This window comes from Acipenser ruthenus, chromosome 27, assembly GCF_902713425.1.
Source record: "Acipenser ruthenus chromosome 27, fAciRut3.2 maternal haplotype, whole genome shotgun sequence".
Classification (NCBI taxonomy): domain Eukaryota; kingdom Metazoa; phylum Chordata; class Actinopteri; order Acipenseriformes; family Acipenseridae; genus Acipenser; species Acipenser ruthenus.
In genome coordinates this window covers 22,543,379-22,687,557 of record NC_081215.1, presented here as the reverse complement: position 1 = coordinate 22,687,557, position 144,179 = coordinate 22,543,379, and the positions used below count along the sequence as shown (strand labels likewise).

At 35.5% G+C, this 144,179-nt stretch overlaps 2 protein-coding genes, 1 long non-coding RNA gene and 2 pseudogenes across 14 annotated transcripts in view; 2 read left to right on the top strand and 3 right to left on the bottom strand.

The window, feature by feature from the left end:
* The window catches only part of LOC117432009 (uncharacterized), a 57,647-nt gene extending 46,442 nt beyond the window's left edge, over positions 1-11,205 (bottom strand). For 3 of the 4 annotated variants that reach the window (XR_009309041.1, XR_009309042.1, XR_009309043.1), the window contains exons 1-4: positions 10,934-11,205; positions 4,422-4,577; positions 3,166-3,257; positions 1,975-2,171 (exon numbers count right to left, since the gene is read on the bottom strand). This is a non-coding gene — a long non-coding RNA (uncharacterized LOC117432009). The remainder of the gene's footprint in view (positions 1-1,974; positions 2,172-3,165; positions 3,258-4,421; positions 4,578-10,933) is intronic. The other variant, XR_009309044.1, reaches the window with a different exon arrangement.
* A 242-nt stretch (positions 11,206-11,447) lies between these two features.
* On the top strand, positions 11,448-32,056 carry LOC117431970 (dnaJ homolog subfamily C member 24-like; annotated as a pseudogene).
* A 147-nt stretch (positions 32,057-32,203) lies between these two features.
* On the bottom strand, positions 32,204-45,665 carry LOC117431969 (mitochondrial inner membrane protease subunit 1). 3 transcript variants are annotated; one of them, XM_059001990.1, is made up of 7 exons: positions 45,582-45,645; positions 40,003-40,107; positions 37,976-38,088; positions 37,516-37,604; positions 37,035-37,161; positions 32,887-32,997; positions 32,204-32,674 (listed from the first exon to the last, which is right to left on the bottom strand). In XM_059001990.1, the coding sequence occupies exons 3-7, from the start codon at positions 38,078-38,080 to the stop codon at positions 32,606-32,608; spliced, it is 501 nt and encodes a 166-aa protein (XP_058857973.1). In that variant the 5' UTR covers positions 38,081-38,088; positions 40,003-40,107; positions 45,582-45,645; the 3' UTR covers positions 32,204-32,605. The 3 variants fall into 3 exon arrangements, with proteins under 3 accessions (XP_058857973.1, XP_033909189.1, XP_058857974.1); XM_034053298.3 differs by lacking the exon at positions 40,003-40,107 and having other exon boundaries at positions 45,582-45,665; XM_059001991.1 differs by lacking the exons at positions 40,003-40,107; positions 45,582-45,645 and adding an exon at positions 45,469-45,487.
* Positions 45,666-54,704: 9,039 nt separating this feature from the next.
* LOC117432007 (elongator complex protein 4-like) lies at positions 54,705-114,179 on the top strand (annotated as a pseudogene).
* A 4,192-nt stretch (positions 114,180-118,371) lies between these two features.
* Positions 118,372-143,780, bottom strand: LOC117431923 (paired box protein Pax-6). 7 transcript variants are annotated; one of them, XM_059002287.1, is made up of 14 exons: positions 143,623-143,779; positions 136,157-136,294; positions 132,754-132,832; positions 132,434-132,487; positions 129,027-129,157; positions 128,434-128,475; positions 128,128-128,343; positions 127,645-127,810; positions 122,553-122,711; positions 122,036-122,118; positions 121,619-121,769; positions 121,276-121,388; positions 120,733-120,883; positions 118,372-120,018 (listed from the first exon to the last, which is right to left on the bottom strand). In XM_059002287.1, the coding sequence occupies exons 4-14, from the start codon at positions 132,441-132,443 to the stop codon at positions 119,933-119,935; spliced, it is 1,308 nt and encodes a 435-aa protein (XP_058858270.1). In that variant the 5' UTR covers positions 132,444-132,487; positions 132,754-132,832; positions 136,157-136,294; positions 143,623-143,779; the 3' UTR covers positions 118,372-119,932. The 7 variants fall into 7 exon arrangements, with proteins under 7 accessions (XP_058858270.1, XP_033909082.1, XP_033909083.1 ...); XM_034053191.3 differs by lacking the exon at positions 132,754-132,832 and having other exon boundaries at positions 143,623-143,780; XM_034053192.3 differs by lacking the exons at positions 132,754-132,832; positions 143,623-143,779 and adding an exon at positions 139,328-139,429.
* Positions 143,781-144,179: the final 399 nt, after the last annotated feature.

Genomic DNA, 144,179 nt, shown 5'->3' with positions numbered 1-144,179 from the left:
ATACTTCATACTTTTTTATTTTTTTTTATTTACCTGCTTATCTAGCAAATGATAAATACAACAGATGTGGAACTAATGGTAACGCTTCAGTTTAGAGTTCTGTTATAAGAGGCTATGTACATTAATATTGTAATTAAATAAATAATAATAATCATATGAAGTGTTTTAGCAAAAATAAATATGGCAAACGTGTATTGGAAAATATTATGCTATTAGATCTATTAATAATAAAATAGATTGTTATGTGAACTGTATCTACTGTAAACTGTAGTGTTATCTGTCATGATATTACTGCATCTACAGTACAGGGAAATCCTGGACAACATTACCAACAAGGCAGATTTGAGATCTGCAAAGCGCTTGATGCGTTTGTGCTGTCAGCAGGCTAGTATTACACAAAAACAGGAGATACAGTCCAGCGCATTTACACACTTTCATTGTTAGCTCACAGATAACAAACCAAACAGACGGGACTTTACAAAAGGAGACACAGTTTCCTTGGATACAGATGCAGAACCAAGTAGCACTCATGACAAAGCTCACTATCATAGCAGCTCCCACAGCCAACCGCCCAGCATGAGTGTCCTAGTCCTGCTTATATGCTGGACTTGTCCTTTAATTGGTCAACTGCCAGTCAAACAGACGCCCTCAATGGACGAATGCACAAGGATCCACATACCTTCGCAGCTCGCGAGACTAGGAATTCAAAGTTTAAACAACAATTAAAAGTTGAAACAATTAAACAATATATAAACAATAATTATACACACTACTTACAATCATTTACATTTGGAGTGCCAACTTTTATTTTTCAAAAGGTAGGCAGCTTAGCCCAAGCAAAATACTGTCTGCAGCACAGCCTTGGCACAACATATACTACCGTCATGAGACTTATGGGAAGGGTACAAAAATGTATAGCTATCAGTCCCTAAAATAAGATATTCTCTGCATCCATAATAGTCTTGTAAAACTGTAATTCTGTAATTCTTTTAGCACAATACAATTAATTAAAAAGTTTTTAATTTCCCAAAAGATATACTATTGTGAGTTATTCAACTCCTCACAATGCGTACCGGCATGCTTTCTTGCTGTGGTGTCAGAACAATTGCGCATCACAGAACCTCTACAAATCGAGTCATTTTCCATATTCTTAGACACCAAGCCCCATGAGGCCAGCAATCCTATTCAAAAGTGAAAAAATGCTGCAACGCCGACAGACCAGGCTTCAATGAGCAGTATGCAGCTCTAGCCTATCACACAATATATTAGCAGCAAATTCCCCCCTCAGATAATAACAGCTGGCAGGGGTTTAGCCTTGTTGTGGCTCACTGCCAGACTACTGTCGGTCAAACAGTTCCTTTTAGTACTTCAACTCTACAAAAAACCATTGTGGAGAATTTGCATTGGCTGGTAATACTTTCATATAATACAATGCATCAAGCTGTGACAAAGCTCTTTAATCTGTTATTTTTCAGTAGTAGTCTTTATCTCAGGCATTGCTTATCAACACAAGAGGTTTTAGTAAAAAAAACCCTTTCATTCTCTTTTACACTACTGTTCCCTTCTGTCTTCTTTTTTTTTTGTCACTTCGGTGTAGATTTAACGGTAAGAAACACGCACACGCAAAACACTAAATCTGGCAGGGATCCACAGTATTTCATTCTTTGAACTAAGTGTGTAGAATTACGGACTGCGTTTTTTTCTTCTCACCTACCAGTGGGGGAACTCTAATCAGGCTACGTTGAAGGGCATAAATAGAAGAAACAAGCACTAGATGATCGCTGACAAAGCCGTGCGCTATACTTGAACTTGCAAGTGGTTAGCACTCATCTATAATAAAGGCTGCTTAAATGCTTCATTCTTTAGCACTCTTGAACCTCACCAACTCTGTAACAATATTAATCCACAGATTGATTCAAGCTTCAGTTTAGTTTATTATTCAGGAGTGCTCAATACTGTTCTGGAAGTGCTTACCTGGGAAGCTGATACTGTGGTGACTGGGAGGTTTTGCTCAACTTGTCATGGTACTGTTGCACTAACAGGTCTTCTAAACAGCTTTGTCGAGAGTGCATAGAGCCATTGTATGATGTGCTGCTCGACCTGCTGCCAATAGAGCTGGCACCTGCTGATCTTCTCTTACTTGCCATGCCTTTTGAAGGATACTGTAAAACCTGTTGTTAAAACAAAGAAGTGTGTTTAAAGTTCACTCAGCCACATAATAAAGGACTGTATTAAGTTACTTACTGAAAAATATCATATTTACAGGGTAAAATAAGAAAATACTGTAAAAAAAAAACACATTTAATAACATTACTAGCCATGGGAAACCATGTAACTATCACTATTATCTGCTGTATTATTGAATTGTGGTTTGTCACACTTGTACTTTGCTTGAACAAAAGTTATTGTATTTCTTGCTCTTATTGTATTACTTGTATTGTAACACTTGAAATGTATTTGCTTACGATTGTAAGTCGCCCTGGATAAGGGTGTCTGCTAAGAAATAAATAATAATAATAATAATGGGAAACAACACAAACCAAGAATTCTTACAACAGAATTGCCTGTTCTTATAATAAAAGTCATGTTTTTAGGAACCCACAAAATCATTATCTAGACTACTTAAGGATCTGTGAAGTCATATCCTTTTCTCTGAATGTACATTCATATTTTTACTTAGGATTTGCATGTACCTTTATACATTTTTTTAGTTCTGGTTAACAACCTACAATAAAACTGACAGCTGGGATTATGCACTTAAATGATAGTAGAAACAGCTGGACAGGCTGATCATTTAGATGCATTAAGTCTTAAAAACCAATGGATGTACTGAAGTAATAAGCCAAAAATACATGTTCTGTTTAATTAATACCTGGCAACAACAGGTTTGCTTGCTGACTCTAGCATCCTACGCATCTGCTCCTGTCTCTGAAAAAGTTTGTAAAAGCTGTCATCTGACTCTTGGAGGAAAGGTCACAATCTTTTAAATCACCTGACAATTAAGTAGATAAACACCTTTCTAAAATCTACATTTCATTCACTGATTTAACAATTTCACAAATTAAAATTGCTGAAATGCGCGATGTACTGTAAAATAACACCTTTTACATTTCTTTAATTTTAACCAGCTAAGCAGAAACAAGACATCTGTAAGATATATCTTACCAGCCCCTCTGCTATCATTTCTTGCCCTCCACTTTTTCTTATATCACTCCATTATACAACACTTGGAAATGGTAATCACATTGTTTCTCCCACTGTAAAAAAAAAACAAAATCTAAAGCTTTTCGAACCCCCATCAAACTTTAACATAGTCAAAACATAGCAAAGTGTAATGAATGGTGAAAGCATGGAAAAAGCAAACTTAGGCATTGTAAAGCCCAGAGGAATGGTAAAGCCTATATAAAATATGGAAAACTATGGTAAATGCATATTATAACTATAGGAAAAGAGGCAAAATTATCACGCAAATGTTCAGTGGTAAACTTTTATTCGGAAAAATAAACAGTGTACTTCTTAATGGTCTTTAGTGTCCCACATTTATTTTTAAATTGTTTTACATTTTGTATAAAAAGCTTATATTAAAGCCAATTTGGAAAATATAAGCTCTATACTGCAAGTGTTTGTTTTAAAAAAAAAAAAAAAAGAGCAGCATCACAAAATTACTATTTATAAATCAGCCCTTTTGTTATTTCTGTTTTGCTCCCTTGCACTGTGAAGATGTTATTTATAACATCAAACTGCTGCACATACAATAGAAGAACATCTCCCAGAGTAATATAGCAAGCCTGTGTCCTAACAGCTAAACCTACTTTATAAAAATATTTTAATGTTATGCTGAACACGATTGTTGCACACTACATACAGTACATACAGCTACTTGCAAAACTGAAACATCATATCTCATCAATCTCTTGAGTAACACAATTCATAGCAAAGGTGAGACAATGTGAGTATTTTGTAATTTCATGTGTTTTTTTTTTTTTTTTTTAATGGTGACGACACCATCACCATGGTTCAAACATGGTGAAATTCTAAAATACACATTCAGTAGATTTACAGTATTCATCAACAGCAGCCTATCTACATTAAATAAAATGTAAACACTAAGATGAGGTAACCTACTGTAGGACCCTCTTAAACTGAAATTATTATATTATACACTTGCAGTCTAAAAACTGATTTTTGGGGGCTCCCGAGTGGCACATCTGGTAAAGGCACTCAGAGTGGAGTGCAGGATGTGCCCTACAGCCTGGAGGTCGTCGGTTCGAGTCCAGGCTATTCTATTGCCGACCGTAGACGGGAGATCCCAGGGGGTGGCGCACAATTGACCAGAGGGGGAGGGCTTAGGTCGGCAAGGGAGTCCTCGGCTCACCGAATGTAACTTTTCTTGTAGTCTGGCGGGGCGCTTGTGGGCTTACCTGTAAGCTGCGTTGTCCTCCGACGCTGTAGCTCTGAGGTGGCTGCACGGTGAGTCTGCAGTGTGAAAAAACGCGGTCGGCTGACGGCACACGCTTCGGAGAACAGCGTGTGCTCGTCTTCGCCCTCCCTGCGGGGGTGGCAGCGGTGAGCTGAGCCTAAAAATAATTGGATATGCCAAATTGGGAGAAAATAAAATAATTTGTGATTACTAAATAAAAAAATTAAAAATAAAACATTTTTATTTCAACCATTATCAGTGTGTGAGACAGCTGACCCATCATTTATGAAGAACATGTAAGGGATTTTTCTAGGAATTCATACTGTAGCTCTTCTTAACCTTTTCAAAGTGAGAGTAGAAGAGTACCACAGTCTGGCAAACTTCAAATATGCAATTTGTCTGAGATTATAATGATAAGAGAATGCTGGCTTGTGTGTGGGACAAGTGGAGATTGGTGATGGTATTGAGAACAGTATAGAAACTCACTGCCTGTCCATGGATTAGTTAACAATCTGATCTGGTGTAAATTGTGTTGAAAGACAATGAGGTTTTACCCTGTGCTTTCTCTTGACATCTAGGTTTTACACTTCTCAGCACATTCTGCCATTTACCTGATGTAATTGAAGGCTAAATAGACTCCTGTGCAACAATGAGACGCTTTATGCAGGGAGATGAAAATTAACATTCACCATTTTTTTCCCCTCAGTTTCAATACATTTACAGCAGAGATTCAAATAACGATGGCTAATATTTATTCAACTTAGCATTATTTTCATTCACATTAACTTACAAATTGATTTTTAAAATGGAAGTCAAAGCTAAGTCTTAGTTGACCCCCCCTCTTTAACAGGTTCAATTAATCTAAGAAAAAAAGCAAATCTTTTATTTCAAATATTATATTTGTACTAACAGTAATTACAATGACCAGAATGCACTGGCAAAACAGCTGTTCTGATTGTATTGCCCTGTCCATTCTAACCTAACATAGGCAGTGCTTGACTTCCTTTAAAACTCATGAATATACATCATCTCTTGACTTTCTTTTTCTTGGTTTAAAGGACTGCTTTGAAATGAACATGACCCTTTATATGAGGTTTAAGTTACTGTATGTTTAACAACCAATAACTGTAGCACTTAAAAACAGGTGTGCTGTCCCATACTTCCTGATAAATATTTCAAAATGTTTAATTGCATGACTCGTAGTTTGGAAAACTGGTCAGAGCATATATTTTATCTTATATAATTAAGATCACTCATAATGGACTTAGGTCTAAGTGCTATTAATGGATCCATGTTATAACTGCTTTATGCACTCAATTAATCCATTACACTTTAAGTACATTGACATTTCCCTAAATTCACAGCCTTTTAAAGTTATCGGTAAAGTCAATTTTGGCTGCTACGCACATGTACATTTACAAGGTTCTGAGGTGGCTTCTGACAGAACTGCTATACTGTACCCAAAGTTTTCCTTAAGCATGATATGATTTTATCTTTACTTAACTTTTAAACCTAATTAGAAGAAAGATTCATTAATATGAAATGGTTTACTGTCTTCGGTATTTATTAATATATCTAATGCACATTTCCCAGAAGTCCACCGCTATATTAAAATAGATTATAGCAAATGTACAATTACTTATGGATGACAGCACACTATGTACAGTAGACCTGTGTTGCATTTAAGAAAATCATCCATTTGAATGATTTTCATACTCAACTAAGAGAAAATGCTAGACTCAATCTTTTTAAAAAATATGAGCATTACAAAAAACCTTTCTGATGAAACTTAAACAAGGACTGCACGATACATGGTACAGATTATGGTCTGTACTCCGGTAGAGGAAACCAGGTAGGGCCAGAGCAGGATAAACTGTAACAAGTACAACACAGTCAAAACAATAAAGCGCTGATAGTCGTTACGTTTGGAGAAAGTCTGGTGAGGCGTACACAGAAAAAAACACCATACCTACTGTCAAGAATGGAGGTGGTAATATCCTTCTATGGGGCTGTTTTTCCTCTAATGGCACAGGAAATTTAGTTCCAATACATGGTAAAATGGGTTCCATAGCATACCAAAAGATATTGGCTGATCATCTGAAACCCTCCGCTACAAAACTTCTAAATCTGATTGAGAAGTTCTCAGAATTTGAATGAACTGAACTGGAACAATTTTGCGTTGAAGAATGGTCAAAAATCACTAAAGAATCATGCCAAAAGCTCACTGACAAATTTCCTAATCGTTTAAAAGAGGCTATTATTGCTAAACGTGCCTCACTAGCTATTAATTTCATTTTCCTTGTCAGGGAATGAATACTTTTGAAGTAGCATTTTTGGAGTTTTGCAAAAAAATTGCTGAAACAAATAATTGCAGACATCTGTTTTACTTTTTTTCCTCACCCACAAAAGCAAAACTTTCGCTACAAAACATTTTTCCTAGAATTATTTGTTTTAGAGAAATTTCTAGGAATTATAAAGTAATCAAAGTGACATAACACTAAGCACTAATTGCTAAGCACTAAGAAAATACCAGCATGTGGTGTTTTTTTTTCTCTCTCTCTCTCAATCTAAATCAAACATACTGACAACGGCATAACCTACACACCTCTAGTTTAGTAAGAAAATCAATACTTTCATAAATGTGTACAGAAAAGTAGATGCAGAATTTTAAGAAAACAAACAGAAAGTGCCCTAATCAATAAACACATAAATAAATGAATAATGCAATTTACATTTTTTTATATATTACATGGAAACTACAGCAACACAGACACTGTCAAAAAAGCAAAGACTTACTGTACAAAAAAAAACGTTTTTTGTTTTTAATATACATTTTATAAACAGTTGAAACTGAGTAAACAGCATATGTCAGACGCCAACTCAAGACTACAGTAAATAGTCTTTTGTGGAAAAATCTAAATTAATAATGTGGACAATAAAAAGCCTTGAAACAGATGAAGACTTCTTCGAATGCACTCAACTACTACTGAGAACATCGGCAATAGAGCACACAGGGGTTCAAATGTCTTTACAATACCACAACCTCTCATATCTTACTCTACAGTTAACATCTAAGGGAGAAAGCCTCTTCATTTATTGTATCAAGAGTAAAACTGTACTATTTAACAATCTAAGCTTAAGGACATGATCACCAATACAATAAACAACGTTGGAAATATATCTTTCGTTCAATGTATCTCAAGAGGCAAGGTAATAATTTATGATAATGTATGAAAAAAAATATTATTCATCACCTCTCGCTCCTCATCACTTAAATGATTGGTAATGCAGAGTGAATGTGCTGTGAAATTTCTAATTGCTTTGTAATACGTTCGAAACAAGGAAATAATTAAAAGCAAACAATCTGTCACTTGTCTGTTACATGAACTATCCATCACTGGAAAAATATGCTCATTAAAGGATGTGCTAATGAGCTACAATAGGCTGCTCTAGAGGTGCTTTTGCAGTAATTTTCTGCATGATACCAAAGATCAATTAAATAATTCCCTCCACAATTAACAAAAAAGATTCTATATTTTATTCGTATTTTTCCTTTCATATTTTCTGATAAAATGTTACATTTCTGATAAAATGTTAAAATTGTTCTACGAAGTGAAAAAAGTACTTCGGAAAAGACTTATACTGTGCATATTTAACATATACAAATTAAAATAAAAAAGACTTTATTGCCATGACAAAATTACAATATTTTTTTGCCAAAGCACTTACACAATGAACATCAACAAAGACAAAATACAGACAGATACCCCCAAGGCAAATTAAATAAATAAATAAACCAGAATAATAAACAGAACCCCCTCCCCCTTAAATAACAAACAGAACTGGAAACCCCCCTCCCCTATATATATATATATATATATATATATATATATATATATATATGCTATAACGTGGGTCTCTAACACACAATATGAGCGTTATAACCAAAGGACGTTATAAACGGGGGAGGGGGAGGAGGAGGGGGAGAGGGAGGGGTAGGGGTAGGGGAGGGGGAGGGGGTGGGGGGCGCCGCGGGACACATAAAAACACATCTCACTAAAATACAAAATAAAATAACTCCCTCTCTATAATGCACATATAGTGAAGCAAAAATGTAACTTTCCATGAATTAACCATGCATAAAGCACCGTGTAATCAACACTATATTTTTACAAAAAAAAAGGGTAACATTCCCACTCGTGGATCATTTTAATTAGCAGTTTTTAAACTATTAATAGTCTGGCTAAACGGCGGTCGGGAGTTCAATTCGAAGCAAAAGACAGGCAAACAAAGTGCGAGAAGGAGAGCGGGTCGGGAGAGGGGAAGAGGGAATGGGCTCGCCCCAGGTTCTGCTGCTGGAGCAGGGCTGAAGCGAAGCTGAACGTCTTGTCTCCCGGAGAAAGCTGCAGCTCCTCTTGCAGCAAAAATGTAAATACATTAGGAACGTTAACCACATAATAGACCTAATATTTATTTAGTTATAAAACGAATGCTGAATAAGATGTCTGTGTTATAAAGTGCCAGCGCAGCTTTTCTTCAGTTCAGATACTGTATCAAAAGGGAGAGACAGAAACGGAAGTTAGACTGAGAAGTTGTTTACAGTTTGAACAACACCGGTACTGTATTTACTGTAGAAATAGTGCCTGAATCACTAGTATAGGGAATTGGGGGACATGCTGTAGGAGCATTATATCCGAAGCGCGTTATAAATGAGGCTTATAGCGTGGAAGCACTGTATATACTAAAACCAAAATAATTCCTACATAAAACCTTTAAAATTTTAAATATGTAGATATTTCACATAGTGTCTGGTTTTCTTCAGCTGGCAAACATTAAAATGGTTAACATATCATTACATTTGTAGTTGATTTCCATTGTGTGAGTAGGGGGGTTGGGGGTGGAATTTAGATATATCAATCTTATCATTAGTACTCACTGAATAAAACAAATGAAAAAATGAATGCTATAAACAACAATGACTTTAAGCCTGAAAGGTCACAGTGTGAAACCTGAACATTTCTCCATTAGACTATTTAAGTGACCTAAATAGACTTCATCTTTACTACTTAACCCATTTTAACCTAGAAATTAACACCTCATGCTGATAGAAATTGGAAGCCTGAATGAAAATGAAGATAATGTAAGCTGAGACCACTGCTAATGAAGGACTGGGTAATGTTGCATGTATGTGTGGAGCCAATTGTATTTAATTTGAATACTCTAGCATTTACCATATTTTTAACTGCCTCCACCACCCGTATAGTATAATTACATGGAATCTCATATTTTGAATACATTTAAAAATGAAAAAGGGAAAATATGAGGAGTGAGCTGTAATGAATGTCTGCCATGGGTTGGTGAGTAATGTTTACATTATGCTAGTAGACTGATTGCTTAAACATGTAGCTGGGATCAAATATAAAGATGCACACACACACCCATAAAGTACATAATTGACACTAAACTGAAATATTGTTTTCTCTCCCCTTTCTATATAAAATGTCAGGGCATACACAAGGATATTTTTTAATAAATACTTTTAAATTACTTTAATATTGTAGTAGGCTATGTTATTGCCTACTAAAATATTAAAGTCATTTCACAGCATTTCTTCAGAATATCCTTGCGTAAGTCTACAGGCTTTCCATAGAAACACATACCCTGTTATTTTCTGTGTAACTTTTTCGTCTAGCCCACTGATGCTCTAGAGTCTAACCTACAAAGCTAATTCAAAATATACCATTTATTTCCCCATTCTCAAAATATTACAAAAAGGTTATTGCAGGATTATTTAGCCTTTAAACTACATACATTGTTTGGCTTTTAAGAGGCCCCTTCAAACCACTAGCATGCAATTATTCACTGGGCAGGGCCATACAATATTTCATATTCAAAATAGAAAGAGGGACAGTTAACACCTTCTATAACAAAGATTACAACAGCTCCTTGCACATGAATGACGACGCCTGGAATAAAAGTCTGTATGACTTCATCATCGCACACTGGGTTTATGCTATGGACCCAACTGTATCCAATAGATAGGACAAACAGTGTGCAGACTAGACTGGCTAAGGATCCTACAGTACTGTAGAACCCGATGATATATGTTTTTCTTAATTTTGTTTATGTATTTATTGTTTAAAAACAAAACACAAAACGCACTATTAACTTATAATAGTGGGTTACAGATACACCACATTAAAGTCGACTGCAAAATCTGCATAGTTATCATTGCAGTATAATTATCATCATCATTAATATTACTATAATCATGGAAAATTACTTTAGTGTCTGTATCTCTTTAAATAGAGGGGCTGTGTTTAGCCTAAGCAGTTTTTTAACAGTTAAAGGTAAAAATGTGTCTTTTTTGGAACTCATAGTTTTGCAGTTTTGACTCAAATCACATCACAAACTTACACACCTGTTGATACCACTGTGTTCCTAATGACATTACAATGACGTTCTAAATTATAACGTCTCTACTAAAAATTAAAAATCACCGACCTAGCTTACCTTTTCTTATGCAACGCTCTCGTCGTACGAAGTTGAGTTGTCTACTGGTTTCCATGGAGATGGCGTCAGGCATGCTGCAACAACGACTTCCGATGTGTGTGTCTCACGTCTTTTTGCTCCGGCAGGAAAACATCCACCTAAGAACAACCGCCTTCTTTTCTTATTATCGTGCTTTTTACAGTGCTTATTATTTTGCCGACAGACTAATTCGTTTTAAATGTGTATGCACGTTTTATTTAATCAACTTTTGCAACGCAATGTTTTAAATATTGTCATCCAAATTATATATTTTTTGTTATTCTTGTTTCACAGGGACGTTAAAAGGTGATGAAAACAACTTTAGTGCTACTCTTTTTTCCCTGAATCCTTTGTTTTAACAGTAATCATAATAATATATCAAACAACTTGAATGTAGGACTCCAGAATCTCCTTATTTTAAGCAGAATCCTAACGTTTGGTCTTTGTTGTTTAATTATTAATCACTCCAGTAAAGGCCACATGGTATGTGGAACATAATAAGTCTTTACTATATTACGGATGATTGTAGTGTTCTTTGTCAATTGGTGTTCTGTTTGGTTTTGTAAGGTTTTCATCCTGTCGCTTGTGCAACGAAGAACTGAAGCGTTTTGTATTGCAATATAATTGTAAATGGTACATTTGATTCTTTTAAACAAGGATCTCTAGAGATGCAGTTAAGTGTCGCAGTATGATGACATATGAAGATATTCTACAGAAGGACTGGTACAACATTCTCGGCGTCAACCCTTCCGCAATCCTACAATAACTGAAGCAAAAGTACCAGAAACTGGCACTGCTGGTAGGTACTTAGATTAGTTTTATAAATGAAGAGCTGGGCTTATTAAATGGGATTGTAGAGGCGTGTGCCTTCAGAATAGGTCTATGGTGCACTTTATAGAATAGCTACTTTAGTACTCAATAGATATGGAGCAATTACAGGACAGAAGTGCATTTTTTATTTTATTTTGATGAACGTTAAGAATTGAGATGTGAAAATCTGGGTGTTGATTCAGGTATTCAGAATCCTCCTACTTATGTCACAATCTGTCTGTAGGAATCGGTATGAACTTACATTTTTACATGCACAGTTGGTCGTTGTGATCTGCTTTTTTAAAATAATAATAATGTCATATCTTTATATAGCACCTTTCATAGTGGACCACCATCACAAAGCGCTTTTCAGAGGTAGGCTGTGAACTGTGCATTGTATGCAGAGTCACTTACAGTAGAACATTGATTTAACATCTCCTCTGCAGAATGGAGCACATGGAGGTTAATTGCTCAGGGTCACGCAGTGAGTCAGTCAGTGGCAGAGGTGGGATTTGAACCGGTGCCCTGGACTTTAACCACTGGACCACACTGCCTCCAGAGGAAGCTCAACAAACCATTTCATGTTTTATATTTTAGTGTCCTAACAAAATAAAAATGTCCGTTGAGCACAGAAGCCGTTCAAGTTCAGTGTGAACAGAGTTAGTTAGAAACGTTCTCTTGGTTGAAGGCACCCCTGTTCTCTTCATACCTCAGTTTCTTGATTCTTGATGGGATTTGAACCAGTGACCTTCTGGTTACAAGCCCTGGACTTTAACCACTGGACCACACTGCCTCCTCCTGATACTGATATAGCTTTAATGTTGTACTGTATTTAGATCCAAGGTGGGCAATGTATGATACTAACAGTTTGTTTTAAATTCAAATGTTTGTGAACACAGAATAGCTTATTATTATTATTATTTGTTTATTTAGCAGACGCCTTTACCCAAGGCGAATTACAGAGACTAGGGTGTGTGAACTATGCATCAGCTGCAGAGTCACTTACAATTACATCTCACCTGAAAGACGGAGCACAAGGAGGTTAAGTGACTTGCTCAGGGTCACACAATGAGTCAGTGGCTGAGGTGGGATTTGAACCGGGGAACTTCTGGTTACAAGCCTATTTTTTTAACCACTGGACCACACAGCCTCCTGCTTATATTTATCTGGAATTGAATTTGAAGTGAAAACACAACTTGCCCCCTGCTACACTGTGCATTTAAAACATTCATGAGTTTCTTTGCGTGAGAAGTGCCTCATTGTCTTTATCTGCTGATCATTTACTGCAGCCAAGACAAGAAAAACTAGAATACAAATAGAAGATGCAGTTGTCTTTCGTGGATTTGTTTCCTAAGAGCTTAATGATATACTTGAGTATATAAGCAGCACAACAAGAGCCTGTTTTAGAAGTGCAACAATCTACTACAGTAGCTGATATACATGGTACTACATAAACATAATAGGCCGATTCATTACACTAGCTAATGCATAATCACATCTGTCATCAGGTCTTTCTATCGCATATCAGAGCTATGTATAATATTTATTGCTCTGATTCTAAAGTTAATTACCTGATTTTGATAGTGCTTGATAACATAGCTAGTCTAAGTGATCCATCTTTACACAATTTGGTTAGGCCATTTGTATTCTGACATCAGTGAATGTTAATAAGTACATGCAATGTTATAATGATTAAACTGCTAGTTATTTCTAGAAATAATTGCTATTTAAAATAAGATTTAGTATTAGCATTAAGAAATTACAATGTAATAAATCCTACTTCATTACCTGTAACTTTTCCGCACACACATACTCAGGGATATTAATATGTAGATTTTTTTAATCTTTGAAGGGAAGGTGCAAGGTAAGCTGATTTGGGTAATCCTCCAATTGCTGGTCCATTTTAATTACACTAAGTGACTGACTGACTGACAACAATAACAGATCAACCAGATTCCCCACTTGGCATACTGTTAGAAACAGTACAAGTAGTTGCTAACTGCATTTTGGTTTTATAGAATTACTTTTCAAGCGTACGGGGGGTAATGCATGCAATACATAAAAATGTAGCTTCCTTCCCATGTAATGTTTTCTGATGATCTTTGTTGCAGGAAAATGCTGCAGAAATCGATGATGGTTCATTATAGTGCATGCTTTGTGCTTCAGAACATGTGTGTGTTTTTATTAACTGTTTTCTAAACAGGTCTGCAGATCTGGTTCCTGACCCAACAGCGAATTGGCTGCAAGAAATGTGTATGTCTGCTCAGAATACATTTTGCCAGGAAATACCCTTTGTAAATGTGTGTGCATTTTTTCAATGCATCTGGTTCTTGACCACCAGCAAATCAGCTATAAGGGCTGGATTGTTCTTACTATGGCAGAAGTTTGGAGGAAATTAAAACGGCAGGGTTTACAATGTCTTTTCAAGCATATGAAAATGAAAAACAAGGAAAATATTTAAAACATAATTTAAAAAAAAAACATTGTGTGCTGTATGTGACAAACTGCAGTGTTGAGAAAACGTTGTTTTGTGGTCTTCAAAATGCATGAACGAAATGATTACAATTGACAGAATTACTAATCTTATTTTTCTTAGCAAACGACTGATGTCTGTAATCCGTTGCCTCCAGCGATTCACCTTGTTATACAACAGTCTAATTTTAAAAGGCGCCATCCATGACAGTTATTTTAAAGCACAAATAATAGAAAAATATATGATGAAATGCTTTTCACTCTATGGTGAACTACAAAAATGTTTTAATTAATTCAGTTAGCTCTAACTGTGAAATGAATGTTCTTGTCAACCAAATACTCTAATGAGTCTCTCGAAAGAATTTGAAATCCATACAACTGTAGACACTGTTAGATTCTGTAGTGGTTGTGTGAAAGAATGCTGCATATTCATAAAATTAAATAATCTGCACTTTAACCCTGGGGCAGTGTTTGTTTTAATATTTCTTTGTCCCCATCTAGTTTAATTAAATTGTAGTTGTTACCTACTACTTATGTAGTAATAACATGTTTTTTTTCTGTGCTTGTTTTGTGCTATTTTGACTTAGAGTACAGCTCTAATGTAGACACTACTGGATTTTATGATGTTAAGGAAATTAATAGATATTCTTCGAAGTCCACTGTTGCACTCATCTTGGGCCTATCTTCACCAAAGCCCTTTATTTTCAAGATGTGTTTTTTACGCAGAAAGTGGGAAGTGTATCGAATAGGTTACAAAGCCACGTTGTTGCTGCTAAATCTTTGTGATACTTGAAGAAGCGAGTAGAACATTTTTTGGATCAGTCAGCTACAAGGAATTGGTCAAGTATTAATGGGCCAAAGGGCTGCCTTTCATTCGTAACTTTTTGGTTTTGCAAGTAATAATATAAACCGGTCAACCATATTTCGATGGCAAAAAAAAGGAATAACTAGAATGTTGGATGAAGCAGCATTCATACTCACCGCTCATTTTTTTCACACGATCAGAAAGTGTTTGGCCAACATGGCTTCTCAAGTATATTGATACTTGCATTATTCACGGAACCCAAGCACAGTCATACAGAAAGGCTACACTGCAGAAGATCTCAGGCTTTAATAATCTCATTAATCGATGTAGCTGTGTGAGAGGCCTGCCATACTTCCAAGGTTTGAAATTGTGCTGCTCTAGATTTGTGTGCTCAAATCCGCCTTAATAAGAATTGGAAATCGGTGGGTCTTTTCTTTCTAAAACCTTTATTTTAACAAGATGTAATGTGTGTTAGCAATAGTCAAACTAAAAGTCCCTCAGGCTCGTGTTCAAACTGTTGACTTTGTTTTTCAGTAAAAATCGGTTGAATAATTGAATCAAAGGCTGTTGTGTTCTTAAAGGCTCTTAAGCAAGGCTTTGAATACAACCTCTCATTGGAATTGCAACATAGCTGTTCCAGAACTGAATGTTAGGGTTTCAGGTCAGGATTGTGACGTTCTTGCATGATTTCTATTTGTTTTCAGTAATCAGTAATCCAATGTAGATTTCTGAAACCGAAATCATTAGCAAGACAATGTGTGGGATTGTGGCAATGTGCTCCGCCCGTGTGCATTTCTGTGTATGTTACGTGTTGTGTGTAAATGTTGGTGTATAGTCATTGGTACACGGGATATAAACGGGTCTGTGTTTCACGTGTATTTAAAAATGTATAATTGTATTTCGGCACAGGATTGCACATCACTTCACGTGCATTTGAAGTATATAATATGTGAGCACGAGGTTGCACATAATTAATTCACGTGCTGGGATTCAAGTGAATAATTAATTAGTAATTGAATCCCAGCACAACAGTATATATAGGTGCACGTTTCATTCACTCGGGGTTGTGTGTTCGGTGAGTGGAGAACGGGTGTGGAGAGGAGAAAGGAAAAGAAACCAAGATAATAATAATAATAATAAGTATTATTTCACTCACCGTGTTTGTTTGTCTGTTCGTTTACTGCTTTATCGTTTTGTTCGTCTATTTATTTTGGCTCAAGTGCCGTGTCCTGTGTTGTGTTACAACCTTTTTATTTTCTGTTCTGTTTATTAAATGCTGAGCGAAACCATTCGCTCAGCTCCACCAAACCACACCTCTCTGTCGTTTTATTTCCTGGCTCTGGTCTGACGCCACCCACTCCGGCCGTCTTTGTGACACGTGGTGTCAGAAGTGGGATAACAGTGCCTCCAAGTGTCAGACCAGAGCAGGAACCGCATTTTTTGGGGAAAAAAAAAAGAATTGATTACAAAAAAATATATATAAATAAATAAAATGGGATGGAAGGAGGATAAAGAGGTGAAGGACTGGGAGGAGGAGTGCTGTCTAAGGGCCAGACATCCACGGCGATTTAACAAGCCATCGCCGGGGTGCCTCCTCTGCGACCAGGATCATCTGTTCGCCAACTGTCCCTTCCGCAGTTATGAGGAGGAGCCTGAGTGTCCACAGCCCAAGCGGGAGGAGCCTGAGCGTCCACAGCCCAAGCGGGAGGAGCCTGAGCATCCACAGCCCAAGCGGGAGGAGCCCGAACGTCCTACGCCTGAGTGGGAGGAGCCCGAACGTCCTACGCCTGAGTGGGAGGAGCCCGAATGTCCTACGCCTGAGTGGGGGGAGCCCGAACGTCCACAGCCCAAGAGGGGGGAGTCGGTGCGTCCACAGCCCAAAAGGGAGGAGTCGGTGCGTCCACAGCCCAAAAGGGAGGAGTCGGTGTGTCCACAGCCCGAAGAGAGGGAAGTCGGGGCTTCCACAGCCCTAGGACCCAAGCTGCCAGCAGAGGGAGAATGCCTGCTGGTTCCACCTCCACCAGCAGAGGAAGAATGCCTGCTGTTCCCACTTCCACCAGCAGAGGGAGAATGCCTGCTGGTTTCCCCATCACAACCAGCAGAGGAAGAATGCCTGCTGGTTTCCCCTTCAGAGGCAGAGCCGCACCAGTCCCCTGCAAGAGAGGCAGAGCCGCACCAGTCCCCTGCAAGAAAGGCAGAGCCGCACCAGTCCCCTGCAAGAGAGGCAGAGCCGCACCAGTCCCCTGCAAGAGAGGCAGAGCAGCACCAGTCCCCTGCAAAAGGGGGAGACTACACGCTGCTCCCACCTCCGTCGCCAGGAGACTACACGCTGCTCCCACCTCCATCGCCAGGAGACTACACGCTGCTCCAACCTTCGTCGCCAGGAGACAACACGCTGCTCCCACCTTCACCGGCAGGAGCAGAGCAGCCGGAGATGCCTCTGCCTCCGCCACCTTCACCGGCAGGAGCAGAGCAGCAGGAGCTGCCTCTGCCTCCACCACCACCAGGAGCAGAGGAGCAGGAGCTGCCTCCTCCACTGCCAGGAGCAGAACAGCAGGAGCTGTCTCTGCTTCCCGTACCTCCACCACAGGGAGTACGATGGCCAGAGCCCCAGAAAGGGGAGCTACTGGCCATGAAGAAGGGGGAGGAGGTCTGGAGACCACCAACCCCAGCAGCAGTTTCGCTGCCGGAGATCGTGGGGGAGGTCAGGAGACCTGCTCCCACTGCAGCACTTGTGGCACGGGATTGCACATCACTTCACGTGCATTTAAAGTATATAATATGTGAGCACGAGGTTGCACATAATTAATTCACGTGCTGGGAATCAAGTGAATAATTAATTAGTAATTGAATCCCAGCACAACAGTATATATAGGTGCACGTTTCATTCACTCGGGGTTGTGTGTTCGGTGAGTGGAGAACGGGTGTGGAGAGGAGAAAGGAAAAGAAACTAAGATAATAATAATAATAATAAGAAGAAGAAGTATTATTTCACTCACCGTGTTTGTTTGTCTGTTCGTTTACTGCTTTATCGTTTTGTTCGTCTATTTATTTTGGCTCAAGTGCCGTGTCCTGTGTTGTGTTACAACCTTTTTATTTTCTGTTAATTACCAAAACCCCAAGTCTCTGTTGTTTATTTCCTGGATCTGGTCTGACGCCACCCACTCCGGCCGTCTTTGTGACAGGGATAAACATTTTTGGATGCACGGTTCAATGATTTAATACGGGCTTGATGAAGTTAACTAAGCGTAAGAAAATCCATAATCAAATCTTATTTTGGACTGCGATCCAACGTTATTTTCTTCATTGAGCTTACAAATGCCCTGCCATGGGATTTTTAAAACCGTGTCTCTTTAACCTTTCTGCTGAGAAGGGTATTGCTGGTTTGGACAGCGATTGTAGTGTGTACTAAACATTAGGAATCAGGTTGCACCAGAACTGACTGGCAAATGACCTTCTGATAAAAATAATAATCCAGTCATTAAAAAAACAGAATGTGCTTCAGGCAAATAAATACAATACAGTTCATGCAGTGTTTCTTTTATCTTTCAAATGAGTCATTCCTGAAACATTAGGTGGCAGTAGTGTGATGTTATTGGCCTTTGCTCTGCCCCTAGATGCTTTGGTGCTTTAGCAGGCGCTAAACATGATTGCAGTTTACATTGTAAAAAAAAAGTGATGGATAGTCATCACTCCATGTGTTTCACATTGCCAGACCCCTTCATTGTATTCTCTTCATTCTAAGCTCCATTAGTTCAAATAAATGAATATTTAACAGTGTGTGTAAGAAACAACCATTTAAAAATCATTACTCAAAACTACAGAATACATACTATATAAGGGTGTTAATTAAACATTAAAATACAATTGCATGTCACCCCATTTACATTTTAGGAAACTATTTCAGTTCATAACTGTTGTATTAAATTGTATACAGTGCTGCATTGTGCTTAAAGGACCCCCACACTAATTAATATTTTGTGTTTTCTATGTGCAAGTCAGAAAGTGAGCACTCAGGTACTGTGTTATTTATTCTTTTTTTTAATAGAACAATGTTATCCTTTATATTGTTACTCTTTATAAATGTCACTCCAGTTAAGATGCATTTTAGTTCCCTGTGGCAACTAAGGATTACTGTTGTTTTTATATACCTTTGACACCTTTCATGGAAGTGTCTGTTTTTTTTTTAAGTAGCATTACATATAGAACTGGGTGTTGTAAGTGTGTTTGCAGGAACAGTAGGTGATGATCAGCAAGAAAAGACAACACTGGAGATCCAGTTAGCTGCAAAGTGATACAGGGTTCTCAAGTTAGATTAGAATGATGTAAAATCATGGTTTTGGTGGAATACATTGTACATAAATTGTAAGAAATAAAAACACATAACAGGCCTACTGTAATTGCTGGCTCAAACATACAATGGGGCATCACATTTAAAAATGGCTAGGGATCTGCATTGATGAAACCTTTATCTTCTGGATATTGAATGAAATGCTTTTGAACCTATTGGCAAGAACCAAACTTGTAGCACAGTTATTGCTGCTGATGATAGACGACAGATCTTATTTAAGGAATTATATAATTGAGATTCTTGCATATAGTATTGACAAACCTGAACGGCAAATACCTTGCTGTAGACCAAAAGGGTATTGTCAGTACCTAGCTAAGCACTTCATATGTGTGGACAGACAGCAGAGATCAACGGACGTAGTATAGTACAGTATAGGGCCGTTTCCTCAAGTAACTTGCCAAAGAAAACTTTTTTTTTGTTTTAATTATTATTTAATTATTTTTGTTTATTATTATTTTTTACATACTGGACCATTACTTTTACAATATACAGTACAACATTTCATTTCATTGGCACACATTCATCTAAATGGTGGTTGTATTTGCTGATCCATTCATAGGACAGGCATGAGTGCATCTTTAAACATTGTATTTGTGCCTCTTTATAATAGATTCTTTCATGTGTGCTGCTTATGGAATTGTTTTACCAACATTTTTTGTGAATTCAGACCTGTCGATTCCTCCACAGGACAACCTTGTAAATGTGTTTAAATTAAACGCAGTTAAACACATTTAAAAATGCATAATTTGCTTTACTTTGTTTTTCATATGTACTGGTAACTGTAAAAGACACACAAATTATTATTATTATTTTTTTAATAGGTAAACTATATTTTCTTGTTAGTGGTCTGGGGTTTTGTGTACAGTATGAGAAGGCATGTGAGGTTAACCTCTGAAACTAAGTGCAATGTGCTCTCTAAGGGAATGATCCTGAATGTTGAAGCCTGGTAAGATATAATTAACCTTTAGACAAGGTGTTTTTAATGTTGTTTCAGATCCTGTAAAGGTCACAAGGTAACTGTACCTTTTGATTTTTTTCCCCCCTCCTAGCTTGCAGGTGAGGCAGCTCGGGGATCTCTGGGCCAGCACTGCAGTGTCATTAATTTGGCAGAATGATCAATTAATGGAGAGAAGTGCATGAAAGCGTTGACAGAACATACTACCTAATTAGAACGTGATGAACCGTGCAGAACTCAGAGCAAGGTGTGCACTTCTCTTAGTACATAACAAGCAGCCTAAGAAGGAAATACCCAATGCAGTACTAGGGAGTAATTAAGAGCACAATAGTTAGGCCAGTCAAATCAAATGAAGACTGCAACATTTTTTTTAAACAGTCTTAAAAGAGAATATATACTGTACTGAAAAAATAGTTATGAAAATAGCTGTAGTAGTAATAATTTTTATTAATATTAAACTTTAACTGTAAAGATTAAGCAAAGGAGTTTCTGCACTGTAAGTCAAATGTAGTCTTTAAGACAAATAAGCTTTTTCTAAGTTACTTACTGTATTAATGAACAATCACACATACAGTCTTGGTTGTTTATGATTTGCGTGTTTATTTAACTAGTGAAACAGCTAGAACTATGACTTCCTCTTAAGAATGCAAATACCTTCATCAGAAATTAATGTTAATTTTGATTGTTTGCTTTTTGTTTTCTAAATGGCTTGTAGCAATTATAAGCAATCGCCAAATAAACATGCAATTTACATCCAGAAGTTGACATATTTACCAGAGGTAGTACCAAACATTACATACTTTAAAAAAAAATAATATAAAAGGTAGATTTTTATGGCCTAATAATAAATATATAGTTTCCACAAACACATTAATTGGTTTAGCTTTTAATTGGATTCCGGAGACATGTAAAATAAACTGTTAGAACAAAAAAAAATCCCTTTTTCTACTGTATTTTCTCAACACAAATTACATTCTTCTAACTAACTTGGCTGCCAATACATAGGGAACCTTGTATTCCTGTAGGTGAAATAATTGAGATTCTCGGAGGATACATTGGTGTTGTTAGCAACACATAGTAGATATGGATTTTATTGAGTTTTTCTTGTCTAATAAGTGAAATTGGAACATCGTTTTTGCCTTTATGACATTTACTGTATGCTTTGGGACTAACAAATTGAAAAATATGTTACTAGATTAAAGGTGATCCTCAGTTCATAAATCTATTTAATGTTCAAAAGCTAGTCCTTAAAGGGTTAAAGTGGAACATAAGTATTTTTTTTATCATCAATAGCATAGCCAAGGTTAGAAGGCAGGAGAGTTCTTTTTTTTCCCCCACAGCTTTTCGCTGTTGTTTATAAAGAAGTCTCCTGTGTGTGTACTGTGTAAGCTTACTGAAAACTGACAAATAGATTCCTCTATTGTTCAAGTTAGCGCTATTGAGGTTCATTCTAGTTGAAAGTCATCAGTGGTTGGTTATATTTTATTATTATTATAGGTAATAATAAAAACACCTCAAAGACACAAGGTTATTGCCTTTCAATCATATAATAATCATATTTTGGATGTATTTAAGAAACCTCTTTGTATTTTCAGATGGTTGGAAGCTGTGAATTCAGCTTCTATGATAACGCTAGAAAAAAAAAAACATTAGAAAAAGTACCCAGTTAATACCAGAGCATTAATTCATCAAGTAAGAAAAAATGGCTTGTTTTCAGTTTGTAAGAGTAGAATTATGTGAACTATAACAGACAATTTAAATACACTAAGTGTAATTATTAGGCATGCAGTACAAATAAAACATAACTGTTTAAAAAAAAAAAAAAAAAAAGTGCCTAATGTAAGTTAAATTCTAAGTACTATTGTTTATTTCTTTCAAGATTTTTAATGTCATTCATGAAAGAGTTTTTTATGCAGTGTTTTAAGCCTAATCTCTACTTTTAGAATCAATATAATCCCTTTTGCCTTTGTATTATATACTTTGAGAACCTTTTAAACAAATTGAATCAATGCCTATATATCGAAGCATTGTTAAATGTACTACAACTACAGTAGCTGCTATCACGTTGTTTTAATTAAAATTAAGATGGAAACAAAAAAAAAGAGTAGCGGAAGAGTCATACTGTACTCTGTAATGATATGTGCATTAGCTAGAGTCTATTGCTTGTTTGGGTTTTTTTGGGTAATTTATGCTCAGACTCTCATGTTTCCAAACTCTCTGAAGGCGCTCAGTGTTCAGAACAGGGTAACCACGCCATGTACTTCATCATCAAAAAACTCCTTTCTTCACAGCCAAGCCAAGTGCTTGTCAAATACTCCAGTGCCACCAGTAAAATATGAAAAATAAAGCTTTCTTTAAAGTTCAGTGTATAACATCGATTAACAAGAAAAAAGGAAAATGTTTTACTGTTTGGTTGTATGTTTTTTTTTTTTTTTTGGGGGGGGGGGGTTAAATGCTAATTGCTTGAAATGATTAGATGAATTCAGCTAGTGTTCCTACTTCTTAAAATGTAAAATATAAGTATGCTGGACAGTAATTGGCCAGTACGTTATTGTAGTTCAGTATCACCCTGTGCATCATTAACCCAGCCTTGGATGCTATTCAGCTTCTAAACTACAGTGACCATACAAACACACACACACACACACACGCAATCCACTGCCTGCCAGTGCCAGATTATAATCGGCATCCAGCCGAATGCTTGTGAGAAAGGATACAAGTTGTTTCTCTTTTTATTTTCTCCCCCCGCGTGGCCAAATACGAAGCCCATCACTGATAAAATATACAACCCTTACTAATCTGCACAACTCTAAATCATAAAACCTACAAATACAGGCGAACAGCAAAGCAAAAAAGCAACTTCATTGAGCTATTTTGAAATTCAGGGGATACAGTACGTCCAAATTAATATTTGGGAAGTGCCTCTTTGTTTTGTGTTGTTAGTAGAGCAGTACAGAACACAGGACTTTAAGGATTCACATGGTTTTAGATAATGTGGGCCAGATTCTAAGCAATAGATTTAATTGTCCGGACCCTTTTACTTTCACTGTAATTTCAGCGTGTGTGTCGTTGGTTTATACTACATTTGGTTCTGAAAATCAGACTTCTTTCTTGCATATTGTACTCCACTGCCTGAATCTGTTTTTGTTTGCTTTACTCAGCCTCTCTTGGTAAATTGTCCAGAAGACTGGTTGGTCCATCAGCAAATTAACCAGAAAATGCTGTCAGTGCAGGTTGTGACATCAGGGTTTCACCAGCAGATTCACCATGACTCCTGTGGTCTAATTAACCTGGCTGTAATCTCTTGTGTCTTAATGCTGTCAGATTGTTTTTTCTACGGTATTGTACCTTGCTTTCACCCCCCCCCCCCCCCCCCCCCCAAGAAATAAATATAAAAAGAAATTAATATTATGAAAAGGTGTTTTTTTTTTTTTTTCCTCAACTGTTCTTCCAACTTTGATTGGCAGTATCACCCAGACAAACAGAGCCCAGATGTGCCAGCAGGAGAGCTGGAGAAGCGTGTGTAGAGGTTCATAGAAGTCGACCAGGCATGGAAAATTCTTGGGAATGGAGAGACAAAGAAGCAGTATGACCTGCAGCGGCATGGTAGGTCCCTGCTAAAGAATACCTCGTTTTCAGAATACAGTATCACTAATGCCATCGGTAACAAAAAATGTGTTACATATTTATAAGACCCCCCCAAAATTTATAGCCGTTATCTATAAATGTTATATGTGCCTTTTGTTTGTGTTTTTGTTTGGTTACCCAGATTTACAGTAGAGCTTGTGGGTGCATTTCATAACCTCCAGGTGCTGTAGGTAGAAGCAGGAAGCTGAGGGGGATGGGAGGAAGGGTTCTAGAAGCTGAGAGTGATATAAACAAACTGGAAAGGCAAGAGGATCGGTTTATAAAGTAGTAGAGTGCACATTTTAGTATAAAATATATTGTATACATTGTGAACTTTCAAACATAGATCCTAAAATACCGGTAATTCCTTATAAAGAGTTTCCTTTATAGATACAGCATTGAATGATGAGACAGAAAACATTGCCCTAGATTTGCATGTACATTTACATGGAGAAAGAGAGAACAGGAACTAAAACAAATAAAATAAAAAAATGTAATTATTTTCTGTCGCAGTGTCTGCATTCTGACTTGTAATCACCAGCATTTCCCCTATAAGTGAGTTCTTGTTCTTTTTATTTACATTGTTTTTAATTGTGAATGGTATGATATTAGTTATTTAAACTGTACAGAAATAGGACAGAGTAATCCTGAATAGATTCTGAAAAGGTCACTGCAGTTGAAACGTGAACAAACACATTTAAAATAACTTACATTATGCAAATTCTCAAGAGTTCCTAGATATCTGGCATCCACCTTTTTGAGCAAAGGCTATTAAAAAAGAAAATGCCAAAAGAGATTTGCAGTTTCACTTTCTCACACTTATATGCTTACTTGCACCTGTTGTAAAAACAGAAGATGTATAACACTAATGCATGTAATAAACATGTATACTTTCATTGATGTACTGACTTAAAATGTGTTGTTTTTTATTTCTCAGCAGTATCATTAATACCTATCTATCTATCTATCTATCTATCTATCTATCTATCTATCTATCTATCTATCTATCTATCTATCGGTGAACATAAGACCGATGTATATGAACAGGCATATTACAGGCAGGAATGGTGTTTATTCCCTTCATATTCTTCACAAAATGCCTTCTTAGAGCGGAGCGAGGCAGTTGGGAGCAAGAAATGGGGGAAATGTAGGTCAGGTCTGTCACACATGGGCTACCATTACATGAAGTGATAGGTTGTCTTTCTCCCCTTGCCTGAGGATAGAGGTCCCTCCGCCTTCCATTAGAACCTTCAATAAATGTACATCCTCCCCACACACCGTTAATGGGGAGAGGCACTAATAGTGTATTGCCTGTGGGGAAAACACTCAGCTGCACTCGGTAACACACTCTTGTCCGGCATTGACTTGTAGGCAACATCACTTTTCAATGTGTCTGATGAAAGCACACTGTCTGCATTGCCTGATATTGACTTCTCTTCCATTATGCGTTGGCACACAATCAAGCCTTTTTCTCTTGAAACGATTTAGGTCCCTGCTGCTGTGGTTAAATAACTTTTCTGAGAAACAAAGGCTTGGGTAAAATGAACAGGAAAAAAAATGTATATTATATATGTCTTTTTAACTAGACATTTCTCACAAAAAAAAATGTTGAATTCTAATTTAAAAAAAGAGAAAATCAAATAAACGCTCATTGTTGTGTGTTTTCTGGGTCACTTGAAATCTGTCTATCTGGGCCTGCTGTATGTGTTTATGCTATTCATATTGAACAAGTTATTGAGTCTCAACTGACTGTGTTGAGCTGTCCTGGAATAGGTTAAAGTGAGTTGATAAGACAGTTGGATGGCTTGCACTGCTAAGAAATAAATAATCACAGTATCTTTGTCTGGCACATACACTGGGCTTTTGATGTACCAGGCATTGTGCTCGCTTACAAAAGAAACCAGTGACATATTTTGATCTATTGTTTTGACGACTTATTTTGATGGATTCGTGAGCTCATATCTACCATTTATAAATGGATTACTAAATAAAATCAATAAATTAGGAGGTTAAAATAAAGGCAACATATTTTTTTTAACTCTGCCCTATTGTTTTTGTTTTTATATTATTAGGCAAGGTTTTTAAACCCAATCATGGTAGGAGTGTGGTGGACACACCTTAAACCTTTCATATTAATTTTTCATGATGAAATACAGAAAGGTAAAATCTAGGAATAAAAAAGGGGGTGGTTTTATGTGACTAATGCCATGCCCTGATTTATACGAGTATCTGTTCAAGCATCTACTTTCTGTAACGGCTCACTGTCGTAGACAGGGTTTGTAATCCATCCATCCCTGTAGCTGTATCTCTGTTATTGCAGAGGTAAAAATCACAGTTTAGTCATGCTTGGATAATTACAAATCATTTTATCATTTAATGTGAACCATTTAATTGCCAAGATATATGACAAGCTGATGTCATATATCTTTCAGCTCTTAATACGTCGTCGTAATGGGGTTGAGAAAGCAGACATTTCTTTTTTCTGTAACTGTGAGTGACCCTGCGAGACCTCTAGTAAAGCTTTATTGAGCCATGCTGCTAATAGTTGTTTAATGTTATTCGTTGGCATAAGGATTCTCAGTAGTTCTTGCTTTTAAGCCCCTTCAGTTGCGCACCCATAAACCTCACTGATGAGCCTTCCAGTGTGTCTTCTGATCTGACAGTGGAGACAATAGAGCCACACATTCCTTCCACCTCATATTGTCCGACTGAACCATTGTAGAATGTGAGGTCAGGGAGGCCTGTCCTTCAAGATATCTTTGTAAGATTCCTAACACCTTTTAAGCAGATGTTCGAGGAGAATCATGAATGTAGCGTCCAACAGCTTGTCTTTGTCAGGAAGATATCCCCTCTTTCAGGAGGCAACAGAACTGTAAACTTCAATCTTTTAAGTCAACCAGTAGGAACCTTTTTTGTTTGTTTGTTGCTTAGTGTTTTGTCATTTTTTGTGAATGTAGCAGATGTGGAAAAGGAACTAAATTGCAAATCTTGTATTAGTGCCTAACTAATTGCATTTTAATTATTGTCACTTGTTATAAAGTATTAATAGTTTTTAAAAGTAACATCCACTATGGTTTCCTATTTAACTCAGTAATATGTATATTTGTTCAGCAAATTATATATATATATATATATATATATGTGTGTGTGTGTGTGTGTGTGTGTGTGTGTGTGTGTGTGTGTTACAGAACTGAAAAATACAGGGGTACTTTTTGACCTGTGTTATGTTCTTATTCTGTGGTGACTTGCAGTTATTTTCCAGAGTGGAGGTATACATGTGTTTTCAATTAAGTACTTTGAATGCGAACATAGAGATGTGGGTGTCCTCTTATATTTTAATGTTTAATTGTAGAGTGTCCTAAGCCGGGAACTACAGCACAAGTCGTAAATCTGTCAGTGTAAAGTTAATTCTCCAGCAATCCCTATAAAGATTGTATTTTAAGTAATTTGGTTTCTTCAAAGACAAGGATAACAATTGTGTAGTGTAAACAAATATTTTCTAATGCAAATGTAAATGAATGCTCACCATTTGCATGCATTACACCATTTAACAATTTGATCCCATCATATTTGTTGAAATTATTGACAGCTCATTTCAGTACCGATTTGTACTGCAGCTTTGTTGTGAAATCCTAGATTATGTCCCTCCTGGGAACAGGTTATTTTGAGTGACTGGCTGAGGATTGAAAGAGGCAGGTGAAAGGGGTAATGGTTTGTTTTCAGCTGTATATCGGTAATTTAGATGTCTATAAAATGCCAAGAAAAGTCTCCTGATTTCTCTCATTATTTTCAAGATTGGCTTGTCTAATTTGCAGACACACACATTCATCACCAATTCTCTGTGTTTTCAGAGACTCTGGGGAATAGGCAGTGCAAATTTCATTTAAAACTATCTATGCAAGCAAGCATTTGTAATCGAAACCAAACACAGACCAGCCAGAAAACTAATTAAAAAATTGCATGTAAAAGAACATAATCTGTTAAGTGCTAATTACACTCTCTTCACAAATGCTTTATATTTTAGGCTAGTTGGGATGGAAAGGTGTTACATTTCACCTTTTTTAAACATGAACACCTTACAACTTACATATGCCCAATGACCAATTAATACATACAGAAAATATTTAAGGAATATATTGCGATTTTTTCCACCTTTTCAATTGATTAGCTATCTAACCTGTACATCGGCTACATCTCTAGATAACAACTCATTTTAACTCCACAGTAGTTATCTAATCATTTTATAGAAGTCAATGAGTTAAAGCAAGATTTTTTTATGTTTGAGAACTAGTGCATCAATATTTGTCATTCAATGCAAAAAGTTAATCACAAGTACTGTGACACTCTGAATTAAGCAATTCTTAATGGAACATATGCTTTACTTTGTTATTGCAGGCATTCAGATCAAGGCATCTGGAGCTGCATTTTGTTTCACTAAACAGACATGTGTATCATTTGTTGATGCGTATCTCAGTACTCAACCATACTGTTTCCTGCACACGCAGCAGAATGTCAGACTTAAGAGAGTGCACAGTAGCTAATTTAGACATTAACTGAAGTGACTTTTACAGCTTGTTTCTGTACTGAAAATTTACATCCAAGTAAATGTGTCTCAATGTAAATAAAATAGTCTTCAATGCTAGTTTACATGTTGCGATTTCCCGCTAACTCTATACAGGAAGAATGCCAAGAATGGAATTGAGTATACAAATGCCATATGCTGTGCTTCCTAAATTTGATTTAAAAAAAAAAAAAATAATAATAATAAAATAACCAAGTAGTGTGTCTTTGTTAAAAAATAAATTAAAAAAGAGGTAGTATACAGTTGATAAAGGGTTAAAGGCCAGATAATATGCATCCACAGATTGTCATGACTACACTTCTCTTTTCTCCCACTCTCCCCTGGGACTTTACACGTAGGGCCTGTTAGAAGTCTGTGCTGTCAGCCTCTCCCCTAGCGACCCTTTGCTTAGCATTATTCTGGAGAGAAATAATTTGCTCCCATCAGCAGCCTTAGTTCTCGTGACAGATCAAACACACCTCCCTCAGCAAGCTGAGGCATCTTTGATCGGAGTTTGTTCCGTAATCCACTAACATCTGGGTGCAATTTGTCTGGTAGCCACCGAGGACTCCCAGTCAAAGGAGTTAATTATTAGTCTCCTAAATAAACATTGGATGCACAAATTAGTTACTTTTAAACCTCTTTTGAGGTAGGAACATTCAATGTCATTCAATAAAATTAGGCACAAAACAAAATGTTGTTTTAAAAATTATTTCACAATCCGATGGCTGTAAATGTTCAGTTACTTAATTTAGGATCTGTATGCATAATACACCAATTAGTTACTAACATGTTAGGACTTTTATATACAAAGTGTAGAGACAATTGGCTAATTCGTGGTATTATGGAAAACAGTTTAAGGAAGACAACAGAACAGTGCAAATTAGAACAATATTCTAGGACTTTTTTGTACTCAGGATTCAGAAGCCCTGTTGAGGCTAGTGAGCAGTTAATTAATTAAGACTTACAGGTGCTGGCAGAAGCACCCTCAACGATGCACAGTGGTAGTCCTGGAATCATGTTCCCCATCATATGGTGCCTTTGCCTGCATGGTTTCAATGCTCTGGTATTCTTCACATCCGCAGTTCAAAGTAACTGTACAGAAGCCTTGCAGTATATATTCATTGATTATACCTTAAACCACACCGAACTGTGCTCTAATCTTCACTTTGGTAAACCACTTCTCAGATTTTTCTTCTCCATCTAAACAATAGGACTCCAGAGACTTAAGGCTGTGGTGAACACAGTATGGTTTAAAAAGGGGTACAGGATCTCTCTTAAATATCAGTTATACTCACAGTGCCCCCTGAAACTGAAAGCAAGCTATAACCCCTTTCCCTGAACGTCATGTTTTTATCATCTGTTAACAGATTCATTTGAGAAACAATCCAGACATTGTGTGTATCCATTTTCTAATAACTTCATAACAGATATTCAGTCTGACAATACTCAAACTATGAGAGCATCATTTTACATAAGTAACACTGCTGTCCAGCAGTCACTACCCTTCCAAAACCATATTCAACAGGCACAAGTTGCTGTACCATGTTTAAAATCCACCCACTTATGGAATTAGATCAGGAACCAACTGCTGCTGTCATGCGGCTTTGTCTTTGGATTTAAATATGGTTTATTCTGTCGAGCTTAACAATGAAGACACAGACACACTTATTAAGATAGAGCAAAGGAGATTCATTGGTAATGGTTGCATGTGAAGGGCAAACACTGCACTCTTGTTAGGAAGGGTTCAGTACCTCTGTATGTTTGACCTTGGCTACAGGTCAGGGTCGTCGCAGAAACGAAATGGCAGTGGACTGAAAAAAACTCTTGTATACATTGAGCTGAACATTGTTATTTCGGTACATGGTTTACAAAGTGCTTATTCATACTGCACGGCCATATGGAAATGTTAACATTATCAATAACTGGGGCACCTTCAAATGTTAAAATGTAAAGACTAATCAAAGATTTTTATTTTTTTTATCCAGAGGAAAAATGCAATCTATTCAAAAGAAAAACTTTATATATGTTAAATTGTGATATCATTTATCCTTGTATTTTTTAGCCCTTTTGCTGCTGGTGAAGCGTATGCGCAGCTTGTAAAATACACTGAACTTACAGACCTTGTGGCAGTGCATAATTTCTGCTATTGGCAGGAAATTGATCTTTCAGCACCCTTACCCAGGGGAGGTCACAACATCAGTAGTAACCAGTTCACACTTCTGTAATAATTAGCATAAACGTGTTCGCTTTCACTGAGATTAAAATCACTTACAAATGAGCAGCATGGAAAATGGAGCGTACTGCAATAAATTCACTGCACTACTACTCTGGAAAAGCTGTAGTTTGTCAACTATTGCCAGCTGGGGGACTATTGTATGCTTATATTTTGGATCACCAGTATTAAGTGCTTCAACCAAATATATAATGAAATATAAATCAGGATTTAATAGGTATTTTATATGACTAAGGAATGCATATATGCATAAGTACAAGAAAAAAACAGGCAGTAAACAAGTTGTATGTAATTAACATACAAATCGTCCATAACGGATAAAAACACATTGGTATCAGGCACTGGTACTATGGCCTACATCCACAGCATGTAGAAAATAATATTGCAACAGATTCAAACAAAGTCTTACTAGCTCAGATTATCCATGAAAAAAAACAACATTCATTCAGGACTGCACCAAATCTGGGTTGGTACCCTGAAGAAGTTGTCTTCTTTTTACCCCAACTTCAGAGGCCTGAACTCATGCATGCATTCATGCACAAATAAATAGGTGAGAATTGACTTAACTGTTTTTTTTTCTACATTACAGCAGCTGAACTGAAGCAGAAGTGGCCAGTTGATGGTCATGTTTGTCTTGAAGATATGGACTGGGATGATGGCAAGTTTAAATAAATAAATAAATAAATAATGTATACATGATACTGGTAAATTGTTGGTGCCCTGTTTACTCAGACTTCCCAATAACAGATTTCTGTTGAGTAAAGATCTATAACAGGGAAAACGTCACTTACTGTTACTTGTTTTTATCCACAAGTGTATTGCTTTAGAACACTGCTTTGTCCCCTGTTCTCCCATCAATTTCAATTGACAGCTGTTTTATTTCCTTTTAGGTGAGCAGTCCTATGTACATGGATGTCGCTGTGGAGGAGAATATTGTCTTTCAAAAGAAGATGCAGAAGAAAATGTTGGAGTAATCTGTTGATACTTGCTCTCTTAGTATAGAGGTCATAAAGAGGAGCTGACATTAAATGAACAACTGTTTTAAAATGCAAAATAGACGTAATTTATAATAAACACCTGATGGAAAGTGTTTTAAAGTTTTGTTTGTAACCATAACAACTTTCATGAAGTTTGCACTATGCATTCACCTTTTGTTGTATTTTTAGAAATAGTTTTGACTTCAGTCTGACAGTTGCATGCTGTACAAGTATTGAGCATTATTTATTAAATCAGTTTAGATTAACTATTTCTTCAATGAAATCTAACAGCACTACTCAGCATGGCTAATTTCAATGAAACAGGCAAGCAAATATCTTCATTATGATAGTTTGTTAAAAAAACAAACTGAAATTAATCAAAATATACAGTTTTTAAAGAACATATTTTGAAATATTAAGTCATTCAGTATTATCCACGCTTTAATAAATAACAAATCTTTAACACATAATCGTTTAATATTTTATGTGCACCATTTCTATCCAGGATGTCTATATCTTATGGGTGTACACCAGAATTAAAACAGACATTTAAATTGGGATCTGGCAAAAACAGTACATTCCAGGATTTCTATTAATATGTATTTGTTCAGTTTTAATCATTTTAGTTCTGCCTCCAGATAAAAAAAAATAAAAAATAAAAAAAACATTTTTAGAATGTACTGTTTGTAATACATACTGGTATAAAACATTGACAATTATATATATATATATATATATATATATATATATATATATATATATATATATATATATAGTTTTATTTGTTAAAAAGCAACACAGTTAAAACATAATTTTATAAAATCCTAAACTTAGCATGCTGATACGTAATGGAAAATCTGTTAGTCGTCTCGAAGAATGCGCCCATTTGGACTCTCTTGTAGACTACCACATTTTTCCAGAGGCCATAACTAGGAGGGGAAAAAGAAAAACAATGTTGCATCAAGTACAGAACTAAACAGTGACATCTGTGCATTATACATATTGTGTTATGATTAAATTCTTAACAAAAATTATACATTTAATTAGTATAATTTAAGTCAATAAACTAGCTTCACAATTATTTATTTAATTCATTTTATGACCAAGATGTTGAGCAGAAATGTTCACACGTAATCTGTACCTTAAAGCAAACTCGACCCCTTATGAGGGCGTAGGGAACTGGACCATAACTTCTTGAATCTGTAGAGTTCTTGAGGTTATCACCCTCTAACCATACATGTCCTTTTGGAACCTACAAAATGTAATTAACACAAAGTTATAATTAACACTTTTTTTTTTTGAAAACTTATTTTGGGATATATATATGTATATATATATATATTTATATTGTGTATGAAAATAGGATAACGTCCACACTTGGGTGATCTTACAAAAAAAAAAAAAAAAATAATGCACAGTTTAACAGTTTCACACAATGAAGTCACATGTGGCTTCTCCACCGTTTGGTTAAAAAAACTCCAGTTAATGACACCTTTTTTTTTTCTTTTCATATGAAGATATAAGAGGTTAGAGCAATGGGACAGGGTCATGAATGTATTAGACTTCAAACAGGGTCATTAGGCTGTTCACTAATATCTGTCCTCTTGCAGCAGTAACAGCATGAGCAGGGCAGCCACGCACTCATCAACGTGCTGGGGTCTGCACCAAGGCTAGACCTGCCAGTAGGCCCGCAACAGACCAAACCGTAATTAACTGTGACATCAATTACGAGTAATCTCATCACTTTATGAGAGTGGGCTTGTCAAAGCTCTAATTAAGCCCACAATTTGCTATATGTGCAAGCAGGATCAACAACACAATATATTGCAATAAGGGCCATCATGAACCACAAGTAGTCTATTTTCATGTTGTGTAACTTTTAACTTCAACAGCCCTTAAATGACATGTACCTCTTAACTGACGTTAGTAAAGCACATTATTTTCAAGTGCCATAGGTGAAAGGCTAGCATTATAAACAACATTAAATGGGGAATGTGTATTTAAATCAATGTTGCTTGCTTGCTTTCAAACAAATGGTATGCAGAATATTCCTGATTTTTCTTGCAATCAAATTCTGGGCAAAATGACTCCCCAGCAACCATTACCTTACCCAACATATCTTTTAAATGACTAAAGAAGCATCTTCTAATTTAATAATTCTTGCCTTTACCCTGAATACACTTTAAAACAGGAATATGTTGGCTGCCGCCATTGAAACTGCACTAAAATGAATTCTAGCTGCCTGTCATCTGCTGGAACACAGGCACCAGCTGTAGGCTCCGTACACAGATCTAAACTATAGGTAAACAGGGATGCAGTGTCCAAACAAATACCTGACAAGTGCTTGCGAAATGTTTGTTCTGCTGTTGCTACCATGTAGTTTCTTTCTAAATTTGAATCACTGAATGGATTGTAAGTCATTTTTGCAGCAACATAGAAGCTAATTACAAGACCAGGGGTAAACAACATTGGCTTTTCCAGTCCATTCCATTGTTGCAAGGTCTTGTGCTAACCAGTCCCTTAATTATTTAATTGATCCTTTGCTAGATAAAAAAAAAAAAAAAAAAAATTTAAAATTGTAAGGTAATGGAATGGAATAGCCACGGTTGCCAATTTCCTGTAGAAGAACAACAATACAAGATAACCATCAAACATGGCAGCCATAATTGTTATGTGTGAAGGTCACTAGTTCCTGGATTAAGAACAGCTACTCTACCCAATGCCAACAATTATTTTCCTGTATTAGACTAGGAAACTGAAGTACAGTATTAAAAATATCATTGTCCGAAAAGTTATACATTGTTGATTCATGCCAAATGTGTAGGTGTGTGTTTTTTAAGCATTATTTTTCAAATATATTTTCCCTTTTGGAATTGGCAAGCACAATCACTTCAGTCAAGCTAAAACAGATTATCGTGTGGTTTACATTTCAATAGGACCTGAAACCTGATAGCCAGACAAACTGGCACAGGAACAGTACAAGTTAAATATGCTGACCTCCTTGCAAGTTCACAGGTATCTCAAGTCTCCGAAAGTGAAACCGACATTACATGGAAAAAAAAAAAAAAAAAAAACAGTCTTAAAGCAGCCTTTTCTCCCATTTAATTCAAATACTTTTTTTTTTCTCCTTGTACTCTGACAAAACTTAATCTCAATGCTGGACAAAAGAATAAAGCCCCCCTTCCCTTTTTCATATCCCCAACCCAGGTCTTTGAAATGGCTTCCTACTTTGGTACATGGCCACAAATGTAATTGCCTCATAGTCTGCGGGTGTTCAGTTAACAAAAGAAGGTTTTTAGAATAAACCACAGGTGTTACTTTACTTGATTAAAACGAAAGATGATGAAAGACTCTAAACATTGAATGAATAAGAGACTAAATTATAATGAATTTTATGTCTCATTAGTTTAATGACAGCTAATTAGAGAGGACCATGTGACCTCGGTTTTACTACTGCATGTTTCACTATTACTTGTTTGTGAGTTAAATATATTGTCTGAAACATAAGCAACAGTATCCAGAAGGGGTGTCAAGTTTAAAAGCAAAGTGTAAAAAGCCTTTGGTGTAGCTGTGGCAACCTGCAGCTGCCTCATTACTCCTGGAAACAATGAAAGTTTCAATGATCAAAGTTGCTTGCTTTTTTTTTTTTTTTTTTTCCAGAATCGTGTCATTGTTTTGTCCTAATTAACCCCACAATCAAGGGGCCATGCCCAATTGAAAATGATGGTATGGATAAGCTAGTGCTAAGGGCCTGCTAACATTACAGTGTCAATAGTCTTAACCATCAGTTTTAAGGGTGTAGAACATGCTGAAGAACACCATACCCAAACAGTTATACAACTCAAAAGAGTGTTTGAGTAAAACCAAGTTCATGTTTAATGGTGCACTTGATTTGTTTTGTAAAGCACTGTTGGCAGATGTTGTCCCTGCCTCCTATCAAGCAGGCAAAGACGGCAGACTGACATCACAATTATATCCAAACTCCCTGGCTAGGAGGAACTGGACATACCATGCTATTGTATGGATTGTAGGCAGGTGTGTCACTTAAATGGTAAATTCATGTAGGAATAACAAAAAAGAATAAAAGAAAAAAAAAGAAACTTAACATTCTCTCCTAGCAGTTGGCTGGCAGGTTTAGGACAGGCAAATAAAGGGCATGATACGTGTCGTTCTAAAACTGTAAGTGTACATGTGAGTCTACTGAAAACTGTTTGTAAAAAGATACAGTATTTGGACACAAAAAAATAATCGAAAGTTGCCTGTGCAGCTTCAAAACAAATGTGAAATTAACCCAATAAAGGAGGTTAAGGGTCACCAACCCTCATTGGTGAGGCTAGATACTGTGGAGAGCTGTGCAGCACTCTCCTCTGTAAACACCACCTTGCAGATAACTGCTGGAAAGGTTAACAGCTCAAAAGTGTGGCCGGCCCGTGTTATCTGTAAACATGATGCTCGTGTGTGTGTTGTGACACTTATCTTTACATTTACGTTTGCCATAGAAATCCAGGATAAATGAGTATAGTCACCCCTGCAATGAACTCCATTTCAGCACAAGAGTAAACACATTTCTCCTCCGCTGGCTGTGGCCAGGGCATTAGCAGTGTGCTGCGATTGATTGTGGGGACAGCGTTGCTGAGAAATGGATGCGTAGCTCAGGCTTTAATCACTGTGACTGACAGGAAGCCAATTCCTTATTTACAGACCTAAGAGGTATTAAGTGACATTATCAGGTGCTGTTTCTGTTTAAGTAACGAAAGGGCTTAGTGTATCAGCGCTGTTTGATACAGAATTTGTTTTAATCTGATGACTTCTGAACAGAGGAGATTAAAATTAGCAGAAGCTTGGGCAGCTGAGAACATACTGTACAGCCAGATCTCCATGCTGAAGTAAATGGTTTTAACACAAAGGCAAATAAATGCATCTTGTTTGGAAAAAGGTTTGCCAAATTTATTCAACAATTAAATATGGATAGCTAGACAGATTGTATTGATAATCTTACGCATCAGATCTTTTTTTCAATAAACACTATTAAGTACTACCGGAAGTCACTTACTCAAGGACTACTCCAATTAATATACTGATGTTTAAACTTGCTTTTAGTAAAGAGCTACAGCTATAAAAGCAGCTCAATTACAATACTGTCTAAAATTGAAATAGGTACCAAAACAAATTCCAGTTTCCATTTATTAACTCCTACTCCTCTTCTAAACAATTAAAAAAAGAACAAAAGTTAAAAACCGAAACATCAACAGTAATAAAGAAGCCACATGATATAATTGCATTACTCACGTAGGTGTGTGTCTTAAAAATATCAGATGGACTGCTTGTGCAGACTTTGTCTCCTTCTAATCCAATTACTCTTTTACAGATATTCATCTTTGGATCACTTGGACTTTTTGCAATTACAATGTCTCCCCTGAGGAAAATTCAAACATTGTTAATTTGATGCAAAAGACAAAAGACCACTCAATCTTGCATACAACTGTATTTTCTCTATGCACCTGAAGGATAGTTAAACGTTAACATTACTGATGTGCTAAAAAAACAAAAACAATAACATTATAATTGTTAATTTTAAAACGTACCACCATATATAGATAGATAGATAGATAGATAGATAGATAGATAGATAGATAGATAGATAGATAGATATTCTACTAATTTCAAGAAAAATGTAAAACAAAAGATTTTATCAAAACTCTTTGGTATCGAGAGGCCATTGATAGCTAAAAAAAAAAAAAAAAAAAAACGTTATCCCGTTAAAACTTACTTTTCAATTCGATAAAAATGACGACTTAACCTTTCTGAAAAAACGACATCATAGTTTGTGATTGTGGGCTGCATGGAAGGTCCAGAACACTGTAATAAATAGTACATTATCACCCAAACACAAAATACAAACACTAACTGCAGAATAGTAATGGAAATTAGAGTACTTTGAGGTTATCAAAGGTAGAGAACTTTACAATAATGGTATAATATCCCCCATAACATCTAGTAGACAGGAACCTTACTTCACAGTAAACTTTGCTGGGGGAGGTTATGCTAGATTCATTGCAGGCATCTCAAAGACCTTTATCTGCAGTGCCAACTTGATCAACTGATCAATATTTCAGAAACCAACTTATAAAACCTGCAAATGGGTTCATATTTTAAGAATACAGTACGTTTTGTTTAGTACGTTTTGTCTATCTTGTAGTGAAAAATAATTAAAAAAAAAATAAAAATACCGTTACAAGTTCACCAATGTATTCAAAAGCACAGTGGGCGATGCAACCATATTGAATAGTATATCCAACGAAGCCCAAAGTCTTTCCAACAGCCCTTCGTATCATGGCAAAACCTAAAGAAAATACAAATAAATAAAAACTGTAACTGTAATGTATCACGCTCTACATAAAAATATATATTAACATTCTGGTGATCTATTCTGTCGTTATTTTTGACACCATATGTCGACATTTTCATGTAAATTATTTAAAGGATCAACATCAGAACAAAAAAGCTTCTAAACACACTGCCAGTTTACATTAGGTGTCTGTGCTGAACAAGTAACATGGTTATTTACTGGGATACTGTAAGAGCCTCATTAAATCCAATTTATCTTAACCTCTGTGCATAATTCAGTTTTTAGCTGGGTCAGATGTACAGCATTATTGGAAATGGAAAAATGGCACCAATCTAAAGAAGAAATGACTAGCTGAAACTAAAAACAAAATACTAAATGGATTCTGTAGATAGCAATATTAAAAGTGTTCACAAAACGCTATCAACTGCTCAAACTGAAAAGTTGCACCACAATAGTCTTGCTACCCAGGAAAAACACTTCCTTGCATTATAATCCAAAATCAGCTTTAACACAAAGCAGAGATTTCCAATGCAAGTCAATGTGAACCTCTTATTAAACCAACCCTAGATAACCCTTTCTACACTTGCCAGATGTTGACATAAACAATATATGTCATTTGTAGCCCTGCAAAACAGTGCCCTCTTGTATAATCAATCAATCAATCAATCAATCAATCAATCAATCAATCAATCAATTTGTATATGTACAGCATTGATATTGTAGGTGACAAGTCATCACTGCTAAATACCAGACTCAGTTTACAAACATCTGTGATCAGTTATGGTTTCATTCACGCAAACAAACTTAATAATCAATGTTTGTTAAATTTAAAGGAATAGGGGGGAAAAGATTATTAAGTAACTTTAAACACACATCCTTCTTAATGAGTTGACCTCTGTATTCAGATATAATCAATAGTCACCACACCAAATGTCACTATTACAGCATATGCTTAGGTAGAAATTTAAAAAGTATCTATGTAGGGAAACTGAGTTATAGGCAACACACCTCATTAAATAAGGCTACACTTGCAAGAATTCAACGACTTTAATATCCCATAATAAATGTAGTATTCTATAGCCCTTGTAGATTCAAATGTTAAAACCTGCTGCTCCAGCTAAGAGCTGTGTGTCACCATATTAACTTCTGGCTGTCACTGTAGAGATGTTCTTACTCTATGATGGTTAGTGATGAGTTTGTGAATAGTATAAAAGATACTCAACAAATTCAGCTAGAATTCTTACAAATACATGAGAAAATATGATCATAATATAAGATGGGTATCACATGAAGCTTGTCCTTCAAAATCTTGTTTCAATTGTCTTTAAGCATATGATACCGATTTAAAAAATAAATAAATAAACAATAGTCTTAACTGCTTCAGCAGATGGCTACTTCTCCAAGAACCTTGATGACAGAATTTAGGGGTTTTCTATTTACAGATGGTGCAATACTAAAACCCTTTTCTATTTGCACAACTTATTTTGGATTTAAGCTCCAGCTGCCACTTCACAAAACTATTAATTTATTCAAGTACACTAAAGTAAAATTGCTGTTCCTCAGAAGCAATGTTGCTCTGATAATAAAATGAATAGGAAACAATGCTTTAGAACAATTTGTATGTCAGTCATTTCATAATGAATTCTGAGCTTTCTTCACATCATTTCTGTTGATAGCATTAATCATGGCAAGCAGTGCGGAAATCACTTTGAGCTTTATGAATGACATCCCAGAAATGGGAAAGGATTAGTTCTCAGTCGCTGCCAGTTATAGCACCAGGTGGCTTTTTTTGCAGTGAAGGTGTTACCAATAATCCCATTACGCTGGCACAAATCTCACAGACATCAAAATTATCACCAAGGTTCCTTTTCATCCCATCTCTTTCCAAATGATTGGAAGTCGCTTCACCTGAAAGAAGTCAAATCTGCAGGCAGCTGCTGTTTTAGCAGCCAGTCGACACACCGAGAATGCCAATCTTGATCCAATTTCGCCGTGCTGGTGGCCCCTTATTCCCTGTCCAATAATACATCTGTTAGAAAATCCTACAGCTACAAATCAAGTTTAATCCTAGCAAGGACCTCATGTTGGTCTTGTCTTCCAAACATGCACAGGGTTTGCTGTCTATCTCTGGCAGCGTCTGGGGAATGCCCTCAAATCCCAGATCTGCTTAGAAGAATGGGGCAGGGATCATGAAACATGACCCCAGAACCTTGATATGACTATATTCTGACCCTTGGGCATTCATTCTAGGTGAAGATTAGAACTTTGCATAATAAGATTACACAGCAAGTGAATGATATCAAGGGACAATCCATATGCAGCCGCCTGGTTTTCAATAGAGTCTGAGCTCCATAATATGCAACACAGAAGCAAGAGAGCTTACTCTTTCTGCTAGAATTAAATTTGATTCACTTAAATTAATTGGCCATTCCCAGCCTCAGAATATCCTATCAGATCTCTTTTACCGACAGCTCTTATGTAGTTAGAACAAATGTTATGTTCTCTTTATTCTCCAGCTCCATTGCAGGATCAGTCTATAATTGAAATGCACATACGATTATATTATAGTAAGAAATTAACACCTTGTCCCCACTAATCCTGGATTATAAATGATTGTGTAGATAGTAAAACAAAGAAATTAATGTAGAAATCTTGCTTAGCTTAACCGTCTGTGACCTGTGCAGCCACAGACATATCCATTCCAAAATCCACAGTTCCACACAATGAACAGCAACCAAGACAAAATACAATGGAGTGAAAGATATCTAGGTTAAATAAATACAAATAATAAAACCAAGTAATCTTATTGATAACAGAGTTATACTTTTAGTACTAAACTACTAACAGTAAACAAAATTAGCTAATTGATTAAATATATATTTTTAAGAACACTCCAAAAGGGATCATTTATAAATAGTTTCAAGATTGAAAATGTACGTGCGTTCAGAACCGAATAATTTTATTAAAATACATTTCAACCTTATTTCAACCCAGTATATCTTATGGTATATTGTAGTCAACATGATTTTAAATGAATAAATTACGTAATACAATATTTGATTAAATAGCCTACACATACTCCAAAGATACAATCTGGAAGTAGAGAGATGCTATAACCAATAGTTAATATTGAATATTAATTGGCTTTATTAAAAATATTACTGGTCCCCCTTTTATTGTGCAGATAATCTTTTAGTTCTTGACTTTTTTTAAATATAAACTGCTCCACCCTGGCACCTTTGCTGTAGGTCGCGTGGTCTGATTACAGCTAGACTATTGGAGTTAGTTTGAACTACAACGCAAGAATTAATTAAATACCAAATATCATCTGCAGTGGTGTTTTTAATTACTGCGTGCATATCCCAATAAAATACAAGAAAAGTGAAGCAAAACCTTGTCAAATATAGCCCAAGAACAGTATAAAAACAGCACTCAGATGCAAAAGACAGCATTACTTTCTTTAAACATTTTATCACAATGCTTTAAACTAATATATATATATATATATATATATATATATATATATATATATATATATATATATATATATATATATATATACACACATAATGTGTTGCTTTAAACTATATATATATACATAATATGTATACGTACATATATATATATATACATACATAATTTGATGTATATCAGACTATATGTAAAAGCGCAATGTAGTTAATATATTGGTTGCATTTAACTTTAAGCTAACATTCTTGATCACACATTTCCTTCCATTTCATTTCTCCTATATTTACTGCCTGACACCAAGAACCAATCCGTTCTTATCAACGAATTAGTGGGGAGATAAACATCTTCAGTCAATCCCTAGACATTTGAATCTATTATATCCCTAGACCTCTGAATCCATGATCAAATCAGTTTTAAATATGGCAAGTCTATTTGAAAACAAAAGCAGATTAAAAAAAACAAAAACCTTTCAAAAGCTTGCTAGAAACTTGTTCTCATTAATATTATAAATTAGAAAAACATGGAATGAAGACGCCAGGCTGCTGTGTAGCTAAGAAGATTACAAAAAACCCCTATGTTATATATGATAATACACCACAATCCCACATGGGAGCTTGAAATAAACTTGACTATCACTGTAGTGTGGGAAATGTCCTTATGATCTCTGATTTCTACAGAGCAGAAGGCAACCAAGTAAGATTCTGATTATTCCTTTTATGCTGCTCATTTTTTTTTTTTTTAATATGGGATAAAAGTGTTTACATCCTCTACGGAATCAATGAGGTTTTGCTGAATTATCAGCACCATAATTAAACCCTTCAATTGGTTTAAAACACTCCAATTCTGTGGTATAAAACAGGCAACTCCAGAATTTAATTTACGCATTAATAATTGTGGAAATGCATGAGGGTTGAGAGATACTGTATGAGATCGGTACAGCCCATTCACTGTACATTAGTGCTCCATGCATTGTAGACTATTGCTTTCCTTTCGCGATTGCATAAATAAACTGCATAAATAAACTGCATAACTATTCCTAAGACAATCTCGTTTCCTTTCTGCTTGCTATTATACTTGTTGCTTATAACTCCCTTGTGCAAAAAAAAAAAAAATACTTATGTAGGAAAACCCAAACAGTTTGCAATGTTATGTCTATCAGCTTATGAGGTACATTCAGGTATCAATAAATAGCAAGGACCTGCAACTTCACTCTAAAACAATGTACAGTATACTTTGTAAAATAGCATACACTCACCTACAACTCATTTCACATACTGACAATTTGCAGTTTTCTCAATGGAAAAAAACAAGCTGACCCAGTCATATTCTTTCAACACAGTGCAGTGTTGTAAATATATTCTATGGCAGAATAAATTACAGTACCGGTAAATACATGACCTATCTCATTTGTTCTTGCCAATAAAATACACCTGAATAGGGATCAATATTATTTACCACAATGTCCTTGCTACAAGAAGCTGCAAGCTGATGGGAGACAGACAGGGGTGTTCTTTAATTGGTTCACTGAACACATGTGAGCAAAGTTATGAGCATGCAAGTACTCAGATGGGTATTAGCCATTAGACTTGCACATTCTTGTTATGTTCTATTGAATTTATGTACTTCTGCAGAATGTTACAATTTTAAAAAATCCACATCTACAAACAGAATTATATATAGGTCTATATTACACTACATATTTCATGACATCAATCTGTTAAAATCAAGTTCCTTACAAAGGGCACTTGGAGAGGAAAAAACCCTGTTCTACTGCGATGGCCTTTGCAACCCCATGCTGGGATATACTCTGCTAAAGCTCCCCAATGCTTTTTCAGGAAAATCTAGTTTCTATCCTTGCTTGTGTTAATGCAGAATACAAAGATCAAGACCTATGGCCCTGATAAAATGTATCTTTTCATTTGAAAGATGCCTGAGCTGAAGGTATGGTCTACCTCCCACAGCCTGAATTCTCTAGATTAAACATTCTATAAGGTTGTTGGTTATTAGCCTCAATACGCTAGAGATTCAAGCCCATCCTATTGTTGCCAGAGAAGAGAAAATAAAGTAATCTTCTTTGCAATCATAATCCAGACCCATGCGGTGTGGTGCTTATGAGCATTTCAAGAAGCAAACTACCTTGTTTCAGCTCTCAGCATGGCTTCAGCAGGGAGCCTGGTCACATGACTACAGACCCTACCTAGTCAGGTGACTCAGCAGCTAATCTGATTTAGTGACTATAAAACTAAATTGGCAAATTCAAATGCCATTGCATTCCAGCCCTGATCGGCAAAGAAGCTTTGCAGTATAATGGCAGATGCCAGTTTGAAGAGTATAGACATGAATGTCATTGATGACAATGCTTTTATTTATTTATTTATTTTATTATCCAACACAAAAAAATCTAAAGATCTGGATTACTAATGTATCTGATAAGGAAGCTGTCATACATTTAAAAAAAAACAATCATATTTAATACTTCTTCTATGATGAGCACAATATGTTTGCTCAGTTAAAGCCTATTATTAAATACTCAGAGAGACCATGTGAGAGATTATGACACTGGAACAGTGTACTAGGAAGAGCAACCAAGCTTCACAAATTCTTTATTATCACTCCTTTAACTTGCATTGTGGCACAGTGTTGGACCGCCCTGCTAGTTTGGGGTACTTGGGGGTGGTATGTTTGTTGCCTGTTATACTGCACCTCTAGCTTACCAAATACTGTACCTTGTTAACCCTGAATTGAGAACTGTCTGAAACAAATGATTATAATGAGCAAGCTGTCTTACAAGAGCCTTGGTACCTCAAAATGTTATACATTTTTTACGAATGATGAGCGACTGGGGGTGGGACATGTACTGCTTGGTCACCCCCCTGAATATATACATAATAAAGCATTTCCCAATGCATGACTGGAGGACATATTTTGATTTGTTCTTTATTTTACCCCCAAAATTGTGTTTTTGAAAAGACAGGTACAGCAGTCACAAGTCATACCTGTATCAGTTAACAGTACAGAAACCCATTTTGAGGTCACTGTGCACCCAGCAATTCAGCATTGGTAGTAAATGGTAACACTTGTGCATTGTCTTCTATATTAAATCTTTTTATCTGGATGCTGTGCATGTCAGACACGTTGAGGTGTTATCAAAATGATAAGCTAATTTGTGTAAATCCTATAAACAAGTTGTAATCAAAGTCTCACTGTAAAAAAAAAATGGCAAGTTACTAGTGTCCATCATTAGGCGACTTGAAAAGAATATGTACAGCCTACTTATGATCAGCAACCACTTGTTACATGCCACTGCACATGGCACAGTAGCTCCTGTTGAGAGGTTTTATGATAGCATTAGAACGACCCTGACAAGGGTGCTCATTCAACTATGACTAGCTCTCACCCTACAAATTACTGAACTGGCCCCAAATTATATTAAAAACTTTCACTTTAATCATTAAAATCCCAATAATTATGTTCTGTACTACAGTACTGAGAAAAAAAAATGCTGTTCTGGTATTGCTTGCTACTTTTCAAGATTTAATTCTGGGACCAAGGCTTTTGAAAAGTACTGTACTAGTAGGCTCTAATGAGTTGTAATGCCAACTGCTACTTCTAATTGTGTCCATGCCAACTTTACTTACTCAATCATTTAACCGTTTCTGGGACATGAAGGGAGCGATTTAAAAACAAAACGTAAACTACGGGACAAAACAATTTGATTAAAACAACAATTTAAAATGTAGTTATTGTTCCCGATGCACAATAAAATAACATTTTAAATACTAACTTTATTACCGTGACATACTTGCAGTCTGAAAACGCATACAGTAACTGTGACCCCTTGATAAATAACAACAGCGAGCAGCGGTACATATAAAAAAGAAAAACATATTATAACAAACTCACTTTGTTTTCGTTAATAAACTTAACCAGCTACGATATTTAACTACATGTATAAGTTATTTGTATGTCTATGCTGAATAATACCATTAAGTAATTTCACCGACTGCAGTACTTACTGTACATGTCAAATTTCACCTCCTCACAGCAACAACATAGCCGAACTGCTCAAACCAATAACAATGTATCTGATTGGCTAGCCACTCTTTAACCTCTCTTTCTGATTGGCCCTTTGTATTTCTCAGGTTTCTCTTCCTGTCAACACAGAAATAAACATGGCGATCCCCATACGGACCACGACGAGAGCCGGTGTGAATGTAAATACTAGCACAAGAGCTAATGCAACTAGCTTCCAGAAGAAATCCCGCAGTAAACTCGTCTCCATCCCAGGGACAAGACCGTCTGTTCAAAACGGGCAGCTTCTAGTGTCTACCGGGGTCACTTAATTGTGATAGGTTGGTTTGGAAATATACTGTGATGTGTGATTCACTGGCATAGTCTGTGTGTTGTCATTTGTTTTGTTCATTTTAAATTATGACGTATTGCATTAGTGTCAGTACACTGGTATATGATCGCAGTTACTCCTGAAAACCCACCTTGTTGTTGCGATAAAATGCTGGACATAGTTTTCTGTTTCTGTTATAAAGTACGATATGGCTTTTCAGTTCATACATCGCCCCCGACTTTATTGTTACCCATACCAACAATGCCCCCCAAAATAAAAACATCAGTGCTGTAGGTGTTACAGGTCTTTGTTGATTGCAGAATATTGAAATAAAGTACAAAGTATACATTTCCTCCAATAGGATTCTGCTTTAAAAGTAAAGACATGCAAACATCAGTGGTTTACTGTGTTGACATTTTTTCTTTTTCCTTTATGTATATATATATATATATATATATATATATATATATATATATATATATATATATATATATAGGAGGTGGATTAGCTGTTGAAACTCTACTGCTTATTGGTAAGTAGTGTTATTACTGCACACAGTTCGCTAGGATGTTTCCCACTTTAGTTCAAAGGCTTATATTTAAGGTGACCAGATTTTTAAGTCCATAAACTGGGACAGTCTGGAAATATTGTGAATAACTTCCAACTTCCAAGCGACGGGGGAAGCTCTAGGGTTTTTATTTTCACTTTGGCAATGTTTGATCTAATATCATATTGAAAGTGAATGCTGAGACTCGTGGTGATATTCAGAGTGGAGTCTTTTACTTTCAAAAAAGTATAGTTATTACATAACACAGTAGCAATTCAATAATATAAAATTCAGAGATTCTATTTTATTGCTGATTACTGCTGCACATCTAGTCCCTTTTCTGCTTAAGAAACTGCATCCCTTTGATTTCCACTTTCCATCTTGCTCTATCTATATCTCTATCTCTATGCTGTCCTCCAGTGTCCAGTCTGCAAACCAGGCCTTTCCTGTATGAAAGCATTACATATCTCAATTTATTAAATAGTTACTCCATAGACTCTAACATTGAATTTATTACTAATTAATATGACATGGTGTTAAATATCCTATCTTGACTGTGAGCAATAAATGAAACCCATTAATCATTTTTTTCTGAGTTTTGTTTAGAAGCTGCCCTGATTGCAGAAACAGGAATTTCCTTCTGAAGTAGTTACGTATGATAAATAATAATCTATGTAGGCAAACTCTTTAAGTTTCTTTGGTTCTTACCTCGTTGAGTTAAAAAGGTCTGATCAGTAACCATATATCTGCATTTTCTGTTGAACTAGTTAGTCTTTTAGTTTTTGTTAATTATATTGTATTTAAAAAATGCAGGCTGTGGAAAGATGCACATTCTTGTGCACTGTAATTTTCAAGGCAGACAATCTTGCTTATGAATTGATGTATACATTGTCAAATCAGTATGGTTACTATTTTACATCTGTACTGTTATGTCTGTCTTAATAAAGTTACTTTAAAATGACAACCTCTGTTGATTTCTTGTATCACTTAACTGATATTGATCGCAGAGTTACACATACCTGTAATATGTTTAAAAAAACATTAGCTGTCTTTAGTATTCCCTTACACTACCATTACTTCCACCAGTCTACAAATGAGTTCCTTTGGATAATTAGGTGCTCGTTTTATCTGCTCACATTATACTGGTTAATTTAATCATGTAATGGCAGATTCAGGTGTTATTTACATTGTCTCCTGTGGTGTGGAATGTTGGTGCAGGGAGGATAGCTGACACTGGTTGGTCTGCTCTTTCCTGCATTTTCAAATTATGTGCCAATGGGAACCATTCAAAGTATCAGAGTATTCTTTCATATTGAAAATATATTAGTGAATAAGTAAGTAATGTATTATCCAAAACTTCCAGCACTCTATTGTAAAATCTGATTAAACTTAAAATGTTTTAGAGAAGTAGAGAAACTTTTTTTAACAGTCAACGTAAGAATGAAATGCACATTGTTGTGGAAGGTAAAGAAACAGTTTGTATCAAAATGTTAAAGTGCTTGCTGGCTATCGGGAAGATACAGGGTTAAACACTAACATTAGCATTGCAAAGTTTTAAACTGATACCAATATAACATATGCTATATTAAAAATAATGACAAATGCTGTAGTGAACTAATCTTGGCTGCACACATGTTCTACATACAGTATAAAGAGGTAAATTACCTAGCTGCATGGATTTATTGTAATTACCTAGAAATTATTGTTTACTGATCATTAATTTGAATAGTCCTGCAGGATTTGCTTCAGATTTTTAGGTACAGTGGTCTTGTTTCCAAAGCATTAGCTAGAATGTTAGTTCAGTCTTAACTATTTCATAACATAAATAGTTTCCCATTACCTGAGAGAAGGAGGAGCAGTACGTGACAACACTGCGTGTCCTTGGGGTAGTAATCTGTGCTAAAAATGGCTTTTGTTTCAATGTCCTTTATTCGTAGGTTTCATTGATTGGGAACTCTCAAGGATTATATACTAATGCTAACCCTTCCATATAATAAATTGTAGTGTGGATAATTGAATCAAGTAATAACAGACTCTGGTTGTGGTAAGCCGTTTGTTTACAGAAGTCTTGTTGGGTTTAATGTTTTTGTGAAGGGATCTCATCTCTCACAAGGAGAATTTAACTCTAAAAGGACATTGTTCTCTAGAAAAAACAGAAATACACACTTTATGTCAGTTAAACTGCAGGATCTTTTAATTTTTTTTTTTAGCATTGAAAACGACAACATTGTATCGCACAATCAGATGGTATATGGTGAGGAGAAACTTGTATTTGCTTGGGTACACACAAGTGAAACAAATGGGTTTACCCCTTGACTTTAATTGCTTCTCTGACCCTTGGAACAGTTAACAGAAAGGTATTTTGAGATCAAATGTATGCATACTAGTATATGTTCTCTATATGTGCATTCAAAATCTGCTGTGTTAGACCTCAGGTGCACTCCAGAGCTATCTTGCATCATTCAGTGTAAACTGTTCTTAAATGTTTAAATTATGCCTAATTTTCTCTTAGGCAAAAACTGGGCCCATTATTTGTAGTTATTTTCTTGTGTCAAATTAGGTGCTCATCTTTAGTACTTGATGCACATTATCTTGAGTAATTTAACCATATAATTGTCCATGCAGTGCTATTAAACTGTTAGTTTGTTGTAATGCTTTTCTCCTCTTGAGACATTGCAATGATAAATATTTCTGGGGTAGGGGAAATAATTCATGTTTTTGCTTTAAAAAAAAAACCAGAATAACGTATACAGGCCAGACTCCTAGCACCCCTGTGTTGTATGTCGGCTGCCACTGTTACTGTTTTTGATAGATTCTTAAGGAATTTGTATTGATCCACTAAAGAACCTTGCATCAGGTGAAACTAATGCTATTTCCTTGCGTTTGTATTGGAGGCAGGACTGTACTTGCAGAAATTAAACTCTGAAGCTCATCAATTTAGTGTAATTAGGTATTATTGCTCTTATTAAGTTGTGCATTTTATTTTTACCCTTTGGGGTGCACAATAGCAACATTTGGTATAGTCAAAACTTAATTCGAGTTTCAGCCTTATCTTGGTATAATCAAAACTTAATTTGAGTTTCAGCCTTGTCCTGTATCATTGATGTTTTTTTAATTTTGCTGTTGTAAAATACACTGCAATGTTTATAGATGTTCAACATGAGTTAAACTTTTTTTTTAAGTTCACATTGGAAGAGTTTATCCAATAACAATATTGTGATATGCACATTATTCTGAAGTTGTATTATGCTTTGTTAACTGATTTTAAAATACTGATTCCCACTTCTATCAAACAGGACACGCGTTGATCTTTTCCAATTTGTTGATTGCTTCAGTTATATCTTTCTTTGTCTTGTATTTAGCAGAACACTTGAAAACTACATTACAGATAAATTGTATATTTTTCTTGTTTTGAAGATATAAAGCTCAGAACAACTTGAATATTTAATTCAACACATAGTTCATGCTGGTACACTACATACTGCAAATGACTATTAGTGTTTGTGGCATTGAGTTGAGCACAATTAGATTCTGAATTCATCAATGTGGAATACCTTAGTTTATATCTTTAAATCCCATTTAGGTCATATTGACTGAATAAGAATATAGTTGGTGATCTTCAACAAATGCTGTTTATTCTCTTCTGTTTCAAGACTATATGTAGTTTGCACACATGGGGGAAAAAAAAAATAACATGGCCAGTAAAAGCTTTAATGAAAAGAAAACAAACCCCAATTGTGAACATGACTGATCTGTTCTGTGGTCTGTCATGATTATAGAAAGATATATACCCACCCCTAAAACAATTCAGGCCAGGCTAATGGGTTCTAGAGATTTCATTTGTTAGACACTATTGAAACCCCAATACAATGGGCACCATCTGAGGAAGCCCATCTGGGTGCCTTTCAGATCCTTTGAACACAACAAAGGTCTGGTGACCTAATAATCCATCAATAAAAGACAGTTCTTTAAATGACAAATTGAAGAGCTGTGGAATTTTGTATAGATGCTTTGACATCCTGAATTCAGGACAGAGGCATTCTTTGGGTTGCATTAGTTCTTTCAGGAAGATGTAAGACTTATTTTTTATTTATTTTTTTGGTAAGGATTTATCTCCGAAAGGTTACTTTAGCTGAATCAACTACCTATAGCATCGCTACAAAAAACAGTACATTAAAACGGAAGGGACGTTTCATGTAAATCAGTATTTATATGACATGACAAGTGTTTGTGAAATTAAACTTTGGCGAAGCGCAGAGAAGAAACAGTCGTTTGAGGCAATATCAAAGCAAATTATTTCTCTAAAATATAGTAATTTACATGCTTACTTCTTTGACTACAGATTTTAATGTGACACATTTTGGAAGCAATTTGGCTTGGTTAGAGCAGTGGAGTAAGAGGTCATCACATCGCTTTAGTTTGCTATTGGTTGCACAGGACTGCTTGGTCATGATGGGCTACGTCATGTGTAGACGTAGTACAAATAATTAACAAAACATAGAAGAAATAATTAAAACACACACAAAAAAATAAAGGTAAATGTTACACTTACTGGTAATGTAGATCTACAGTACATATATTACAAGCACACTATTTGTACACAATAGCCAACTAGTCCAACTAGTTTCTACCGAAAGGATGAGATCAGCCTCATTGTGCATAAAATGGCATGTGTTGAAAATATCAAAATAATAAGTGCAACAATATGCAAAGCACAGTAGAGAGCAATAGTTTTGTGATTAAAAGGGTAGATATTAGGAACTGCTGGTCTTATTTTTTTAACCTGTAGATTGACACTAGGTATGAGATTCTATCCGTGGCAAGTGAAATGCAATTTACTTGCATGGCTTGTTTTTTGTGCTTATCAGGGATATGACTTTTACTGTAGCTTGTGATGATGATGTAATTATGCAGGTTTTTAGAAATCATTTTGCATTCTCTGGCCATTGTCATCTAAGTGGTGATCTCTCTATTTTTAGTCTGTGGTTGGGAGTTAACACTGGTAAGCTAATGCCATGAATTATCTTCTTTTCTTCTTCTTGACGTATAACTCTTAACAGTCATTAAATCAATTACTATCATGTACTGTACACTTTATTTTCCATCATCTGCATTTAGCAGGACATCCATGACTAATTGACTTGCTGACCAGAGGCATAAATCTGCATTGGCCCCTCTTTTATGTGACCACTACAGGTCAATATTTTATACAAATCATTCTCAAACCTTTGGTTCTAAAAACAATAGTATACTAGTATACAGCATGTGAGCAATTTGCATGAAGTTAAATGTGTTTATACTTTATGTAACTGTTTATTAAAAGGTAAAATGGGTTGAAAATTAAATTACTGTAATAATTGACATTATTTCATAAATGATAAAGTGATGTCATAATAATATCTGGTATTGTTTTTTGTGTGTGGGGGTGGGGGGGCAAATTTAGGGTTTAACAGGTTTGTGCAGGTACTAGGTTTGTAAAAAGCTTTATAGATGTGTGAAACATAAAAAGGTGATGCCTTCCAAACGTATTTATTACAGGTGTTGATATGTGGCACCTATGAAAAAGGTGTATGTACATTTTTTTTAAAAAAAAGGAAAATCATTGTGAACTCCATTGGGAATTATGTGTATTGTCTTGTTAAACTAACTAACAGATAATGCAGTTTAACACCTTTAGTGGAAAATTCCTTATGCATATCTCATTTACACTTTTAATTGCTCATTATAATATATCAGTTTTCAATATATATATATATATATATATATATATATATATATATATCAGTTTTCAATTTCTTCAGAAAAGTAGTTTAGCATGTATTTAATTACCAAGACTGAACAAGGATATAATGGGCTAAAACCATTATCCAGTAGTTTCTACCCATGCACATGTAACACAACAACTTTTTTTTTTTTAGTTGACTTATTCTTAATATAAGTAAGGCTTTTCATTACTGTTTGGTTAGGTCTGCCACGGTGTCCTCGGCTCACCGCACACTAGTGACCCCTGTAGTCTGGCCGAGCGACTGCGGGCTTGCCTGTAAGCTGCCCGAGAGCTGCATTGTCCTCCGACGCTGTAGCTCTTGGTTAGGCCGCAGTGTGAAAAAAACGGTCGGCTAACTGCACACGCTTCGGAGGACAGGGTGCTTCAGAGGACAGCGTGTAGAGTGTGTTCGTCTTCACCCTCCTGAGTCAGCGCAGGGATGGTACCGGTGAGCTGAGCCTAAAAAAAATAAATAAATAATTGGCCATTCCAAATTGGGAGAAAATAATCAAAATAATTGGCAATGACTAAATTTATAAAAATAAAAAAAAGAAAGAATAAAAGATAACATTTCACAGTTTGGTGAAATTTTAATTTTGTTTTGTAATTTACGAATTGCAAAGAAAACTGTACATAAAAATGGGCAAACCAGCTATTTCACTGTCTTCTGTGCGGTTTGTTTTTAAATGTATATAATTTGCAGTGTATGCCATTTCTTTTGTGAGATGCATTATAAAAATGTTAAAGAATATATCAAGTAACAAAGCATGTTAATTTCTGGACTGACTATTACTGTCCTTTTATTTCTCATAGATATAACTATGACAAATGCCACTGACATGACTAAGTGGAGAAAGACAATCTTGCAGACCATAATTATCTTATAACGGTGTGGGACAGATGGAGACAAGCACATGATAAAAAGATCCATCATCTGCCTTAGATATAATATTTTACCACCCAGCAATTTATCCATCATCATTGAAAGCAGTCATGCCTATCGAAGCCACTCTGTGATGCAGCCAGCATTTGGATTCTAATCTTAGAAATTACATCGCATAAGAATCTATGTACCAATGATGTGTTTGTACTCTGTATTTTCAGTTGCCATTTTAAGTAATCTCTGTTAGTTTACCAGCTGTTAAATGAAAAATGGATTTATCATATTTAAAAAAAACACTCCCGTTAACAGGTTTTAACTTACCAAAATACAGCAAAATCTGTAATTTTCAAGCTTTAGTTTTTAAGAACACACCTGTTATCTAAGACCTTGGCAACCTGACCCTCTTTGCCATTATCTGAAATTAAACGTATTTGGTATTATCAGTACATAATGTATTCATTTATTTATATATTTATATATAATGTATGTATTTATTTATTTATGGAGATGTTTTAATTGTGAATATCTCCTTAACAATTTTACAGTAGTAAACTGATTATCTAAAAACATAAATAAATAAATGTTATAATAAAATTTGCGTCTAACTCATTACTAATGGCTGGCATATGATGGGGGATTCTGTTCAGCTGAACTTTTGAACAACACTTGTCAGTTTATTAACAGTTTACAGTAGCTGTTAACATGTGAAAAAATGTACAGGGAGGTATGTGATGCCTTTAGCCTTCCTAATACACAGGTAATTAAACTGGCTTACAGGGGTGTGAGGTTAAGCCTCATTAACTATGGGCTGCAGTATCTTGGGCTTTATTACACCCTGGAGAATCTGACTGTGAAAGGAGTCAGATTGTTAGATTGTCTCTCTGTGCATTTTTGCCAAAACATCATAATGTAAACTGCCTAACAACAGAACAGAGATGGACAGCAGTGGTTGATACAATAGCACTTTAACTGTTTCCTTTAACCTCCATGGGAAGGGACGGTACCTTAAATATTTCTACATTTGTGACAGAGTTCTTGTAAATGTAATTCTTTTAAATGCTGATAAATCGTACATACCAATGTCTTTTTCCCTTTTTATAATGCAAGGGGCTATGCAATATACAGCACTATTCCGTTTTTGGGACATTTATTTTTTATTTAGGAATTTTTTTTTTCTGTCCGTAAAATCCAATGGCTTGTTTTCAAAAGTTTTTAAATATTAGGGGTGGCATATAAAACAACAACAACAACAAAAAAATCAATGAAGATCTTGTCATGTGGAAGTATTAGAAAGCTTAAAATGATAATGCTCGATTAATAACGGGATGAAATTGAAAATTAAAATACTTGCTACGTTTCTGTTTTGGGTCTCATTAGTTTAAATACCGTGGTTCAATCCAGCTGAGTGAACTGAGTGTAAAGAATATGAGTTGGTGAATGGCTCTCTCTCGCGTGTGTGCATGTTCACTGGAGAAGAAAGAAGAGTAGGAACAGGCCACTATCACCTTAGGGAACACTGGCTTCACCTCCCTCCTTTGTTACATTAAAGTTGACTGGTGTAAAATGCTTAATCTACTCCTGAGACTCCATTCTCACAAACGACATGGCTGTAAAAGTAAAGCAGAGCAACGTGGGGTGGCAGCAACAGGTGTGTCACTGATTATGTAAGGAGCAAAAGCTGAAACAATAGCCAGCGCAGGGAGTTGGACGAGTGCTTAAAAAAGGAATTATCCTAATGATCTGGGACAGAAATCTGATCTGTGAGCAGTGCTGATTGGCCCATGGATAATCAAGCATAATGAGGATAACCCATGCCACAAAACGTTGCAGGTGTTAATTTGAGGTGTTATTTGCAAGACAATAGCTTGTTTTTATTGAATGTAGAAGGATAATCTCCTTGGGATTTTTGCGTACGCTCACCAGCTTGTGGGACAGAACTACTGTACATAGATATCCCCAGTGTACATGTACTGCTTTCAGATTTTCAATTAAAATTAAACTCATGGTTTAAAAAGGTTTTTTTTTTACTTCCTTTCTGCTGCCCTTCTGATGTTCCTATAGATTATCATTTTAAATGCATATATATATATATATATATATATATATATATATATATATATATATATATATATATATATATATATAATTTTTGTACGCAATTAAAATTTTACAGTGGAGAACTTTCAGTGAATCATTTTGAAAAGTGATTATGGTTTGAATTTCTTTTTTTCTTTTTTGTTGTAATCCAAGAATTGGTTAGTTTGATCAGATGTTCCTTGGCTTAAAAAAAAAAAAACTCTGCTTACATAAGCATGTACTAAACTGACTAGCTGTGGATTGAATTTGAATTATGGTACCACTATACTACTAAAAAGTACAAAAAACAATAACAATGAAAAAGTGTGCATTTATATGATAACACTGTATAAAATATACCAGTTACATCTTTAACACAGTGGTTTGTTTTGTTAATTGGTACTTTCTAAAAGCTGCTATAAGGATAGTGGCTCCCTAATTCAAATGTAATCTTAAAGAGTGCATTAAACTGCTCAGGTACATGTAGGCATTTTGCAACATTAGTGGATCAAACTACCAAAGCATGTGTCTTGTTTTGTCAGTTTTTGCGAAAAAATCTAAAAAGTTTATTTGATTTTTGTTTATAGGAGCTTCTAGCCCCCTTGCTTGATGAGATATCAAATACAGAAGTGGAAAAAGAGCTAGGAAAAGCAGGTGATTCTTCGACAGAAACTCAGGACTCCATGAAAATAGCGTGGAGGTATCAGAACCTACCCAAAGTACAGGTATAAAAACTATGTAGGCCACTACAGGAGCATTTAAGTTCTCAAAGATGCAATACCCTGCAACACATATTTAGTGTAGTGTATACACAAGCCTCCAACAAATTATTGAGATCTGTTTAAATGATCTAAACACCAGCGGATCCGAAATACCAACACTGGTAAAATGGGCACACCTGCTCCAACTCCGCCCTTTTTGTTGTATTTGGAGATGTTTAATAATTCCATAAATCATCCCCGGGTGGGGGGCTACAGTAGGACACCAGCAGGACTAATATAGATTAAAGAGCAGTAGGCAGTGTATACAGTAAAGCATCTTGTCATTAATAACTTTAATAGGCCACTCCCTCAATAAAAAGAGTCAGGTGGCTCTGTTGGATTCCATTGTGTTTTCGTGAACAATGAAAACCTCAATAATACAACAGAGAAAAGGTTTTAGTGCTGCCTTTATGTTCTCTTTTACCCTAGTTACAAGTGTCATCGTAAATTCAGATTAAAGTGATTTAAGGTGGTGTTGCACAATCACGGCTGAATGAAACAGTGGTAACTTAATTATCACTTTTATTTACCATTGTGTTGCTCTCTAACAGTGGTAAGTAAATGTGGCGGCAGAACTGTTCACTGATAAAAACTGTTTCAGCAAAAACACAACTCCAGGAAAACTCATTTCAGAACTTTCTTCTAAAAAGAAATAGAACTGTGCATGAATATATGGGCATACACAAGTTGTCTGTTGTTTTGAGTGTTATTTTTCCTAGACTGCAATAGCAGTCTGCAGTTATCTTTTCTAAACCTGTATACTGTGGCCTTTGGTTGCCTTATAAGCTAAAGAAACAAAGACACATGGGTGTTGAAACCAACACTGTTTACCTTCTCAGTATTTACTCACAGTATAGGAGAAAAAAAAAGCAGTGAATAGGTTTTTTTTTTTTTTTTTTTTTTTACATATTTGCACATTTAAACCAAAAAATGGAAACTGCTGTGAGAAATTTTAACAGGCATCCAAAGCTTTTTTATAACAACCCCCCCCCCCCAAAAAAAAGTTAGTCTTTAATATTTATTATACAAATACTAAACTTTTATTTATTTTTATGTCCTTTGCTGACCCTCCCGAGGCTCCTAAGGCCGGCCTTTTAGGGATGCTTGTTTCTGTGGCCTCTGTACAAAGGGGTAATGACTTGGCAAATGTTGTAATGGGCCACTTTAAGTATGCTTGAAGGTTTTGACTCTTGTTTTGGGATAGGTTACCCCAGTTCATTGATTACATTTCAACAGGCATATGAGCAAGTTCTATAATATATTGTTACAAGACACACCCTTTTCTGTTTCTTGGTTTTCATACAGCACTCAAGTAAATTTTGAATGGAGCTAAGAAATTGTTTATCCATGTGCTAAGTGTGTGTGGAAAGCACTTGTGATTTGTATCAAACCACTGAGCCCTTTGTGGAAGCTTTAACAGATATAATCCATTTGAAAAAAAGGTTATTTTACTTTTTTTAAATGAGATTTTTCTATAACACAGCCTGTTTGGCAACTGGCATTTAAAAAGCATGAACTCCATAAAGGTTTATTGCATGACGTAGAGAAAGATAAAACATAAAAAAAAACAACAATCAAAAAATAAAGTTAAAATTCTTTATTGTTGCAAAAGAATGTGAAATGTTATATTACAGGAAAGCTGATATAAAAAACAATCTCTCTCCAAGGTTACAAAGTAGTTAAGGCTATCTCTAAACAAAATTAGAAGGTGCAGTTCCTTCTGAATGAGCCATTTGTGTACTTGCAGCAATATATAAACTGTCACAGCATGAAATCAATTTTCTGCTTTGGTTCATCTCAAATCTGAGGTTTCGAGTACATTAGTGTTGCAATTAGAAACATCAGCAGCAGAAGGTAGTCAAAAAGCCGTCTGCTATCTGACAGAGCCATTCCCTTTTATTTCCTCCAGACTATCCTCAGAACTGAGGAGGTGACAGGCACAGAGCCTAATAGTCACTGATAATACATTTATCAACTCTTAAACTTCTAAGGAATGAAAAGGCTTCACCCCAGCCATTCAGCTGAGGCAGATTACTCACGCTTAGTTGATTCAGGTAGGCTTTTGCAAGCTTCCCCACTAGGCCTGGGAATTTGGTACATTGAGGCCTATTCACAGGAGCCTGACACAGACCATGCTTTTATTGCACACTGTTTTATTATATCTAAATCCCCGTCTCCACCCAGCTTGTAGATGCTATACTCTTTCTTCTGAATTAAGAAAGGTTATCCCCTACCTTAATCCGTATTGCAATGTGGATTAAGGACACCAGCGTGCCCCCTGGATTCTCTAAGAGGGCCTGGAAACTTCTTTTCTCGTTTTTTTCTCTTTGCTATCTTTACAAAACGCCAATAGGCCTCACTGAGGATTTGCATCCAAAATCAGCAACCTGGAGTTTTTCTCAATGAAGACATCAGATCAAAGTTCAGTTAGTCAAGGCCCCTCTAAAACGTTAAGGAGTCCGGACCGTACACAATGAAAAGATGAGCTCTGGTGGGGTTTGCAATAAAAAACATTCTAATCCCTTATCCAGATTAAAAATAGATTATAAGGAAAACAATCTTATTTTATTTAAAAACGGTAACTATGCTAGTTGCTTTCCTCCCTGAGCTGTGCATTTCACTGTAAAAAAATAAATACATAAATAAATAAATAATTGAGTAACCTATGCAATTTTGGCATTTCAAAAGGCAAAATACCTTTGACTGAATTTCCATCATAGTTTCCATCATAGTTTTGCTTTGAGACATACAGTACAATCACATTAGCCCTCAAACCACAAGCAAGTGTATCTTACTATTAGTGAATTGGGTGAATTGTACCTAATGTACCTTTAATTAAAAGGGTACCTCAGGTTTCAAAAACTAGACATTTGACTACGTGGGACGCATTTGTGTCTGCCTTATGACTAATGATTATTTAGGAACCAATGGTCCCTAGTTTACAGGGACCTTGACCCACATTTTGATCTATTTTAGACTACTCTGGCATCATCTTCAAGATTTGGTCACTACTGTGATGTTTCCAAATCAATGAGTACTGATATGTGTGAGGCAGCCACATGTCATAGCTTCTTCCTTCCTAATGAGCTGCCTTTGGAATCTGCCACAGAATCAAGGTAAGTTTGTAAGCTTTTCGTATTAAAGTATTATGGGTAAAAATAGATTTTTTTTTTGGAATTTAAGATGGCATATTGATGTTTACAATTCTTTATTTAGTCTAAAAGGATTTTACATTTGGATGTGGAAACCTAAGGGTTGCCTTGCATACTGGTAAGCAGTTACCTATTAATGGTATACACTAGGATAGGTAATGGACAGTATAATTGGTTGTGTTTTATAACAAGTGCTTAGTAATAAAGATAAGAAAAATAACTTTATACATTTTGCATTCAAAATACACCTCAGTTGTAGAAGCAGCAAATTAGCTAGTAAAAGGGTTTAGTGAATTTAAGCAAATAAAAACAGTGTTTACTTTCTTTGTTTTACGGTTCTCCCATGATCAAAGGACAGACACAAGACTTTTTTTCTGGATACATGGTAAACAAAGCAATCTGGTCAGTTGCACACAGAGGCTTACGTTTTATTAAGCTCCATGCTTTATTTTAGCTAAAGATACTAAAATGTACTTCTGGCCAATAAATCGCCTGTTTGCACAGTAAAAAGTTCAGTTGACTCACGTGCTCAAAACCAGTCCTTGGAAGCAAGCCGCTTTAAAAGCAGTGTTGAACCCAGATCAAAATAAATAGACAACACATGTTTATTTTAACTGTTTAGTGATAAATAACATGGTATAATGAAAAAAAAAAACTATTGAGGGAAGACATTAAAACATCATTAGTATCAATACTATATATACTGGCACACATAGGGATAGATTATTTGCGCCTTAATAAGTTCATTCATTTTAGACATAACTTTGTATGTGGTTTGTTGTTGTATAAAATGTGTATTTTTTCATTTCTAGTGTTTGCATTAACAGAACAAAGTACTGAATTTGTTAAACACTATCTACTGTACAGTTCCAGCAGTATGTGGGAACTGTATTTTATTCTTCAAGAGTGGCACATCTGTAAAAGACTGTGGAAATAGCTTGAGAGATGTTAATGAGTGGGAAAAGAGAGGAAAGAATAACCTTTACAGAAAGATTTTAGAATTCGATAAAAGCTCTGGCAGACCATTTACCAAATTACAGACAGCAGTACCTTTTGACAACGTATTAACTTCTGTTCATGAAGGTCATAAATATAGAAAATATAACATCCTGTGAAGAGAAGACTCATCAGTGAGACAAAATGACAGCTCATTGACTAAAAATTAATCCTTTAAACTGGCTTTTCATGCATGCAAGATGCCCCATGTTGACTTCCTGACTAATAAATTGGGCTATTTTATGATATCATGTAATTGGTATAAATTACTCACCAGGTGATATGGACCCTGTTGTTAAAATGGGGTTACTTTTATAACAGAAAAAAAGAAATGTCTTGCCGAGCAGTGGTGTACTTATTCTCTTCTCGGAGTTTAATCTTAATTAGCTAACACATTTGCTCTTGTGGATTATCACCTACATATCATTATCTATATGCTCTGAAGCTCAGCAGGAAATACATGATATTATATATTAAGTAAAGTGATGACTGTGAAAAACCAATACTAAAAGATGGACAGATTATTTGATAACCTTCAGTAAAGAATACAATTAATATTGTACAGCAGATCTACATACAGGATAAGGATATTGCCATGTTTAAATAATTATTTTACATTATATCAACTGCTGTAATTTAAATAATTATGTCTTATCTGTACATGGTTTATGTAACACTTGTTCACATAATAGGCTATTACTTGGCCATCTCTTACCATAGTTGGTTGCCATATCCCTCTGAGAAAAATGTGCAAGTAACTCATTTTACAAATGTCTAGATGAAGAAAACAAAATCCTGCGTTTTCTTTGGTCAGTTTTATACTGAAAATAAAACGGTTTTATTCTGAAAATGTGTCTTTAAATAGTGTCTGTATGCCATCTCTGATTTTGGGAGGGCTATCCAGATTAATCAGTAACTCTTATTACATTTCCTATTCATTTTATTTACTCTTCATGTAATTTGCTTTTATGTGTCTTGTGTGTTTACTGAACTGCAAAGCAAGCAGATCCTGTTTTGCCTGTTAAGAGGCTGAACATATTATAGTATAGACCTTTCAGATAGCATTCTCCTTTGCATTTTGGTGTAGCCATCTTGAAACAGTAAATGCCAGAGTACTCCCAGACTGATTACATTGATTTAAAATATATGTAAAACACAACTTTCTTTTTTATGATAATCGTATTGCAAAATATCACATTTTGAGGCAGCTAAATGTATCATACACTAATGGTGTCTGCTTACATAATAACCCTGTTTTTCAGAGCTTTGATAGCCTAACCTTAGCAATTGCTTAGAAACGCTATGTGCTATCGCAGTGTGAGGAAGTAAAAGGCTTTGTGCTGTTTTACCTCCTGTTGCTTTATTACCTATCAGATTGCTGAAGAGTGATGATGATCTGAAGGTACAAGCAAATTAGTAATACTGTACAGGGAGCGAGAGAAAGACTCTGCTATACCAGAGGACACTCTTCAATTATTCTACAGCCTTCGTCGAGACATTTAACATGGACTTAGACAGCAGGTTTAATTGTTTTAATTCATCTTCCCTTTTAAATGTGCTAACAGTCTACAGTGTAAAGTGGTTGTGCTTCAGTTTATAACATAGGGTCAGGTTAACAAAGTGAAAAGTTATACACATATGTTAAATATATAACTGAGAACCTACACACAGTTGTCTTTTTCAATCACTGTAATACCAGTTTGTTTATCCCTGCCAAAAAAAAACTGGTCCAGAATCGTGCACTGGAGCTAAATGCCCAATGTGGCCATGCACATCAATACAAAGCCTAAAAGATGAACATTTCAGATGTACGCATTCTTTGCCTCTGCATATCAACTGACCTCTGATCCTGAGCTGTTTTGCCTCTTGGGCATAACAGACAGTTATCTCTCACCAGATATAGCTGATTTCAACATTCACCCACTTAGTAAGCGTCAGCATTTACACTGCTTAAAAACAAATGTGTAACCTGAATTACCATTCATCTGTTTATTCACGCTACAACATAAACCCAGACTTGATAATTATGAGAAGATAACAAGATTATCTTTCAGCTGGAAGAATCAATTCTATAAAATCAATGCGCATTCATATTCCTGGCTTACTTGCACTATACTTGATTCAGAAATAACAATGGAATCTTTCATAATCTTTATTTACTGATTTTATTTACTTTGCATCGTCAGTGTTCAAACTTAAGCATGGAGTTTTATTTATTTATTTATTTATTTATTTATTTTTTGAATTAACCAAGTTCACATGCTTCCTTGAACACAAGCCAAAAATAAGTACCTGTCGTAGCCGTTATGAATAGTAATATTGTGATATTTACTGGGGTAGATTGGCCATGATATAGCATTGACAGCTGTGTATTTCGACAGATTAGCCAGTGTGATGGTTAGTGTACTGGTGTGTTGTACTGTGCTGACCCTCAGCATAAGTATGTACACCTTGTTTGGATTTTTAAAACATGCCTTAAAAGTGCAATTATTACACAAGTGATGTCTATGGGTTTGTATTATCTGAGCTTAAGGGAAGGTCTGAATCATTGTTTTAATTGTAGTGCATTGTGGTCTATTAAAAGGTTTAGAAATGATTGCACCTGTGTGAAGATCCCAACACATGGCAGATTACATACTTTTAACACACATCAGTGTATGGGCTTATGCTGACGTAACAGTATACAGATGCTTTGTCTTCTATATGAGAAGTGTGTATTTCAGCATAACCAGAATACCTGGTAGGTATATGTTATAGAATAACTATCAGAAAAAATAAACCCATACCAATTGTCCTTGTGTTGAGATAGCTTGAGAGCATGGTATCAATTTAGCATGTCATGATTCCAGTATAGAATTGTGTATATATAGAAATGTACTGTAAAATAAAAAAAATAATAAAATCATGAGGAATCCTGTTTGTCTTGCAAATGTATTATGTTGGGGTGGGAACAAATAACATCTTCACGTCTGCAGGTTGTTTTGTTAGATGTACAAGATGAGCTCGGGTGAAGAGGACATTGATCAGGTGTGCTTGGAATAGCAGTTCATTAACACGTTGTTAATTATCTGTGATTTAAGGCAGAAATGCTGTGGTGGTTGCATCCTTTAAGTTGCTTCATTAAATCATTAATTTTCTTGGAGGTAAGTGAGGCTGACATAATGAAGCCATCTTGGTCTCAGCAGATTTTCTCTTTCATGGAGTTTCAGGGCACAGAGGTAGTTAATAGCAGACAATCACAGCTGACTTCTGATGTTTTTTTTTTGTTTTTTTTAATTGATTCATTTGAGTTATCAATATTTTCCATGAACTCTTTGGGAAATGGATTACAGACTGCAGTGCTTTGTACAGCTATGCGACCATTAAGTGTGATCATAAAAGCTGCAACTGCCAAACTGGTTATAAAAAATCAAATGCATATTGTAATATCATAAAGTATTCTCTCATTCTTCTTTTACACCATAGTTTCTTTACTGTTACTGTGCCAGTGTCCACTTTAGTCGCCCCAATAAAAAATTGAAGCTCCTGACACTGGCAGTCATCCTATACTGTAATTCCTGGTTAAAAACATGCACACACTATCATACTGCTTAATAATGTACCGTTTGTATACTTTTAATACCTGTCTGTTTGTACTAGTTACATTCAGATAGAAAGACGGTTACAACATTTTTGTTAGGAAACAAAATTATCTGTTTGTCCTTAACAATATTTTTTCATTTTATTTAGATTTCTAGATACAGTGGCGGGAGAGCTGTAGGAATGCAGCTTGCAAATTATATGATTTTTTTTTTCAAGTTAAATTAATCTTAACCCCCCAAATCAGAGTTTTGATTACAGAAGGCGTTACCGCGAGGAACATAGATAGAGGATGTATTCCAGCAGGTTTTGTCACTATACAGGAAGAGCACAGCTTACTATGCAGCTTGATCTGTATTTCACCTCTAAAGCCTATTTTTAATCTGTTGCTCTGCATTAATCCTTTTTGCTCTACAGTAATATGAACATGGGCTATATCAAGCTGCTGCGATCCATCCAGGGAGTCATCCACAAGGAAGGATTTGACGGAGCTGGTCCCCAGGTAGGGAGCATAAGCCCTCTGCGTCTTCTGTAATCAAGTAACTAATGTTGTTTTCATAACGCTCTCTGAAGGGTTTGAACCATGAGGGTTTCGAATAATCAACAGTGAACAAGCTGTTTCTAAGCACTGACGAGGTAAACAAGCAGAGCAAAGACATCGTGTGGGCAATATGTTAATATTCATTTAACTCTCACTAGGAGTTTTACTCGGCTCTCCCTAGAAATAGGCATGTTAAAAGTTCAAGTTTTTTGCATTACTAAAAGAGAAAAAGTAATAGAGGAAAGAAAAAAAGCGCCCAGATCTATCAAGATTGCCCCTGAATGCCATTGTGTTAAAGCCGCAATTCTGGAAATTAAAAAGTGATTATCTCATTTAGGAATTCTAGTGAACATCTCTATTTGTTATTTTTGTCTGTGTGTCTTTCTGATGATGTGCTTTAGAAATAAAGTGAGAGAAGTACAGTTTGACACTTGCACAGTACACCTTTATGAAATATGCTGTTTTATCATAACAGACTCTCTTGTTTATCCCTGTGAAGTTGACAGCATGTATAACCTTTATTTTAATTTTGGCTTCGATTTTTCCATTCAAATGACTATTCCCGCAGTGTTCACCAAATATTTATTAGTGTACATTTATAAAAAAAATATAATTAAAACAACCTGCAATGGGACATTGTAAATGCACAGAACACATGTTTACAAACTTGTGTTGTAATAATAATGTGGCACGTTTATTTTGTCAATGGGCCTATGAGTAATTAGAATTGAAATTTCGAATGCTGTCTGTTAGTAACATGCAACTGACTGTTCTGAAGCACACAGTTCTGGACTGCAAAGTACTATTGTCTTGTTGTGCAGCACCTAAGTGTCGGCAAGTTGCACTGCCATATTTGAGACCAAAAGCTCAACAACCTCCTGTGACTCTCTTGCACCATCAGCATTGCTTTCACACACAAAAAAACAAACAAAAAAAAACAGGACAAATATATTGCTATTTTAAAATGAAATAGCATTCGTTTTGGACATCACTTTTACAGTTAATCAATAGACTGATGTCTATAGGTCTCAGCTATGTTAGAAAATACTGTTTTGAACTTAATGTATCTGTCAAAATTAGGATTCATTCTGTCTTCTAACAAAGCCAAAATTATTTCCTAGCTTTTCAATGTAAATCATAAAATTGTGTTTCGGCTGGAGTTAAGTCCCTAAGAGTTTCATTACCACACTCTCTTCGCTGTTTGCAACACTTTTGTCCAAATCTAGCTTATTATAAATGAACTTGCAGTCTTTAGTGAGATTTCCACACAGATCCGGGCAGACTTGTCTTCCCTGTGGAGTGGATGCCCCTCTGGAGAAGTAAATTGGTCCCTGACAGGCACCTCATCCCCCTTTCCTGGAGTAGCCATGGCAACAGGCATGTCATAACAGTTCCCACAGTATCGTGTGTGGAGCAGCTCCTCCAGCACACTGACAGCTCCTTGAAAGCAGGACATTTTTACAGAAAGCAAAAAGCAAATGACACCCACACCCTGGGAGCCTTTCAGCCAAATAAACTGCTGCTGTAAGTGACTGAAACAATAAGGTTTATTATTTTTAGATACACAGGTTCGATTTGCAGATCTGTATGCTTCAGAAATTGACATATGTCAAAAATGCTTTTTTAGAAAATGCTGTTTATACTCTACAATATCACTGGCTGTGCTGATGTTCCGCATTAAAGCTTATGGTTATTGTAAATCACAAGTTAACTAGTTCTAAGATTCAGAAGTATTCTACTAAACACCTTTTTTCTTATTAAAGTTTGAAATAAGTCTGCAGTTTAGAGGGGCTAGGACAACTTTTTAACACAGAACTAAAAAGAAGAAAAATAAGTTACATTTTATTGAACTCCAAGAAAACCTAACGTTTACACTCTAATATTCTATATTAAAAAATAATAAATAAATAATGTTAAAACATGCAATATTGAGATGCATCTCACCACATTCCCACATTGTATTATTTAGTATTGAATTTGTTTTGATGTAATGCTTTTTCAAAACTTTCGTTTAATAGTGATGTGAAACACACTGCCATGTTACTAAAATCAATTAGTATCTCAAGAGCTATAAAATTTATTTTCATAGAACCATGAATGCGTTGCATTTTTTTAATATATATATATATATATACATATATATATATATATATATATATATATATATATATATATGTTCTTTGTATTATTATTAAAACATATATGAGCAAACCATTATATATATATATATATATGTGTATATATATATATATATATATATATATATATATATATATATATATATATATATATATCTCAATCAGTTTTGGAAGTTTGTGCATAACTCCTGTGCTGTGTTTGAAACAGTTTTTTTTTTTTTTTCTGTGGCATTAAATACATAATTCTGTGTGACACATGAAGAGAACCTGTTGCACTACTGTATTATTTTTGGCTAGAGGTGTAACTTTACCAATTGTTTTCCCTTTAGAAATAAAAAATTGGCCCAGTGTATATTCTTAGCAGTTAATGCTTCTGTTTCAAATGTGCCAGCTTTTGTAATAATATTGGTATTTCTGTGTTACAGGTTTAAGCATGAACTAGAAGTGTAAAAAAATATTGATTGTCTTTATAGCAGGAATTGATTGTAGAACCACAAGAAACTTTTGGCCTCAAGCAGCTGGGGGCCTAGCACACTCTGATCCTGTCTTGGCACTTCCCTGGTAGTTCTGTAGTCTTTTGCAAGAGAGCAGAACTTATTAAGACCCTACAGCCGACTTGCCTTGTTGCTGTGCCAAAAATGCAACTTGCTTTTGTAAGTCATCAGACATTCTGAAAGCAAGTCTAGACAGCTTTTCAAAAATCGTATTGTCCCCCTGTCCTGTGGCTCCTCTATTTAACAATTGTTTTATATAAAATGTTATTGTGTTCTGCTGCCATAACAATAATAAGCACAGCAGTATGACTTTTGTGTTATAGTTCACAAAGGTGCAAGATATAAACATGCAATGATTTAGGTATTTATATATGTGTGTGCGTGCGTGTGGTTTTTTTTTTTTAATTCTGAATATTTTATTACTGTATACCTCTCTTCTTTCTAGATTTTCTATGTATGTATTTGTGTAAAACATTTTGTGAAATGATCAAACTCTTAGAAATACACTGACTTGGAGGGGGTGAGGAGGAGGATATTGCATACACAAGGAAAACTTTGTAAACATTTACAGTGAAATTGTTTTAAACACATCACATACTTGTGTGCAAAAGTTCCTAACTGTTGTTTTGTTATTTTTATTTTATTTTAATAGAACAAGCCAAGAAGCATTCTAAGGATAGGAGTCCATTACTGTACAGCCTCCATGCGCTTCTCCTAACATCGCTTTCTGTTTGTATGGTTACAGTGCCTTCACACCTCATTCAGGTAAGTTTTATAAAAAAAGATAAAAACTCCTCAGGCAAAATGCACTGGTGACCTAATATGACTGACGTATTCCAGTCAGGTGAGTTTTTGGAGACCCGATCAGATATTGGCATGACAACTGACAATGTATTCTGCATTCTGTGGTTACGTACCAGAAATGTAAGTCACCGTGACATTTATACTGTGCAGATCCACTGAAGGATATATCTTAAGGTGCGCTTTGCATGTACGTTTGTATGGTTTAATTTATATTTTTGTGACAAAAGGTACAGAGGTATACATAGCTCAAAATCCATTCCATTAATTAATTAATTAATTAATTAATTAATTAAATTGACCCGTAGCAAGTTCATGGAACTAATTTAGGAATGTTTAAGTACAAAACTAGACAGGAATGGCTCTTGAGAGCTAGAGTTGTGCACCACTGCTATAATGATACAGGTAACTGCTTTAATTATAATCACAGAAGATATCCAAGCTTTAAAAAGGTACTTTTTATTTTTCTAGAAATCCAGACCTGCTTTTGAAAGGAATAGCACCTCTGTGTAATGACAACCTCTTCCTGAATGTGGACTTTTAGACGAGCTTCAAAGTATTTCAGCAAAAACAACAGCAAAGCTTAAAATTGTCTCGCAGTTGCAAGTATTGTATTTCCCACCATTCCATTTTTCTGAGTAGTAGCCAAGATGGTATGCTTGAATAGTTATAGATATAGGTCTAAATTAGCTCCCTTTGAGAAGTAGAATGTGGAAATCTGAACAAATTAAGCCAACATGTTATTAGTGACATAAGCGTTCACTATCATGTCTTTATATTTCTGGTATTGTGGGTTTTAACTTTTACTTTACTTTCTTGCTGAAAACATCTTAGATTTTGTATACATTATTTATCAATGTTATCCCAGTTTTTTTGCTACACAATATGAAATGTCCATCCCATTTACCAATCACAATGACCAAAGATCAGTGGCCAACCTCTGTTCCTGCTGTCAAGGAAATTGTGTGTTTTCGCCAGCTGAACATTATCAAGCTCCTTAACCTCGGAGATGAGGCCCAGCTTGGGTAGTCTCTGCCTGGACTCATTGGACTCGTGGCCATTAGGTGGCGCTGAATTGAACTACCCTCAGCCCATTTCCCACCTAACCCTACAGGGAGTTCAAAGGCCAAAGTTGCGCTACCTTTGGCTCCAGCTAAGACTAGCAATTGGGCACAAATGGGATTCAAACCGCATGACTCAGCATGCACTCCAAGCGACGGTGCTTTTTACTGGGTCACTTTTTAATGGCGCTGACACCCGTAATATCTTGTTTGTGTCCTAAAGTGTACTGACATGGCTAATGGTTAATCATTGCTTTTCTTCTCCTTGTTAAAGCGATCTGAGGATTTGAAAGCCACTGAGTTTTATTTTTTTTTAGCAGACGCCCTTATCCAGGGCGACTTACAATTGTTACAAGATATCACATTATTTTTACATTCAATTACCCATTTATACAGTTGGATTTTTACTGGAGCAATCTAGGTAAAGTACCTTGCTCAAGGGTACAACAGCAGTGTCCCTCACTGGGGATTGAACCCACGACCCTCCGGTCAAGAGTCCAGAGCCCTAACCACTACTCCACACTCCTGTTTTCTCACAATACCCAGACCAGCGTGCCTTAAGCACGGCTATCTACTTGTAGGATCAGGTGGAAATCCTTTGTCCATCCTTGTTTGGCTGTTTAAGCAAACATGCCTGGTTTATAGTGAACTAGTAGCACTGTAGGGTGAATTATTAATGTCCATTAATGTGTATAAGATGCTATTTAAGGCAGACCTTACTCATTACACATAGAAATGTGTGTCTGTAAGCTAAGGATGACCTTGGCTTTGGCCAAGATCTAATTAGAACCTTGACCTTAAATGTGAGAGACCAGCACAATAAGGCAGCCGGATTCTAATGAAAATACTCCAGAGCTGTTGAGTTTAATACCAGAATAAATGGCCATCGATATTCACAGCAGAGTAAAATACAGAATGTCATCTAAACATTCGAAACAGTAAAAGTTCAAAAGTATTGAAACAAATTACTGACTTTTTTATGTTTTAGGTTACATGCATTTAGCAATTCCCAAATAATGAAATGCAGTTTTGGCATATGGGTAAAAACTACATAACGACTCTAATTTGGGAAAACAATTACAGTATGTTGAGATGTTGAACTTCTCATGTTTCTCTTTTCCAGTAACAAAAGAGAGATTTGATTTTCATCTTTGCTATATGCAGCCATATGAACAAAGGGCTACAGTTTATAGTGTGTGTGTGTGTGTGTTTGTATGTATTATGCAGGATGTCCATATCTAAAATGCTATAATGGCTTTACATTTTAAACATCCACTTAAAAGGAATGCATACAATGCGATTATAAAATACATTCACCATATAAGACTTAGGACTGACTGTTTTGAAGGCTGACCTAATTTACAGCCAACCAGGAACCACATTAAAACTCAATGCGATTGAAGAACAGAGCGTTGTACCCATTCAAACAGTTTGCATTTTTAATAAGCAACGGGCGTCATTTTATCGCATAATAGCTGCTGCTTCTCCATAGTTATATCTCCAAACCACCCCCACCGAACTGCAGAAAATGTTCCAGTAAGTCCATTTAAAAAATGGTTAAACTTCAAGCTGCTGCAGTTGAAGAGAGAACTGCCGAGTGAGCTGTCATTATGAGGAGCGGAGCTGCAGAGGGTTTTTTTTCGGAGGCCTGTGTTACTCTTTTCCCAGGGCCCCCGCTGTGCAGTTGTTTCACTCGCCAAGAAGCCTGTTAAAGAGTCCCCCTGAGCATGTGTGAAGCCCTCCATGTTAATAGTTAATTGGAGAGGATGGCAAGATGAGAGGACAGCCAAGCATGTGGGCTCTGAGGACGGACCTTTACATTTAATGACAGCAGCTGTTCGCATTGTTAAACAACTCTGTTTTATAAGTTTTGCGGCAGATCAAAGACACTCTTAAGAAAAGTGATGAATTGGGAATTTTATGTTATTATATAGTATTATATGTATGGACGCTTTTTTTGTTTGTATTCATCTCCAACTCAGTTTTCATTCAGTTTTTCAGTCATTATCCCAGGGCTTTTGGCAGAAACAGATAATAATAGATCTAATGGGATCTGATAAAGAATTAGTTTAACTAGTTTTTGAAGCCTGTCTAGTAGTTTTAAAGCTAGATATAGTGAAGGGAAACTCATTAAAAATGAACTATGAATCAATCTCATAATTAACATTGTTAAACAATCCTAGCTTCATAAAGACAAATACCCTCATTGGGCTACCATAGGCAGTTAGAGTGAGTAAATGCCTTTGGGTAATTATTTGTCTAATGAAAAGTCAGTATTAATAAGGCTTATTTTAGCATTTCTCGTGAAGGCTAATAAGTTTCCTTTTAATGTGTTATTTTCCTTATTCCTTTTGATATGTTTAAATATTAATCTACTACAATATTAATGCTAATATCAATGCTAATTTTATTTAGAAATTGGTGAAGATATATTTATTTGATTTAAAAATGTATTTAGCTTCTCTTGTCAGCTTCATGACTAAGGTAAAAGTATTCTGCTCAATGTAAGTTGTGTGGCTAACTGGAAATACTGTATTTGATGTTTTGGTCTTTAGGATAAGCATAATATGTTACATGTAACTGGTGTGTTATGAAAAAGCTGATTTTCTCTATACCAGTATTCAGTATTGATTTATTTATTCTCCATAATACTGATTCGGAAGTCAATTTTAGTAAGCCTCTCAACCAAGCTGCCTTCAGAAGTCTTAAGAGGGAAAATATGCCGTGACTGCTGGTGTTGACCTGTAATCCAAGATGGCTTCCACTTGGGTGTTTTGTTTCTTTAGCAGTTTCAGAAAACAAGCAATCGTGTGACTACAGTTTTTAAGTCCAAAAGGACTGCTTTTATTTGATCTATATAAACATTTGATTCTGTGCATGTTTTTGGACATAACCCTGAGTGTTCCTTGTCTGAGGCCTTCGGTTCAGCGCAGTCTCAGTCAAAGCCCTCATCACAGTGTGGAGATAGAGTCATCTGTTTAGGCATATGGAATATTTGGCTGCTGGAGTAAGCAGTCTGTGGACGGCCCAGTGTCCAAACACAGACACAACTGTGCTGTAAGCAGAAGGGAGGGAACCCCTGTATTCACCCCATTCTGAGAAACTGGTGACGCTGTTAAAAACAGATGCCTATTTATGTCTAAGGTCTTTAATACCTGCTCAAATGATGAAGTTCTTTTAAGAGATTTCTGGGTTTTTTTTGTTTGTTTGTTAGTAATTTAACTACACATGAATTGTAATAGTACAATAGTATCATATTCCTTTGATTTTAAGACGCACTTTTTTATCAATTTTTTGCTTTTCAAAAATAGCCTGCGTCTTAAATTCGAGTACAGTATAGTGATGCGTGTATTAAAATCGCCAACAAAAGACATGACTACCTGAGTACACAAACAGCAATGTGACTGACTGCTGAGAAAAGACAAACAAAGACATCACTGCCGGAATACACAAGCAGCAACGTGACTTACTGCTGAGAAAAAACAAACCAAAACTTTAATGCCCAATCTCAAATCATCCAGACATACAGGAAGCCATTTTCAAAGAAGAGTCATTAGCTTTCTGAGGAATTCCAAGATAAGCTTTTACAATTTCAGTGTTTCTAACAAACAAATCGGAAATACTGATCAGACCCCCATATTTTTCGACATGCCAAGCCATACCACAGTTCACAAATTGGGAGAAAAACAGGTGTGAGTAATCTCCATATGCATGTGTTATGTTCTGTTGGTTGGTGTTGTGCATACCTTTCTCACTGTTGTGTTTGCAATGCGATCAATGCTGGTGTGGTTGCTGGGTTACATGTTGCCTGATGTTGTGTCGTGCTTGCTGTTGCCGGGATGCGTGATGCTGTAAGTGACTGAGGGGTGTGTGTACGACAGAGACGCCATCTTAAGTACTATAGTATGCAACACAATAAACAAGCTTTGTCGTTAATCTACAGCAACACTGTTTCTTGTTGGTTTTGAACGGTACAACAGCGTAACTGAGGTTGTATCTTTGTAAATGCATATTTTTTTTATGTTTTATTTTTTCCTCAAATTGAGTGTGGTAAATTTGGGCTGCGTCTTTAAATTCGAGGGTGTCATAAATTCGAAGGAATACAGTAATACAAGATACAAGATATTCAGATGAGATTATTATCTGAGATTAGTGTATTAAATCTTAACAGTTGCTTATCTGAACCGTGCCAAACAAAATACTGATGTTGTGCTCTAAATGTAAACTATTAAATAACTCATGGGACTTAAATTGTGTCTGTAGACTAGTTTACTTATTGTATAAAATATATTTCTTATATTGACATATACAAACCATTCCAATGACTGGAGCAGGAGTGTAAATATACTGTATATTTAAGTGTGATCATAAACTAAAACATTTTAAGTAGTAATATAAAACCGCAATGCAGTTTATATATATATATATATATATATATATATATATATATATATATATATATATATATATATATATATATATATATGAAAGCGCCTTGCTGTTTTAGTGCTGAAAGTGAAAATAATTTGCCCTTTTACCATTTCCAGATTGAAGACAAATAATGAAAAATAAAAGCCCATAGCCACAAATGTACTCTGCTTTCTATTAATTTTTAATTAGCCCAGCAAACCGTATTGAGTGCTGAAAGCTTCCAAAGAGTTGTTAGTGCCACAATTGACCTTAAAGTTTAATAATAACTCGCTGATGAAGCAAGTGCCGCTGCAGTATAGCCGAACCCGATGCAAAGAAGTCCTGGGAGATTTAAAAACAGCAAACCAAATGGCAGTCGAGGGTTCCTGGGATGGAGCCTTCTGGAAAGCTGGGAGCTGGAGTAGCTTTGCAGCCAGGTTTTAGATGAGAACAGTGGGGGAAAAGAGCTGATCCGTCCTGCTCTGGGAGCTGCTGGTTGCAGGCCAAAACCCAGAAACAGAAGTCTGGTTAGTTTTGAAAAAAAAAAAAAACCAGAAGGCACCACCTTTTAACTGTAGTGGAAAAAAAAAATACAAGCATGCAAATGGATTAAAATCTTGTTTGAAATCGTATTTATGGTACTTGTTTACAACATAGTAATTTCAAGATAATCCTAATGCTTTCTTTTAATATAAAGTCCAACACTATTTTTTTTTAAAAAAAAAAAAACAAGCTTTGTTGCACATTAGATTCATATTTGTATGTTTTATGCCCGCCTGATAAGAATGCTAAAGTAGCTGGTTTTTAAGTACTTTGAGATGTAACCAGTTAAAGACCTTTAACTCCTCAAATTGGCCCCTGTTTAAGAGTAATGTATATCACTGTTGCCATTTTTTGGCAGAAGAACATTCTTAAGGGAAGCTTTATTTCTGAGTTTAGAATGCTTGTTTCTAACACAATCTCCAAAGATCTCATACCTTAGTGGCTTGACTACTCTTCCAGGGCTTTGCTTCCTATATACTATACTAATGTTAAAAAGGAAAAAAATAAATAAATAAATAAAGTTTGAGAAAAAAACTTTAACAGAAATGACCACACTATAGAATACATCACAATTTGTGGGATGGTTCAATGCTATGGAACTAATGCTGTCAGGAATCAAGGAATATGAACTTATTTTCAAACTAGGCACTTTGGAGCCATTTGGAATGAACATTCTATTCTGAGGTCATCATCATCATCATCATCATCATCATCATCATCAACATTCTGGAATTTTGTTTAAAAGACTACTTGTTTTTTTTTTTTTTATCAACTTCTTAAAGTACTGTTTTTTTGTATTCAGCCGATGAAGGACTTTGTAATCAATTATTAACCTTTTTAAGTACCTGAAATATCCTTTTCTTTTGTTCTTTTTTATATATATATATATATATATATATATATTTGAACAATACAATTATTTACCAGTAATCCTTCACATGATTTTGGTTGTCTGCTACCTAACGTATTTAATTAATAATGAATCCAAATCTTAATTGAAAGCATTAATGTTTTAAAATAGGACAAACGCATTTTAATATGAAAATTGTATAAAGATACAGCAACAAACACAGAAATGGGTATTTAAAATATTTAAAACGCAGCCGATAAATAATGCAGGAAAGCTTGTCTTGTGTTAAAAGCAAAGCGGGTGAGGTCCTAGCCAGCAGAGGGAGTAGTCTTCTGTCTTCCACTTTGATCCCATCACTTTCCCACCTGCCTCACTTCTTTCCCAGCCAGTCTTCCATCTGGACCTGGGTCTGCCTGTCTGTTCCTCATGAGAGCCTGTAATTTTGAATGTAATACAGGATTAGTGTAAACAGATTTCAATCTTTACCAGCACAAACAGCTGAATGCTCTTAAGTGTAGTTTTATATTATTTTGGAATTTATTACAGTACTATGCCACACGTTCTTGACTTTATAAAAGCATCCATAAATGCACACACATGCATATTCATATAGCATTGTTTATATAGACAACAACTACTAATACATTAGGAAACTACAGTAGAAGTAAGGCTTTTTTTTTGCTGTTAATATGTGCAGTAGGCACATTTTTTTTGTAAAGCATTGCTAATATTGTGTCTGGGTTATTAAAAAAAAAAAAAAATAGACAGCGCATATTTTAATATTAATTTGTTTACAGCACTTGATTTAGCAGCTTATACTTTTAACATCTTGATAATCAGTAAATGAATATTTTAAATAGAAAACATGAAGTGTTTGATAAATGCATTTGTAAAAAAAACACCCACGGGAAACCACACTGAAAATTGACAAGTCATACATGAAGGGTTGTATTACTGAGGCACAGTTATTTTAGAGAGCATGGGCACTAAATCAACCGCTTAAGAAACTCAGTAAGTGTCTTGGAATCATCAACATTTTAATGTTATTGTCGTGTGATATAAATGTGCTATAGGTGTGCTATTAGAACGCTACCAGAGAACACTGTATGTCGTGCCAGAGTGCCTAATTTATCGAACATTTGTAAGGTCTACTGTGGAGATCTCGCAGATACGTGTACTGTAGTGAAACAAGAATTTCGGCGCCTGCTCGGTTGCTTGACCCACATGAAGATCTAACAGGTTTAAATCCAGCGCTGCTGGTGAAATTGGGATCCGTGTTTATTTAGCACTGTGGGACGTTTTAAGACCTTGATTCTGCCTGGTTGAAGGTTACTGCATCTGATAATAAAGTGTGAGATGTATTCATGACCTGGATGCTTCCATCTCACCACGTTTTTGTTTTTTTTATGTTGTATCAGTGTTTAGTACACCATCCTGGCCCACCCCTTTACACAGAAGTGTTATTTTATTCAGCCTGCGATCTATACAGTGGTGGATTGTGTGTAAAACAGTATGTATCACATATGCCTTAGTTAATTGACCCTGCATAAAGTTGGCAATTTATTAGGCATGCCTTCCCTTCCTCATTCTAACCACAGCTGTCTATATACACACACTTTAATGTCTGAATATTTTATCTGACATTCAAGTATATTTTTCGTCAGTAGCATTTCCTTGCATTGTCACATTTCATAGGCAATGTGATATTTTTTTGGATTACCCAAGAATTTGAATACAGCACTATAGAGAGTGTTTTAAAATTATTTAATCTCATTATTAGTCCAGAGAAAGCATTTTTATTTGTGAGAGACAAAAGACACAGTATTTATTATTTGTATAAAGCACATTCTTAATAAGTTTCTCTGTATAGCAATTATCCCATCATTATTTGTTTTAATGCATCGTCTAAATAAGATAATGCTGACCCAATATAAGGCTGGCAGCCTGTTTGACCTTTTAATCACCTTTTTAATTTTTTCTTTTCTGTGCTTTACAGAACAAGGCAATTATGGAATGTATAACAAAGTTGTGTGATACAGTGGTCAGTCTGGAGTCATTCAGTAGCTCAGAGAGGGAAACAAACCCTCTTTACAAGGACTATCACAGTAAGCCCCATCTTCAGCAGCACAAAGGGACGGCCCACAGTGTCTTTTCAACACTAGGCTATTGACTACTAATTGGGTTGTCTTCTAAAAAGTAGTAATTGATTTAATTTTAAAAATCTGCATTTTAAGTGCTCCCAACCCCTTCCTCCTGTGCTTTCAGTCAGCAGTGGATTGGGCTGTTCCTCTACAAAAAGTGCATTAGGGATAAGAAGGAAACATGGCAACTCCTTGCATGTTGTCAAGACAGATTACTGAGACACGGCTCAATCAGACGTACATCTCAGCAGACAGGCTTTGGGGAATTCACAGGCAGACGAAGCATGGCATTCATCTGACTTCTGGGCCAAAAATGTCAGGAAATCAATATTTGAATGATATTGAACTACACAGCTCAATATTGTTTAAATTTAACAGTAATAATGTATTAATCTTCAGCAACTACGAAGTTGTTCCAGGATCAAATGCAGTGTACAGCCTGTTTGCCATTTGTTGTCTTGGGATCCTGCGGCGTGTCAAATATTTTTTAGCTGCCTTTGATAAAGGTCAATTTAAGCAGGAGAGATAGTTGTAGTTGTTTTTTTTCATATCACATTTCCTCCTTTCATAGTTAACAAATAGGCTTTAATTTCCCTTTAAACATCGTACTACCAAGCAAGATGCAAAAGACAGCTAATTCAGTTTTTTATGCAGTTTACCATACTGTAATTTAATGAAAAGGCAGTGGAAATTTCATTTAATAATAGAAATAATGCTTTAATAAATTATTAATTTTGTTTTTGAGAGCTAACATACAGCTACTTTTTTTCAACACTAATAAAGCAATATGTTGTAATATTCAGTAAGCATGAGATTTTTAGTTAGTTGAGCAGGAATTACATTAGATTAACTGTTGGGTAGATTGACAGAGGATTCTTAATGACATTGTTATTTTAATCTATTTTATTTAATATAACCAGGAAAATGTAATTACGGTAATTCAATAATAATTTGTATTACTAAATTGATATATATTGTTGTACATAAATCTAAGTACCCCTGTATACAAGTAAATAGGTTTTGTTGTTGTTTCTTTTTTGCAGCAGCAGTTCAAGGCAGTATAAAACTTGCTAACCTCCTTGTCACAAAAGATCAGCTTGGATTAAATCTCATGGTGCATAGAGCTGGCTGGATACTTCAGTAGCGTAGAGCAGTCGTAATCAGGCCTCATCTACAAATACACAATTGTTTTTGCACTCATTGCTGCTTTTAAAAAATACATTTAAAACATGCTATTTTATATAACGTTTTGAGTCAGACTTTAACGGCATGTCCGGAGAAACACTTTGTGATCAAAGCTGCTGTTTTACTTTGTGTTTTGGTAGCTGCCTAGTGGTGCAGTTAATAAAACAAAGATTGCTCAGTGATGCCGTGGGCACCATGCAAGGTGATAGCTATGTTTGCTTACAGTAAATACAAGAAAAAATAACACAGACGTCCAGCAGTTGTGACAAGGATGGCGATCTCTTTTTATATCTGCAGTCCTGTACCCAAATGCAATTAGTTTTCCTTATAAACGAAGTGTTGTTTGTCTTGTTCTGCTTGATTACTTGAGCACAATCACACCGCTTGCTTCGTTGTGTCTGGGGGTGAACTCTACTTTACAAAAGGCTGAGGGGACTTCAAATGTGCAGAGTTCTTGTAAGTCACATTTATTTGACCGGTTGACAATCTGTTTTCTATTTGTTCTTCGTTTTCTGTTCCTTCCACAAGGTTTGTTACATGTGAAGCAGATTCTTCATCTCAACAGTTCAATGTGTGACGTTCCTGACACAAAGGATCTTGCCTTTAAATTAAAGAGAAAGCAGTTTACTATAGAGGTAGGATAGGTAAATCATTTCCTTATATACCACAGGAACTGATTATAGGATGCTTCCTTGTAAATGGCATTTTTTCTTATTTTGCCACTTTTATCATTTGCATTAATGTTTAAGTTTTAAATAAGTTCTGTTTTGTATAACTTCATTTAAATTGTATATAAAAACCTTACAGTATGGTTTTTCATCCAACTATGTTATCCAACAAAAAATATAAGAATGTAGACCATTTCAAAATAGAAAATGCCCACATATTTTAATTTACCAGTTTATTTCTATAACAAAATGTGATTTGCTCTTACAAAGAAATGTGGATCAGTTCCTTTATGAATCGAGACTATGTATGATTGTATTGCCTTTAGTTTTTAAGTGTGTTTTTCTTTTTTATTCTTTTTTTTTAGTCTAGAAAAATAATTTTGATTGCAGTTTTCTATTGTATTAACTGCTGGCTGCTTGGTTGGCTTTGAAATCAACAATACAAATGTACACTTGATCTGCTGTTCTGTATCAGACTCATGTCAAATGAGTGACAAATTGATTTAAACAAGATGATAGGTGTAGAAAAACCTATTTGATTGTTTTCAGTGATATAAATTATTTTTAAAATAATAGTAATCAATCTATTTAGTATATGGGAACATTTTCTGTATGTTGCCCACCCACCTTTAAGGAAAAAAACACAAAACTATAGTTTACTATACCATCAAAAGTCCTATAATTCCCTTAAATACAAACCATTCAAGTGCAATAGGATTTTTTAGCAGCATAGCATACCATTGTATGTGTTGCATATAGGTAAGCTGTCTTTTATTATAGCATTAAAGTCTTAAAGTAGTGTTTAAGCTTTTTGAGGATGGCCATTAATAATTTTAAAAGGGACCTCTCTCAAGGAATGCTAGCTTTTACTTTTTATTTTGTCCAAGAGCAAGCGAATACAACAATGTTACCCAATTAAACACTGTGTATTAACAACTCAAGCGTAAAGAAACGAATGACTTCAGAGGAGGGTCTTTGATGATGTGATAGTTATCTGTTCCTACAGTCTATGCAAAGTTTTTAATGAAACACATAAAACAAGTGGGCAGCACTGACAAATCATTTTACTTTGTCTCTTTTCGAGTGGAAGGAATTTATGCAGGCTACTCGTCTTCGCTGTTTGAAATAAGAAAACCCACCAGCAAATTTGCATACTTTTTACTCTCTCATCCGCTGCTGGTCAATTGGGTTGGCACTGCTTTGGTGTTTGGGACTTCACCCTCAAGTGACCATTCTGCCCCTTCTTTGACCCTCTGGCCTCTTTAGCTGACCACTTGATTAAGCAACTTAAGTATCTTTTTTTTTTTTTTTGCACTTTCCTGCTACTTGAGTGCAGCAAGCACCACTACCCCCACTTCTGAACAATAAATCAACAAGGGCCCTATCAAGTGACAAATTAAGATGCTCTCCTCCTAATTCATGGGCATTATCGGTCCTCATTATCTAATCACATTGAGAGCAGTTAATAGTTAATCATGAAGCCAATTGTTAAATCAGGTCATCTACCGAGCAGAAAGCCGTTTCATTTCTAACCCCCCCCCCCCCAATAGCCCCTTGACAACACATGCAGGAGGTCTATAAAAATCAAGGTGGTTATTTGCAATGACCTTTTAATTACTCTTTCCAAAGACAGTTAAAGTTGAAAGAAGTCCAGCCGTTCCTCTAGAGTTTTTGACACTGCATTGTAATGCCAGACAACACTGTGTTTTGTTTTTCTCTTTGTCTCAGAGCCCTGAATATCTTTTGCATGATTTTCAAAGAGGCCGACAGTCAACTTTCACTTTATCTACACGTTTTTTAACTTTTGATGGTCTTTTGTTTTGTAAATGACCAGTCCTTTTAAAGATCAGCTTTGAAAAAAAAATGTCCTGCATTTTAGAGTGTTCTTGGGTAATGTAAATGATATACAGTACAGTCCGCAAAATACATTATAGTGTTTAAATCCTTCAAGTGTATTTGTCCTAGAAGAGGTGTATGTAATATCTCTTTTGAATGGTCAACAGTTTCTGTATGTACTTTTTAGAATGACATCTACACAAAGGCAAAACAACTAATGTTGGTTTATTATAAGATATTTTGAGGTACTATGGCCAGCTGCATAAACCTTCTCAAGTTAAATGCCCCCTTAGTTTTTCCCTTAAGTGTTCCTTGAGTGGTGTTGCAGAAAGCTGCTTAATATTTAAGTCAGTACCCTAGTTAAGGGAAATCTTATCCTTAAGTGTTAAACGTAATACTCAGAGCGTTTTATGCAACCAGCCCTTGCTGTTTTTCACTGCATTTTTTTTCATCACACGTCACATTATTTATTTTCTAATGCATTTATTTAATTTAACTCTGTTTATGCTTATTACAGAAAACAAATACATACCTGATTTCGCTCAGCAAATGTTTGAAACACACAAATAAAATGCCTCCCAGGGTTTAGCAATTTGTTAATACTTCAACCTCCCATCTAGACAGCCAAGAGGGACAGCAGCTATCCAAGTTCACATTTAAAGCATGTCATATATGACAGGGTATTTGTTAACCTACCTACATATATATTTTTTTTCTTTGCTCAGTGGATTTCTTGAAATGAATATGTCTAAGTGGAGCCTAAAGAACTGTTTCCTATCATATTTGAGAGTGGTCCCTGTAGGTCCTAGTTCAGGGAGTAGCAGTAAAGTCTAACTTGGATCTGGTCTTTGGCAAAGGAGAGACTTTCCAGTCAGTGTTATCTACTGGCAATTAATTATCTGGAACTCCCTTTGACTTGGGTGCAAGCATATGGGGATCATCTTTAAGTTATTACAGGTTAATGGTTCATGTTTACAATTAATACATTTTACAGTACTCTGGGCAAGCATGACACAATTGTTCCACCTTTGTTGTTGATATAAGTCCCTGTCATTCTATAACCATATTCTGTGTGCTTGATTGTACCCAGAAAATAAAATATATAAGACTGACTAATCCTATTCCTTTCGTTTTTCTTTTTTTACTTTGGAATCTTAATTAAGAAAAAAAACACCATTTGACTAAATTATTGTCTTGAATCTGTAGCAAAAGGTATAATCCGCTATTGGGCCAATTAGCACACTCCATAGTTTGCTCTCCTAAGAAAAGCAACCTAATTAGAACTGACACCAGTCTAGTTCCCACTGCTATGCCAGGTATGATGGGCAGACTTCAAAGGACTCGAGGCATCAGCAGGGCAGGGTTTGGAGGCCAGCTAATCTCCCTGCTAAAACCGCAGCGGTCCTCGCACAAAATGAGCTTACACGACACAATCATGTGGTATTAAGGTTTGGGTTGAGTCATGCCAATTGCCTTTGATATTCTGATTGTTGACTAAAAGATGGCTACATAGTCAGACATATTACAACTCTAATGATTAAGTAAGCTGCCCAATAATTCAAAACATTTCACTTGGTCCTCCCCGCCCCTGTCTCCTTCAGCAAAGCGATTTACCCCCCAAAAAAAAAGATACAAAACCTGTACAATTGTTAAAAAATGCTACTAATAACAATACGCGCTCATGTGTTTGGAATGTTTGAACTGCCTACACTGCAGCGAGTTTGTGTGTTTTTATAATAGTCATTTTATTAGCTGCTTGTACTGCCCTTATTCACACAGCAATTATTTTATTTAAAGCATTGTTCTATGTGTTATTAATGTGCATGTTAAAGACATAAAATATTCTATACTATACCTGGTATCTCAAGGCATAGTTTTAGAATGTTTGACCTCCTTGCCTTCTGTAGAAATACAATGCTCTTTGGGTACTCAGCAGTTTCTTAAAACTTAACTCACATCCAAACTGTCACAAGCATCAGTAGGCTCAGGGTCATGGAGGAGCCTGTGGCAGTGTTTAAATGTCCTCTCAGCTGAAGTGTTAGGCATATATAGTTCGGCACTTTTACCGATCCACAGTGTATCTCTTCTTTTGTGTATGGCTAAAAATTCAGTGTTTTAGTTTTTCAGTCTTTTATGATTTGTATTTTACAATAGTGAATTCCCTAAGTAGAAAATATGAACATTTTAAATAAGAAATGCAACACGGATATAAACATCTTGACAGAGCCTCGTCAGCTATTCATGAAAATTACCAAAGAATGTGTTAATCTCCTCTGTAAAAATGAAAATGTGGGCTCTCTGGCTGATACGATTACATAAGCACTCTCTCCTTTTAGTTTTCTAATTGGCTAATGCTTTATAGTACTGTATATTGACTTGGTTCCATTCTGAGAACAGCCTAGGGCACCCTGGGTATTATTCCAAATGATAGAAGCTGCCATCTTGCTGACTTTTCCAAAGGCAGCTCAAAGCCTGTTTGCTTTTGTATTCATTTCACATGTTCCAGCTGAGTTTAGACTGGCCATAGCATAGGCAACTGTTACTTGACTTGACAAGGTAGATAGAATCAGATTCTTAACTAGTTACTTGTCATATGATGGCCACACAAATTGCTGAAGCAATAATAGATGATATCTAGAACGCAAAACTAAAAAGCCTTTTTGTTTTAAATCACTCATGCATTTATTAAGTGTTCATGCAAAACAATCCAATTGATTCCAAATCCTTTCACGAGTGTCAGAACTATATATCTATTCTAGCATTTTTTGGGGTGTATGAGTTGGACTAAGTGTCTGTCTGAAGATAAGATGAACCTGGCACCAAATGTTTAAATAAATTAAAAGAAACATGTACCGTTACAGGCTTTTAGAAAACTAAAAGTGTCAGACGCTTCATTTCAATATTTTGTTTTCACAGGTAAAATGTTGACACGTTAATGGTTCAATATATAATAAAAGAAAAAAAGATAATGCTAATATGAATACTTTTGTAAACCAGTGCACAGGAAATTGGAACAGTGGTCCCACGCAGGATTGGAAAGTTAAGCCACTGGTTGATGAGCAGTGATTAAACACGGTGCCCCAAGGGTAGAATTAACCAATACCTTTGTTTGGGCAGGTAGAAGACTAAGTGTAAAGTCACGAGATTAGCAGGCTCCTGTCTTTTTTCCCTTTTACACTATGAAGGGCTCACCTGTTAGTCTGAAAAGTCGTTGAAGTATGTGAAAGGCATGCAATTAAACTGTAATTATCCACTTACTCCTTCCTTACCAGACTTAAGATAGAGTAAACATGCTGGGGAGACCAGAAGGTTCATTTAGAATGTAATAGATGTGTACATGGTGATTTTATGTAAAGTAATATTTAGTTATTTGCAGGTTAAAGTCAAGGTTGTGGTCCATAGTGTCGTAAAGAAGTTTGAAGTTTTGTTGTTAAATCATTCAACTTTTGGTGAGTTATAATTGCAGAAAAATGTACTGAGAACATACTCAAAAATGTATTTCAAACTTTCCTTGCATTACTTAAAAATAATAAAATAAAACATTTCCTGTATTCTTAAAAAAAAAAAAAAGTTGTCTGCTGGTTTCAGTTTTATACAGTAGTACCAGAAGAAAACATACATTTGCATTAGCTTTAGAAGATTTGCATTACTCTAGTAAAACCTGTTAAACTGTGTTTCCTGTTTGGTTTTGGAGAGCTTAGCACTCTACAGTTCTAAACAATTCAGTCTGTCAGAACTCCTCACATACCCCTGTGCTGCTGTAGTTTGGTCGCCAGTTCAGGTTCTTGTTACCTGGAATAGTACTCTTCCCTGAACTGTTTTGTCAGATGCTGTCACGCCAACCTACTTTTATTTGAGAAAATCTAACCTAAATCCATTTGGCACCAGCCTGCTAGGCACGGGGATGGAACAGAGAGGAAATGAAATGTTAAAATGTTTTTCTTCTACATTTCTCTCTTTAGCGTTTCCTCGTGTTATGGGAATGCGTGTTAATGGAACTTTACAACATGCAGTACATAAGGAGGCTGTCTTCTATTTATAGTACCTGTAAAGTGAAACTGAGTGATTTCTTGGTCGGATGTAATTAAACTGATATTGGATCCTTAAAGGCATTATTGGTTTGAAAGAGCCATCCTTCTCAATAAGACAAACCTAGCATTTCATTATGCTTTTAGGTTTTAAAATGTGGCATCATTTTAAATAATGTATACATATTTAAAGCATTTTCAGGCTTCACTACCTCAAAACTGTTTATTTTCTTCTTATGGACAAATCAGAGATAAAACAGTGTGAATTACAGTATAATTTGACTGGTTCACCTTTGCTACAATCAACGGATTAAAGCATTCTAGAATGTGTTGTAGAGCAAAAGAATAGATTGGGGTCAAAAGGTGACAAAACTTGAACTGCCTGTACTCTCTTATCATATTTTCTTGGTTAAGGATTCCTGTCAAGTGGCCCTGCTGAACGTAGTTAGAAATGATTCACATGACAAAGTGCTTCACATGACAAATAAATATACTATACAATAATATAATATACAGTAAAATATCCAAAAACATCCAAAAACAAATGGGAAAAAAATAATGAAATAAATATACATATTAACAAAATTCTAAAATAGGCCATCCCAATCTACAAAAAACTGAAAACTAAAAGTAGAATCAAATAAGACTCCAAGACTTTTCACAGTTTGCGAAGAGCTAATGGGGGGGGGGTCATTGGTTTTGGGATTTTATTTAATGTTGTTTTAGAGCCAATTAAAAGAAATTCAGTTTTATTTGCATTTAACAGCAAAAAAAGTTGATAGTCTGGAGTTTACGTTTACATCATCTGAACTCATTTTAAAATAAATCTGGGTGTTGTCGGCATAAGAGTGGAAATTAAAACCATGTTGTCTGATCACATTACCCAGTGGTAGCATATACAAATTAAAAAGTAAAGGACCAAGAACAGAGCCCTGTGGAACCCCAGAAACAACAAGAGAATTAGCTGATTTTGGTCCTCCAGAAGACACAAATTGATGTCGGGAGGTTATGTAGGACCGCAACCAGGACAGTACTGTGCCAGTAATGCCAATAGTTTTCTCAAGAAGAATTGTGATCAGTGGTGTCAAATGCAGCAGATATATCCAGTGCCTCATCTGCATTCAGCAGGATGTCATTAACAACTTTTATGAGTGCAGACTCTACTATGTTGTTTCTGAAAGCCAGATTGAAATTTTTCAAAAAGACTATTAGCTGAGAGGTATGCAGACAACTGAGCAACAAGAACCTTTTCCAAGATTTTTGCAAGGAAAGGTAAATTAGAAATTGGATGATAATTAGACATCAGGATCCAATGCAGATTTATTAAGTACTGGCTTTACAATTGCCAACTTTAAACTAGATGGAACATTTCCAGTTTTTAGGGAGAGATTCACAATATTACAAATCACAGGAGCAAGCGTATCTGCACATTCTGTACACTTGCGTGGTACCAACATGCCACAGAAATGGCAGATTCAGTAAACAATTATTTAGAAAATCCACCAAACGATCATTTATAATTTAAAGATTGTTTTTTCTTATTTTTATGTGTGAACTAAAGCAGAAAAAAACTAAGCTGTCTTGGGTTTTCTTACTGCTAAGTTGAGATATTTTAGGTTTCTGTGTTTTACGGATAATTTTCTTTGTGTTTTTTTTTTTGTTTGTTTTCTTTTAGCAGGGAAAAACAGGTTTTATGGTGACCAACTGTAAAAAGAAAAAAATCAACATTACTTTTTCAATGCCAAAAGTAACATTTAAAACATATTCCTGAGTTGTAGACCTTGGTTTTCAATTTTGCACACGTCAATAAAGCTTCTGAAGTGTGTGTAACAAAGCCAAATTAACACAATTAAAGGTCACTGGAAAATGTTGTACAGAATCAGTCACTCATAGTATCTTTGTTAGGGGTCAGTGCTACAGCTTAAACGCACTGGCCTTTACCAGTCAGTAAACACATGGGTCACCTCTTCTGATATTTACCATACATGTTTAACCAAAGAACTGAACACTCTTTTGGGTACCAGTGAAAAAACACAAAGGCTTAACCAAACATGCATATCATAGCTATTACATTCTTAAGTATCTCTCAAGCACTCTTTATAGGCAATAAATGTCAATCTGGACTTAATATTTCAACAGCATTTTTATACAATACAGTCCTGAAATTATTAGGAGAAAGCAAGCAGCAAACAATAGTCTTAGAACTGAGAATTCTTATGATGACTTTTGTGTGTGTGTGTGTTCTTTAAATTACGCTGTAAAACTAATTTTGCCCTGTAAATCATCATTTGTGTTATAGTTCTTAAATATATTATGAATTAGATAATTGGGTGTTCTAAGATTAACTAATTGTACTTTTTTTTTTTTTCAATTGATATTTTTTTGGTTTTTGCTTTTAGGATTTTCATCAACATTTTGCAGCAAGTAGTATACAAATATAAAACTCAAAACGTATTCCTACGTTTATTTATCCATCATTTACAACAGAAGCTTCCAGATTTAGTTGTATGTGGTTTTCTGTATAACAATGGGTCAAACTTTGTTTTGTTTTTGCTCAGGAAACTGCCTTTGTAATGTAAATGTAGCAGTACTGAAACGAGTTCGTACAGTGGCAAAGCTGAACTGACCCCATTCCTGAGGATGACATTTCACCCTGAATCACTTTAAAAATACATCAACAACATTAATCTAAGTTCACTGATGCTTTTTTTTATGTAGTTAGGCAGCTGATAAGCCTTTAGTGCATCAGTAGAGCCTTACACAGTTTTACATCCCTTTGAGCAAAAATGAGCATAGTATTTCTATTGTTATGCTAAGAAATGAAACATCTATAAACAAGGAGCTGTGTATTTCATGAAATGTATTTTTCTAATCATGCTGTTTTTTTCATATGTACTAATTTGAGTGTTATGTAACAATAAGAGAAATAAACACTTGTTTCGATTTAACATGTAGACACTTTAGTGTGGTTAACAATGCCCCAATTTCTTACAGATTATCACTAGCAAGAGACACTACAGGAGGGCTATGTTAATTATGTGGGATGGGCTAGAATGAGGAATTTTGATCCACTCTAAAGAAGTCCTATAGCCAGGAGCTATTTCGACTTTGTCTCTCCGAGAATCCGAGCTAAAAATAACTTTCCCACAGCTTTCACTGCAAAGTTTTTCTAGGGAGCTTGTTTATTTTTATTAGGCCGCTGTTAACAGCGGATTCCTTTTAAATACAAAGTTGTAAACAAGACATCAGGGCAAAAACAGTAAGATCTGGAAGTTCCTTTATGAAATGTGTGACCTTGTTTTTAAAGGAAAAAAATATACAAACATAAATATATGTAAAGAATAGAATCCGTTGTGAATTGTTGTTTGGAGCTTCAGATCTAGTCTTATTGTATAGAAAAATAATGCATGATGAACCATAAAATGCAGCCATGTGAAACTAATCAAGCTACAAGGTGAGGCCATTTCATTGGAAGTATTAGGAATTAAAGAAGGCTCATCATTAGTCAGTGTTACACAATGGAGCTGCAGCATGTAGTGTGTCATATCCTCAGCTGTGCAGTACACAAGGTTGTTGTCAGAAGAGAGTGGAAGGGGAATTTTTCATTAAGAGCAGAGGGTGTGCCACTTAAATGCATTACTACGCTGTACAGCAAATTGTGTTAAATATTTTTGTTTAATCATCCGCGGAAAACTTTTATTAACGCAAACCTTAAATCAGAAGGAAAGACTATTAGGATAATCTTTAGGTAAACAAACATTTGGACCCAATTCGCACTGTAGTGTGTTGGTCATTTAGGTGTTTGAAGGGTATGTGAGGGGGTGGGGATTACGCTGACTGACCAGGTGTTAGTGACCCCCCCTGTTGTTTCAGAATTGTCTACATGCCAACTGGGGGGACTCCTGTGAATTATCAAATTAGAAAGGGAGAGGCTAGAATGAAAATAAAAATGTTGACTAAATAATATAGTAGTACTGTAACGCGTTGAAAGAGAATTTTGAAGTAACAGTATCTGCATATCTGCAAAAGGCTAGAGTGGTCAATTCGTTCCACTATTTTTATGTTTTATTTTTAAATGTGGTTGTATGTATTGGATAATTTATATGTACATGCTGTTTCTCTTCATACCCCCTTGGTTACGCTATACACTTAATCTAATTCTGCCTTTTACCTGACTTTGTAATACCATAATGCACAGATATACTGTAATACTAGCAGGAGAGGTATTTGAGATTACTTGGTATGGTTGAACGCAGACTTAAGGCAATACAAGAATAATATCACAATCTAACCATACATACTCCACCACACTATGCAGACCCTTAAGTGAAGTAAGGCTTAGATGTGCATACTGTACCAAATTACATTTCATATAATGAGGAGATAAAATGTGATACTGCACTTGGAACAAATTAAAACTAGTCTGAGCAGACAGGTCAGTACACCCTTTGGCAGTTAGAAGGAAGAAAGAAGTGGGTGGAGGTCTATTCTGATGCCTTATGGTGATACAAGTTAGGTGCTGATTTGAAGGAAAAGTATACCATTGTGTACATTACAGTTAACATGGAGACAGAATTCATGTCGGTTGCCACCAATATTGCTGACATAATGTAAATATTATTTCAGATAGAACCATAATTGCTGCCTTTGCCATGCAGCATTTAAAGGGCCCCCTGGACATGGTTCTTGGCATTAAAAATGCATTTAAAAAAAAATCTGCATACCGGGCAAAATAAAATAGAACAACATATGTTAAAATATTAACACATTCTTATAAAGCTTGCATGAAAACCATTAGTCATTTCTCCAGGTATAAAAGGTAATTATCTATATTCTGGACCACAGGGAGCATCATTGAGTTGTATGTACGAACACTTTAATATGTATTGATCACCGCAGAATGTAGTTTATTGTTATAAGCAGATTATTCGTGGACAGAAATGAAGGGTTTTGTAAGTAGTTCCGCCTTCTGTTTTGTAAGAGATTTTATGGTCCCTTTTGTAAATTGAGGATGATTTTTAAATGTGTTCTTCAGATAAACTTGCCCATTGTCATTAATGAGGATGGATAATACTGAGTGACAAGTGCATTAAGAATAGGAAAAAGAGCTGTTACATTTGTCAAAGCAGATCAGTTCAAGCAGTAAAACTTAAGGCCCTTTTGGTATATTTATATACTGTTGAAACAGTGGCTTACAACCATAGTAATATACAGAAAAAACAGAGCAAATCTTCCCAGTGTCTCATAATAATAATAATAATAATAATAACTATTTAAAGTCTGCATGCACTATTCCATGACTATATCGGTATGTATATTTTTAAATAAGGCAATATTTTTTTGCTTTATTTTGTTGGAATGCTTTAGTGACTTTACTTATTTTTTACCCTTTACAATTATTTCCAGTTAATAAAGAAGGTGCCATTAGATAGTTTTAACTTGATTCTTGGATTTTTTATGAATATTTTTTTGATCTTCAGGTAAGCATAAAGTACTATATTGCACATATACACCTGCTTCTCTAAGATAAAACATCAACATCATTACATATTGTTTTCTGTAGAAATTACATCTTTCAAACATCCTTTTTTTTGTCCAAAGTTTGTGAAAAACTGACTTTAAAACTAGGATACAAAACATGTAATTTCTTTTGATCAGTAGTCACAAAAAAGTAAACCCTATCCTTCCATATTTAGGCATCTGGGACAGCTAAAAGAAAAAATCACAAATGGGACACTAATGCATGTAATTTACATTCTCTCTAAAATCACATTTCTCTTCAGAGCGCTCCTTTAAAAAAAAAAAAATCACAGAAGTATTCAACATTTATAAATGTTCCTAGTGTTTTGCACTGCCGCCAAACTACAACATGCCTATCAATTTCCATTTTAAACATGCAATTGGTCACTTTTTTCAACTTGAGTCATCTCGCCTGGCTGCCAACCAAATTCTGTCTCTGCATGCCTTCTTGACACTAATAACAACTGAATTTCTATTCGTTTGCGTGCAAGATTTCCCAAGCGGCGGTTTGGGGCTGGGATAAACTCTTATCATGATTGCATACAACTAATCTGCCTCATCCTAACTGCCCAATGATTGAGATTGCATTTGACAATTCACCTCTCCTTGGTGTGCCTTCGGTACACATCGCTGCAAACCATCCCTGGAAAGACATAGCAGCTACTCCATATGCTGGGGAGGATCCTTTTTATTTTTATCAGGAGACCTTTGCAGAGTTTACAGAGGCAAAACAAAAAGAAAAAAGAAAGCTTCCCTGTCGGCTTTCTACTGTGTCGCAGTCCTTAGTCCAACATTTCTGTATTGAATTACTGAGTGTGTCAAAGCATTATCATGTTCATTACTTTTAGCCTGTTAAACCTTTCATGTTTACTATGGAAATCCATTTGATTGGTCGGTTTGAGGAAGTTGTAATGCTTTTATTGTAATAATATAATTAAGGTTAAACTCTAAATATATGTATTACTTTCTGATCTATAAATGGAATAATACATGATTTACATATGTGCTTTGTTTATATATTACATTTGTTTGTATTCATTTATATATATTTTTAATGTATTTTCAAAGACATGGCAACATAATTGAGTCTTAGGTCTAAATATGGGTATGAAATTTTATAAAATGTAGCCCACTAATATTTTTTAGAACTTCCATATACCTAAAGCCTTTTAAATAGTTCCTTTTTTTTAATTGAAGGAAACGTAACAAGAAACAACTTGCCTCTGTCAAAGCAAATTCTTTGAAATTAAGTTGAATGAAAAGTGGCTTGGTTCAAAAGGTTATAAAAAAAAGATGAATACGGGCAAGATGTGTATATCTTTCCATAAGTATATCTTACAGTTAGCTTTCCGTGATTGTTTACAGACCATCCTTATGAGTGAAATAAATACAGACCTGTATGTGTATGTAGTGCAATGAATAGAAAATAAAGTATATATAAGCGTAAAGCTGAATATTTCAAGCTCTGAAAGATCTTAGCAACACAGCAACACCTGGAACAGTGTGATTCACCAGCTAATTCTGTTGTTGGATTTGAATGACAAAAATCAACAAAAAAAACAACTGTTTGTTAAATGCAAAAAAAGTTATTCGATGAGGCTATTCTTTTTATTCCAGAGCATGTACTGTAATGTTCAGAGTATAGCATGCACCCTCCGTGTAATGTGAAGCAGTGCATGACACAAGTGGTCTATTTGGAGTAGGCTATTTGTGTTGTGAATTCCTTGATGTTAAAAAGTTTAGTTGGCACTTCATGCTGCTGAAAAAACATTTACCTTGGCACGTGGAAGTACTGATATATACTTATATATATACAGATGAACCCGTTTGATCTCACCTTGCTTAATATCATGCCCTGTTTATTATCACATGTTTTAAAAAACCACTCGCCGTGCACTGTATGTGTGTGTGTATATATATATATATATATATATATATATATATATATATATATATATATATATATATATATATGTGTGTGTGTGTGTGTGTGTGTGTGTGTGTGTGTGTGTGTGTGGTTTAAAACTATACAGTCGAATTCCTGTGATGGCATTTGAACTTCCCAGCCTGTACTTTACCTAATGGACATTTCATGTTATAACATTTTCATAAACAAGGAGGCTGACTATATTAGTAGATTAAATTGCATGAATGGTGTGGTATTGTCTGAAGATTTATTGAATCAAAAGACAATGTTACGTAGTGCAATTCCTTCCTTTGCTCTAAAAAGGTCCTGGTTAGTACTGAAAACCTTCAAGTTATTTATCTTTCTCGGACGGGTGATTAATCACCTCATGCTCGCATTGGAAGGAAGTTATGTGTGGGACATCCCTCTCTAAGTAACACTCCTCTATTATCAGTCACCCTTGAAGTTCTAGTGTTTCCTGTTTTTGTATCCCCCTGCTTAGTCAGGATCCCAGAAGTGGGTTTCAATCTGGGGGAGTTTTGTCTATTACCGTTGTCTCTACTGTGTTTGCCAATCTGTGACTGCCTCGCATCTCCTCTGAAATTCAGCTGAGTGAGCTGAGCATGTGTTGTTTGGAGTGATCAGCACATCTTTCTTTCAGATCCCGGTGCTGTGTTGTCAGGAACTGTTCTGTGTGCTGCTGCTGCAGCTGAAGGCTATATCTTTTGTTTTCTTTCTTACTAAAATATTATATTCATGGCAAGGGACTTGAGAGACTGTTGCATTATAAAGTACTTCATTTGAGTTGTATTGTATTGCCATGGGGTTAAGAAATAATTTATCTACAAGGGCTAGCACAAACATGTTTTTCTTTTTCTTTTCTTTTTCTTTTTTTTTTTAAATGTAAGACCATTTAAAGTGTAGCCAAGGTTTTAGATGAAAATCACAAAGAAAAAATAATGAAGTGACCTTTTAGCATTTTGCTGCCCCATTTGTTTTAACCACCAAGTATTTCTGAAACCATTTGAGATACAAACTTATAAATATTATTTAGTGAACTTAAACTTAACTTGATCACATTGCTTTTGTTCCCAGAACTACTGTTCTTATGCCATCAGCTTTTCAGGTTAAAATAGCTTAAAGGTTATTTAGGTTCATCAACTGACAGTTGTGACTGGAATTATTCCAAAGGCAAGGCTAACGAATGACAAAGAACTCATTTAAAAGAGATCTGACTGTGTAAAGGCTTGATTTCAAAAACAAAATGGGTTCTTAGCATCCCTTACTGTACTGTCATAAAGTGAAAACAGTAAATCTGTGATGCATGTAGACTATTAGGAGAGCAGTATTAATTGTTTGAGTATTCAGTAACTTTAAGAGTACACTGAGATAACAAAATAGTTCCAATATCTTACATGTACACATATAAATACAAGGACACAGATATACATATTGGTATTTTATATTACTTTACTAATTTACTGTTTATGCACCATATTGTCATTCTCTAAATCATGACTGTTTCTCTTACAGTATTTTACCCCATTTCTAATAATGTTTTGTTCACAGTAAAAAAAACAAAAAAAAAACAAATAGTTGCCTATGATTCTCTCAGTATGTTTCATGATGGTCTTAATACTGCCATATTCCTATACAATACATGCATAGATTATTTCAAAATGGTACCTTTAATTTCAGTAGAGTGCACAGGAAATGAATGCCCATTCTATGCAAAACAGACTGAATCTCTTATTAGATACATTATTGTCAAGAAAATATTACTAGTCTTAATTATCAGTAATGAAGCAGGGATAAGCTGCTCACTTAGATATAATATATGAAATTACCTTTTTGGCTAGGATAAGTGATAAAAGGTTTCGGTTTCATGAATTATGCCTCATTTAGCTTCTGGTCTTTTTGTCGGCTAATGTTTGGAGGATGAGTTTTTAAGTCAGGCGTAAATGGTGTTAAGTATATTAAATTGATTTACAGTCCTGCTTTCAGTACATCATTTCCTTTAGAAAATGAACGTGTGCTTCAGTTTTATCTCTAGGTTTTTATTATGGAAGATAACATATGAATACAGTGTTGCCCTACTGTGTTGAGGTATTTAATCACAGTAGCAGGGGTTAGAGCAGTAGGCGGATGAGAGGAAGAGACTTGACAGGTCTTTTGCAAGCCCAATGTTACTAACTTTTTCTTATGCAGAATTGCAGTGGGTAGCAACTCCTAAACAGTCATTTGCATCTTTTAGATGCCTGACGCCTACTCAGATGTTGATGAAATCTATATGCCATTCTCTTTTTACAGCATGATCAATGTATTCACAGCTGCACGCCATGTTTTAGTTCTGATGTAATGCTGGCAACTGTTTTTTTTTTGTGAAATTGCATTTAATTTGGTTACATAACTAAATGTAGTAGGAAACTGCACCGATCCTCAGTATCCACAGATGCTGGGCTGCACCCTAACATTGCCAGTTTGGTTAAGATCTCTCTTGTTGCATGAATATCACCCACTTCAGTAATTCATTCTAGCGGTTGTCTATTTAATTGTAAAAAATGCCTAAATAGGCAATTACTAGATAGGATCTGAGGGAGCCAGCAGTCACTGTAAAATTGCCTAACAATCTTGGCAAAGGGGCTTCTTGTATAGAGGACATGGGCACAAATAGGAGGGTACTTCAAACAAATATCCCTGAATGGATTATATTTGTGTTTTTGTAATGGAAGAGCATTTTGCTATTTAATTTAAATTTAAAGATAAAGCAATATTACTGCAAGAGCCACAATGGACCCCAATCAACTCATGAGTGATTGTAAAGCATTTACATAAAAAAAAAAAGTAATTTCTTAGCATACGTCCTTATCCAGGGCAGGGATTGAACCCACGACCCTTCGGTCAAGAGTCCAGAGCCCTAATCACTACTCCACACTGCTGCCCAAACAGCTAAACAAGCCAACATTGGGCTAAAACAGATTCATTAATATCAAACTTTTTTTATTCATAATATTTCTTGCATAACTTTAAAAGCATTAAATAGTGATTATTATTATTAGTAGTAGTAGTAGTAGTAGTATTATTTATTTATTTTTTCAGATATGCTTAACGAGTATAATTACGCTGAAAGGTAAGTCTAATTTTCGGAGAGATGCCCTTCAGGGCACCAACACTGAGAAGATTAAATGAACCATGATGGGATCAACAGATGACTGCTCAGTTATAAGCATTTTCTATTGCATTCTGTAAGTATACAACTGTATTTGAAATGTTATTTAATATTTGAAAGGTTGTCTGTGATTTTGACTAACTTAGCATCTTAATAAACGATTAGAAAAACAAAATGCATTTCTGAAATCCACGATAAAAACACAATGTAAGGTATAATTATATTATGTTATGTAATTATTACTTTATATATAATTTCCAGAATTAATCAAATTAATTAATCTTCTGTGTTAATCAAAAATGGAAAATTATTATATTTCTAATAATATATTTTGTAATGTTTGCTGTGCAAGCTAACTGTCTGAATGACTGTGCAAAGCTGAAGAGGTTAAACTAATTGTTGTTATTTACATTAATGTATCGATTAAATGTAAAATTCAGAATGTTCTTGGTAGAAATCGGTATTTTCACATGCTTGGGAGGACAAAAATTTGGCCTACAGTATTTGTAAAATCCAGGAACTTTTTGTCAAACTGAAAAAAAATTCCTTGGCTGTTATAACAGCACATTTTCTAAATATATATTTTTTCTTCCTCCTATAAATTTGCCTAAACTTCTGTCATAAATGTGCCACACATATAAAATCATGATATAGGCTCATTATGGGCTAGTTTTATTTATTTATTTATTTTTAAATCTGATTTAGGTAATGTGCCATGTTTAAAATGTCCAATACTTAAAATATAGACTTAATATAATTACCTAGAATCACTGCACATTCCCACTCTGCTGTAAGAACATTAAATACAAATAAGTGCTTCAGAACCCAAAGAGGTTTTTTTGCAAAACATATGAGGGTGTCGACAGCTGTGATAATAACAGGAGTGAAAGGTATCACGTTTCCAGTCTTTATCATGGGCTGTTTCATGGGGTGCTTTTTAAGAGTGGTTTTGTATAAAAACAATTATTATTACTCCCCTCCCGGGGGCTCTTCCACCTTCACAATGTTTAAGTATGAGTTTAAAATAATATCTGATAATATTAATATAAAGCTTCAGGAACATTACACTGTGCTGCCTGTTCAATTTCAGGTTGAAAAAGCACAGCAGTACTTTTGTTCATTACTGTTGGAAAAAAAAAAATGGTAACGAGACCATACAAACCATGGTGATTAAGATGTAAATTATTTCTAATTAGAATGTAAATTATTACATTTATATGAAGACATCAACTGTCAGGATGCCATATGATATCTTTTCTTTTTTTTACCTTGCTGAATGAAGCCTTCATCGTTCATTTGCAGCGTTGAAACAGTTTTGCAGTCCTTTTGTTCTCTGATTCTTGTAATATTCTCCCTTCGTGTTCCCTTTTCACATTACTTTTGTTTATTTTTCTGCTTGCATCTGATATTGTTGTGCCTGGGGAGTTTGAGGAAATTTGGAATGAAAATTGGGTTCATTCGGTGCCAGTATTCACGTGTGCATCAATTACTTCTGCTGAATTTTCCTCAATACAAATAAGTCTGGTCTCATAAAAGCAGTGCAGTGTATTTGAAATAATTAATTTTCCTTTAAAACCTAGTGGAGGACCAGTCAACATTGATTTCATGTCATCAAAGTAATAAGATAGGGGGAAAGAAATGTATTAATTAACTCATTTTGTTGAGATATTTATTTATAGGTGCAGCAGAAACTATACTTTCTTGTTTAAGTTTATCTCTGTCTCCGGCATCAAAAATAATTGACTTTCTTCGGATGATTAATCAATGAAGGCTGGCAGAGCATACTAATTTCTGATCAAACGAAATTGCTAGATTTGGAATTGACAGTGGGGATCAACCATTTTTATTGTTTTAAAGATTGCTTTTAACCAAAAAAGTGCCAAACAACAAAATGCACTTACTTATTCACGACTACTTAGAAGCAGAGCACTCCTTCTCCTCAGCAGCCTTGAACAAACTGTCTGTTCTCTTTTTATACCCTGCACCTGGCTCTAATTTGATAATAAGCACCAGGTGCAGGGGATAATTAATAATAAAACAATTAACAAATCAAAATTAAACAATAAAGCAAAACAATCAAACAATAAAGGAAACTAACAAAAAAGGTGCCTGCGCACATATCCTACACAGGGAGGATTTTAACCCCACTCCCTGCTGTCTTACAATATATACAGTATATAACATTTTTTTGTATGAGTACAATATGAAAATGTTCAGGATTGCATCCTAGTGCTTGGAGGGGGGAGGAGATGTTGATTTTAGAAGCTTAGACTGAAGTTGAGTGGTCGTCTCGAGGAAAGGGCGCATTAATGTTAGGGTTCTGCTGAATTACAAGGGTGGAAGTTGACAGTGTGTGGTGAATCCATGCTTAGCAGGTGACATTGACTGTAAGATAATACTGAGATAGGATGGAAATGCATAACACTTTGATCCATTCCAGGTTTTACTATGAACTTCTATAGCCATGGTGCATATGTAACTTCTGTACAGTATTAAAGACAGCATGGGTAACACTACCAATGGGCCTCCTGCTGATTTTTGTAATTTTTTGAAGAATGGGCTTCGCTGCTCTGTTATTATGGAATTAGTTGACAAAAGAAAATAAAAATAAAGAAAACCTTAGCAGATTGTTGAAAATACCAAATTTTAAAAAGGAAATCCCATTTGACTTGCTAAATTTAAAACTAACAGTTCTGTATGACACTAAAGAAAATGTTTTGCTGCAGCAGAGTTACAGACATTGTGTCAAAGACTTCTATAAGTGCCCCAAATGCCTCATCACACCGTTGTATAATTCTGTATCATATTGATTCTAAATGTGTTTTAGAGGTGTGTCCAGTTATATCCATTTACCAGCTACTGTATATTTCACTGATGCATTCACCATCCCCCTTTTCAACTTAACATTCTGTATCTTCACACTTCACAGTCATCTCTTGAGTTAAGACAACCAGATAACTTGTACCAGACAATCTGTTGTGGATCTGTGTGAAGTGGACTTTTGTCCAAATGACTGATGTAAATTACCCTGTCCCCGAATGACCGCCATTTAGAATTGAATTTTGCTCCCGTGGGAATTAGACAAATGTTAATCAGGTGTCAAACCTGAATGCATAATTTTTACATTGCAAATTACATGTGCTGATGCATGCAGTCTGTTAAGGTTTCAGGAATCCTTACAGTGCACAGAACATTTATAGCACCACCCAAAGTGCACTGTATATAATAGTTGTGGTTCTTTCAAATTAAGTTCCAGTCAGACAGGAATTTGACAGGGCCATTTAATTAGTCAGTTTGTATCCGTCAATGATATTTGATATCCTGGAAAATCATGTTTTGGTCTTTGCATCCGGCACAAGCTTTTCAAGGCAGTGTATGTCTTTTAAGACATGGTGTGGTGTGCTGTAGAAGGAGGCTGTGTGGTCCAGTGGTTAAAGAAATGGGCTTGTAACCACGAGGTCCCCGGTTTCAATCCCACCTTAGCCACTGACTCATTGTGTGACCCTGAGCAAGTCACTTAACCTCCTTGTGTTCCGTCTTTCGGGTGAGACGTAGTTGTAAGTGACTCTGCAGCTGATGCATAGTTCACACGCCCTAGTCTCTGTAAGTCGCCTTGGATAAAGGCGTCTGCTAAATAAACAAATAATAATAATAATCTCGCCCTTGCATGTGAACAACTGCAGTGACATGACACAACTTGCTGATTATCACGCTGCTTTGGTGATCCTTTTGGTTTTTAATAAATTCACTTTAACCTCTGATCAGTATTAAGCACAAGCCTGGTTGTGAAAGTACACCTTGGTATTGAGTTGATTCCATGTGCTATTGTAAATTAAGAGTATCCTCGTCCTATAAAGTACCTGACACTATTGAAGCGGGTTTTCCTTAGTTTGACTTTACAGTGGGAATTAAATTCATATTCCTGTCTCTGTCATAGACTCCTGGTTGTGTTATAATATGTTTTACAGCAAAGTATTTTCAGTGCAAACTTAAAGTAAGCACCTAAGTCTATACTAAGTTTGGATATATTGCAATTCTTCCTTTGAAGATAAACGATCTCTTCCCAGTTAATGGAGTTTGTTCCATTTTGTTATTCGCATGCTGTTGTATTATGGAGTATAGGTGTGCTAGTTCAGTTTGATCTATAATGTATTTCAAAATAAATTAGGTCCTGTTTTCTGTGAACATGTTAAGTATGATGGCACAAATGTGCCTCCCTTCATAACCCGTAATTAGAGCTCAGCTGAGTAAGTGTGCACATAATCAGTGATAGAAACTAACTGGCAGAGTATTCCTGTAAACCAAGTGGATCTCTAAGCACAGAATGCTAGGCTCGAGCTTTGACTTTAAAGCAGTAAAGTAAGTTTTGGAGTTTCATATTACTTCAGTATCCTGGTGCTTGTAGGTTTCATGAATTCCATGGTCTAGCATGGAGTGTAAAGCATATAAAGTTATGGTTTGAATTTTTATAAATTATTCTATGGATTTAGTTTTAGTATCGGCCAAGTCAATAGTTTAATGGTTATATTTCTTACGCAATATGGTTGTTGTGTTTGGTAGCCCATGATTATTGATATTATACAGAAAGGAGGAGTTAGCAGCACTTTTAAAAACAAAAGAATAAATGTGGGGGATGAAAACTGCTTTTTATGACTCCAAATCTCACTCGGTCCCTTCAGAATTGCTGTTGACTAACAAGTTGTGGCTCTTTTCTCCGAGGCAGTGGGTGCAAGACAGCTACTTGAGACAAGAGAAGAACATTTATCCTGCAGGCTTCTCATACTTACTCAAGCAGAAAGATCCTGCATGGAGAGAGGGTTCTTCACAGCATTCCACATTTTTAATGAGCTTCCTTGCAAATCGTACAGGCTTTCCTTTTCTATCGAAAGCTTCCAGTGAAAAGGGATTTGTCCTAATTAAGTAGGGGAATGGTTTTGGGTAATAGCTTATGGTTTCTACATATTACTTTTTAATCACTTTTTTGTTTTTTTACCAAAATTTCTACTGTGCACCAGCAAAGAACTTAAGATCTGTACTTGTATTTTTTGCAGACAGTAAGTTTGATACAGTATTTACAGCTTATTAGTTAGCCTGTAGTCATTAAGCTGCTAATTTTACTAGGAGCTATTATGGTGAAGTATCAATTAAAACACAAATATGTGTTGAGTCTACGTATATTATCATCCTATTCTGAAGCGTGACATCTGGTTTTATATGTGTTAGGTCAAATACATTATGTTTTATTTATTTATTTATTTTTTGCTTATTTAATTATCGCAGTATATACTGTAGTGTAATGTGTACGAATTTCCTTTTTTTTGTGCATATATATTTTATTACACCAGTTTTAAAACAACAAACAGAAAAAAAGTATTTATTTTACATAACAACTATCCGCTAAAGGCGCTAAATATACAGTCTTTCTTTTCAAGCTATATTTCATTGTTGTTACCAGTCAGCTGTGTCTATTTATTTAGTGGTAATTGGTGAGGGAGACAAGGAGTTAGTGGAGTGCATCCACTTATCTCAGTTCTCTTTAGAACCAGCTCGAGCATCTTGGTGTGCAACACAATATTGCGATAATGTCTATTTTATACCTAGGTGGACAAACACAATTAAGGGCTGGTTACTTATTGTCCTGACACTGTTTGAAATTGTCTCAGAGTACATCGTTTGTGCCAGGCTAGCTGTGTGTGCTTGAAGACAACCTTTGAAAGCCTATGCGGACCAGTATAATCTAATGATTTCACTTAGACCTCCCTTATTTAACACTGTCATGGAAAGTAAGGAATACGCCATTCATAATTTACATGTCATTTGCTGCTTCATATTGTGTGAAATTTAATTACACAGCTTAAATTGTAGCCAGTGATCATTTGTCTCGGGTAGTGCTCACAATAAGGCATTCATGTGAGTTCAGCATTCACCCGCAGCCCTCCTTTTATCAAATCACCTTCTGGTGCGGCCATCAAGGCTTCACAGTTGTTCTTTTCACTCTTTTGTGAGGAAAATGAGAGAATTTGACCCCCATTTTCATTTAAAAATCCAGGGCATCATATAAAAGATTCCATTTGAAAAGATTTTATTCAAGGCTTTACCAGAATAGAATATACAGATATATTTTCCTGAAGGTGACTACAGAACCCCTCCAAAGCTATAATAGTTTTATAGAACTTCTATTGAGTTTAAAAACTAAAACTGCCCACAGGTGTTGGGTTTATTATTATTATTATTTTCTTACAACAAACGGCTGGAGAGGGAACTCTCTTGTCCCTGACTACAAATTACTAATGGTGTATTATTCAGCGTTTTAGTCCATTCCTAAAACTTTTCCTTTAAATCAAAAGTGCCGCTCTTCAGTAATTGCAGGCTGCTTGGTCTCCTGATGGGACCCTCATATAACCAGTAATCCCCCTGACGACAAGTTAGCTCAGAGCTGGCACCCATCCCATTCCTCAGCAAAACACTGAGACTGAATTAAGAGGATGAAGAGGATAATTATTAGATTGAGAAACAGTTTCCCAGCAAATAAAATCGCTTCTTATTCACTGTTGTGAAAAGCTGTTGATAGTACTGGAAATCCTGCGTTTTGTTAATAGGCTACTGCTAGTTTTAGAAAAGTGATTGTTTTTTTTTTGGTGTCAGTAAAATTGGGGAAGTAGATCATTTTATTAAGAAGCAGAAGAAAGTAATTATGAAATAGATAAACTGGGGAATAGGGCAAGAAGAACACAACTGTGGTTTTATAAAAAGCAAATACACGGTTTTGTTTTTGTTATGTATATTATATAATGTGGGTAACAAAAAATACCCCGCTTCTGTGTTAAATAGATATTAGGTGAAAATCTTCTTTTCATTCCAAAGATATCTGTAGCCTTTTTTGTTGTTAGCCTGGTATATTTTAAATTGCTGTTAATGTATCCTCATATTGGCTCCGGCCTTTGTAGGCTTTCCTTGGTTCATTGCTTGCATACATGCCGGTCTACTGTATAACAGGACAGGGTAGGATTTAGATGTTTCAAGTAAAATCTATCTGAACGGTGAGAATAGACTACACTTCTGTTTTCTAAACATAGTTTTTTACAGATGGTATAAGGATTGTCTGCACCCCCAGGACACCAGCAGGTGTGAAACTGCTATAGGTAAAGTGCAGAAGTGCTGCATTTGTTACAGTGGCAGCACCTGATACTCTGCCGAACTTTAGGGATGCTTTGGGTCCCTGTGCCCAGTGTGAACGTGGCATGACAGCAGATGGTTTATATGTAAAGTGCTCACTGTTTGAATATCTTTTTACTTTTGTCCTGTGTGTATTTATAATCCTTTTTAGAGGATTTTTTTTTAACCATTTCCAGTTAATGTTTCTGCTTAATGTTGCCAAGATATAAAGGAATATGATGGATAAATGCTGTACTATAAATACGGACTGTCAATTCAGACTTGAACAAAACTATATTCCGATTATCTTTTAGCATCATTGAGCAGAGCTGTATATGATTATGTTTCTATGTCTGTCCTGACTTCAAGGATATATATTCTGCCAATATTTGCTTCCCCGAGTGAAACAAAGCATGGGCTTTATTTTTCCTTCATATTTTTATTCAATAATCTCCATTTAATTGTATGCCAAATCTTGCTACCCCAATTACTTCCAAAAGAGGTAAATAGATTTTCTTTAAACTTTCAAATACCAAACATATTAAAAATGTGTTGATTTTAGAGTTTGAAAGAATCTGCTCAAGGTTTGCTGATAGGAGATCGTCTTTGTTTTTGTTAAGATACGTTTAGTGTTGAACAAGTCTTCTGGTGAAAATGAAGTGTATCCATATTTTGGATGCTAATGCATTAAATGTACCATGGGATACTTTGTTAACTGAAGCACAAAGGTGTAGTTAGTCCTGGTAGTAGATAATATCTCTGAAGCTGTAAGTACTAAGGATGAAGAAAATCTGTCTGCACATGAGGTTTGAAAACCATAGGGATTTGGATGGCTGAGGTGATCTCTCATTTACTTTAACATTGTGAAAACCCCTAAAGGTGCCTCTTCCACACTAAGGACTTTCTCTGCAGTATATATGGCATTTGCCATAGGAACAGATGTGTATAAGCAAAGCTCAAGACAGGATATATGAGGCACGAGGAAAACAATGCCAAGCATTAACACCTCTTTTATCAGAAGGAGAATATTAAATCTACAGAGTGTCAGAAAAATCAATTTGTTTACTCTGCCCTTTTTTGTTTCAATGTTTAAAACCTTTACAAGATAAGAAACAATTTAGAAACTTTGTTTCCTGGTTTCTTGCACCACAATAATATCTACACAATTATGCAGGGCTAGTTCTCAGAAAAATAAATGTATTCCTGAGTTTGATGTATTTAAAATAGTTGTTATTGGTTGTCTGATGCCTTTTGAATGACCCTGGTGAAACTATGGTAACCAAGATGACTAGCTACTGTTCTTTATTAACCCTTAGAGTGCTACCAACTTTTCTTAAAGGGCTTTCTGATTGGTTATAGTGGGGAAGAGGTGCAGGAATACTTATTTGTATTAAACACGTCTGGTGTGTTCTCAGACACATCCCTTCGGTGCATCTTGTATGCTATCAATGGTCAAAATAATAGTCCTTTTTAAAGCACAGAAACTGTGGTATTTTCACTCTAAATACATTCTGAATGTTACTGTAAAAAAAAAAAAAAAGATTTGTTTCATTGTTAAAAAAGAGAAGATTTGTTACACTTTCCTGAAAAGCAGCTTCATATGTTAAACCCTATTAAATATATCATTGTTTATTTGCACTTGAGTAGGAATTACTACTATGAAAAATACAGCTAATTAAGAGATGCTTTGGATAACTGGCACTAGTTATCAGTAACAGAGAGGGTATTAAGAGGATTTTAAGAACTGTAAAGGAGTATCTACAGGCTACAAGAGAGTTGTGGGAAAAGGGTGTGTAACCTACCAGGTTGTCTTTACATTGAATACATTGGGGCAGAAGATGTAGGCGAAATATTGGGGTTAATAAAATCTTACATCCTATATTTGTCTATAAAAGTTTATACTTATTTTAAAACATAAAGCACGAGCTGATTGAGCTTAGCAGTGCACACGTCTAATGTAAAACGTTATTAGCTGAGCCCCATTATAAACACTACTTTTACACTGCCACCAACTTTGATGACCTATTTAAATCTCCATGGTTCCAATTTAACTTGCATTTGAAGTATGTGTGAATTTCTGTCTGAACTTAAAAGCATTGCACTGCGTTAGCACTACTGAAAAAAATGTTTTTTTGAAGTTCAGGGACTGGATACTGTTTTGCACTTTGGAGATAATAAGTACATCAGAATATTCCCCATTTCACGATTACATTAGTGTGCCTATTTTGAGGTTCATAATGGCAGGAAGAATTTCCCTATAGTGTTTAGGCTGGCATCAGGTGCAGGAATAGTTGACTGATCTCACTTTTAGCACTGGGGATTCACAAAAAATAATCTTGCAACAAGCCAACTGTTATTACACCATTATTGGATACAGAGAACCCTTCAGGTGATTCTTAGTACGAATCTTCAGATCCCTGGGTCCTTCATTGTGTTGTGAATTTTCTCAATTTACTTCTATTTAAAGCCAATACCAAAACAGGTGCATAGCCTTTGTTGCCAGAACAGAAAAAATGTGTGGATTGCAATTTATAATTGTTAAAATGTCAATTAAATACAGTTTTGGTAGTTTTAACAGTTTTTTTTCTATTTTCTTTATTATCTTTACTAAGGCTATAATTTGAAATGTAGACCTAGGCAAGTTGCCTGTATCGGGAAGATAATACAAATGGTTGTATTTGCAATGATACCATTTGATTTAGTTTATACAGATGTCCCACACAGCATTCTCTCGCAATGTACTCTGCTGTGCACTGTAGATTACATCAATAATCTGTTTAGATAGAGCACCAGAAATGACTTTATCTTCAACGTGTCTTTTCCACATTTTAGAGGCTCAGCTACATCCTAACTCATTGCTGTTCCCAATATACACAAATCAGTGGCAGGACTTAAAAGAAATGTTCGGAAACTTAGAAGTGAAACTTTTATCCCCAATCAGAATATCCTTTAATCAGTTATTTTAAGAACGTTGAAGAAATAAGACAAAAAGATCATTAGTAATTGGGTAGTTATGCAAATCCTATCTCTTTTAGTTAATCACAGCTTCTCCTTTACCCAAATTCCTAATCATTAAGATGCCCCAAACCCAGCTTAAGCTACAGGTGAAGTGGTTAAAGCCTACCCTCAGGGACATCAGCACTAATAATGATGCAGTATTGACTGATTGCACTTCTTAATGCTGATTACAAACTACTTGTCAAGATTTTTAGGTGTCAGTGAAGACTTGGCACTTCATTGTGGACCATGTTTTTAAAATCAATAGAACAGCTTAAAATTTGGAGTGGAAGGTCTGATAACTCACATATTTTGTTGAGAGTCACCTTCACTGTGGAAAAAGCCTTTGAACTAATATGTGTTAATAAATTCTCCCCAGTACAGACTGCAAGTGAGCTTACCTTCTGCATCTTTAAGAAACGTACACAATGCACTTCCATATGTTTTACACTGCTCATAATATATTCTGTAGCACTGGATGGAATAGAATACTTAACACACCTTTTTCGTTAAATAATCACTGTCAGTCACTATGCTGCGGAACCAATGAATCAGGCAGGTTGACCTCTGAGTTCATTAATAATGTGTGGCAGGCTCTGTGGTATAATTTAGTATTAAAGGCCTGTTAGGATATATCACATCTTTCTAATAAGGACATATTGTTTGAATAAATTGTTTAATGCAGTTTACAAGTCACTCTTCCTCTGCTGATGTTAATAACACCTGTCAGGTGGAGGCATCAGCTGATGGGGAGTGGAGGATTTTAAATATAGCCTGGTTGTGTTAAATGTAGGGGATTGTTATCCAAGCACTTGTCATCTAAGTACCACACCAGAAAAAGCACTGTCTATTTGGATTGTTACACATGCTGACACAATAACCCTCAGCTGACATTCAAGTTATAAAATGGACCAGACAAAAATCTACTTGCCAACCTAACCCACAAACATCTAGGAGTTATTTTAACACCAATAGTAGCTGTCAGCTTTAGTGCATGTTATCTTGGGGTTCAGAGAAGCAATGCTCTCTTTTCTTAAATGTATGGATCATTTATTAACCCAGTGTCAAAACAACATGAATTCCAGCTGAATAAGATTTTAAGGAAGCGTTTGGTGAAAGAGAAAGATTTTACCAAGCTTGTATAGTACAGACAGCCCAGTGCTTAATGACAGTGTGGTATGGTCAATGGTCATATTTTTCCCGTCAAGTGTCCTGTTGTCCTAATATTGCTCGTTGTACCAAATTATACAGAGGGTTTACTGTCTGTGTCCTATTCCCCTGGGGAATGACTTGAAAAGACTTTTAACTTGGTTAACCTACAACTAGTTTCAGACCTCAACCCACTCTCTCCAAGGTAGTTGAACTTTATTCAAAAGAGAGGTAAGGCCACAGAGAATACAAGAACATACCGTTTATATTGGATTATAAAGCCCTGTTTGGGCGCCATTTTTAGAAAAAGCAAATTTGTAAGCAATTTGTAAGCAGAACAGAGGCTTTGAGAACAGTTTGCTAATTGCTCTTTTTACTGTCAAGTTAAAAAAAAAATACCTGATACGTTATGTAACAATAAAAAAATGTATTCACTCCAAATCAAAAATTATGGGACAAGAACCACTTGCATGTATTTTTCTGTAGTGCCTCATGCTGTCTGCAGGCCTCCCTCGACCCCTGAGCAAACACTTGCTGCATTCAAATATTTAAACCAAGCTGTCTTCAGCTGACTGCAAGGACTAGAACAACCTTCTATTGAGCCAAACATAAAATCAGTTTTTCCATATAAAAAAAATCTCAAAAACTTTCTTGCGTAACCAAATGCATATTTTTTGGTAAACATTTATGTGTAAAAAAATAAAATAAGTATTACTATAGTTTTGCTATAAAAAAGTGCTGCATTACTAGTCTAGAAATATGCTGAAAGAGTTCCTAGAACCTGGCTATAAATATTTAGTTGCTTAGAAAATACTTCAGGTTAAACCATGTTATAATAACACTGTTGAGCATATGTTGCTGTTCATGATTTTTTTTTTTTCTTAAATAAAATGTTTTTTTTTTTTTTTTTTCCTGGAATATGAAAAATGTACAACTGACCCACATGAGATCACAGGTTTGGAATGGAATAAAAGCTAGCCGTATGCAGTATTTAATATGTTTTACATCTTGTAAAATATGAAGTAGTATTAATTGTGTCCAACTGTGCATTCCTACCACATGTAATCTGACATGCATTTTTTAACTCACTTCATAAGTTACCTGCACTTTCTGTAAATAATACAACCTATTTTATACATACATATATGCTCTAATAACAAAATGCAATTTAATTAACAATTTCACATACCGTATTTTCTGTTTTCTACACAGACTCTCAAACATAACAAATGTAATCTCTGCCTCTGTTCATATTCTTGTAAAGGTTACTTTGGTGCAGAGTATGCAGCAAGGTGACATAAATGACAAGTGACCTTTTAGTTTAATTACCCTATAAATTAAATTGCTTTTGGGTTAGTGTGCATATACAATACAATAATACCGTATGTGTATTTTACCTTTTTCATTTTGCTCTTGCTCTGCACACCTTCAAAGCAAAATAATCACAAGTCCCAAACAAGACCTTTCGTTTTTAAAAGAAAGATGGTCTCCTGTAAGAGTGTGCACTGTGTGCTGAAGGTGAGTGTGGCTCATCATCTCGCACAGCAGGGAAGGCGCTCCCCTCTGTGATGATGAAGGGAGGAAGCGGGCCCATCGACCCCGCACTCTGGAGCTGAGCCCTGGGAGCAGACACTGACAGGCACTGGATCTGAGGTAGCTTGCAGCTACTTCTGTCCTAGGCTCTCCCAGCAGGAGTCATTTCAGATGTGCACTCTGAATTCTAGGTATTCAGGGCATTTACAGGAGGTAAAAGACAAGAAAAACTGAAAGCAAAATACTCTATACAGTAGATGCTGTAAAGATGCTGGGAGCCAAGAGCATTGTATTTTTCAATGCAGTTGTTCTGCCCCACACAGGAAAATGTGCCATGATGTGACAGGACTTGCAGATGTAAAGTGAGCTATTATGCAGTCTTAGTGTTCCTAGTAATTACCTTGGACAGTAAACAAAAGGAAGAGAAGGAGCATAACGGAAGTGTCATTTATTATCATTGTGCTTTTAGTATGTTGCAAAATATTAACCCTGTAATGTCCATTGGTGTGCCATTTGTGTTACAATACGTTGCCACCCTCTGTAGAATATTGTGTTTACAAAAGCCAACATTTTCATTTGCAAAACTTGTTGTTGCTGGCCAGTCCAGATCATTTTGTATTTGGTACAATGATCTGGGTCTAGTGACCTACGTATAGCAGCTTTAATCCATACAAAAGCATTTAGTTATTTTAAAAGAAAGAAGGTGTTTTGCTGCATTAGGCCCCATGGTGATGGCTCCAGGGATCAGCTGAGACACCATGGGATTCCTTTGATGCTGTGCTTAGAGTGAGTTTATTTTCATAATCTGTGTTTATGGAAATGATGGTATTTAGGTCGCTAGCTATGTGTTCACACGAGTAATAGGAACAATATTAAACGAGAGAAAGAGATCATTGCAATTTCATTTTTGAAATGGCATCACTCATGCGGTAATCTCCACAGGTTAAAAAGAGATCAGCTAACAGAAATAGTTTTGCAAGCAAGAACCAAACTACAGAGAAAAATGATAAATCATCTTTGTAATGTTCAAGAATGACTAGTACCTTTATTGATGGTGACACTAAACACAAGTAAACTGTTGTGCTTTTCTGGGAATAAGTCAGGTCACATGAATACTTGTGTTTTTTGGGGTTTTTTTCCTTGGTTTACAGATCGAACACTGTTGGCCTGAGCTTGCAAGATAATGATTGTTTTACCAGTCTAGTTACATTGTACCCCCTCCACATTCTGACCCACAAAGGGGATATTTAGACTCATAATTCAGAATCTTTACCACAGTCCTGTTGAAAGGAATAGACCCACCGCATTACTTTTGCAATATAGCAATATAAAGGTATGAATATAAACAGAAAGGGCGAGTTGCTCTATACTTTCAGTGTTAAACCTCAATTGACAGACAGGGCAAGTACTTCCTCTTTTATGGTTGCCTCGATTTATTTTTCCATCCTGTTTTCTTTCCTATTACTTTAACCTTTCGTCACTAGAGCCCTTTCCCTAAGAAAGTGGTTCATTGTAAGTCAGTCAAAAGTTCTGCACAGGTCTTTCCTAATGGGTTTGTATATAGATTAGCACATAAAGCTGGGAACAATTCAGAAGTAAAGCAAAAAAAATGAATCTGGGATAACAGGCCCCTTATAGTAAGGTTCTGTATGCAAATGTTTAGCTGTATGCAGGTGCTATAGTGTAATCTACTATAATAAAATATAATCTTGGGCACTGTTATACATATTTATCTGAAATTATAAAATGTATTTTACATTCAAGACCTTGTCTTTGCATGTGCACTCATTCTACTGTTTTATCCCTGACGTTTCTGTTAGGAATTCCACTTTTAAATATCAAAGCTTCAATGGAAAATAAGTCCTGCAGCTTTAAATGGTGAGGACTTTTTGCCTTTGCTCTGCACATGCGCAGTACCTTTATGTGCCTTTGCCAAATAGAGGGTGCATGACGGCCAGATACCAGTGTGATTTTTTTTCACTAAGGATTACTTGTATGGTATTGATTTTTGCAACCGAGTGTATGCTACAGTACGCTTGCAAAGCCGGGCCAAGGCTTAATCAATGCATTTACTTTTTTAATTACACTTCAGTGATTTTAAAACATCAAAAGGTTTCTGAGCAGCAGCTACTCTAAACCAAGCTTATGGAAGCTTTGCTGACAGCAGACTCAGGCTGCAAACCACGTGTGCATAATGATTTCTATTGAGTGAATGGACTGCTTAAATATAGATGTGGCTGCTGCAGAATTAATTTGAGACTCATGAAACCCAAGGAAAACAATATGAATTGCAAGAAGACAACACTAAAAGCAGGAGCAGGATACTGTTTTTGAACAAGGGAGCATTTGTTTTTATTATTTTGTAAAGCAGACTTACTGTATGCCTTTAGAAAAACTAGACACACATAAAGTATACTTTAATTATAGTGAAATCACATTATGTCAGTTTTGTGTTATAATGTAAATAACCTTAATTATGATATTGCACCTGAAAAATCACTAGAAAATAATTCCATCTCGGGTTTATATGACGTCATAAACTATGAGACCATTAGGTCGAGTTTATAAACTGTCACAGAAACCTGAGATGGAATTATTTTCCTGTAACTCACTGAAGCCCATCTATTATTTTTTATAATACATGGATATTAGTATCTGTAATAAAAAAAGACAATAAACAGGTGTTAAGGTTTAAATTGCAAATTAATTTAATTTAAACATAAGTTAATATCAAAGAATCATAAATATAATTTTATTTTTGAATTAAACTGGGTAGATAATGAACTGCAAAAAATAACGGAAAAGGTGTTTCAATGGGGTGTGCTTTTTTTTTCTTTCTTGTTTCCTTAGTCGCTGTCAGAGTCGAAGATTATTTGTCTCGCTCGCTTGTTTGGTGCTGCCGTTGGTGGAGGATGATTGTAAATCTTCAGAGAGACAGATTTGTTAAAAATGCCTAAAAAGCACGAATTGTGGGTGTTGTCGAGTGATTGAAAATGAGACATTTTGTTTTTTGAAATTGGTCTCGGGGTGTACAGGAGTCACATATGGGTCAAAGGTTAAGTCTAATCTTCTAGACAAATATGCAATTTTTATGTCACTACTGTGGTATTATGCCTTTTTTTTCAAATGACTCAGGATTCAAATATAGCCTTCATCCATATATATATATATATATATATATATATATATATATATATATATATATATATACACACACACACAAATCCTAAATTGACCAAACAAGATAAAACCATGGACAACATTTTTCCCATGTGGTCTGTTAAGGAATTTTTGTTTTTTTTGTTTTTTTTTCTTCATCAAGTGGACAGAACAGTAATCAACCCTGACAACCTATTGAAAAGTGTTGTGCAAACAAAAAAGTTCAATTGTGCATAAACTCCTATACATCCTGCAGATAAGCTAAACATGCTACTGGGAGCGTTTTCTCTGCCCTTGGGGAAGTGCAGGCTCAAGTGGTCTGCAAGCCCTTCACTTGTAACAGGGCTGTTCATTTGTTTTCTGGTAAACAGAAATGCTTGGAACTCGCACAAGCACCTATATTAAGAATGAGATAAGTATCTATGTGTGGACAGGAACATTCCTTTATTTGTGTCGCTTAAGGGAAGCTCAGAAGAATCAAGTGTATTCATTGAGTTCTGTAGCAAATTACAAGGCTGTTTGGATCTCAAGTGTCTCAGTGTATTTTTTCTCAAGTGCCACGGGCCACAAACCTGATTCTGTTAAAAGGAAAGCTCTTAATGCTTCAACACGTTGTGTATTCCCTTCTTAGGATTTATCTGAAGGGCACTTCTTAAACTTGTCTTTTATAGGATGTGTTGGCACGAGTTTACCAAAAAGGTTCAAAGTTAGTTTGGTAAGCTGACTTGATCTGAATGACTGTTATGTACTAAGCCACTGTAAGTCTCGGTTTGAAAACCTTAAAACTGGGATAAAGGATCATTGGGCTCGAGTTTTATCATTTTTACTCCAGAGCGTTATTAGGACATTTGTTTTGGAAAGGAAAAATACACCCAGTAAAGTTACCAAACCAGTATGTAGGTATAACTCAGACATTTAATGTAGGTGCTTGCAAGTAGTCTAAAGTTGTTTCTTATTCGTGTTAGAATTGTAATTGTGCTAATGACTATTTTGAGTCATAAGCTTTTGGGAATCTGGCCGAAGTATGTGGTTTGGTCTTATCAGACATTTAGTATATAGGTAGAACGAGGTGCCTGCAGAAACTTGGTGTAAGATACATTCTGTTCTTCTTACACAATTCATGCATGTGAAGCAATAGCAATGTGGCATGTTTGTTTATGCAGTGGTGTGTTTGGGCCGACTCCTGCAATGTCTGGAAATGTAATAATGCAGGATCTTAAGGGGCACAGTATGTTTTGATCGATTTTAGTATTCCATTTACATTTCAAAATACCGTATATAAAGATTTTACTTTATTTTAGGGTCATGATAGCCTCTCTCTTCAGACTGTCAATACCATGCCAAATGTTGTGCATAGTGTATTGCACTGAGATCTTACTTATTTCAGAGTAATGCCTTCTATATTGTTGGATAGAAGTTGAATGCTTTATAAAAGAAAAAGTCAAGTAAATATAAGACCTTGAATTAGCATTTGAAATGATTCTTATTTTCTCAATTGGTCGAATGCAGCTGCAATACTAATATAGTACCAGTTTGTCAGTTGGCTTCTTTTATTTACTGTGGAGCTCTACGAAACCATGACACACGTATGGTTTATTAACATGAATAGACTAGAATTACCAAGATCTACAGCACATCTGCAGATAGCTGTATAATTGTATCCTGTCATATTTAAATGGTTCTTTAAAACAAAAATTGTGACTAATTCTCTCTTCCCTTCTCTCTCTCTCTCTCTCTCTCTCTCTCTCTCTCTCTCTCTCTCTCTCTCTCTCTCTCTCTCTCTCTCTCTCTCTCTCTCTCCCCCCCCCCCCCCCTCATTTTCTGAATATTCTCTGTCTGCACAGAGACTGCATTTGCCTCCAGACTTGTCAGACACAGTGAGCCGTTTGAGCAAACAGGACCTGGCAGAATCTGCCAAACTGCTTGGATTGGGCTGTGGCACCACGGCCACAGGCACCAAGCACCTGGACTTCTAGTGGTTTCTGTTTAACCATTTCACTTGCAGTTTGCATGACACTCTAATTATGGCTACAGAATTCATTTGTAAACAAGCTTTAATGAGTCACCTTCTGCTGTCCCAGCAGCAAAACAAACAAACACGAAACTGTGGAGCGATAAGTGTTAAATCCATTGTATTTAGCAGCAGTTTTCTATGTGTTTTATTTTAAAGCAGTACAAATTGTTACCCCTTGTCATGATTATTTAAATACTGGATGTATTGTTTACTGCTAACAGTTTATCGTTGGAAATCAATCTCGGCTTGGTGGCAACAGAACAGAAACATCCCTTTTGCCAGTGGAAAAATGCTGTCCTTCTAACAGATGTCACAGAGTTGCATGGCTTGGAAAACCGCACTGTACAGCTCAAGACACAGGAAAATCAAAAACTGTTAACATCAATATTGTCATTTGTCATATGTTTTGATTTCTTAAAAAAAGAAGAAGAAAAGATGGAAAATGCACTTGAAAAAAAACAAAGGCAAGATTGAAATGCCTAGCAGGAACTATACACATACAGTATAAACTAAAAATGGGCCTTAAATGTGTCAAACATTTTTTGTACATTTGAACTGATATTTACAAATATTAAACACAATATATACATTTGTTGTAGTGTGCTTGTATTTTGCATGCAATGTTTTATACAGAAACAGAAAAGGAGGACCACAGATTCAATGTGTGAAGCTCTAGACTAGTGCCAGAAAGAAGTCAAGGTACGCTCCCTGCGACAAGAGAAACAATTAAGGGATGAACAAACGTGGCTGGATAATTTAGTGAGACATCAGTTCAACCACCTTTTTGTTGCCTGACCTATAATTCACCTTTGCACTTTTCACCATGATACCATAGGCAGTGTTACCAATGCAGTCGTGAGCTTTTTTAGTTACAATATTTTATCCACCCCTGTCTTTCAGTAACAAAACTTGCATACATATTCACATTATTATAGAGAGCTGGGCCTTATGAACTGTCAGAGAATGGTCTCAATGATGGGATAGCTTTTATATGGTTACATAATTGGAGTTTACTGCACAGGTATGATGCAACAGTACTATGCTCTTTAGGACTTCATAGGTGTCATCCATAATTGTTAATTTAAAAATGCACCTGTAGTAATGTATAACAGCTGAATTCAAGAGAAATATGATATATCTTTTAGTTTTGGAAGGGTTCAGGAATAGAACACAATTACATGTACACATATGCATTTAAAAACTATGATGATGGAATTACCAGGGATTAGGGACAGGTTTAGTAACTAATGGGCCTGAGGCAAAGCTGGTCCAAATGTTGAGGATCTTGTTCTTTTAAATGTCATTGAAAACAACAATTTTGATGGGTTACTAAGATTGTAGCCAGCCAGGTGTCATGGTTTGTGTCCATTGGCATAAAATACTGATGAGCTTCTATTTTTGTATGTCTAAAACTGTTGTTTAAAAGGAACTTTGTTGTCATTTTTAATCATTTTTTCCCACTTTTTCAGAAGTAAATGTTGGCTTTTGTTGTTCTGTATGCAACAAGCACGTGAGATTTGCTTGTCACATGTCACTTTATAGCTCCTTGTCAAGTACCAATGGTCTCTTGAAGTACTCTGGGTGATGTGCTAAGGGTGATTTGACAGATGTTAAACCTGTCAATCACACACTGTCAGCATCATTTGGTTTATGTGCTTATCAATTAGTCACTGTCTCTCTACACCTATACTGTACGTCAGAGATGAATGTTTTGAGCAGTATAAAGATCGAAATATGTTTTAACATAAGTGTATGTACAGTATGTATATATTGTCCTCAGTCCTGAGCGTTTTATGAAATATGTTACAGTTTTGCTTTTTATTTTGTTTTATTCATTAATGTTTACATTAATGTTTAACATGCTCACTATAAGATGCTCTGGCTGGGAGACTTGCTATTGTTTTAGTGTTTCCAAGCTGTTAGACTTTTCACACTGACAGTTAACATTTAGAGGTTTTCTTTCTATTTTTACATTTCTTATTGCATATAACACCCAAAGGCAACTGACTTCACCTCTGCAGAAGTGTATTAAATTAAACAAGGCATGTCACTGGCATACATATTCACTGTCAAGAATATAAATAACACATGGTTTCAATACCTAGAAAAAGTATGAGGGGTTTTCTATGACTGGCATCCACAGCATGCATTGCTTGTAGTTTTCCATATACTTAACAATGAAATTCTGTACTGTTTTGTAGTTTCTTTGATTACATGATAAAATTCTAGGTGTTGCAAACATTTTGTCCATAGCTGCAGGTCTTCTTATCTGCCTTCACAGAATGCTGGAAAACAAATCAGCATGGTAATTGTAAACAGTATTAGTTCTGAATAAATGGCCTCTGTCAGCCCAGCCAATACGATTATGTTCATTGTGCTTGTGTTTACAGATTTCAAGTACTTTTGGGGATAAAACTAAGCAGAAAATCTCAAACTTTTTGACAGCAGTGCAAATTGTTTTCAAGTCACAGCTGTTTTGAAGGTGGCATTTCAGGTTGACTACCTCCTGTAGACAGCTATTCTGCTAAACTGAAGTGAGCAGCAAGCGATGTCTTCAAAGCTCTGATTTCTTGTAAAGGTACAGTATGTCCCATATCATTGTTCCAATATTAGATTTTTATAATTGTTATTGTCAATGTCTGTTGGGGTTTGACTGTCATTTATCTATCAATTTATTCCTTTTAAAATCTTCTTTTTCTTTTTATAGATGAAATTATTTGAAGCAACCCTTGTGTTGTGTGAAATACTACCATAAAAAAATACCAGTATGATTGTTTAATCAATTGTGCATTTCAGAACGGTGGGTATTTTAATGTCCAGGTTTGTAAAGCCGAAGGGGTCCATTCAACTGACTGCAGATTTACATACCTCTGTGGTCTAATAATTCAGGTAGGACCCTCCCGCACATATTGATGCAGACGGAAATACACAAACGTTACTTGTATAGATTTTTGGTTCTTCAAAACAGTATTTAGATTCTCCTCTGTTAAGCTCAAATGAATAGACTAAGGTGCCTTCTATTTTTTGTCACACCACAGTAGGTCCATAGGGATATTGTGCTATTGAATTGACTTGAGGTTTTGTAAATCTTATAAGGAGATGACAAAGTTAACCCTTGCCAATACATTAAGCACAGGCACAGAGACTAGGATTAGGGGAGTTGGACATTAACGGAGACTGACTTTGGGCAGAGGGTAGAAGATGCTTTTTAACACAGAGACTAATTGTGAGTGTTAATGAGGAATAATTGGGATCTTTTGATTTATGTTCTTATTTGCACTTTTACAGTCATCAGAAGTAGCTTAAATGTGCTGCTGGAAGAACGGAATAAGGATGTGGTGTTTTCTAAATTTAACAACTGTAGAACCACTTTGTCAAAGAAGATGAAATGGACAGGCATTGCAAACAAAATGAGTGCTGCTAGCGAAGGGATCACAAAACTTACAAAGCTGTTGGATATCCTCCCTCTTCAAGCAGTATTTCAATATCATTTCCTGATCAGAATCAAAGATGACAATATGTATCTATGGAGTCAGAAACTAATATTATCTTACTGGGGTCTGGGGAAAAGAAATATAGAAAGGATTGCATTGAATCTGTGCATGGTCTTAGTTTGACAGAATCTGTTATTTATTTATTTGTAATATATATATATATATATATATATATATATATATATATATATATATATAAATAATGTAATTTAGTTACTGGTGTGTACATTATATATTAATAAACTTTTTTCATCTGACATGTTTGTTTGTTTTGTTTTTATGAATTTGACTATTTTTACTTTGAGATACACCTATATGAAGGGCACTATATAAATAAACTTTGATTTGATACATTTTAACTAAACTAATTGTACTAAATTTAAGTTTCCTTAGAGGATAATCATGAAAGCATAGCTTTCATTTTGAAAACAATAAGTGATTTTGCTAGGAGTCCTTCCATCCCATAATGTAGACCTCTGTCAGATCCTGACACTTACAACACTTAGCATCATGTGAATTCACTTTATATGTGTATGGGACTATACCAGAAGGTAGGTGATCTTTCCAATCACGCACGCATACATGCACCCTGAAGTATAGACTATATTATATCTATTACAGGTATGCTACAATATGTGTGTGTAAAATAATACTTACTGGAAACTTTTCACCATTCCAAATCAAGGCAAATTAATTAATTATTTTAGCTTCGGGAGGAATAAACGTCACATTTGATAAGCTTACATCTTAACAAAAGAGGCATACCTAGTCATTATATGAACATTATTATTTGTTTATTTAGCAGGCGCCTTTATCCACTTTTTAAATGCCATACAGGCCGCTTTTGTTTTTCCAAGTTCAGGCAAGCATTAATTAAACAAAAGATTTCTTTACAAAATCTTCTTAAAATAAATTATTAATAAATCTATGGAAATAAGTCGCATGTAATTCCTTTATGAATTTTTGGTTGATATAAAAAAACCAATTATTTTATGTAGCCTATATACGTCATCACCTTTCGGTATGAGATGTGTTTTATATAAATTAGCTGATGTTTTAAAATAACTGAAACGGATGTAAAGAAAACAATCTCTAAAATATAACTCAAATATTATTTATACTGCCAAGATAAATATGCATTGTAAAATTAGACGTTTAAAGTGAAAAGTATATAGATAGACCAACTAAAATGAATCAGTTGCATGAGATTGATTTAAAATGCAGATTTACAGTAAAGTAACTGAAACCGAGCACAGTATTGGTTTCACTTGTACACTTCAGTGTCTGTAATGCTGGTGTTACTGCAATTTACCTGTGACCACTTGCTTTACCAAATATTAAACTTGCACTGGATTCTCAGACATGCACTGGCAGCTATGACACCGCACAGAAACCCTTTCCTGTTCTCCCTGTGATTTTCTTTAATATTAACACCCCTGCTGGGTAGTTAAATGCTTATATGCAACATCGCATTAACTTCACTTGTTTGACTACTGTACGTGTGCCAATTTGTGTTTACTTCTTTGTTTTGACACGTTTTGTCTTCTTTTAAATGAGATAATAATCCAGTTTTATTGTATCACAAATCATATCAATCCGCAGGTCTTTTTTGATGGACAAACAATGGCTGCTGTATCAACCCTGAATGACACACCACTCATAAGTACATGGGCTGCTTGTCTGTTTGCAGTGAGAACATTGGGGATACTGTCTATGGATTTCAAATAGTGTGCATGTATAGTGTGTTATAGGCTGCATGTGTGAGGGACGGAAAACATGGAAGGAGGTGAAGAAATGGAAGAGTAAGAAAAGTGCATGTTTTGCAAAGGTCCCCCCCCCCCCCAAGTGTCAACTAAGGGTCACATTAAACACATACCATCTTCAAGTATGTTACAGCTTTATAAAAAAAAAATATTTAGTTGTTTTTCTTATATTTTTAATAGGACCCAAATATAATTTTCTAGCACATGTGCAGTCTGTACAAATAATGGCCCTGCAATACTATTAAATACCTTAGAAAACCAGCCTATGTTCAAATTAAAAGAAGCCTGATCTGCCAAACTAAGATCCTTAGTAAATTAAAAAAAATGTTTTATGGAAGAGAAAGCTCTCACTCAGACACTAACAACCTGTACAAAATTATTTTATAGTTTTTCACAAAGTACATTTAAAAAGCTCCATTTTAAATAAAATTAAATCGAAATACTTGACAGTATAGACTTGCTTCTTATGTGCAATGTGTTGACGCAGAACCCAGATCGTGTGTCATGACGTATCTCCATACCAAAAATATGACCATCAATAAACGCATATCATTCCATGCCGAAATTATGCGTTTTGGAGTCATAAATAATTGAACGTTTGAAGTAGCCTGAAGTTAAACATATTCTAAGCCAATGTAAAAATAAAAAAAAAGCTACAAAAAAAATGAAATATATATATAAATGTTTACAAAATTTGCAACACAAGACTAAGAATAAAAAAGAAAATTGTGTAATAAATGAAATACAAAGGCTTTGGTATGTTTTTACAATCAACAATGGTTAATTTTGATATGTAGTTGTAAACAACTTCCAAACACTTACGTTTAAATCTCTGGCAAGCATTTTTTTTTAATCAATTATAGGAATTAAGTATTTCTAGTTGCACAAAAATGATTTGACTGTAAAACACTATAGTACAACTATCTCTAAGAACAATTAACTTGGAACTGACCTAAAGAAGAACGTATTTATAATGCATGAAAATGTGTATAAAACATCTATAGTATATTCTGGGAAATATAAATGAAATTAACTTTATTATAGAAATCATTCTGGGAGATTTCTAGGGAAGACAAATACTTACATTTCGACATAAACAAATTGGATTATATCGAAGACACAATCTACTTTTTAGCTACCAAAAGTTTTCACTTCCTTGTCACCATTTATCTCTTTGCACATAAACTTTCATCTGCCAACAAGCTTTGGGGGAAAAAACAACAGATGAATGTTCTTGCACATAACTAGAGCCTTTTCTTCCAGCCTGGCAATGAAATGATACAAACTTTTTTCATCAGAGTTCACAATCTGTAAAAAGATTGATAGAAGTACTTGATATAAGTTGATAAAACTGTTCATGGCAGAATCTGTTGATCATGGCTTCCTCATCAACACAATTGCATGACCACCACTGTTCAACAGTCCCTCCAGTGTTGTTCTTGTTTCATAATAACATACAAATGGCCATTTACAAATACACCAAAAATGACTAAAATTTGGAAACTGAAAACAGAGACAGTTTTGTTCCATATAGGATATAATGCCTGACACTCTACAGAAGTCCATGTTGAAGTCTTCTTGTGCCAAGAATTATAGCACAGGGCACAATTCCAGTACAAAATGTTTGCTTTCAGAGTCTTTCTTCTCTTTATAAAATACTGCTGGACAACCAACTTTCTCCACAAAGTCACAATGTGAAGTAACTCTTCTCTTTACTGTAGTCTTGGCCAGTACTGAGACATGTCAGGTTCGCTGCCTGGAACTTGGACAGGGACAGATACTCCAGGGGAGATGAGACCTGCAATAAGAAACAGACAGACATGAGATCGTAGTCTGCTATAGAACTGAAGACCTGCATTGCACGATGCATTGAAGAACACAGTTTGTAAACCACAGTTGCATTTACAAATGGGGGAAAAATCTTACACAGCTCTCCCTTGTTATTTCATGATTTGATAATTCACAAATTTGGTTAATTCATGGTAAGGCCTTGTTGACAGTAAATTATAAAAGTGGTATACAGTGAAAGCGCCTTCAACTAATGAATTATGTTTCATGTTTTAGTCAGATAGACAAATAATGAGGAAGCACTGTATACACTGTATTGAATTCCAACTGTTTCAGTTAAGCTACAGTTTATGATCCAATCTATCATTGCGAAACAAAACTACAATAATTGTTCAATAGACTGTCTTAATTTAAGAATGATAATTTCTGGAAGGCGCTTTTATATATATATATATATATATATATATATATATATATATATATATATATATATATATACATATATATACATATATACATATATATATATATATATATATATATATATATATAGTTGACCAAGAAGCATAAAATTAATGAAAGGAAATGTTTATTGTGGTAAAACAATCCATGTTGTGAAAGTGATCAATGATTTTAGAAGTGGAGCAAGCATGAGGGTTACTAAAGGAATGATTTATGTTTCTTTTTAAATACCAACAAGAAACTAAAAATGACTGCTGCCTACCTGTGGAGGCGGTGCCAGAAGAGCCCATTGGCTGGCTGTTCATATGTGACTGCATATGAGGGGGCGTGTATGTGTCGTAGCTCCGCCCATTCACTGACGGACTGGTGGGCAGCATGCAGGAATAGGAAGATGGCTGGCTGGGCACTGGGGGCTATAGGGAGAAAAATATATTAGCTTCTGGACTATATACCTTTTGCCTTCCAGTCTTAAATGCCAATGTATAATTGTCAGTTTCCTAGAGTCTTGGTTCCACTGTCTGGATGCATTATAATATTTGCGTGCATAAATCATGTACACTTCTCCAAGCTAAACTAGCCACTAGTCTAGACACACAATGCGTCTATGAGAGACTATGATACACTAATTTTATAAAAAAAAAAAATAATAACCTTTGTAAACCACATGATGTATTAGTTTCCTTGTCCTGCTCCTATGCTGTATTTGCAAAATGAATTCTCCCTCAAGATACGTTTTTTTATTTTTTTAAGGACTTTATCCCCATATAAATGCTCATTGATGAACTGTATGTGCACGGTTACTTACTTGCATAGACAGGTTGTTGGCCATGGTAAAGCTTGGCATGGGTGGCAGAGCACCGTATGTGTTTGAGAGGGATGTATCTGTTCTACCCAACATGGAACCTGATGTGAAGGACACTGAGGAGAAAAGGTAGCCATGAATTAGAAACTTGAACACACTGTTTCCAGTGCTGCATTGTAACCTTATTGCTTTGCAGTGCCAAAATGACATCAATATTTCCACTGTTTTTAAGATTTTAATGTATTATTATTATTATTATTATTAGTAGTAGTAGTAGTAGTAGTAGTAATTTTGGTTATTATAAAGTTGTTATGGTTTTCTCAGTATGCAGCTCAGTCATTCATACCAGGCGTGGTAGGTTGCGGAATGGGCTGGTAGACGCTGGTACTGAAACTGCTGCTTATGGGAATGTGACTGGATGAGTTGCTGGCTTGTCTTCTCTGGTTTCTCAGTTTCTCCTCTCTCCTCCATTTTGCTCTTCTGTTAGAAAACCAAACCTGAAAGACCGAAAAAAAAGAGATGAGTTTTGTTTCTGCAGCAATTAAACTAAATATAGCTTAGAATAAACTGTGCTAGTCTAGGCTTTAGTGAGCGTTTTACTGTTCATCACACAACGCTGAAAGCATGATAAGGGCTTGTCACTTCAAACTGCTTACAGCAAACTTAGTAGTCCTTACGTTAAATGTGGGATAATTAGTACTATATCCGTGTACATGAACCAGCCCCCAAAGATTCATGAACCTTTGATAAAATATTTTCTTACCTGTATTCTAGCTTCAGGTAGGTCTATTTTGGCTGCTAACCTCTCCCTAGCGAAAACGTCGGGGTAGTGGGTTCTTTCAAACTCTGTGGGGGTGGGTGGAATAAACACAATGCATTTGTTAACTATGTTGACAACAGTGTGTAAACAAATACACATACATAGTAGTCATCAATTACAAGCATTACCAAAGCATATTAAAATAAGGGAATGCAAAACTAACCTGAGCTGTAAGCTCAGTGACTTTGTTCTGTAAACTAGGCAGTGAGTCTATTTGCACTTGCCTGACACTGAGTCTACAATTATGTAGTCTTAATATTTTTCCTTCATAAAATCCCCGAATAAATGCATTAAAGGGGGCCCACTTACCGTTAAAAAACGACTTTGGAATTATAATCGCGTATTTGAATGAGCTCATTAGGCAAATTAAACGAAATTACAGCAGGTAATTTCTGAGTAATATGTTAATGTTTTATTCTCTTAGCAGGTACAAACGCCTTCTGGCCCCATGCCCTCGTACCTTTTTCCAATGCCTCTATCTGCTCTTGGGTAAATGACGTTCTGTTTCTTTGTAACTTTCTCTTCAGTTGAAGCCTCATTTGGGTCTCGTCTGAATCCTCTCCGTTGGAGCTGATGGAGTTTGTATTTTCACCTCCTCCATCCTGCGGCTGACAACCATCTGGAAAAATAAACATGGAATCAAAACAAATCCAGGCGCATTCTGTGCTTCCTATTGGTTTGATACACAATAATAAACACTGTTAACAATGTTTGCTGACAGATTAACGACAATTTACACAGAACTGTGTTAAGTAGGCTGCAGTAACACATAGCGTGCAATGAAAACACAGTGGCACATGTAAAACCGTCAATTTCCTGTACAAGCAACAGGACTTCAGTAGCCGACTTTTATAGGTTAATAGGTGTTTCTCAACTGTATTAAGTTCTAAAACAATATCAAAACGCATTCATTATTGGCGATCCACTTCAGGATTGGTGTACCTTGTTTGTAACCGTTTAAATTATAAGAGGTGTACCTTGTGTGTAACCGTTTAAATTATAAGAAAAAATGATTAGACGTTGTAACCAATATTAACATACGACTTAATCTGGTTGTAATCGTTTTGTTTTTTTTTAATCGTATTTTTTATTTAAATTCTGCTCACTCAATTTATATTCAAGGGTTGAAAATTAAAATTACGCGTTTTTATTCAACTATTGTGTGGGTGTGCGTGCCTTGACACGTATTAACAAACACGGCTGTAATTAAATCACCGCCAAGAACAGGCTATATTGCCGAAAATTGAATTTTATTTTTAAAGGACTGTCCATTCTATTACTGTGTATTTTACCGTGAAAATGGACATTACTTCTACTTACTTATTCGTAAAACAACTGAAAATCAAACATCAGCCGTAGGCCTATAAAATAATGGGCCACGCGATTTGCTTGCCATTTTTAATATAGGCGATATTCATTTAAATGAAAAACAAAACGGTATTGATTTGTGCGTGTACGTGTAAGACGTATTCTAAATGGCTTATGTATGTAAGTATGTATGTGAATAGCGTGTGTTTAAAATGTCTTATTACTGTGAATGTATGTTGTTTTAGTTGCTGCGATTAATGAATACTGCGAGCTTTGGTTTCCACACTTGTGAAATATTGTGAGACTATGCTGTTCATTTTAAAAGATTGAACTGAACTCTTTTATCACCGTCTAACAATAGACGCAGTCCTCAATGGGGTAAGAGAAATGTGACAAAATGTGGTAAAAAAAAAACCTTTTCAGGCCCTCTGAAATGTTTTAAAACCCAAACTTTCCCCCCCTTTTAAATAGTGCGATTCTTCTATAGTAGTTACCATATGGGCGTTTGCAGATCTATTGAGGTGACCACCAACACGTGAATAGAAGGGGCTGCTTTCACGACCACACAATGCCAGCGGAGTAAGGGAAACTATTAAACTCTTGGGGCAGGAGGGTTGGCAAACTTTCGTGGGCAGAATTTTGAAGACACAATTGGAGGAGGCAACAAAGGGATTCTCTCGAGCCGCATTGTAGCACAAGGGTCCCAGTCAACAGACTTTTCAGTGAAGTATGTTAACCTTTATGCAGTACTATCATTAATCACTGTCCCCTGGGCTGGGCCGCTCAACGCCATTTAGAATTTATACTTTCTATAAGGGAAGGGGAAAAAAGAACACCCCAAACATTCTGAATAGAAACAACTCCACACACTGGCCCTGTTTGCACAACAAGGTAATGAAAAAAAAAAAGTTAGTGCACGATTAATGCATTTTTTAACGAATTATCCAACAAAAACATATTTATTCAAACTTTTAAAGAACGCAAATAGACTGCTTCTTGTATATTATTTTAAATGGATACATTTGATACCTCAATACTTCTCTGCATAATCGTGTTTTTAAAAACATAAGCTACTAATTCTGACCCTTTTTTTTTTTTTTTAAATGTATTTATTTATGTATTGCTAAAATGCACTTACATTTGATTTCCTAAATTAAGTTTACGGTAGACGTAGGCTAATCTAGTAAAAAATACATATCGGTATATGGAAAAAAATATTGTATGTGCACATACATATATTGTTCGGCTCTTGCATCTGTACAGTATAAATCATAAGCGTCAACGGTCTTTTTTATCGATAAAGGCTTTTGTTAAAGTTTAGATGGCTTAATATGAAGTGGAGAAATAAATAAAGAGTGAAAGACAATTAACTTATCTTCTTTTAATGTCTCACTCATTTTTTGAAAGCCCCTAAAACAAAGTACTCAATAGGCAGTGTCTATACTAGAACTCCTTCTAGGGCTAAAGAGAAGAGAATGTGCGCCCTATTATCCCATAGCCAGCTCAACTGACGCTGGGTTTAGGATTTGTTTTACAGAACGAAAAAAAAGACGCTGGGAAATAAAATCTGTCCTTAGTTTCAGGGTGTCTCAATCAGTGAGGCGGAAAACAAGCAAAAAAAAAAAAAAAAGATAACAAACCAATCGCGGCACCTTTCAGCTAAAGAGATCAGATCAAAACATTGTAGGCCTGCTGAAAGGGAAAGTGTCTAAATCCTATAGAGCTTTAGCACCGTAAAAGATAAGAAAAAAACTTGCCACAGTGATCCATAAAACCCACTAAATCGCTGGAGAGTGTTTTTTTCTTCTTCTCCCGGATAGAGATGTCTCTTTTAGGGTCCCGTCAGTCCTGATGTATCCATTATTTTATTCACTGTTGAATGGCATTTATCTGATTGAAACCATATTTGTCCCCCTCTGAGACCTAACCTTGCCTTATGCTTTCCAAGTAATGGATTCTTAAAACCTCCTAAAACACTCCATGCAAGCAAAAGGCATTAAGGCAGATGAATATTCCAAAAGGTTGGGAAAATCTCCTTTTTAATTTTTAAATATTCCTTGTATAAATTGAGATTGAATGCATTCATAAATTGTTAAGTTATGCTGATGCGCAAACAAGGAAAACACGGGTATATTTTGGTTTTAATTAACAATAGTATATGCCAGACAGTATTAGGGTAATTTGAAAATAGAAGTCGTTTAACAGGTAAGCAGATAAAAAAAAAAAACTCTTAAATGTGTAAAACATAGGCAACATTTTAAAACACCATATAGGCTACATCTTTAAGGTAGCAAATCCTTTTGAATTATTCAATTACAAATGTGATTTACAAAAGTGTTCTGAATGTATTACATATAACTTTAATAATAATAATAATAATAATAATAATAATAATAATAATAATAATAATAATAATAATAATAATAATAATGCAATTAAATATGTGGACGTTGAAAACAAGATGTGAACGATATCTATGTTGTGTTATTCAAAAGTCCGCTCAAGGAATTTTGCAAGAACCTATTAAACCAGGGAATGGACAGCTGCTCATTAAAGTCAGCAGGAGATTGCATTTTATTAATTTAAATAGGAATGAATGAAGCAGGGGCAGCCTATGCCTCTTAGTGGGATTCCGCCCGCGGGCTCGTCCCCACTAACGAGGCTCAAGAGCAACTATTAAGGTACGCTGTCTCTACATACTCTTCATTACTGTGTAATTGGGCAATGAAAAACCAGTTTCAACGGTATGTTTTGGATTCTAATAAACAAGAAAAAAGAAAAGGAGAGAGAAAAGAGTTTTAGAAATAAAGATTAACAAAAAAATCATAAGACTATTTCTTTATTCATATGAATATAATTATTAGCATTGTCCTTAGCTTTGCATACTTTTCTTACATTTCGCGGATGTGTTTATTAAGTAGGCTACTGTATTACAACTTTGTTCACGTCAGTTGGCAATCAACATTAAATTGCTTATGTGTTGTTGTTTATTTGTTTGTTTTTGTTTTGTTTTTTAGGTTTTGTGTTTCGGAAGAAAAATTAAACCAGTAAGTGCGTCTTTTAATGAACAAAAAGTTAAAATGGGTATTAAAAGATTCTGGCGTCTCCCTTGCTCTTCTGTCATAGGCTGTACACTGAAAAGGGATTTAGTAATACTCATGCAGATATTATTCAGAAAAGTTCTTCTCTATCTTTCTTGTGTCAATCTTATATTGTATAGTTCTCTTAAGGCTGACACGTCTAATTGGCAAGCGGTGCCATATCGTGTCCAGGGGTCTCCCGTGGAACATTTCTACAGCTGTCTCCTCCAACTAGACGCTTATTCATGTCGCCTTAATGAGAAACAAAATGCTCTCTAATCAGCAATTACATAGCGACAGAATTGTTCACATAACAAATTCTTGCGTGTGACAGAAACATCCTTTGTACTAGATATTCCGCACACTGTTGCTGATTTTTCTTTCTTTCTAAGGACGGGAAGACAAAATGCAGGTTGCTGGATGGACGCCTCTATTGAAAGGTCTGACCAGTCACGCGCTGTCTTAACCCAAACAGAGACAGCATTGAAGGAACTGTTTACAGTACTAGTACTAACGTCACAAACAATTATTCTACATTAGAATGATTATGCAACCCTTACTTTAATAAAAAACAATGCTTTAATATCCCATGCATCCCTTTACACTGAAGCCAAACGTATGTTGTTGAGGCAAATCCATCAATAGGAGTGTATTTGTTACAACGGCAGGTGTATTGATGCAACGTAAAAAAGAAGGCAGGACCAATGCGCAAAATAAGAAAAAAAAAACCCGCAGGAATGCAAACGATACAATGCAAGTGTGCAAGCCATGGTGTGTGACTGTAATAATAGTTAACAGATGCCATATGCAAAAGTAAAAGTACATTTAAGAATTATGAAGGTTTGGATGCTGAATTGAATTAAAACGACCACGTGCATTTAGATGACGTCACATTTGTTTGATATCGGCTGCAGTGTGTGTAAGGGGAAAATAATAATAATAATAATAATAATAATAATAATAATAATAATAATAATAATAATAATAACACACGTGCCATGAATGCCGTTGAAATGATATCTCACATACCCCTTTGACATTATAAAAGGAAGGCCTTTAAAACTATGTAACAGAAAATAACTGATGTTTAAAACAATATATAGTAAAGCCTAATAAATTGACAGAAAACAATAAGCAGTCTAATTTAACCGCGGTCTCGCTTACCTTGGTTAGGCTGTCCTGGCACTGATGTACCCGGGTACCAGCCCGGCCGGGTTCCCCAAGTCCCTGTTTGGCCGTTCAACATCCTCAGCTTGTCGTACATGCCATCTGCACCCATCTGTTGCTTTTCGCTAGCCAGGTTGCGAAGGACTCTGTTTATCGATGACACCTGAAACACAAGAGCGAACTTCCATGTTGTCATTTAAAACCTTTTCATTAGGCCATACGTTCATTCTTGTTTTTTTTTTTCTTCATACATAACACAATAACAGTTACATATTTTCACACCTCAAACATAAATACATTTTAATTTGTTTTATTTACTATTCACATGCACACAGGGGCTATTACAACATGCATTTTGGAGAATATTTTACAGGGCTTGTAAAGCCCATTGAATCATTCCATGCGTTTCGTTGCATTATATACTAAAGTATTTGTTTCATCTTCTCTTTTTACTGTACATTAAACCGTCAGTAGACTTACACTGGGGATATTGTCGTTGGTACAGACCCCGTCTGATAGTAACCTGTCTCGGATCTCCCAGGCAAAGATCGAAGGGCACTCCCGTTTATACTGAGCAATTTTGCCGACTACTTCTGGAGTCGCTACTCTGGGCTTGCTTCCTCCGATCGCCCTAGGTCTGATGGAGCCTGTTTCATAGTATCTGCCCAGGATTTTACTCACGCACCCATTCGACACCTGAATAGAAAAGAATAGACACAAATCACATATATTATTTTACCACTAAAATGTAATTTATAAGTATACTTCAAACAATGATAAGCTTACGTTTTGATTGTCCAGCACTTGGACTTTTGCATCAGCATGGGTCTATAACACAAAAAATATACCTTAAATGGTATGAGAACGTATTCTGTACTTTCCAAAAACTGCTCTGATCTCAGCCTTTACATCCAATGAAGTGATCTCCGAATTTTTTTTTTAAAAAAAAGGTCCGTACAAATTGGTAATTTCACTGTAAGCATAAGTAAAAAAAAAGTATATATTCAAAATAGAAAAAAAAAACAATTTAGTGAGAAACAAATCTGGGCACTGCAACTGCCCTGCACTTTCTATCCCCCAAACATTTATAAGGTATTTTATTTTAAGATTGTTGTTAACGATAACAGTCTATGTAAGGTCAAATTAAATGACCATGGTGCAATCACTTAGCTGCTGATAACGAGAAAGTCTGATGGAATGTTGAATTTTTTTTTATACTTAACATTTGCAAATCCACTATCTATTTATAAAGTAGTCATAAAACATTGTAATGTGGACTGAATTAACTATTCTTTAACATGTTATCTTTTTTTAAAGACTTGAATGCACGACATTTACGAACATGATCTCTTTCAGGCATAAGAAAGCAATCATGTCACCTGCAGAATCCTGGAGATATCGCACGGTCGTGCACCACTGTGGGCAAGTTCGACTATCTTCTGTCTGGTTGAGTCTGGCAGTGGTCTTCCGTTGACAAACACGCCACCAAGCTGATTTACTCCACTGTGACCTGGACAAAACAGCAACGACACTGTTTATTCTATAGCAAACGAAACACCACTTGGACAGCAACTCTGTTTAACATGAAAATATATGTCACAAAATATGATATATATATATATATATATATATATATATATATATATATATATATATATATATATATATATACAATTAAGCTACAATCAAGGTGTATCACATTGAGAGAACAGATTACAGTTATTCACTATCCTGTAATGCAACAGCATCACTCATTTTAGACACACACAATAAAAAATCGATTCTGTATCACGATCTTCGCGAATTAGCAAATCCAAAACGATTCTCCCCAAATGATCCAACCTAGGCAAATACAACCCAAAGCCATATCTTTATGATGATCTACAATAGCATCCTGGCTTCAGCTAAAAAAAATCCACAACACCACGATAGAAACAACAGTCCCGACTGTCAAACCTGAATGTCTTCGTTATGGCTATAGCTATAACTATACCTATATTAAACATATATATTTTTTAACTAAATTTTAATTTATTCCAATACAATAGTAAACCACCAAGATTAAAAAGAAATAAATACAAATCAATGTAAATGAATTTAACAGCAATAACCAACAACAGTAGTTCGTATAATAAGACACCAAACCTGAAGCGCAAGCATACAGAAGTCTCCCTGGAATGGCTCTTCTATAGTTCTCTGCTTGCTCTCCTCTCTTTGAAGACTGGTGCTAAATTGACTCCAAGAGCACAAGCTCCTTAGCCATAAATAAGCTCCAAATATAGTAGAGGGGGAAAATGTGATGAGCCTCCCTGACATTTGTCTTTAAAATAAAGCTAGCTGCACGTCAAGTTTGAGCTTAATTTCTGGAAATAGGCGGAAGTCGCCCTGGATCATGCATGGAAGGCTAATTGAAAAGATCAGTTGGAACACTTGTGGCAGGCATGTCACTTTATGACAGTGCTCTGCTTTTGAAAATTGCATCGTCACGACAAATAGTAGCATGATAAAACGACCCTTTCTGTCTGCATTTGGATATCACTCAGACTAAATTGGAATCTACTCATTTACCCTTCAAGGGAAGCTTCGTTTTAAGGTAGCCAAGGGCTGTGCGCGGTCACGGCTAGGGGCGCGCTTCATACTTCACATATTAAAAGTGACATTCAGTTGCTTAACATTAAAACCTACACAACCATTATTTACACCCGTCACGCTGTAACGGGACGGCTGCTAAAATAACCTGCCCTTTCTGGATCATATTATGTTAAAACACATTCAAATAAAAACTGAATGAGTCACAAAATAATCATAATTAGATAATGCTGGCAATAGCTCAACTGGGATGTTTTAATGAGGGAGCCATGTTCTTGTTTTTAACTCGTTGCTTTTCTAATTCCGTCCATAAATGGGTAACGAACTAATCAAAAGTAATTGGCGACCTCGTTTATTTCCAGGATTGGGACTATGAATAGTTAGGTGCATTGGAGTTTCATTGGCTTTGGCACTTGAACCATCTCCCCTATTCCTGTAAAAGAGGTCCTCTTGATCAATGAAACAGTCAGAAAAGTATATCAAATCAAACTCTAAAGGTTAAGTCTTAATCATTATATAATTCCCTACGGTGAATGGTGTAGCTCTCACCCGGTGGCAATGATTAGGCCCCTTGTATTCTATTGCTAGTCAACTAAACCATATGGTGTCAATTTGGATGCTCGGTACCATCTACACCCAGGAGTTATTAGCACAAAGCCCGTAGAGCCTGCCCCGACCTTTAAACAAACTAAAGGCTTCACCCGAATGATATCTCCTCAGCAATTCGCACTATGATCACACACCATAACACAGTGGCACCCCGTTAGCATCAATCCCAGCAAATCAATGGCAAATATATTGCAGAACTATACGAAAACGAACTAATTCTGTAGCCCACAAAACATGCACACAAACATGCACACATAGGCCCCACTTCACATGTTGCCCCAAAAATCTATTTTCCTCTGTTTTTTTTTTTTTTTTTACTATTGGCAAATTAAAATGATTTTGAAATTATTGTTTTGTTTTTGAACGTTATTGCACATTGGAATAGGTATAGCCTGTTTCCTGTACATTCTTACGATTCTTGTAAATTCAGATATTTTATTTACAATTAAGTTATATGTATTCACACAGTATAATGTATTTCAAACATATTTTAATGGCTTTATTAGGGCTATATGCAATTCTTTAAATTACTTATATATGCCCCTATTTATTTGACCTAGTTTCACATATTTTTATGTATCTGTACAGATCACGCATTTTCTTGGTTCTATGCATTTTGCATTTAAATGTTTTTAGCACTACAGTTTTGCGTCATTTAATAATAATACACAAATATAGGTTATTACAGGGGCTCGTTTGGGTTTTTTTAAGGAAAGAGCCATGCATTTCTACACTGTATATGGTGTTTTCTGTACTTTAATTGTTAATTCTTCTTTTCAAAGAACAGGATTGAAACGTTTTCATAGCGCCCGACATAATTCTTTGCAAATAACTCACCGCCTTACATATAGCTACACTTACTTTATAGTCTGACGATTTTGAAAAATAAACAGACATTCAGACATTTCTTTTTCAAATTCATGTTTACATGCAAACTTTCAGCTAATCCCAGCAGTAATTCAGAAAACAATTATTTAATATTAGCTAAAGCAGAGAAAATGAAAAGCTATTACTTATGTCATGTTGTCGATGGCTATGTACCCTAACAATTTCTAAAATCGACATTAATGTTAGGGTTCTAGAATATGCCATAGCCTTGCGGTTCCACGCTGTACTACAGTTCTGACAGTGTAATAAGAAGAACCGCGAAGTCAAAGCGACATACATAAAGCCACATTGTTTCCTGATAGGAATTAATCATAAATACACAGATGATGCAGTGTCATTATATACGCTGAGACAGTTAATATAAAGCGACCCACAAAGCAGTTGCTGACCAAAATGCGATTTAAGCATGATGACAACGTCGTCTTAAAGGCCGCGTTTTGAAAAGACCACACATTACAAGTCAGCGGAAAGCGCCGTTGACTTTAGTTTGCGCTCGTTCAAAAACAACCCACAATATGTCAAAATAATAAGCTCTATCAACTGCATTGCAGACAGTTAAAGCCTTTTTAAAGAACATTAGCACAGTCAAACTGCCTTAACGACTGTAATAAATCGTGCGCATTAATTACACTGTTGCTAAATATCTCCTTGTTTAGTTACCAAGCGTATCACAACAGAAATGTACAAAATTGTCACTTACTGTTCTGCATCGTGGATGCTACACCAGATTCCCACGTGGCTCGTTTATAGTATTCTATTAATAATAAAATAGTATTAATCAAGGGAAGCAATACACATCAGTTTAACAGCATCTCTATATTTTGAGATACAGCTTTCTTTAAAAGAAAAGCTTTATTAATCTTAAACATGCATTCATTTTCTTTGTATTTAATACATGACATATAACAGTTCGTAGCGTATTGTACAGCATGCAAACATGTTGTTTTCTTTGAAACGTGCTTTAACATTATATTTGTGTTGCGTATGTGTAAGGTTCGATGCAGAACTCTAAAGACTTGCCTGGTATTTAGTGTTGATTGTCTTCTAAAAACTATTTAACGAGTCGCTCATCTGCTTCTCTCTAGTTAATGTCTTCCCTCTAGGATGAAGCAAAACAATATATATTAAGACACCTTGTACGTAGTATCTTTTTCACTGTTGGCCGAAAAACTTAGGAAATAACGAGCTCAACATCGCATTAGACCTTTTGTCTTTGATCTCTATAGCAACAACTATAATTTTAGTCGCATTACATTTTTTTCGCCTTCTATAGCCTACAGAAAATTGCACCTGTTCGGTGAAAAAATAAATTGCTTACGCATAATAATTGAAACTGGGGGGGGGGGGATAGAAATGTTTTACATTGCGGCATTTTTGTACGCATTTTATATATTGTCACTTGACTGTTGATAATAAAACGCGGTATCGGTTTTGTAACATTTTAGTTAGAACGCCCATTAGTGGTTAAGGTTAACCAGCAGATATTGTAAAAATAATGCTTGGTCGTATATTTATATTTATTATTGTGCAAACAAATAAATAAACAGTTTTTATAGCTATTAACTAATTTTGATTAACTTATCTCTTTCTCTTTAGATCGTATTTTTTGTCCAGTGTACTGCGACACACGTTGTACCTCGCCTCGGTGTTTTAAAGAGTGAAAACAGGAGGGGGTGAGTACTGTTCAACAAAGCCTACTGAATTTAAACAATGACTTTCATTATGCTTCTATACCCAAACCCAGAGAGAAAAAAACAGGCTCCCAACCAGCCACGCAGCTTCCAACTAAACGTACCAACAACTCCCAAACATACAAAGAACTGAAGACAAACTTTTTTTTCACCCCTTCCTCGGTGTCTGCAGTTGCCCGATGCTTGGGCCCGGTGCATTTTTGTTCGTCTCTTTTTGGGAAATAGAAAAGTAATTTCTTGTTATAAATATCTGGAGGTGATTGTGTTACTGGTGTGAGTTTTTAGGGGTTGTAAAAAGATACAACAGCCCAGTAGGGCGCTCAATTGGGAAAAGACAATTGCAATAAAGAACCCATTCAAGTGGCTTGATAAAAAAAGAAGGGTGGTAATAGGGAAATAGTCATAGCTTTCATTTTCTCCTTTTACCCGGATATACACCCAGCTCCTCTAATACCTGCAATGCACGTCGAGGCTTCCTATTTAAAAATAAAATTAAACGCCTGTGAAAATCCACTGAAGCAAAGAAGCGATGGTATATAAAAAATACTTAAAGGACCATTTTGTCGCTGATATTGAGCAGCTACATATTTGCTGCCCTGGAGGTACCTTACTAACAACAGATTAAGTTTTACTAAACTTTTAGACAAGCATGTCGGTATCTCTAAGATCAGCAAAACCCATATTTGCATACATTAGTCGTAAACTAATTGACAGCAAGTACTGTATTATTATATACTATTTTTCATAAGGCTATCACTTCGTAATGAAAAACTGACTTGTTAAACTTCCCTTAAGTTCAAAGCTAACCCCTTGCTATTACAAAATAAATAAACACAATTTTTACTGTAAGATATGAGACCGGCCCCCCCTTAGAAACCATACTAATGATCTGTAATAATAACCAACGATTAGCAAAAACAATTTGTAATCCACAAAACTCCCCCGGAAGCAACATTCCTGCCATATTTATTCTCTCACATTGTAGCGCGTTTAGAAAATCACACTCCGAGATATTTTGAGTTTTGCTATGTGAATTAATGCATTCACGTTCTTTTTTTAAAACTTTTTTAAAAACCCTTTTTAAGGTTAATGATTAATTTACAAGTGAAAACACTATCCGCCGTTGATGAGGTTAAATTAGGCCTAATCTGCATTGCCTTTTTTTCACTAATCTGTAACTACAATCAATTTAATTTAACATGCTTTATTTGGGCCTGTAAATTTACTTTTTTCAATTTACGAAACTGTTTTTTTTCAACAATTTTTTTCAATTAGTAGCCTCACATACCCTGTTTAGCAAGTCACACATAGATGTACGTACAACGTATACATATTAAATTAATATCTAAAAAAAATAGCGTTATATGTATTTATTTGTATATGGAACACACAGCGGTATTATTTTTAATATATATATATATATATATATATATATATATATATATATATATATATATATATCCTAATTCCTCAGCAGAAACATACGATTACATTGTATAATAATTGACAGACCCACAAAGCTATTTAAAAAAGCAGAAATGTAAAATAAGCATAAAAATTTCTAAGGTTTCCACAGAAAAATAAAAATAATAATAGCCTAATACAAAAAAATAACAATAAGAAAAGGTCGCTAGCTTTTTACAATATACCACACAGCAATAATTTACAGAAACATGTTATGTACGGTATGTTATTATTTATATTTCAGCATTTTAATTCACGTTTTAACAACAACATATATTCATTGGATGACATAATGCTTTTTTTACATTTTATTACGCGTTTATTTAATTGAGAATGCATTATTCAGCAAGTATTAATAAGGAACAAAATCAATGAAAAGCAGCTGTGTTACGATGGTAACCTTTTTTTATTATCAAAATGCCTTTGCCAATAAGCACGGGTGAATGATTTATTTTTTTACAATACTAGTAATAGGCTACTATATTTTTTATTTAGATTGCTAATAGAAGATGTGTGATTTTGTATTTTCCAATGTTGACAGATAGGGGAATAAACTGTAACAAGTTCGTAAAGGAGTGTTTTGTGAAAGCGCTTGGTTGAGTCGCCAGCCAGTCTGATTTAATCTGACACTCTTCCTCATCGGGTCATTGCTTCTCAGTATACTGATCACTGACTTGGCCTAATGTGACTTTTTGTCATAAATAAGCATTCAACTTTCCGAAAACACCGAGAAATAAGTTCTAGAAGCACATAAATAAGCAACGAGGCCAACCAGCTAAAGAGCTCAGAAGAAGCCTGATGTAACTTATATTATTATTATTATTATTATTATTATTAGTAGTAGTAGTAGTAGTAGTAGTAGTAGTAGTAGTAGTAGTAGTATTAAAAAAATAAAAGTAGCCTACATTAACAATTCAAATGTATAATAAATGCAGATGTCTTACTAATTATAAATACGAAACGTTTATTTATAGTGATATTATAATAATTCCTTATTGCAGATGTTATGCGTCTATATGTTTATATTTTTATCCTAAAAACCGACTTCATTTTTTGTTTGCACTGCTTACAAAGATATTCATTCTATAGCTCCCAATGCTATACAGAAAACAACCAAGCAAGACTACATAAATTTATTCAGCTCTACACACAACTGTATAAAACTATAGATAACTTTACAATCAATCACTGAAAGTATTATTTACCGAATTCATAAAAGGTGCAGCGTATAAACAAACTCAAGAGTGTCAATAATTATTCGAACCTACCTTCATGAGGCATCCTGCCACGCTGTCAAAGCTTCTGTCAATAGCTTTGAGCGTACTGAATCGAAAGGATGATGACTTTCTTGCACGAGTTGGTAGTAAAATAGTTTTTCCAGTGATCTTGTGCAGAAGCTGAAATCGCTGCGAAGGAGACAGAGATTGATAATAAAGAGTGATGTCAGGGACTGTGGAGAGACACAAAATGTGTGTGTGTGTGTGACGGAGAGAAAGAGAGAGAGGGGGAGAGAGAGAGAGAAGTAGAGAAAGAGAGCACACCTATGCTGATTGGTGATGGTACAAGTGTATAAATGTATGTGTTCCTGGTCTGTGCCTCGCCTCCACTGCTCTTCAATGGCCCATTAGCAAAGCCTGACCTCTATCATCATCTTCGAGCAAAACACTTCCTCTGCGCCTTTGCCAGAGCGGGAAATGAATCCGAGCCAGAGTTCTCTATTCAAACCCACTAATCACTCCACATATGCAAATGCACTTCCCTCACACAAAATATTGCCTTATGCAAAGCAGCAGCCATGCCACAGAGCTGCCGATTGGATGCCTAGGCCGTTCTCACCGGCTCAATTGGCTCTGTTGTGTGAACCTGAATGTAGTCTTGTTTCCATGATAAAAAAAAAAAAAAACGAACTTACACAGTTAGCGAGCAAACACATGTGTTGCACTAAACAGTATTAACGTGAAAATAAGATTGAGTTAAATAAAATCATATATATATATGAAAATAAGCGTATTTGCCATGCCCACCAAAATAAGGGCTCTAAATATGATTTACTGGTGGACGGTAAATGGCATTTGTATTTGTTTGTCTTTTTTTTTGGTGGGGGGGGGGGAGCCTATCACTACTTCCTATTTTCCCTTTGTTCAAGGCTCTATTTGCACATTAAAAGATTAGGAGCTAAGGGGGAACATAACATTGAGATGCTAACGATGTATAAATATTTTTGAACAAGTGCTTTGTCAACTGCCTCTAGCTTGGAGCACTACACATCTGTCTATGGAAAGAAAGAGCCATCAACCTCACTATTTACTTGTGTATCAAGTGCTCTTGTAAAAGGCCTCCAAGTGTACTTACTAAAACAATCACAAACTTTCCCCACGTGCCTTTTGTTGACTACGACTATCACGTTTAAAGGGAACCCTCAAATTTGCAACCAAAATGAACCGTGCGTATACTGTAGGCTTCTCTCTCCCTGTAATAACGCTCAGTTGCCTGCTTAACACAAGCGCTATTAATTTTAATTGATAATTTCCAAGAAGCTGCGACATTTCTATGGCTGCCAGAAAATAACAGGGAAAGTAAGTAAATGACTTTGCAGCCATGACCACACACCAGAACTACATTTGTTGAATGCCTGACTATTAATGTACACCTCAGTAAACTCCAAAGCAACCCCTCAGCGCATGCATTCGAGGTTACACTGGGAGCACCAGTCTGAGCTCAGGGTGTTCCAATCATTTATTCAAACGGATCAGAGAGAGAGATAGAGAGAGAGCGAGAGAGGGAGACAGAGGGAATAAGCAACGCAGAGGGGGGAAAAAGAAAGTCAAGCAAAGATGGGAAAAAAATAAAAAGTGCTGGAACGCGCAAAGCATAAAATGAAGTCGTGGGTGCATACACTTGACTTCTCTTGACACGTGAAAAGCGCTAAAAGTCAGAGCTCATCAATAAAGTATCTTGAAAGTGAATAAGAGTCCTGACAACCATTGCATTCCTAACTAAAGTACAATGAGGAGACAAACGACACTGCCAAAGAGTTTGCATCTGAGTGAAAGGACGCTTCAATAGGAGCTGGATAATGAGTTACCCAGACCGTCATGCACTGTCATCTCGCGTCCTGCAGCGAAGCTGCCACTTCTTCTAATATTTTCAAATAACTTGTTCAGATATTGTTGTTTTTTTTCCCTCTCTCGCGTGTAACCGAATGCCAATTTCCATGACGCTTGTGCTTTGTAGGATAAACACTGGATTTTGAATTGGCCAAAATAAATGAGCTTTTTTTTTTTTTTTCGGAAGACAGTCTTAAGTCACGTTATGGCTCTGTGCATGGAAACTTGATGCATTGCTTTACTGCAAACGTTATGGATGGAAAGAGAAAAAAAAACACATTTCAATGGAATTTTTTTTTTTTTTTAATAATTTATTGTTTTTTTCAGTTGCAACTGACGTTTTTGTTATTTACATTGTCATGATATTTCGCTCAATCTTATACAAACTATTGGCAAAAACAGCAAATCTAATCGCGATAAAAACAATCAGACACCTGTCGGAGAAAAGTCGTAAAAGGTGTCGGGTAAAATAAAATATAAAATGTTATGAGTTTAATCTGTGCCAATACAATGTGGTTGTTTGCTGTCTCCATGTGCTTTATATGTTTTATTATATATACAGATATGGCCAAAAGTTCACTATCACCTACAATGTTAAGATTGATAATAAAAAAACACAACATAATTTAGATATTTAATTTAACATGATGTAATCACAGACACTGCAACATGATATCGCAAAAGTCTACCGGAAGCCACAATAGAATATTACGATATTTTATATTAATATATTTATAAACTATAAAGCGTTATATAATTCAATATGTCAACGTAACATTATTCGGCAGATTTCATTCGACTATACGAAGCAAAACGTGTTAATTCTATAGGGTGATGCAAAAAAGTTTTCGCCAGAACTGTAGATTATCTGCTTTGAAATTCACACACGCTGAAGTGTTGATATAGATTTGTATGGGATTATAAAATGGTACTTGGAGGAATATTATGTAAACAATAAGATTAATTACGGCTTCTTACTTGACTTCTGGTTCTGCTAAACAACAAGTGTTTGCTTACATAATGCTACTTTACTAGAAGCGTATTTCCATTTACTTTGTTTTTTGCTAAATAAAATGAAGCATCGCAGTCTCACCAGCTAATTCAGTTCAGGTAGCTGTTTGTCTTGATTTTGTTTGTTTGTTTTTCATCTGTAAGGTACAATACATAGCTATAAAACATGAATATTATGTTTGAAGGCAGGGAACAGTAATAAATAAACTCAGCTACAGTGGAAAGAAAAATAAACGTTAAAAAAACTGCACAGGAGTTAATAAGTAGATGAATGGTAAATCCTATCTCGCTCAGTTGTAATGTTATATTTGGAGTACAAACCCGATTCCTCGTTCTTCACTTCGTAGAAGTGGGAGCCCGGAACAGCTTTTCAATTTTGCTCATCAATGGCTCCAATAGATTATTTATTTCTCTGGAAAGCTGTAAATCCGCCCTATTGGTTTCTTAAATGCTGAATATGAATATATATATATATATATATATATATATATATATATATATATATATATATATATATATATATATATATATAAATTGCAAACAAAGCGTTCTACTAAATCAGAGTGATGGAAGAGAAACGTGTTGGAACGATAATAAAATGAATCTTCTTTTAGTCCATTTAAGGGGAAAATTTAGGCATGATCTCCAGGCTACGGTTGCGATTTTACTGACTATAAATTAGCCCAATTCGGATTAGCCCCAACTAATGCAAGGCCTTTAAAAGAAACCCTAATCTTGTTGCTATTTTTCCCCGGGGCAAAGTGGTCTTTGTGCCCCTTCTAAAAACTAAAAAAGTTTTAAACAAAAAAAAAAAAAAAAAATCATAAGGGGAGGGAAATGTTGAATGTGGCTGACGTCATTCTTGGAGAGAGAAAGGTCTATTCGGAAACATCAACAAAAGAGACTGGGTGCATTGGCAGCCATTGATTTATCAGGAATTTAGGGAAAGGGGTCCTCAAGAGCCAATGAGCGAGTCCAAAGAGAGCTTTATCATCTCAATACTTCTCTAATTGTAGGGCGGGCGGATGAGTGTGAGATGGGGAGGGTAGATGAAGGTTTGGGGGGTGGGGGGTGGGGGGTAGGGGGGGGGGGATAGGGGGTTAAGCTGGGTAACTGAATTGCTTATAGCTTTTACAGTGTACATCATAAAAATAGATAACATGCATTGGTCTTGCTTAAATACGAGCAAAACAACTGTCTGAAAGAATGCAGCTGCTTGAAAACTTTACAGCAATAAATCAATGTAAATGTCAGGGACGCCATTTCAACACAAGGTAAAAATACATCTTGTTTGGTTCCAGTGCCCGCTTAAGGAACTATTACACTGTTTTATTAACAGTGTTGGCTGCTGTCTATTCCCACACCTTGTCTCCTACCCTACTACTTCTACTAATAAGAATACGATTATCAACTATGTGTAGGCCTATATACCAACTTAATACGCTTTATGTACTTTTTAATGTCATAATAAATACAGCCTGATGAATATTACTAATACAATAGGTTATATATAACGTTTCTTAATTTTAAAATATTTTGTTATAGCTTAATATTGTTTTTTTATGTTTAATGTGTATATTTTGTAAATGGCAATTTTAATTCACATATCATTCCTTTTTATTTGTCTCAGGTTAAATTGGAACAAACACATATGTGTTTCTTTTAGAAAATGTAATATTTTTTACTGCTACACACACATACACACACACACACACACACACACACACACACACACACACACACACACACACACACACATTGGACCACAAACATGAAGATTAAATGAAAGTATTCTATTTTATTTTTTCAGTTTGTTGTAATTCAACTACTTGCCTATAGCACAATAATTAACATACTGTCACGATTTATGTTTCGATAAAAAAAAAGTGATATAGTGAGAATAGTGTTGTGAATTTAAACAATTAAACACAGTATAATGGCAAAACCAGTGCACAATTACAACGCAATTTCCTCACTTTCTAATGTGATCAAAATAGTATTTACACCGTTGGGCTTATTCAGTCTAGTTCTATTATTATCTGACTTGCAAAGCACCTTTTTAATATCCAGAAAAATGCTTAAAGTCCTGTTGTCCAGTCCAGTCTGTAATCTGAAGAAATACACACTCTCTGACATGTTATTCTAGAATGTTTGTGCCTGCAGGATAGGTAATGCCTGACTGTTTTAAAAAAAAAAAAACCGCTTCTAAAACGTCCAGTTAACTATAACACATGTACCTGGTGGTCAATAGTGGTCACAGAATAACTGGTTCATGAGTCTTGGCAGTTTTTGTTCAGCACTGTAGCCTAGTTCATTCTTTATAACTTCTCGGCACCAAAGAGTACTATGTATTGTATATTGTTAAAATTCTAACAGTATGGTTTCTGAATTATTTAGTAATTGCAGATAAAGGTCTGCTTCATACAAGCTACTAAAATGACACTCATCAATAAGTGATGTTTTCATAAGCAGTATTTTTTTTAAGTTGAATAATTAAGTAGACTGTCGCAAATAATACTTCACAAAACATAAAGATAATAATAATAATAATAATAATAATACTAATAATAATAATAATAATAATAATAATAATAATAATAATAATAATAATAATAATAATAAATAAATTATATTGTATAATTCAGAACAAAATATTTCAAAAACACAAGCCAGATTTAATTTCTCATTCTGATAAAGAAAAGAATATAAGAAAGTATTAATTGCTAAGGCCAACTTTGTATCTTAAATTATTTCTAATCTAAACATCTGTTAAGACAAAATTGAAACCGTCAAGGCTCCTTTACCGAGTTTGTAATGCTATTGATTGGGTGAATCTGTTAAAACCGCCCAACACTTAATCTTTGTGTTAATCAAGCCACTAAGGAGCTTTGTGCGATTTTCATTTGCACCTAGAGAATATTGTTGAACACGATCAAAAGGCTGAACCACTTCATAACCGTTGCATCCTTGTCTGTGTTTCACTATAGCAATGCACTGACCATAAAATGCTCTGCCACTGCTTCAAACTCAATGGAAGTGTATAATTGGAAACCACACACATGTGATACCTAAAGACTTCCATTTTAACATTAAACAATGATAGCAGACTAAATCAATGAAGGAATGATATATTTAAACAATATATAAGGAAACATGTGACAAGGAAGTCTTTTTTCAATAGAATCATAAATACATAATAAAAAGAATATGATCCACATACACTATATATATATATATATATATATATATATATATATATATATATATATGTGTGTGTGTGTGTGTGTGTGTGTGTGTGTGTGTGTGTGTGTGTGTGCCTATAGGTTGTTCACGTGTAGATAATCCTAATGTAATTTAAAACATATTATGATATATTATTATGAGTTTATGCTTGTCAAATTAAATTCCAGGCACACATTTTCTACAGCTAACACTGAATACATGGCTTGCCCATTGAAAGCATACGCAGGCAAAAGACTGTCTGGTCAGAGGTAATTGTGTCACAGCTTTTTTTCTCGGCACGACAGCTGGATAAACACAATCTCCAATAAACATCCCTAATTAGGGAGGTGGATCAGAAATGCAGGGTGCATGATTTATCACAGAGCTATATTGTTCATATACCAAATGCGCCAAAGGCATTATGAGGGTAGCGATCCAATGGGATAGGTAAGATATGTTTAAATAATGTATGATACGTGTAAATAAAAGTACCTTAGGACTTAATATCTATTTAGACCAGATCTGATAGTTTACAAAATGAAAAGAAAACTGATTTCTGTAGTAATAAAATGTGCGTAAACAATTTATTAAGTTTGGTTCAGTCTTAAGTATTTATTACCTGCCTTATACTTGTGTTTTATAGAAATGTTTCGGTCCGTTTCATTCTTTCCACAAATGGAAGCTGTGACATGCATTCCTGGTTTGGTTAAAAACTAAAAGTACAAAAAGTGGACTGCTTAGAAAAATGCTACAAAGGCTGGTCATAATAGGCTCTCCTTATAAGATGTGACATTCACTTCTTGATGTCCCGGTACAACAGTTTGTTAGATTTGTTAAAGTTTACAACACCCAGCTCTGATAAAAACGAAGGCGTGACAGAGGATTCTGTAACATGAAGCCAATGTTCTACTTCAGTGCAAATCGTTAATTATATGGTATTGTAAAGCTCAAGACACGCTAAGATTTAAAATGCTACCCAGACTACGTAAATTGCATTCTTTACTTTTGTTCTGAACTTAGAGCCCCAAGTACATCTATACATTTTACTAGTTTGATATCAACAAAAAAGTTTGCGCAACATGGTACCATATACAACATATTATCTGCGGTGTTACTTTAGGAATAATCAATGCTCAACACCTGTCGTATGAGCCTTGAAATATCAGAACCCGTCCATATAGACACATTTAATACAACTACCAATAGCCTGCTTTAATCAACTAATACGGGAAGCTAGCACTTAGGTTCATAAAATGAAACTGCGTAAACACTGTTTGAAATCAATATCCAGAATACATACAAGAAGAAAAAAAACTTTACTGAAGTTAATAAAGCGAAAATATAAATAATTAAAGCAAGATAACGTTGGTTTAACTACAAGACCAAATATATACCTGCAATAGATGGTGGAGATTGACCTGGTGATAATACTCCGATGAATACAACACCTCTTTCAACAGTCGATAGTACACATCTGGATAGTTTAGAGTCCAGTTTTCCAATTTTTACATTTGGATCTGCCACAGAGTTTAAATGTCAATGAGAATAAAAAGACGCTGCCTTGCCTAGCACTAACTTTCCCTTAATATCAGCGTCAACTCAGCAGTGATTGGCCGGCGAGACGGAGAGACGTCACCTTGGACAACACTTATCGTTCTGCTAATAGGGAAGTTGTAAGTAAGCATGGGCCCATGAAAAATAGAGAGAGAGAGAGAGAGAGAGAGAGAGAGAGAGAGAGAGAGAGAGAGAGAGAGAGAGAGAGAGAGAGAGAGTTTTACTGCTAATAACTTGGTGTAAAACCTGGAGATTATTGCCACAAGCAGGAGAATATTTTTTTTCTTCATATTTTGTTCTTGTGAATGATTTCTTAAATTAGTGATTTTTAATTTGTATAGTTAGAGGATATTTTCAAGATATGCACAGTTTAAACAGTCTTGTTTTACAATAGGTA

Bases quoted from the DNA above. Each gene is read 5' to 3' on its own strand.
- LOC117431969 (XM_034053298.3), bottom strand. The intron at 37,605-37,975 runs GTATTTTTATTT...TATTTATTACAG, and splicing joins ACATTGGTGAACTTGTAACG to TGTTCTGGACCTTCCATGCA. The intron at 32,998-37,034 runs GTGAGTAATGCA...TACATTTTGTAG, and splicing joins TTTTTAAGACACACACCTAC to GTTCCAAAAGGACATGTATG.
- LOC117431923 (XM_034053191.3), bottom strand. The intron at 128,344-128,433 runs GTAAGCTTATCA...TTTTCTATTCAG, and splicing joins AAGTGCTGGACAATCAAAAC to GTGTCGAATGGGTGCGTGAG. The intron at 127,811-128,127 runs GTAAGTCTACTG...CTTGTGTTTCAG, and splicing joins CCAACGACAATATCCCCAGT to GTGTCATCGATAAACAGAGT.